General features: G+C 36.6%; 9 protein-coding genes across 23 annotated transcripts in view; 3 read left to right on the top strand and 6 right to left on the bottom strand.

The window, feature by feature from the left end:
* The first annotated feature begins 11,082 nt into the window (after positions 1 to 11,082).
* On the top strand, positions 11,083 to 35,914 carry LOC145234703 (endosome/lysosome-associated apoptosis and autophagy regulator family member 2-like). 2 transcript variants are annotated; one of them, XM_080099430.1, is made up of 21 exons: positions 11,083 to 11,275; positions 11,342 to 11,468; positions 11,944 to 12,139; positions 14,546 to 14,693; positions 15,283 to 15,369; positions 21,194 to 21,302; positions 21,361 to 21,602; positions 21,677 to 21,854; positions 22,759 to 22,886; positions 24,745 to 24,924; positions 25,514 to 25,645; positions 25,710 to 25,806; positions 26,296 to 26,480; positions 26,711 to 26,833; positions 30,379 to 30,496; positions 31,119 to 31,263; positions 31,509 to 31,616; positions 33,242 to 33,368; positions 33,477 to 33,658; positions 33,780 to 33,945; positions 34,669 to 35,914. In XM_080099430.1, exons 1-21 carry the CDS (start codon positions 11,186 to 11,188, stop codon positions 34,720 to 34,722), a joined length of 2,922 nt encoding a protein of 973 aa, XP_079955556.1. In that variant the 5' UTR covers positions 11,083 to 11,185; the 3' UTR covers positions 34,723 to 35,914. The 2 variants fall into 2 exon arrangements, with proteins under 2 accessions (XP_079955556.1, XP_079955557.1); XM_080099431.1 differs by lacking the exon at positions 31,509 to 31,616.
* LOC145234274 (protein Wnt-2b-A-like) lies at positions 35,553 to 40,621 on the bottom strand. The gene is made up of 7 exons (XM_080099021.1): positions 39,738 to 40,621; positions 39,323 to 39,391; positions 39,122 to 39,255; positions 38,593 to 38,724; positions 38,366 to 38,514; positions 36,250 to 36,517; positions 35,553 to 35,890 (listed from the first exon to the last, which is right to left on the bottom strand). Exons 1-7 carry the CDS (start codon positions 39,872 to 39,874, stop codon positions 35,553 to 35,555), a joined length of 1,227 nt encoding a protein of 408 aa, XP_079955147.1. The 5' UTR covers positions 39,875 to 40,621.
* A 192-nt stretch (positions 40,622 to 40,813) lies between these two features.
* Positions 40,814 to 51,298, bottom strand: LOC145234702 (uncharacterized). The gene is made up of 15 exons (XM_080099429.1): positions 50,351 to 51,298; positions 49,389 to 49,496; positions 48,965 to 49,176; positions 48,629 to 48,841; positions 46,611 to 46,813; positions 44,442 to 44,563; positions 44,204 to 44,378; positions 44,021 to 44,084; positions 43,713 to 43,764; positions 43,410 to 43,639; positions 43,203 to 43,338; positions 42,790 to 43,137; positions 42,443 to 42,601; positions 41,750 to 41,999; positions 40,814 to 41,588 (listed from the first exon to the last, which is right to left on the bottom strand). Exons 1-15 carry the CDS (start codon positions 50,788 to 50,790, stop codon positions 41,331 to 41,333), a joined length of 2,970 nt encoding a protein of 989 aa, XP_079955555.1. The 5' UTR covers positions 50,791 to 51,298; the 3' UTR covers positions 40,814 to 41,330.
* A 2,181-nt stretch (positions 51,299 to 53,479) lies between these two features.
* LOC145234774 (filamin-C-like) lies at positions 53,480 to 72,225 on the bottom strand. Of its 10 annotated transcripts, none has more exons than XM_080099498.1 (52): positions 71,690 to 72,225; positions 70,714 to 70,965; positions 70,351 to 70,448; positions 69,286 to 69,433; positions 69,027 to 69,223; positions 68,720 to 68,879; positions 68,449 to 68,649; positions 67,996 to 68,133; positions 67,801 to 67,937; positions 67,104 to 67,212; positions 66,892 to 66,969; positions 66,330 to 66,530; positions 65,621 to 65,758; positions 65,416 to 65,552; positions 64,805 to 64,931; positions 64,550 to 64,743; positions 64,230 to 64,490; positions 63,919 to 64,168; positions 63,734 to 63,859; positions 63,523 to 63,659; positions 63,301 to 63,457; positions 63,067 to 63,231; positions 62,830 to 63,000; positions 62,593 to 62,760; positions 62,151 to 62,349; positions 61,927 to 62,078; positions 61,693 to 61,866; positions 61,403 to 61,632; positions 61,196 to 61,336; positions 61,003 to 61,123; positions 60,731 to 60,897; positions 60,487 to 60,600; positions 59,956 to 60,102; positions 59,311 to 59,500; positions 59,173 to 59,187; positions 58,856 to 59,103; positions 58,500 to 58,595; positions 58,293 to 58,377; positions 57,749 to 57,889; positions 57,547 to 57,675; positions 57,215 to 57,388; positions 56,983 to 57,144; positions 56,421 to 56,624; positions 56,102 to 56,275; positions 55,936 to 56,040; positions 55,580 to 55,831; positions 55,374 to 55,486; positions 55,150 to 55,303; positions 54,936 to 55,073; positions 54,704 to 54,801; positions 54,532 to 54,637; positions 53,480 to 54,161 (listed from the first exon to the last, which is right to left on the bottom strand). In XM_080099498.1, the coding sequence occupies exons 1-52, from the start codon at positions 72,030 to 72,032 to the stop codon at positions 53,974 to 53,976; spliced, it is 8,310 nt and encodes a 2,769-aa protein (XP_079955624.1). In that variant the 5' UTR covers positions 72,033 to 72,225; the 3' UTR covers positions 53,480 to 53,973. The 10 variants fall into 10 exon arrangements, with proteins under 10 accessions (XP_079955624.1, XP_079955623.1, XP_079955631.1 ...); XM_080099497.1 differs by lacking the exon at positions 70,351 to 70,448 and adding an exon at positions 70,047 to 70,144; XM_080099505.1 differs by lacking the exons at positions 55,580 to 55,831; positions 70,351 to 70,448 and adding an exon at positions 70,047 to 70,144.
* Positions 72,226 to 76,055: 3,830 nt separating this feature from the next.
* Positions 76,056 to 78,856, top strand: LOC145232177 (protein CFAP276-like). Its single transcript, XM_080096713.1, has 4 exons — positions 76,056 to 76,349; positions 76,412 to 76,644; positions 76,708 to 76,826; positions 78,396 to 78,856. Exons 1-4 carry the CDS (start codon positions 76,272 to 76,274, stop codon positions 78,464 to 78,466), a joined length of 501 nt encoding a protein of 166 aa, XP_079952839.1. The 5' UTR covers positions 76,056 to 76,271; the 3' UTR covers positions 78,467 to 78,856.
* On the bottom strand, positions 78,631 to 107,767 carry LOC145232175 (uncharacterized). Of its 3 annotated transcripts, none has more exons than XM_080096709.1 (47): positions 107,551 to 107,767; positions 107,300 to 107,483; positions 107,015 to 107,238; positions 105,718 to 105,883; positions 105,315 to 105,435; positions 105,023 to 105,256; positions 104,274 to 104,439; positions 103,984 to 104,091; positions 103,804 to 103,914; positions 102,507 to 102,615; positions 101,758 to 101,846; positions 101,478 to 101,587; positions 101,185 to 101,285; positions 100,831 to 101,119; positions 100,443 to 100,609; positions 100,221 to 100,289; positions 100,036 to 100,152; positions 99,853 to 99,974; positions 99,684 to 99,789; positions 97,366 to 97,491; positions 97,104 to 97,306; positions 96,892 to 97,044; positions 95,407 to 95,500; positions 95,193 to 95,339; positions 94,979 to 95,136; positions 94,393 to 94,554; positions 94,051 to 94,195; positions 93,839 to 93,988; positions 92,957 to 93,113; positions 92,735 to 92,894; positions 92,472 to 92,651; positions 92,008 to 92,201; positions 91,860 to 91,942; positions 91,662 to 91,762; positions 91,485 to 91,592; positions 90,963 to 91,122; positions 90,647 to 90,855; positions 90,469 to 90,567; positions 89,677 to 89,818; positions 89,486 to 89,617; positions 88,735 to 88,929; positions 82,877 to 83,022; positions 82,515 to 82,709; positions 82,292 to 82,435; positions 82,086 to 82,234; positions 81,860 to 82,011; positions 78,631 to 78,988 (listed from the first exon to the last, which is right to left on the bottom strand). In XM_080096709.1, exons 1-47 carry the CDS (start codon positions 107,682 to 107,684, stop codon positions 78,881 to 78,883), a joined length of 6,879 nt encoding a protein of 2,292 aa, XP_079952835.1. In that variant the 5' UTR covers positions 107,685 to 107,767; the 3' UTR covers positions 78,631 to 78,880. The 3 variants fall into 3 exon arrangements, with proteins under 3 accessions (XP_079952835.1, XP_079952836.1, XP_079952837.1); XM_080096710.1 differs by having other exon boundaries at positions 91,662 to 91,759; XM_080096711.1 differs by lacking the exon at positions 81,860 to 82,011 and having other exon boundaries at positions 78,798 to 78,988.
* LOC145232176 (uncharacterized) lies at positions 83,216 to 88,581 on the top strand. The gene is made up of 11 exons (XM_080096712.1): positions 83,216 to 83,334; positions 83,614 to 83,988; positions 84,053 to 84,330; positions 84,385 to 84,552; positions 85,025 to 85,222; positions 85,298 to 85,477; positions 85,544 to 86,082; positions 86,152 to 86,383; positions 87,106 to 87,366; positions 87,504 to 87,643; positions 88,195 to 88,581. Exons 1-11 carry the CDS (start codon positions 83,304 to 83,306, stop codon positions 88,388 to 88,390), a joined length of 2,598 nt encoding a protein of 865 aa, XP_079952838.1. The 5' UTR covers positions 83,216 to 83,303; the 3' UTR covers positions 88,391 to 88,581.
* Positions 107,768 to 115,522: 7,755 nt separating the features above from the next.
* LOC145233150 (aquaporin-8-like) lies at positions 115,523 to 121,218 on the bottom strand. Of its 3 annotated transcripts, none has more exons than XM_080097820.1 (6): positions 121,025 to 121,218; positions 116,677 to 116,937; positions 116,481 to 116,607; positions 116,232 to 116,419; positions 116,035 to 116,169; positions 115,523 to 115,830 (listed from the first exon to the last, which is right to left on the bottom strand). In XM_080097820.1, exons 2-6 carry the CDS (start codon positions 116,877 to 116,879, stop codon positions 115,728 to 115,730), a joined length of 756 nt encoding a protein of 251 aa, XP_079953946.1. In that variant the 5' UTR covers positions 116,880 to 116,937; positions 121,025 to 121,218; the 3' UTR covers positions 115,523 to 115,727. The 3 variants fall into 3 exon arrangements, with proteins under 3 accessions (XP_079953946.1, XP_079953945.1, XP_079953948.1); XM_080097819.1 differs by lacking the exon at positions 121,025 to 121,218 and adding an exon at positions 118,592 to 118,792; XM_080097822.1 differs by lacking the exon at positions 121,025 to 121,218 and adding an exon at positions 117,843 to 117,906.
* A 482-nt stretch (positions 121,219 to 121,700) lies between these two features.
* LOC145234600 (complement receptor type 1-like) overlaps positions 121,701 to 131,501 on the bottom strand; it is a 19,550-nt gene continuing 9,749 nt past the window's right edge. Inside the window, exons 14-25 of the mRNA XM_080099310.1 lie at positions 131,360 to 131,501; positions 131,212 to 131,282; positions 129,415 to 129,618; positions 127,406 to 127,602; positions 127,237 to 127,340; positions 127,017 to 127,169; positions 126,697 to 126,828; positions 123,802 to 124,021; positions 122,675 to 122,867; positions 122,435 to 122,609; positions 122,089 to 122,243; positions 121,701 to 121,967 (exon numbers count right to left, since the gene is read on the bottom strand). The exon at positions 131,360 to 131,501 is cut by the window's right edge and continues 59 nt beyond it. Coding sequence (XP_079955436.1) covers positions 121,785 to 121,967; positions 122,089 to 122,243; positions 122,435 to 122,609; positions 122,675 to 122,867; positions 123,802 to 124,021; positions 126,697 to 126,828; positions 127,017 to 127,169; positions 127,237 to 127,340; positions 127,406 to 127,602; positions 129,415 to 129,618; positions 131,212 to 131,282; positions 131,360 to 131,501 — 1,929 coding nt within the window. The 3' untranslated portion in view covers positions 121,701 to 121,784. The remainder of the gene's footprint in view (positions 121,968 to 122,088; positions 122,244 to 122,434; positions 122,610 to 122,674; positions 122,868 to 123,801; positions 124,022 to 126,696; positions 126,829 to 127,016; positions 127,170 to 127,236; positions 127,341 to 127,405; positions 127,603 to 129,414; positions 129,619 to 131,211; positions 131,283 to 131,359) is intronic.

Here is a 131,501-nt window from a genome sequence, read left to right as displayed (position 1 = left end):
CACCCAATGCAAATAGCTCTAACCCCTAGCACTTTCAAAAGTCCGCAAATTATAATTTTCACAAAGCATATTTAAGTCTTTTCCAACTTCCTAACTTGTGATAACATGCGGTCACATATAGTAACATGTGGTACCATGCGGTAACATGTGATATTTAGTATCCCTGCAATTTGTGGGCTGTTTTTCATTAGAGTTGGGTGGTAGCAAGTCAAGAAAGGCAGTAGGTGGGTCTGGTACCTTGTTGTGTAAACCAGAAGAGGGGTCATAATATAGTAACAATGCCTGTTTCTCTTGTGTAGCCAAAATGGCAAATTTACTTGCTCAGAATAAATAAATAATTTTACTTTTGGCACAGATTGTGACGTCACACATGCTAGAGTTTCTTCTTAAATCTTGAAAAATCACATTACTTTCTTCCATTGCTCCCAAACCAGCAATTTTTAATGTGCGGTACTATTCAGAACCGACCGTCGCTTTATTTGCATTAATTTACACATGAATCTATCTATGTTTTTCATCAACAGTTTGTGTAAGATAATTAATAAAACCTGGATCAAAATTTTCACTAAACTCGGTAATCCCTATGGACCAGCCAGAATTTAATTACTTATAAAAATGATTGAGTGGTTGCAGTTGCACTCTCTAACTACTGCAACGTCGTCGATGACAGTGGTATGCGGTGCGTCAATTGTTGACCATAGTATATATACCATACGGTATATATATATATACCATACGGTCTTGTTGGCGAAGGTTCTTTGGGTCTAAATTTGGGCAGTTAAACTTCAAATATAACTTTTTAATATCCGTCTTTCGTCTGGTGTAACTCTTAGTCTTCGACCATGTCATAAGTTGCCCTGTATCTTTTAAGTTAATACAACGAACCCAAGCCAAGATCCTCATATATGAGAATATAAAATATATTTTTAACTTTATTTTCTGCACCCTTCAACCAAAAAACAAAACAAACAACAAACACTTCGAAGGGTCTGGTGTACTTTCTTGACCAAACGCAATAACTTCCGAACCCTATGACGTAACCTAATGATATTGATATGTAATGTACTACGTCATCACCCGGATACGTCACACACATAATGACGTCACTATGACGTCATCACAGAATTTTATGGGCATTCCAAAAAACGCCATTTTGTGAAATATTCATCGTAGTCAGCCCAAACTTCATACATGACGTCATCATAACTTCTGATGACGTCATACAAAAAATGACGTCAATCGCTCATCATTAACACAACTTTTTTACATCTTAAACTAAGTTAACCCTGTGACGCGACCAACGACCAGTGTCATTCTGGCAGAATAATTTCCCCTAAACACAAAAATTTTACCACAAAATTTCAGGTACCATATCAAATGAAACATTAATGAAAACACAATTAAAAACAAAAAAACAAATGGAAAAATGACATGATAAAGAGCATTTCAATGTGATCACGCGTCAAAGAATATAAATACTCAAAATAAAATAGAACCATGCAAAATCTTGTGCGTCCATTGTGACATTTTTTCGAATTTTATTGTCATAATAGAAATCATAGCTCTCAGTGTCAAAACACACAAAAATTAGCCGTAAACAACCTTAATTTTGAAACTGTTCCGGAGGGGGGCTTTTAACCAGCTGGATACCATGTTGTAGCCCAGAGCTCACTCTTCTCTATCCCGTTGCCGTTACGAGACACCCTTTGCGCATTTTTACAGCAGAACGCTTTACGCGAGAGACCTTTTTCAAATTTTCAAACATCTGTTTAATTTTTCCAATGCGAATAAATTAGCCGTAAACAACCTCAATTTTGAAACTGTTCCGGAGGGGGGCTTTCAACCAGCTGGATACCATGTTGTAGCCCGGAGCTTACTCTTTTCTATCCCGTTGCCGTTACGACACACCCTTTGCGCATTTTTACAGCAGAACGCTTTACGCGAGAGACCTTTTTTAAATTTTCAAACATCTGTTTAATTTTTCCAATGCGAATAAATTAGCCGTAAACAACCTCAATTTTGAAACTGTTCCGGAGGGGGGCTTTTAACCAGCTGGATACCATGTTGTAGCCCAGAGCTTACTCTTTTCTATCCCGTTGCCGTTACGAGACACCCTTGCGCATTTTTACAGCAGAACGCTTTACGCGAGAGACCTTTTTCAAATTTTCAAACATCTGTTTAATTTTTCCAATGCGAATAAATTAGCCGTAAACAACCTCAATTTTGAAACTGTTCCGGAGGGGGGCTTTTAACCAGCAAGATACCATGTTGTATTATCAACATGCGAAATTTTAGTTTGTTTGAATATTCAAAAATGAGAAGCGAACATCTTAAATGATCGAAGGGCATGGCCGCCCTCTAACACAACGAGTTCGCACTACAGAAACGGGAAAGACCTACCGGCGCTAAATAACGAACGGTTAGCACATATTCAACCAGTTTTTGCAGGCCAACTCGAAATTGCATCCATTACCAGCGTGCAAAGTTATAGTTCATTCCAATTAGCCAATCAAAAATGAGAAGCGGACATCTTAAATGATCGAAGGGCATGACCGCCCGACAACATGACGCATTCGAACCATGGAAACGGGAAAGACCTACCAGCGATAAAAAACGAACGGTTAGCACATATATAACCAGTTTTTGCAGACCAACTCGAAATTGCATCCATTACCAACGTGCAATGTTATAGTTCATTCCAATTAGCCAATCAGAAATGAGAAGCGAACATCTTAAATGATCGAAGGGCATGACCGCCCGTCAACATGACGAATTCGCACATTAGAAACGGGAAAGCCGTATCGACTCTAAAAACGGTTAAAACATGTAATTAATCAGCTTGTACAGAATAACATGAAATTGCAATCAGTACAAGGTTACGAAATTTCAGAAATCTATCATATACATAAGCGTGTGGATATATGTCTTGTGCTTATAACAGACTATACTTCAGTGCCGTGCTATGTTCGCAACTCCGCTATGCTTTTCTATCACGAGTCGATTTAGTATGCATTTGTTTTGACTTAGGTTTTATTTGGCCATAAAAATTGGAAACCTCACTTCAGGACAAAGGACAAACCTAAACGTGTCAAGAAATTACTTTTTACGGAATAATGCCCATTGTTACTGATTATATGCAAGAACTTTTGCACGCGTGGCACACACACTGCAAACAGGAGATAATTGCCGCATGTAGTGCAGTTATGCTTTCATGCACATTGACTTAATTTGTAGTGAAATACGCAGTGATGATTACAAAAAAAGCTTTGAGGGAAAATAAACACATTATTTGTTTGTTTAATATATTTCCGCATTAGAAAAAATCTACATGTCTTTGAAAAATTGAAAAAGGTCTCTCGCGTAAAGCGTTCTGCTGTAAAAATGCGCAAAGGGTGTCTCGTAACGGCAACGGGATAGAAAAGAGTAAGCTCCGGGCTACAACATGGTATCCAGCTGGTTGAAAGACCCCCTCCGGAACAGTTTCAAAATTGAGGTTGTTTACGGCTAATTTATTCGCATTGGAAAAATGGAACAGATGTTTGAAAAATTGAAAAAGGTCTCTCGCGTAAAGCGTTCTGCTGTAAAAATGCGCAAAGGGTGTCTCGTAACGGCAACGGGATAGAAAAGAGTAAGCTCCGGGCTACAACATGGTATCCAGCTGGTTAAAAGCCCCCCTCCGGAACAGTTTCAAAATTGAGGTTGTTTACGGCTAATTTATTCGCATTGGAAAAATTAAACAGATGTTTGAAAAATTGAAAAAGGTCTCTCGCGTAAAGCGTTCTGCTGTAAAAATGCGCAAAGGGTGTCTCGTAACGGCAACGGGATAGAAAAGAGTAAGCTCCGGGCTACAACATGGTATCCAGCTGGTTAAAAGCCCCCCTCCGGAACAGTTTCAAAATTGAGGTTGTTTACGGCTAATTTTTGTGTGTTTTGACACTGAGAGCTATGATTTCTATTATGACAATAAAATTCGAAAAAATGTCACAATGGACGCACAAGATTTTGCATGGTTCTATTTTATTTGAGTATTGATATTCTTTGACGCGTGATCACATTAAAATGCTCTTTATCATGTCATTTTTCCATTGATTTTTTCGTTTTTTAATTGTGTTTTACATTAATGTTTCATTTGATATGGTACCTGAAATTTTGTGGTAAAATTTTTGTGTTTAGGGGAAATTATTCTGCCAGAATGACACTGGTGACCAACGCAGGCACAGCACAGCAGTCGCGTCTCTGCCGTAAAACGGGAGTTAGGTACAGTCCCACAAAAATATTTAAAATGGCGATGATAAATAATTGCATCCAAAGAAAGAAACTGTGCATGAAAATGCTTGTTCATATACTTACACCCGCGTGTTATCATGCTGACCCAATTACAAGTCACCAACAGCCGTAAATCAAATGAAAAATAATATGTCAAGATGTGAATTGTAATGCCCCAAAAGAATACTGTAACATATTGGATCAGGTTCGATGGAAAAGGCATTTCTTTACAAAGCGACAATCTGGATATCGATGAAAAGGTCCATCCCACCTCTTGATCCTGCACCCCTCACTTTGCCCTCCCAAGTACGTGCGCCACCCAGCGATTGTCTAAACAATCGAAAATAAAGAAGGTTTTCGTCGCATTGTGACGTCACAACGGATTATGGTAAAATTATACTTAGCACAAAATTTCGAGTTGATACCTCGAAGGATCTGTCGTTGAGAGCTGCCCCAAGGGAGGCACCTCGAAGTGACGTAATCGCAGACTTTAACAACGTAAAAGGCCTATGCTTGCACCAAGTGTACTTTCTTGACCAGAATTCGCGACCCTGCAAAGAGTAGAACGCCTGGAGTGACAAACCGGGTATCGTTGAAAAGATCTATCCGCATTCTCGGTCTTGTACTTCCACAACATTGTTATTGTTTTTATGTCTTCTTGTTTTGTTTTGAATACAAAATTATTGCCGTAGCTAGTTTTTCCCACAAATCTCTTTAAGCAAGTCAATTAGCTAATTGAACTAGGTAATTATTTATCGTAATTATTTACCTAGGTAATTATTTATCGACCAGATGCGCCGACGCGTATTGAACTTGTCTATTAACACGTTTTAGATACATGGTAACAAGAGTTGAAATCTTATTTACGTTTTATTGATGAAACTTGACCAGTTACGCTAATTGTCATTATTTTTGTTTTTTGATCTACCGCGGTAGATCACGCGTGGTGCCGTAAGCAGAGGCTCAGTAATTAACATTTTTGTCCAAAAATCAAGTTAATACGCTTGCAGTCCCCGTTGTGTAATTACGCTGCACACTGTGCTTTTGCTGATGTTCGTGATTAGGCTAGTTAAAGATGTAGTTCTTTGTGTTAGGAAAGTTTACAATTTACAATTACCGGAAAGTTTATTGTAAAAATTAAAAGCGATCACTGCTTTGAGATGTTGTGTTTATCCACACGTTCAACAGGTGAAAAAAATGAAATATGGACGCTCAACAGGTGACAAAGATGAAATATGTTGACACTTATGTGAAGATAAAAAACAGGTATATGTTATTTTTCAACGGAATAAAAAGCGTAAAAATAAGTATCAATCAGAACACATTGCACATATAGGTTTTTAGTAGGGCTCTCATTAAAACGTAGCGTGCGTCACGAAACTGCACTAAGGCGGAGGTCTAAACTAGTTACATTTAAATTTGTTACGAATTTTGAAGCTTGTAGCAAACGCGAGTCGGTCGTTAACGTTGTGCCTGTGGGCGTTCTGTCGAATTAAGAAACAGTTTCGGATAACAAAATCATCGGACCAAAGTAAGCTTATGTCGTTGGTTTGTTGTTATATTGGCAGGTAAAAAATTGGTTCCGGAATTGCCTCAAAAACTACATCTTTTGCAAAGGAAAATAATAACGTTTTTTACACATCGGCTGCAAACAGTTCCGGCAACAATTAATGAGACAAACAAAATTTCGAAACATCTTTCTCGCAGGGGAGACCTGTAAAACGCACGGCTTAGTCATACCTTTTAAAAAATACAAGAATTAACACCGTTCGATATATTCTATCTGTACAAATTATGGCGGGTAGAGCTAAGGGGAAAGGGGGGTAAGGTAAAGTCTTGCAGCTTTAACTGAATTTTTCGGCCGTTAGTGCAAAAAGAAACGTCTGATATTACATGAAAACGCTGTTAATATAGGCTCAAACAAAAATGAAAGCTTCTTATTCTAAAAATTCAGAACGCGCATTAATAATTTTAACTGCAGACAGGCTATATAAACAATTTAAACCAGAAGATCTTGATTGTTGCCAAAATAACACACACAAAATGCAAAAACAGACAAGCAGAAACAAATACTGCTTGCTACCGTGTATCACGTGTAAGCAGGGTTGCCATACTATCCTCATTTATCAGATTTGATCTTATTTTGAGGGGAAATGTCTAGGAAAAAAATATTGTCCTTATTTCTAAGAAATGTCCTTGTTCTTAACTTGTGACCTTATTTTGTCCCTTCTACAAGTAAAAGCAAACTAAGATCTGAGCTGTTTTGAGATGCAAAAAATATTTTCTACGAACAAGGATTTGCTGGAACAGATTGTTATGGCAATAATATGGCGTGTAATATGTCATGGCTCGTATAAATGCAAAGATTTGTTTAAAAACCTTTATTTCTGCCATATTTTTTTTATTATTATTTAGCCATATTACGGTTATATTTTATTTTAGGGTCCATGTCAATGGCAACCTTGCGTATAAGTCAATGAATTTAAACCGAAAGGAATGAAAACACAAAAATTTTTTTTTAAAGAAGATCCATTGGCGGAGGTGCCCCCCTTGGGGCAGCTCTCAACGACAGACCCTTCGAGGTATCAATTCGAAATTTTGTACGAACTATCAAGAAGTACTACTCTTTCCATCGAACGCGGTCCCATAATTTTACCATAATCGGTTGTGACGTCACAATGCGACGAAAATCTTCTTTGTTTAGACAATCGCCAGGTGGCGCACGTATTTGGGAGGGCAAAGTGAGGGGGTGCAAGGTCGAGAGGAGGGATGGACCTTTCCAACGGTACCCCGATTGTCGCTCTGAGCTCTTTAGTTTTTGCGTAGTGGGTTCGCGAATTCTGGTCAAGAACGTACACTTGGTGCAGGGTCTGGTGTACTTTCTTGACCAAACGCAATAACTTCCGAACCCTATGACGTAACCTAATGATATTGATATGTAATGTACTACGTCATCACCCGGATACGTCACACACATAATGACGTCACTATGACGTCATCATAGAATTTTACAGGCCTCCTAAAAAACGTCATTTTGTGAAATATTCATCGTAGCGAGCCCAAACTTCATACATGACGTCATCATACCTTCTAATGACGTCATGCAAAAAATGACGTCATTCTCTCATCATTAACACAACTTTTTTAACTCTCAAACAACACTAACCCTGTGACGCGGGGTCTGGTGTACTTTCGAGACGGGGTTGTGACTTGTGACAATTTAGTGACAGGCTGTCACATATCGCCTGTCAATGACAGGGTGTCAGGTAGTCACAACCCCTGTTGGTACTTTCTTGACCAAACGGAACAACTTCCGAACCCTATGACGTAACCTAACAATATTGATATATAATGAACTACGTCATAACCCGGATACGTCACACACAATGACGTCACTATGACGTCATCATAGCATTTTACAGGCCTCCTAAAAAACGCCATTTTGTGAAATATTCATCGTAGCGAGCCCAAACTTCCATGTCCAGACTAGATTCCAGGATTTTATAAAACAACAAACACAGAACCATATTTTAAAGGTACGGTAACAAATCAGTTGGTTTGTACGAATTGTGAGGACAAACTGTTTATTTTGCGTATTGTGTATTTAATTAAAACTTTTATGCACTGGTCGAAGTTGTATTTTGCTAGACATTTATACAACTTATACGATTTGACAAAAATACAGTAATGCAAATATGTTAAAACGCGTGTTTTCGTTTGTCTTCATTTAACGCCGTTGTGGTGGGTGGTGCAAGAAAACGTACCAATAAACTTGATAATCTTGACAGGTTTCGCTTATTTGGCAAAAAACGATTAAAATACCTTACCGGTACTACAATTTCGTGAAAAAGAATCGTGAGTCGAGAGAAATCATTCCTGCAAAAGACTTTGTAGAACAGCTTACATTTTTTTGCTTTATTAAATTATTGATTTTTAGCAGTAAAAATTGTGATATGTTGAAATATGTATTCCAACATATTTACCGTATTTTATTTTTGCTATGTTCATGCACACGAAAATTATTTTTGGTTTTGTTTTGAGTACATTGCACCGATTCATACTCAAGTATAGTTAATATGTTGACTTCAGCTTTCACATAGTTTTTCTCAAACCTGAGAGCACTGATCTAGAAAAAAGCTTTTTTTTGCCTGAAGAGTCAAATGTCAAATGTCAAATGTTTTCTATGGCTGTTGTGATGCATGATTGGTCACGGCTAGGGTTGAATTATCCGGATAACGGATAACCGGTTAACAGATTAACCGAAGGGTTTTTTGCTATCCGATATCCGGATATTTTTGTGTCGGTTAACCGGATAACAAAAGAATAGCGCCGCGTAAGCGTTTTATGCATTTTAAATTTTTTTTAGAAAACACGAGTTAACGTGCAGTGATAGGTGCAACAGACGACTTTTGTTTATCCTAATTAATACGAATATTCACTTTGTTGTACATATTCCCTACAAAAAATTACGAAATAATTGAAGTCACACTAATATAATAGAAAATCTATCCATTGTAAAGTGATTCAACCGGAACGACAAATTGTGAGATTCGAAAAAGAAATATAGCCTATATGTTTAATCACAATGTTTGGGGCATACTTTCACTCAGAAAAATTGACTGTGGGGCAAAATGTAAAACAACTGATGTATAGTTCTTTTTCAGAACTACACTGCTTAAGCAGTAAGGCGCAAACTTGACAAATGTTGGACAATTATAAACACTAAAACAACATTTGTGCCACAATTGGATGATGTTGTAATAGACTTGTTATTATCCGGTTAACCGGATAGTTAAATTCAAAATATCCGTTATCCGGATAGTGGAAATTATTGATATCCGAACCAACCCTAGTCACGGCTTATAAATTTTTGCATTATTTTTCTGGATCAATAATAATCCATATTCACGTTGCCATATTGGCTTTTTTGACGCCAGATTCTTCGAAACTGGCTTTTTTATTGCTGTTTGGCTTACAAAATTTTTTTGGCTTTTTTGGGGGGGCTGGGGAATATCAGACTATTATTGAAGAGCAGTACCAAAAATTGCCCTTTATTGATTGGAAAGAACAAAAACAATTTAAAGAAAATGGGATACCCCAAGACACAGAGCAGTTTTGGAAGGGAGTAATGCAGCATCCACAATTTAAAGAACTTGCTGCATTTGCTCTTACTTGCCTTATAACACCTATAAGCAATGCCGTAGTGGAGAGGGTGTTCTCTCTATTAACTTGCATAAAAACTAAAGCAAGAAATAGACTTCAGCTGTCTCTATTGGAAGCAACAATTAGAATTAGAGCAGAACTCTTGACTTCTAATAAGTGCTGTAAGGAATTTGTTCCTTCAACCAAAATGTTGAGTAGATTCAAAGCTGACATTTTATATTCTAAGAAATTCTCTACTGAGTCTGTCAACAATGAAGAGGAGAACCTTTTTGAAGAAGAAATTTTTATGTAATTTATGTGTAACTTGTAATTAAATTGTATGTTTGTGGTTAGTAAAATAATTTGGCTTTTTTGGCTTTTATTTTTTCTCATCTTTGCTTTATTTGATCACTGGGATCTGGCAACCCTGATTCACTGTTCAGTGTTCAACTGCTCACATGCTGCAGTTATTTATGTGGTTTTGAAAAAATAATTAGATAATAGCATGCAACCATATATGAGTTGGTAACCAATGATCCGATTTACAAGATATTTTATTCTTACTTTCGATTTGAATCCTTATCAAAATTAAGCCACAAATACGGGATGATGATATTTTATGGATTAAAATAATGTTTGTAGAAGATAAAGAAATTGTAAAAATGTTTTCGAGAATAAATACCGACTTGGAGGGGCAGATTCAGATAGGGCAATTTGAATAAGCACATTTGGCATTACAGATTTATGGCTATGTATGTTGTACTTCTTTGTTTCAAAATTTTAAATTAAAACCAAACACCGTTTGAAATTTCAGTAAATTCGGCTAGTATTATCTCAGAAATAATTTAAAAAGACAAATATGGGCAATAATTTACATGAAAAATCTTTAAATAAATAATTAATTCTAGAACAGCTTTATGACTATACACATACAGATTGAAAGGATTTGCACTAGAAGCAGGAAAAAACAATAAAAGCAGGAAATTAACCCTTAAACAAGAAATGTGGGAATCAGGAAAAATAAGTTGGCTCGCTGGACCAATTTCTGCAGGCACAAAGCCAGTTAAAGAAGTCAAGACAGGCCAATTAAATGGGGTGCATCGAAAATATACAGGATCACTTGGATTGCTTGGTACACCTTTATATCGCTGGGTGCGCATAAAAATCACTTGATGCATCTTTATATCGCTCGATGCATGTTTACCTGGCGATATAAAGGTACACCAAGTGATAAAAATGTGCATCAAGCGATGTTAAGGTGCACCAAGTGATATAAAGATGCACCAAGCGATAAAAATGTCACCAAGCGATGTTAAGGTGCACCAAGCAATATAAAGATGCTGCAATTTATATAAATTTGCACCAAGTGATATTAAGATGCTCCAAGTGGTAATAATAATGCACCAAGCGATCCTGTATATTTTAGATGCACCCAATTAAATGCCTTTGGTGCAACATTTCTATGTGCAACCTGAAAAAATTGGTGTGCAAAAAAATGTATTAAAAAAAAATCATGCGTGCAGCTACCAAACTCTACAGATTGGGATTCGGGTATTTAATTTGGAAATTGGTCAACTTTACCTAAATCAAATGTTTGCTGTGTTCCTAAGTATATGCCCAGAAGAAACAAATATATTTATTATTTTATATAATAACTAACAAACCAGTTGTGACTTTAAGGAAAAAACTAGGTTAGGTATCATTTGTTTTGAAGCATATGCAAAGAATAAGATAACAGTGATAGATTCTAGCTTTGCTTGTCTCCAAACCAACAAGCATGTTGATAAGTTGTAGGAATTTAGCCGGACTGTGGCTGTTGATAAACGTCATTGGAAGTGGTTATTCCCAACTACCTGCTTGTGCACCAGTAAGGTTTCACATCTTAATTTTTCGCAAGCCAAAAACAGTTACAAACACACACCTTTGATTACAGGAGGATTTGAAATATACGTTTACCGAATGTGATGATAATGGCAATAGATGGTGGGTTCAAGTTCCTATTAAACCACAGTCTTGTGAACTTGCATCTCCCGAAGCGCCCCAACATGGAATGAAGTGTGGTATGCATGAAACGTTGTCCTTTTTGGTTGCAGCAACATTTTGTGTTTGAACATTTACTAACAAAGCTGGTGCAAGAAAATTTTAAACCTATCGGTTAACCCACAGGCCCCGCGGCTAACCCTATATTTTATTAAGTGCCGGGCCGGGTCACAAAGTTATGTCTGGTATAAACTGGCTCACAGGGGCAAAAATTTGCAGCCCCATGTATTTCATCAAATATGCATCCTTGAAACTTGCTTTCAGGTTAACACCAATGCATTTGTCAAACAAACTTCGTCTATAATGCCACAATTCGTTTGTCATGGGGTAATCAGGCATTTTTGTTAAACATTAATAATCATTTTTAAGCTTTCATTGGGAAAAATGCAATGTATGAGTTGAAAATAAAGTGTTAAAAAAATTATATTTATATGTATATATTCTTGTAGCAGTACCACAATGATGTTGTAATGTTTTTCATCTTACTGATATCAGGATTTTCTTGCAAATCTGGTCATTTTTTGAATTTGCAATCTCAACAATGTGAAGCTTGCCCCCCTGGTACATATTCACTAGGAAGTGGTGTTAGATTTGATGTTTGGAATACCATGCCAGAAGGATTTGAAAGATATGCTGAGTCAGTTACATTTTCACAATATGGATACATGACAAAAGTGAACAACTGCACCAGGTTGGTTGCAGATTTGCATGGTAATGTTGTTTAAACTCAAGCATTTTTTTGTTTTAACTACACTGGATTAAAAAAATTTTACCCATACCCGTTTGCTGGTTGCTTGCTGCATAGTCCATCACATACATCGCTGTGTGTTGCATATGCTGCATTTGGTAGCTTAATGTAAGGCAGGAGTGTCCAAATATTTTTAAATGGGCACCAATTTTTATCAGGGGAAGACACCCCTCAGGCCCACTGTTTTTGGTGAGGTTTGTTTTTCTTAGAATTAGAACACAAGTATGCTGGATTGTAGGAAATTCTGGGATTCGGTTGCTTCTGCATCATGTATACTTCGTTTCTAACGTGTAAATAAAGTTCCATTGACAGCTTTTTTGTGAAATCGCCACAACCCAAAAACTTAATCCAAATTATAGCGGGCAATGTGCACCACAATTTGAAAGACTCAGGCTCTGTGAAATGCTGCCAGTCACTAGCTTGGCCATTGCTGGTTAACTATTAAATGCATGTTTTGACTTATTCATTAAAAGTGACCAAAAACTACAAGTTTCAATTACTTTTGCTTCTGTTTTTTTCATATCCAACGTAGGTTTATGCATTGTAAAGTGAAAATTAAAGCGTTTGTAACTTTTAGTTTAATTCTCCTATTTTCACCCTTTTATCGCCAATATGTTTTTTTTAAAGGCTGAATTTTTATTTTATTTTTTTAGTACTAAAATTTCTAACAATTGTAGATAGGACACTTATTGTTTGATTTTTAAAATTGGATCCAATCAGCCCCATGACTAAATGTTTGCACCGTAAACTTTTTGACACTTGCAATGGAATGAGTTTGATCGATAGGTTTTACACACATTAACAAGATATAAAGTTGCAAATATTTAGAAAATTCATCATTATCGGTCCCCTTCCCTGAAGGCTGATTTTACTCGAATTTGTTTGTTTGTTTTTCTTTGTTTTTTTTCTTCCCAAAGTTTGTCCGACCCGTTTTTCCATCTAATGTTTGATGGATTTGGATGAAATTTTCACAGACGGTAGATATAGGTATGTAGATGTGCATCCCACTTTGTTTTTGTTGATTACCCCAATATTTACCCCGCTAGCCCTGCCTAAAGTTTGTCCGACTCGTTTTTTCATCAAATGTTTAATGGATTTGGATGAAATTTTCACAGATGGTAGATATAGGTATGTAGATGTGCATCCCACTTTGTTTTTGTTGATTTCCCCAATATTTACCCCGCTAGACCTGCCTAAAGTTTGTCCGACTCGTTTTTCCATCAAATGTTTAATGGATTTGGATGAAATTTTCACAGATGGTAGATATAGGTATGTAGATGTGCATCCCACTTTGTTTTTGTTGATTTCCCCAATATTTACCCCGCTAGCCCTGCCTAAAGTTTGTCCGACTCGTTTTTCCATCAAATGTTTAATGGATTTGGATGAAATTTTCACAGATGGTAGATATAGGTATGTAGATGTGCATCCCACTTTGTTTTTGTTGATTACCCCAATATTTACCCCGCTAGCCCCCTAAAATGGGTATTTTTCCCCAAAGTTTGTCCGACTTGTTTTGCCATCAAATGTTTGATTAATTTGGCAGAAACTTACACAGATGGTAGATGTAGGTATGTAGATATGCTTCCCACTTTGTTTGTCCTGATAACCCCAGTATTTATCCCGCTAGCCAAAATGGGTGAATTTGTAAACGATGTCGGAATTGGCTGAAATTTGGATAGCTTGTAGAGTATGGCATTTATAGGTGTCGATTGTTGTGTTCAATCCTGTAGCCCCAACATTTACCCCACAAGCCCCCAAAGTGTAAAACATATTTGTATGTTAATGTGCACCACAAACTAAATAATTCTGTGGCGCAATAGTGTTACAAGGCCAACTAGTTGTATGTTACTTGTTGGTGGGTTGCTTGGTGGACATTTTTGCATCATGGCAGTTAGGGGGTGACATCAGAAGCATTAACAGTTGTTTCTCAAAGCACCTCTAGTGGTCGAATTTTTTTTTTTTCATTGGCCGATTGGGCTGAAATTTTGCAGTACTTTTGATTGAGTCATTGAGGTTTCATATTTTTTTTAGTTTAGTGTCACATCCCATTAGTTACCCTTCTAGCCCCCTAAAATGGGTAAGTTTATTAAACAGGGTCGGAATTGGCTAAAATTTGGGTAGCATGTGGACTATGGTTATCTCTTGAAATGCACTATTTTTAACTTTACATGTGTGGGGACCCATGAGTTTCTGCCTCCAGAAACAACTAAGGTTATAAAACATTATGGCTAATATGGGACCCAATAGAAAAAGGCATAGGAAATATATTTATGTTTTAAAATAGGTTATAGTGTAAATGCAACGACAAAATGTGCTAAGCCACCCTTCTAGTTTAAGCTCTTTTCATAGATCTGTGTGGAAAACCACAGGACAGTACCTTGTTTCAAATGATGATGACTGCACCAGCTCATTAAGTTATGCAGTAAATTTAAAACAAGATGGATTTGTTAATTTCAAATATCAGCATTCTGACAGTGACATGATGTTTCATTTTTATGTGAGTATGCTTTGTACAGATTTTATAACATGCTGTGTGATTACTCTCGCCCACTGTAATAGATATGATTATGATCGATTCCATAGTTTAAAACAAAATTATTACCCTTTTTTACAACACTACAGACAAATCCGGTTGATCACAACTGTGATTTTCCAGTAACTGAAAAAAGTGCAAACATCATGCTTATTTATCACAAAGATGTTTTTGTTGTAACTTGGTAACTGCTTGTGGCGTATTGCAAAATGTTTTGTCACATCTCCAAACTCGTTGATCTTATCTTCGAAAAAATATAAGCACTACTTTAAAGCATGGCATACATGCCGCACATTTATCACCTTGTCAATTCTTGATTTGCAACCAGAATTGTCTTAGAGCAGGTAGTAACTAGTAAGGTTTGTTGTTCGCTATGCAATTTTGAGGCGAGTTTGTGAAATGCTGAAAATAGTATAAAGTCTGTTGGTAACACAGAGGAGATCTGACTCAATACATGCAACATGTGTTCACCTAACTTAATGTGGATATTAAGGAAAAAACTTACAAACCACTGACTTGAAATAAACAGCAATAATGCAAATGTGTTTTGCAGATTCAGAATGGCCAATGTCAAACATCACATGACAAGAAGAAAAACACTTTTTTAAATATTACTGGTACTGAATGGAAATCGTGGAAGGTCTGTTATTAACAAATTGTAGTTAATATCCACATGCTGTATGAGTTAACAAATGCTGGGTTCAACTGCAAAAATGATTTATGGTGTCAATTGGTTTAATAGATCTTTTGATAAAAAATTGTGGGCCCTTCCATCAAAGTAACATATATTGTTTTCCTACATACAAAATGTGGACCTATCTGTACACATTCCAAACAGTTCTTCTGTGGCACTTTACTGTTGTTGCTTTTTTGTCAGTTAGTGTAACAAGTGGACATAAACTAAGCTTTGCAATGATATAAAGCTTTTATTAGTTGGTCACAAAAATGAGTCTTGTTGAGTACATTGCCTCTAAAAGGGTGACTGGTGTTGCGCATGTTAACACACAAGGTGAAGTACAACATTTGTTTGCATTTTGTTGTGCACAATGTGTTTGTGTGCATGTACAACAGAACATAGAAGCACTGGTGTTAAGCAAAACATGATAAACATGTTAAAAAATAGTTATGGGTCCTCTTCCCTGAAGGGGACACATTCTTGATTTCTCTCAATTTTTTTTCTCTCAAAAATTTGTTTTGTTTTTTTACGGTGAAGTTTGTCCATGCACTTTTGGTATGAAATCTTTGGTGGATTTGGATAAAACTTTCATGGATAGCAGATATAGTTATGTAGATGTGCCATCTGCTTAGATGTGCCAACAGTTTGTTCATTGTCCCACTTTAAGATGTCATTATGGGTCCCCTTCCCTGAAGGGGACACATTGTTTTGTCCGTATTTTTTTTTCTTTCGTTCTTTTTTTCCCCGTCTAACGCGGATTTGTTCCCACGTTTTGGTCAAGAAAGAATGGTTCAAACTTTTTCAAATTTACACACATTACAGATATTGGTCTAAAGATGGTCCATGTGAATTTTGACCCCATTTGATCTCTCGGTTCACCCACAGGCCCCCGAAACGTAAAATTTTTAACGCTGGTTTGTAATGCTCGTGTGGTAAAGAAAAAGTGCTTCAAATTTATTCAAATTTGGACATATGTTAGTTATTAATCCAAACTTGATCCTCCAGAAGTTTAACCCCGAATCACCCAGCGATTCACCCACAGGCCCCCGAAACGTAAAATTTTTAATGCTGGTTTTTATCGCTCGTGTGGTAAAGAAGGAGTGCTTCAAATTTATTCAAATTTGGACATATGTTAGTTATCAATCTGAACTTGATCCTCTAGAAGTTTGACCCCGAATTACCCAGCGGTTCACCCACAGGCCCCCGAAACGTAAATGTGTCTAACGCTCGTTTGGTCAAGAAAGACACTGTAGGCAGAAGTACCAAGAGAGTAACTCACTGGTTTACGATAGCGGGAGGGCTCAGCTTGACGTCGGACAGACGTTTTACGAGACGTCGTTTCAGTGATTAGAAATCAGCTGTTTTGCACAACATTGCTATGTCGTTTTATTAAGTTATCACTCACATTTTTGGTTTTGGCGAAGGTTTTACACCTATGACGTGATTTAAACCTAATAACCGTGCTTCGGTTTTGTATATGTCAAGCAAAACTTTGTCAATCAAAGTAAACATGAAAAAATGAACTTGACTTTTTTGCAAAATAAATGTTTTTTTAAATGCTCGTTGTCAGGTTGGTCGCCGCATGATCAAGGGTTACTTAAGGTCAACTAGTAGGTATTACAAACACTGTTCAGAACTTTCTTTCGTCATAAGGTAGCGTTTTTTTTTGACAATCAATTTAGGAGTCAATGCTCAAGACATGTAAAAATTAGGCTTAACGGTATTGTTGAACACTCAGGACGGCGTGCTATTGAAAACGGTGTCAAAAGGTCAAACAGTCGTTTGGCGTGTGCACCCTGAGAGGTTACTACAGGTCAATGGTACTCGTTTTGCGAAACAAAGTTAAATGAAAAACAATTTGTTATGTATACACTTGTAGCAAATTGCTTTTTAATTTAAAGTGTCTGTAACACAACTGTTACAGCTTTCTAAAAAAATTGTGTTCAAAACCCGACCTTGGACGACAATATCTGGGTCAAAGCAAGAGATTAAATTAAAGTATTTGTTATGTTTTTTTAATGTTGTTGTAATTATATGACAATAATAGTGCAAAAAGAATACGAACAATTTTTTTTATTGTTGGGTTAATATTTTCTAAAAATTTGTCCTTAAGAATCTAAAAATCACCACAACATTTGTTTACTGTAAATCCGCACAAACACGCGTGTGGGGACCCATTTGTTTTTGTGTACAAAAACAATCATATGTGTAGATCAAATGATGTGTATAGTAAATTGGTAAATATCATATAGAATATATAAAATGGAAGTATATCAGAAAGCCACTCTTCTAGTTAGTTGTGTTTTCATCCTGCAGTTTGTGCTTTACATAGCATGAATATTTAAGGCACACTACTGATCACTGTGTTAGACTTGGTTATTTGTTTACAACGCCGCGGTTTTTGGGGACCCATGAGTTTCTGCCTACAGAAACAAATAAAGGTTATTAAAACCGTTGGTTAATATGGGGCCCAATGTAAAAAAGCATAGAGAATATACCGTAATTTTCCGTGCATAATGCGCAAAAATTAATTAATTTATTGTCCTAAAATCTGGGGTGCGCATTATGCATGGGTACAACAATTTTTGAAGAAAATCTCCCTCGAAATAAAACTTGAAATTACACCTTTCTTCTTGTTTGTTGTCAATCGCGCATCACATTCAGCCATCCTGCCCAACACACTTAGTTAGTAAAATTCATATTTGACGACACATCGTTTGATGCGATGGTGCAAATTGCACCGTGCAATCCTTGATGGTGTGTTATTGTCAAATATTGTTTGTTTTTTAATCTCCGTCGCAGACCGGATATCATATGGAGGCCGCCATAGCAGTACTAGTTTAAAAATCGACACTTCGATGGCGCTAGATATTGGAACTCGGCGGCGGAAATTCGAATCCGATGCGCAAGACACGTCAGCTATATAAAGAGCGAGAGTTCAGTTCTCTACCCATTAGTTTCAACAGAGACTACTAAGCAGAGATTGCACACTGCCCATTTAGCGACGACATAAATGGGGTGATATCTTTGCCTGTACGCAATGGATCAAACTAAAATTTTGTATATAAGTTTGAATTAATTATTCTGATTTTTAGGTATTTTAATCTGATACATATTAAACCACACGAGTTTTCGCGACCAGTAAGATTTCAGCATTTATAACGGAAAATGATCGGAAAAAGTGGTGTTGTTGTCTGTAGGTAATATTTTATTTAACAACACTCTTACAATGCTCTCGTATCAGACGCTTGCTCGATCACCTGCTCGTTTGCTGTCATAATGTACCCTACACAAATCCGAAACATTTCTTCGCCATCGAGTTTGCTAGCGCATGCGCAGTGATACTGACCGGCAGAATAACATCCGGTTGTTCCCAATGATGATTTTTTTTCTGAAATAATTTTACGTTTACGGACTTAAGTAAGAGTTAAAATTTGGGTGCGTACTATACATGGGTACAGGCGTTTTTCCAGCATCAACATGCCATTTGTAGGGTGCGTATCATGCACGGGGGCGCATTATGCATGGAAAATTACGGTATTACCATTGCAAAATAGGTTGTATTGTATATGCTATAGCAAAATGTGCTAAGCCACCCTTTTAGTTGTTTATGTGTATTTAAATTGTTTAAAAACGTTTTAACAAATGGTTAAGTTGATTTTGAACACTCACAGATAACACCTCCTCAGCAATAATGGTCTAACAATTATGATAGCATTGTTTTTCTTAGCTAAAAAGTTTTCCACTCAACATTAAATAAACATGTAGGAAACTACAAAATTGAAATCAATAAGTTTGAAAGTTGCCTAATGTGCAAGAAGTACAATGTTGTATGGGTAAAATATGTTGGGTTCAGTTTATTTGGATTATTTTGATATTCACAAACTACAGCTTCATGCAAACACATTTCAACACATTTTTCTCGTCTGGAGTATGCAATCTATTCTAAAATACACAATTTACACAATTGATGTTATTTTGTCCGCAATTTATTAGAATTGATCCCATCAGATTTACTGAAAACTGACAGGAAATATTTGCTGGCTTTCCATGAAATTTCCTGTTTTTTCTTGCCCTGGATGTAATACACATTTCATGCAGAAATAACAAACCAACATAACATTAACTTGTGCTATAGTTTTGTTTTTGTCCATTTTTCTTTTTTCTGTCTAACGCTGGTTTGTTATACGTGTTTGGTCAAGAAAGAGTGCTTCAAATTTAGACAGATGTTAGTTATTAGTCAAAATTTTATCCTTCTTAAGTTTGACTGAGAATGACCCAGTGGTATACCCACAGGCCCCCAAAACCTACAATTTTTAAAACGGCTGTAATGACTAAAGTACATTGTCTAGTTTCATGCTTTGTTGATAGGTGCAATGTAAATCAGCTGTTGTTTCGCAGCAATGCCATGACGTTTTATTAAGTTATCATGCACATTTTCAGTTTTGACCAAGGTTTCACACCTAAGACATAATTTAAACTTGACAAACTTGCTTCGGCCAAGTAAAACATTGTTGATCAACATGAAGTTAAAAAAATCAACTTACAATTTTCGAAAGCTGCAATAAATGGTCTTTTAATTCTCGTTGTCAGCTTGCCTGCCGCATGACCATGGGTCACTAAAGGTCAACTTGTAGGTATTACAAAAGTATGTAAGAACGTTTTTTTCTCATAATGTGGCTTCTTTATTTTTGACAAATCAATTCAAGAATCAGTACTTGAGTCATGCATGAATTAGGCAAAATGGCATTGTTGAACATGCATGCTATTAAAAACTGTGTCGAAAGGTAGTGATGGTCCAGTTGCTGATCTTGAAATAAAAAAAATAAAAAACAACAAAAATCTCAAAAACGTCTAGCAATATGTCGGAAACAAATAATGAACGATCTTATCCATGTTAAGGTCAAGAGGTTACTGTCTGCATTACCATCGCACTACAAGATGTTTTTGCAGGACTATGTACACATATTGTGACTGTGCAATTTTTTTGCTTTATTACAATCAGGATTTTGTGACTGAATTAACAACCTTTTTTTCTTTTTTTAAAGAATTCAGAAATTTTCACATCATGTTGTTACTGTGTTTTATTGCATATACAGGTCTGTGGGAACTTATTTATTTTTGCAAGGCAAAAACAATCATTTTAGTAGGTCAGATGGTGTATGAAGTAAATTGTTTAGTACAGTGGTTCTCAACCAGTGGGCCATGGAAGCATTTTAATTGGGCCACAGACCAATCAAATAGAAAGCTTTAAAAAAAATTACTTTCATTTGTGTCAGTACACTTGATTTTATAAGAATAATGGCTTGGGGAGGAATTAAGAAGGAATGTAAATTTATTTGAATTGATCTATTTTCGGTATAAAGTTACTTTGCGTTTCTGCAACCCCGTATGTTTATGATGTAATAAACTACTTTGTGATTACAACAAAGCCAGATAATAGCAGCATATCAATTGTCCAATTACTCTGGTCATAACCAATAGACTTTGATCATAAATGAAAGTGCTTGATTAAAAGAAGGGAAAGTGCTGTTTTATGTTTTTTTGCATTAACTTATTTTAAACTTATAATCTGTTTAAAATATGATCTGCATTTTTTTGTTCTGAACCTATTATATAGTTGTTGTTTTTCTTTCATATAAATTTACTGGGCCACAGAATTTTTGTTTAATGAAAATGGGCCACGAAAGAAAAAAGGTTGAGAACCACTGGTTTAGTAGGAAACAGAATATATAAATTGGCATTATATAGGAAAGCCACCTTTCTAGTTTTTACTTGATTTGTTTAGGTAATGCTATCTGCTGGGCAAAATGTTTTATACTGGAAGACAACTGGCATTTTAGTTGGGGAAAAAAGATCAATAAATCCTGTAAAAATCAAGGATATTGAAATATCTGGTAAATATTGGACTAAATGTCAATTTTAACATTTTTAATTTTTTTTTTCTTTTTTAAGGAGTTTCTTATACAACCAAATGTCATGAATGTCGACCTGGCTTCTTTGCACCCTCCAATGCTTCCCACTGGTGTGATCTTTGTCCATCAAACACAATGAGTTTGGGTGGAGCAACTTCATGTACTCCATGTGATGTATCTACTGAATATGCAGCCCAAGGAGCTTCAGAATGTTTGAACAGGCCACCATGTATGGAAAAAGATTACTTTGCAACACATTCAAAATGTAGTAAAAACAAAACAGTGAGTAAATTAATCTTACTATTTTTTTCAATTTAGTACACAATTATATTCAATAATTGCTTTCTAATTTCCAGACGAAAATTTTGTACAAATGGGTTGAACCTAAGGTTTGCCTTGACTCATTGGAAACTTCAGTAAAGCTACCTGATTCGAACCACGAGAAGCCTTGTGCTCCATGCAATCCAGGATTTTCGTACACAGCAAAAGGATGTGTTGCATGCCAAAAAAATTCTTACTCTAACGGTTCCTCTGGTGTGTATTATAGTGTTATGCTTTTAGTTGTTTTGTAACACCGTGACTACCAAGTGGGTAGCTTGTAGTATTAGACCAGTAGTTCTCAACCGGGGCGCCAGCACCCCCCTGGGGGCGTTTGTTATCATTAAGGGGGGCGATGGAGAATATTTGGGCGAATAGGGGGCGCTGAGAGAAGATAGAACAGTTAAAATGAAACAAAAAGAAACAGTTATTTTTGTCATATCTCTTTCACAATGCATTTAGTGTAAATTACAATGCAATATTTGTCGGGCTTGTCTGCACTGTAATAGCAAAATTTGCAGGTAGTAATTAAGTTGTGCTTGGTCAAACCGAGTACTTGAGATTTTGTATGCTCGGTGCTCGGCCGCAGACCATTAGACAATCACTGCAAAACCATACTATAAAGTGATCACTTGTTAATTACACAATAATGTACCAGGTAAGTCACAAACGGGTTTGTTGACATCACAATTGAACATGTGATTTGTTCACTGCTGACGTACGGAAGTAGGATCCCAAGGAATTAAAGTGACCGTTTTTAAAAACGTCAAATAGTGGGCACACACGCACTAAAAAGTCTTTTTAATTAGTTATTGTTTGTTACTTAAAAAACGTTGGTGTTTCACCCTGCATTGGCTTGCCTCGTATGTTATGCAGAAAGGATCTCCACAGCTTAAATACGACCCTGAAGGATAAAAATTTAGTTTGTTAAAGATTAGGCTTTTAATTATCACATTAATATTGTACGTGAAATAAAATTGTTTTGATTTTGTCAGTTCTAAGGGTGGCATTCATAAATTGTAGACCTAAAAGACGCGGTACAGTAAAAAAGGTTGAGAAACACTGTATTAGACTCATAAAATGACTGCAAAATACAGTCACTGCAAACATTTTATTTTAGAATGCAAGTCCTGTCCAGCTAACACAGCACCACATTATGGATTTTGGTATAGCTGGTGGGATAGCTTACCTTCCAACATGAAAACTTCTTGCATTAGTTTTGACAACCGACAGTGCAATGTAAAAAAGGTACACTTTATATATGCTGCAAACATGTATTAAGTTTACCAAAATTTGTTAACATTTAAATGCTTTTGTCATTATCATGTACTGGCCTTCTTGTATTTTAATGTACTAAAACTGCTACAGACGAATCCGGTTAATCGCATCATCGATTTGCCAGGGGCATTTGATGCGTTTAACCTATGGTTGCTATGTAAACAGTACACGCCGTTAACATAAGTGCTCATTTTCACTTCCCCAGCTAAAACAAAGTTGCAGTGACGCTCAACTATGCCAACGGAGCAGTATTTTCTCTCTTTTGTTGCCGAGAATTAAAAAAAGTACTCTTAAAGTCAAAACTAGATTTATTACTCTCAGCGCAATACATGACGTCATGCTTCCTAACTGTGGCGGATATGGTGCAAGCGCCCAAGTGTGTTGAAGAAACAGTAGAAATGCACACACACTCTCCAATTGGCGCACACGCCACACTTCGCTTGATTTGTGCTTTCTCTTGCAGTCGGGTTTATTTGAAAAGATATGTTGCATCGCATCATAGCCAAAGGGGCCCAACATTTAAATTTGGGAACTTCGCTATGACGATGGTTTATGACGTTTTAGTCTTGTTTGGGTAGTTTCCCTTATAAATGTGCCAGGCCTCTCGCTTGATATACACATAAAATGTCCCATTGTTTCTGACCTATTTCGTTTTCTAGTTCAAATCAACGCATTAAGCGGCAAAGTGCTAGGTGCATACTTGCAAGCAAGCCCAAACTCGAAAGTACACGACCAAAACCTGGTCAAACTTACAACTTCGGCACATTCTACAGCGTAAGGGCACCAAGGCGAGCTGCATCAGTTTCTATTATAACCCGTTGTCCAATTGACAAAAAGAATTATTGATTTTTGCAAAACCTTTAAAGACTCAGATTGCGGCACTACTTTCTAGCTTACTCAGCAAAACTACAACTGCAAGATTGGCGTGACTGTCAGGTGATCAACGTGTGATCGTTGCTTCAAAAAATTAAACCAGCAACAAATACTAAAGAAATAAATGCCTTTCGTAATCAGTGATCTATCTGAAAAGTCGCGAAAGGTCACGAATAGAAGACATAAAATATGGCAATGATTTGCATGTTACCAATTACGTGAATATAAACAACATAGTGTGATTACTTGCAATCTAACATTTTTTACAACCATTATGTGTTTTGTGGGTCATGAACAGTATAACAGAAAACATTTTTAATCATTTGTTTTACATTCAAAATTGTTCAAATTTCAATACAGTTTAATGCTTCGAATTTGGTGCAGTTGCACTTGGCAAGAAAATACAATGGAACAACAGTTTGTAATTTTGACACATTAGACTCTTTATTTGGACGCTTGTTGAATCACTATTGGCGATTAGATAAGCCAACAAAAAAAGAATCAATGTGCACAGCTGTGAGATAACGACTCCTTGTTATCGCACAGCGGTAAACTGAACGTCGATTTAATCTCCCAATAACTTTTCAAAAATATTTTATGGTTGAGACTTGTCATTTTCAACATTGAAATTAGATGTGTTTTTTATTCGAAAAACTTGGTCTGTTTGACTTTCACATAGAGATCAGCAATCCGGTTAATCGCATATTTCGTTGAAAATCGATGCGAATATCCGGTTTACCGGTATGCGATTAACCGGAGGATTTTCTTAACAAACGATGGGCGATGGTTCGGGATTTTTAATTGTGATGCAATTAAATGAATTATGCAATTAACCGGATTTGTCTGTATTGGACAGTTTGTACAGAATTTCTATTTTAGGCATTTATTGTTGTTATAAAAAAATGCTTCAAAGAAATTTTCCTATTTACATTAATATGAAATAAAATCTTTTCAGGGTTGGATTCCAGTTGGAGATCAAGTTAGGACTGTCAGCTCTAAATCTGATGATGCATATCTTATACTGGTTTTGCACCTTAATGGGTTTTTTGAATCATATTCAGAAAATATAGTTGGAAAAGTGACTTTCATATTTTCTTTGGATTGCTTGGGAGAGTGTCAGTTTTATTTTATGAAGGTGCATATGTCATGAATCATGTAAACCATAGATACTCTACCATGATATTTTCAGTTTGGCAAAGGTTTCATTCTTTAGACGTGATTTAAGCACAATTAATGGTATTTCGGTTTATTATATGTTGGACAACCTTTGTTGCTTAACATAAAGGTCAAAAAATTAACCAAGTTTTTCCAAAAGCTGCAATAAATGGTCATTAAACGGTCATTGTCATCTTGACCTCCGCATGACAAGGGGCCACTGAAGGTCAACTGGCTGGTATGACAAAACACAGTTTACAACTATTTTATGTCACAATGTAGTTGCTTTATTTTAGACCAATAAACTTGAGAATCAATACTTAAGTTATGCATAAATTAGCTAAAGCATTATTGTTGAACACTGAGGACCACTTGCTATTAAAAAATGTGTAACAAGATCATTGAACAACCATTCACCTTTCATGACGAGAGGTTACTCAAGGTCAATGGTATGCATTTCCTGTTGGGGTGTTAAAAAATGTGGTTAAATATTTAGGAAATATATCTATGACCTATTTAAATAGCTTGTAGTATATGTGCAAAGCTAACCTTCTAGTATTACGATGCAGGATAATACTATTGATGGAACCACTGTTGTGGAGAGTTGGAGGGGAAAACAAGAGCGAAAGACATATACGTATGTCAACAAATATCACAAAGGTCCAATGTCTTTTACTTGGGCATTTCAAAGAAGCAAATTGGTATGTTTACTTTTCATGAAAAAAAGTATTTGAGATTTTCTTAAACAACATTTAAAACTCCTAGGGAACTGATGACATGGCAAGTCTGTTTGTGGTGAACGTCACCAACGCGCTTGGTGGGTCTGCTGATACCTGTCAATCATGCGTTGGCCAGGCAAGAAGTATGTGCTATGTGTAATGTTTCACGTTTGTAATTATGGACCCATTGGTTTTTGCTAGCAAAAACAACTATGTTATAACAGGCCACAAAAGTATTGGTACCACACTGAATGTATCCATCAAATATATATCCCTTACAATTATAATGAATGGTGCATAAATATGGCACAGTTTCTGTAAAATGGAATATATAGGAAAACCACTATTCCATTTTAACAATGATTGTGCCCTATTTTTACTGTTACCAAATCGCATTTACACATGTGTGGGGACCCATTAGATTATGCTTGCAGAAACAATTATGGTATAAAGTGCCAGGAAAAAGATAGGGACCCAATGAAATGTAGGTGCCAAATATATATCCATTATAAATATAGTAAATGGTATATATGATACACCGTTAAATATGATGTAGTATATATAAACTGGCAATATACAGGAAAACCACTATTCTAGTTCTTTTATTGTGTATGTTTTTTTGCTTTCTTTAGATGAAAAATGCATCCCTTGTCCCATGGGCTCTTATGCTGACATTACGACAAGACAATGTCTCGAATGTCCTACAAACACTAGGCTGAATATTGACAGGACTGGTTGTGTGACTTGTGGAAAAAATACTCAGAGCAGAGAGGACAAAGAAAAATGTCTTAACAATTGCACATACATTTCCACCCATGTATGTACAATTCTACCATAATATTTTAAGTCACTGTGGGTTATCTTTTTTCCATTATTGGGCACATACTGTTTTCATGTGTGTGTGTTTCCCTGTTATAACTATCTCTTTTTAATTGTAAACAAGAGTATTTCAATCTCATTGTATTTGATAAATATTATTTTGCTGGAATCTGTTAATTTTAAGTTAATCTTTCAAAACTTTACTTGGGGAGTCATTGCCATTTTTAGAACAACCGCAAGTATGACTTTATGAACCTGTCCTCAACATTCCTTGTTGAAACTAAACCTAGCTTTACAAACACTGGAAGAAAATACAATCATGTTTATCAACTAAATATTTGTATGAATGAGGTAAGGTTGTACTTTTTACAACATACTATAACATGTTGCCAATATATTTCTGTTGTAAAGCTTATGTCTGTGACTTTTAAAACTCGGTACAGTTGTATGCTCATGTGACACTAATAATTGTCATTATGGGTCCCCTTCCCTGAAGGGGACACATATTGTTTTTGTCCATATTTTTTTTTTCTTTTTTCTGTCTAACGCTGGTTTGTAACGCTCGTTTGGTCAAGAAAGAGTGCTTTAAATTTATTGAAATTTGGACATATGTTAGATATTAATCCAAACTTGGTCCACCTGAAGTTTGACCCCAAATTACCCAGCGGTTCACCCACAGGCCCCCGAAACGTAAAATTTTTAACGCTGGTTTGTAACGCTCGTTTGGTAAAGAAAGAGTGCTTTAAATTTATTGAAATTCGGACATATGTTAGATATTAATCCAAACTTGGTCCACCTGAAGTTTGACCCTAAATTACCCAGCGGTTCACCCACAGGCCCCCGAAACGTAAATTTTTTAACGCTGGTTTGTAACGCTCGTTTAGTGAAGAAGGAGTGCTTTAAATTTATTGAAATTTGGACATATGTTAGATATTAATCCAAACTTGGTCCACCTGAAGTTTGACCCCAAATTACCAAGCGGTTCACCAACAGGCCCCCGAAACGTAAATTTTTTAACGCTGGTTTGTAACGCTCGTTTAGTGAAGAAAGAGTGCTTCAAATTTATTCAAATTTGGACAGATGTTAGTTATTAATCCGAGTTTGGTCCCCGTGAAATTTGACCCCGAATGACCCAGCGGTTCACCCACAGACCCCCAAAACGTAAAATTTTTAAACGCTTGTTTGTAACGCTCGTTTGGTCAAGAAAGCGTGCTTCAAATTTGGACAGATGTTAGTTATTAATCTGAGTTTGGTCCCCATGAAATTTGACCCCGAATGACCCAGCGGTTCACCCACAGACCCCCAAAACGTAAAATTTTTAAACGCTTGTTTTTAACGCTCGTTTGGTCAAGAAAGAGTGCTTCAAATTTATTCAAATTTGGACATATGTTAGTTATTAATCTGAACTTGATCCTCCTGAAGTTTGACCCCGAATGACCCAGTGTAACACCCACAGGCCCCCGAAATGTAAATGTGTCTAACGCTCGTTTGGTCAAAAAAGACACTGTAGGCAGAAGTCCCAAGAGATTACGGTTACAAATAATAGGGCAGAGCGGGAGGGCTCAGCTTGACGTCGGACAGACGTTTTACGAGACGCCGTTTCGGTGATTAGAAATCAGCTGTTTTGCACAGCAATGCTATGTCGTTTTATTAAGTTATCACTCACATTTTCAGTTTTGGCAAAGGTTTCACACATATGACGTGATTTGAACCTAATAAGCGTGCTTCAGTTTCGTATATGTCAATCAAAACTTTGTTAATCAAACTAAATATGAAAAAATAAACTTGACTTTTTTGCAAGATAAATGTTTTTTTAAATGCTCGTTGTCAGGTTGGCCTCTGCATGACCACGGGTTACTTAAGGTCAATGAGTAGGTATTACTAACACAGTTCAGAACTTTCTTTCGTCATAACGTAGCGTTTTTTTTAATCAAATTCTCAAGGCATGTATAAATTAGGTCAAACGGTGTTGTTGAACACTAAGGACGGCGTGCTATTGAAAACGGTGTCAAAAGGTCAAACAGTCGTTTGGTGTGTGCACCCTAAAAGGTTACTACAGGTCAATGGTACTCGTTTTGCGAAACAAAGTTAAGTAAAAAACAATTTGTTATGTATACACTTGCAGCAAATCGCTTTTTAATTTAAAGTGTCTGTAACACAACTGTTACAGCTTTCTAGAAAAAAATGTGTTTAAAACCCGACCTTGGACGACAATATCTGGGTCAAAGCAAGAGATTAAATTAAAGTATTTGTTTCGTTCTTTTTTAATGTTTTTGTAATTATACGACAAGAATAGTGCAAAAAAAATACAAACAATTTTTTGATTGTTGGGTTAATGCTTTCTAATAATTTGTTCTTAAGAATTTAAAAATCACCGCAACATTTGTTTACCGTAAATCCGCACAAACACGCGTGTGGGGACCCATTAGTTTTTGTTTACAAAAACAATCATATGTGTAGATCAAATGATGTGTATAGTAAATTGGTAAATATCGTATAGAATATATAAAATGGAAGTATATCAGAAAGCCACCATTCTAGTTACAATTTAAACTGTTGAACTCCTTTAACTGCTAAAGATGTTTTCTTCAAAAACACGCATTATGGACATGCTTATGCTTGTTATGGGTCCCCTCCCCTTCCCTGAAGGGGACGCATTGTTTTTGTCAGTTTTTTATTCTTCTTTTTTCTGTCTAACACTTGTTTATAACGCTCGTTTGGTCAAGAAAGAGTGCTTGAAGTTTTTTTCAAATTGGGACCTATGTTAGTTATTAATCCAAACTTGATCCTCCTGAAGTTTGACCCTGAATTACCCAGCAGTTCACCCACAGCCCCCCGAAATGTAAAATTTTTAACGCAGGTTTGTAACGCTCGTTTTGTAGAGGAGTGCTTCAAATTTGGACATATGTTAGTTATTAATCTGAACTTGATCCTCCAGAAGTTTGACCCCGAAATGTAAATGTGTCTAACACTCGTTTGGTCAAGAAAGACACTGTAGGCAGAAGTCCCAAGAGAGTAACTCACTGGTTTACGATTAAGACGGCAGAGCGGGAGGGCTCAGCTTGACATCGGACAGACGTTTTACAAGATGTCGTTTGGTGATTAGAAATCAGCTGATTTTGCACAGCAATGCTATTTCGTTTTATTAAGTTATCACTCACATTTTCAGTTTTGGCAAAGGTTTCACACAACGTGATTTAAACTTGATAAACTTGCTTCGGTTTTGTATATGTCAATCAAAACTTTGTTAACCAACATAAAGATGAAAAAATAAACTTAACTTTTTCGCAAGATGAATGTTTTTTTAAATGCTTGTTGTCAGCTTGGCCGCCGCATGACCATGGGTTACTAAAGGTGAACTAGTAGGTATTACAAACACAGTTCAGAACTTTTTTCGTCATAACATAGCGTTTTTTTAATTTAGGAATCAATACTTCAATCATGTATAAATTAGGTATTTGTTTTGTTCTTTTTTAATGTTTTTCTAATTGTATGACAATAATAGTGCAAAAAGAATACGAACAAAATTTTATTGTTGGGTTAATGCTTTCTGAAAATTTGTCCTTAAGAATCTAAAAATCACCGCAACATTTGTTTACCGTAAATCCGCACAAACACGCATGTGGGGACCCATTCATTTTTGTTTACAAAAACAATCATATGTGTAGATTAAATTTTGTGCATAGTAACTTGGCAACATATGATATAGAATATATAAAATGGAAGTATATCGGAAAGCCACCTTTCTAGTTTTTTAGCAAAATTGATAAAATATATGCAGAAAATGTTATCTGTTTTATGCAGCTTTCGAAATACAATGAACCACAAGACTTTTGGTTTACTAGCTTGGATGTGAATAAAATCTCTATATATTACTGGTGTTTTTATTGATCCAGGGTGTTGGTTTTGCCAAATGTGTTGATAATGTCACTATGACAACACGGGAAGGTTCCACAAGCACAGTTCAAGGAATGATTTGTCGTTCAACTGCAACTAATATGATTGATCAACAAGGTATGTGGGGCCAAACACTGCTTTTAAGAGAAACAAAATTGTTTTTGTTTGGGGAAAAAATGCCAAGTACCTGGCATAAGACTTTTTTTGGAAGTTGGCATAAATGCCAGGTACATGACATGTATACTCAATATTAGTTTTATATTTGATTCTGATAATTTTGTTGTTAGCTAATGATGAACTGTAGGGCATTGAGGACCTTGCAAGGCGATTGCTGTTTATACTGTCTGTAATTGTGCCATGGTTGTTGCTTTTTATTTATTGACTAATTGTGCGAAGTTTTATTGACTATTTGACATTTTTATTGACTATCTTATAATTATTATTTTACAAGTAATAATTTGTTTCTCTGTATGTTTACATATTCTATTTATGTATTTTCTCTGTAGGAGGCACATTTTCAACCCTTTTTTTCTGTCCAATCCAAGTGTTTTAGACACAAAATAAAGTGCCTAAAACTGTTTTAAATTGACGTATGTGAATGATAAGGATCCAAAGACAACATTTAGAAAAGACATTTTTCTAAGTAAATTTATGCTAAAGAAAGTTATTGGGGATAGGTAGCATGTGTCCACTTTTACAATATTATTTTTAAAATGTGTGTTTCGTGTTATCGGCCCAGGAAAGCATGTGACAGTCCATTCTCAACCAACTATTGTTGCTGATTCCTTAGTGGAGGTTTACCAAGTTGACAATGAAACATCACTTTCTAGTCCTTTTGAAAATGAAGATGATGCTGTCATAAAAGATGTAGTCTATCATATGAGGTACTCTAACTTGGCAAATGGTGTTATGACTATTAAAACAAAAAAAGTTTAAATTGTGTCTTATTTATTTTGAATTAGAACTTTAGTGATGTGTTTATTTAGTGTTTAATAACTACAGTGATTTCGCAATCTGTGCTTGTATTCGTCTTTTCTCTAAGTACATGAATTCTTGTTGTTAAATATCTTAGGTTGTACATGACAATAATGCATCACTTGTTAACGTTTGCAGTATATTTAATTTTTAGACATTATGAAAGTGACAGCAAGGAGTGCACTGATGGGCGACATTCTTATGTTTATTTACGATGTGATCCTTTAAAAAATCTTCCAGCTGGACAAATTGAAATGCCCCAGTTAGTTATTGGCCCTTTCCTTAAAGGGGCACATTGTTATTGCCTGTATTATTATTTTTGTCTAATGCTTGTTTTTTTAACCTGTTTGATCATGAAAGAGTGTTTCAAACTTACTTAAATTTACACACATGTTTGTTAGTTCTTTTTTTCCGTCTAACGCAGATTTGTTCCCACGTTTTGGTCAAGAAAGAATGGTTCAAATTTTTCCAATTTACACACATTATAGATATTGGTCTATAGATGGTCCATGTGAATTTTGACCCCGTTTGATCCCTCGGTTCACCCACAGCCCCCCAAAACGTGAAATTTTTAAAACGGCTATACTTGCTAAAGCTGATTCTGGAGTTTCATACTTTCTTGATTGGTACATTGCAGCGTATTTTAAAGTATTTTGTAACTTGAAGTTGTGTACATCCATTTTCACCCCTTTACCCCCAAATATTTGTTTGTTTGTTCACATGTTAATGAGGTCAGAAATACAAGACTTAACAACAGCTGTGGATAGGGTGCTCCTTGTTGGTTGTTAAAAATTTCAGTGCATTTGGCTTAGTGACTACTTTTACAGCCCCAAATATGTTTTTACATGCTGTCTTTTGACAAATTTGTGCTCGCTCCATGCACATCTGATGCAATGGGAGTGATTGACGATAGTGGCGCATGGAAAAAATGCCTCTCCTTAACGCATTAACGCGTCACAAAGACCATTTTCTCACTGGTTGGAATTAAGATATTACGATGTTAGTTATATTGCGCTGTAAACGTTAATGTAGAGTGTAGAAACTTAACGGCGCCAGGGAACGCTATGTGTGGATTAAAACTCATAATTCAACAAACAAAGGGCTGTGACTGTTACATAACAAAAGTTTATAAATATTTCTTTAATATGACAAATGTCATCTGTGCAATTCAAATTCTAACCTAGCATATGCATGCACCATTCATCCTGTTACGAATTCAAAATATATGTGTGTGTGGGGACCCATTGGTTTTTGCTTGAAAAAACAATTATGTTATAACAGGCCACAAAAATATTGGTACCATACTGAATGTATCCATCAAATGTATATCCCTTACAATTATAATGAATGGTGCGTAAATATGGCACAGTTTCTGTAAAATGGAATATATAGGAAAACCACTATTCCAGTTTAACAATGATTGTGCCCTATTTTTACTGTTACCAAATCGCATATGCATATGTGTGGCGACCCATTAGATTATGCTTGCAGAAACAATTATGTTATAAAGTGCCAGGAAAAAGATAGGGACCCAATGAAATGTAAGTGCCAAATATATATCCATTATAAAGATAGTAAATGGTATATGTGATACATCGTTAAATATGATGTAGTATATATAAACTGGCAATATATAGGAAAACCACTATTCTAGTTATCTGTTAAAATATACCCATTTACGTGCTGGATAATATAAGACCCAATAGGAAATAAGTATACAGACGACAAGAAACATTTGTAATTAGGTCATAATGTAAGTGCAATAGCAATATGCGTTAAGCCAACGGTGTACCTTATATGACCACAGCTGTTATAAAAAGTTTAATCAATTCAAGCAATCAATACAATTAAAGTTTGGTAAGTAAACCGTTGCACCCTTTTTTTAAGAAACTGCCCAGATGGAACATGTGATGGATGTAACTTTCACTTTTTATGGAAAAGTTTTGATGCTTGCCCACTCTGTACAGAAAATGATTATGAAGCGGTTGTTGGCTCATGCATTCAAGGAGAACAAGTGCTGTTTATTGAACTTTTTTATGAAAAATAATGACAAGACTTTGCTGTTGTCGAAAAACGTACTTACAGTTAGGTTCAAAGTTAATTTGCATTGTTGTATTTATAGGTAACTAAATACCACTGGAAATTCTACCCTAAAAATTGCAAAAATGGTGTTTCATTACCAGCGCAAAGCTCGGTGCCCTGCAGAGACTTCACTATTTACATTGAAGTTGGGAGCTTCCTTTGTGTGCTTCTCTTGTTGATATTAATTGCAACAACATGTCAATTTTGGAAAAAGAGCAAAAAGTTTGTTTGTTTTCTTTTGTTAAAGCCTTTTTATTGTTGGCTGCTGACAGTGCAACAGTTTCATTCTATCAGTTTCATGATCCGCTTTCCCTGTCTTAAATTTATGTTTTGTTGTTTGTAGGTTGGAATACAAATACCATCGTTTAGTAATCAATAGTAAAGGTGGAAACAATGATGGTGAACTCCCTGCTGCTGACAGTTGTGCATTAAGTGACAGTGATTCAGACTATGATGGCCAAAGTGACGAAGTAATCTTTCAGAAAAAAAAATCTAGGATCCTTGGAAAAGTATGACAACTACTTATTTATTTATTTTTTCCAAAATACACAAATCAAGAAATGCATGTTTGGTTGGTTGGAACATAGCATAGTATTTGAAATCTATTTGTAACTTGAAGTTGAATTACCCATTTACAACCCTACCGCTTATTCTGCCATATGCAGTAATTTACTTATTCTGCCATAGTTTGTTGCACCTGTGCCCCAACATGTCGTTTTAATTTGTCAATGTTTGTGATGTTATGGGTGACTTTTAGTAGATGTTAAAACTGTTGGCCAATAGTTTTCCAAAGGTACCCAATTTTTGGAATGTGGAGGATTGATGGTGTCAGTAGCTTTACATTTAGGTCTAACTTTTAGAATTGTGTGTATTTTTTCTTCTACTTTTGGAAAGCAAAGCATAGTAAATGTAAAAGGACATGGATAAGAAGTGAGGTTGGGTAAAATTTGGAATCTGAACTTAATTCCATTTTCAAGTAGAAATTGATGTGGTGGATCCATTCTTTTCTGCTTGCAAAAAAACAGTTATTGACAATTAAGATCCACTAACTTAGGATATAAGTGTTCCTGTTTTAAGTGTGGCAAATAGAAAGCCACTTTTCTCATTTTTTTATGGATTTCTGTCAGCCATACATTCCAACATATTAAATGCCAGTTCGTATTGTTAATGCAACCATTGTCAGGTAAGAAACTAAAGAGTTTTGTTTGACACAGTTATAATACCTTTTTTAGAAAAATGCGAACTATGAAAGTGTTCATCTCCAGCCAATGACAAGTGGTGTCTAAAAATAGTCAATCTCAGCGTCCCAGAATTACTTCCTTCATGCCAAATGTCTTCAATATTGTGTCCTTGGTTTCAAAGGCTTCTTTAAAATATATTTTTGTGTTTTCTTCACTAAGTTGAATCATGCAAGTTGTTGTTTACAAGACAATGCAACATTGTAGTTAAGTAAACTTGTGCTATGCCACTATTTAATGCCAATTGTGCAAATTTTTATCTTGAAGCTCTTAGGATCATGGTGCAGCTGGAATTAAACTGTTGTGTGTAGTGTTGTTTTTGTGCATCTTAGTTTTGTCATTGTGTTACTTCTGTGTTTCTACTTGATGTGCTAGTTTTTGTAGATCCGTTGCAATCTTATGATGACAATAACATGCTGTATTCATTTTTAAACCGACCTTTGCACTCCTTAGTTTACTGCCAAAATTCATGCAGTTTTTTATCCTTTTGTATTTGCCGTTTACAGCAGTCAAAACTCACCGTACCCTTTTTAAGCAAAATTACATTCTGATTTTGGCACTGTTTCTATCTTTATACATTTGATTGTATGTGATCCTTTTTGTCTTTGGGCATGGAGCTTGTTCTGTTTTGGGTCACGTTTAAACACTTCATTATGTGCTTGAAGCTTGTTGAAAAAATCGCGAAGGGCAAGATTAGGTAAAAGCGCTAAATCAAAAGAATGGACAGATAAATTGTTTGTTCATTGCAAAGTTGTCTTATTTAGAGTTTGTTTTGTTAAATAGAAGGTAAAGATATGTTGAGACCAATGCGTTTTGTGGATTGTAAATCCTTCTCGTAGCAGTTCTGTCAATTGCCAAAGTTGCTTGCAATTAACGTGTCAGGTGGTGCTGTCAAGCATAACATTACGATCTAGGTAGTTTGTTTGTGCCAAACTACGCCTTTGGTGTTTGGCAGGCTTTTTTCGTCTTCGCGACTTTCGATTTTTTCTTCTTCCCTTTCTGTCTTTCCTTTTTCGTCCCGCTTTACATGTATGGATGTTTACAACTTCTTTACACGTCTCGCACTCGATTCGGCAACACCACGTGAATCTGCAGTTACATCGCGTTGTTTGATTGCGTAGTTCTGTTTTAAATCCTCGACCGCAACACAATTTGCGACAACCGTCTCGCCCACTTGATGTTTTGTTACATACTCTTCCGCTTACGCCCAGATAACCTTGAAATACAGTAGTAGTTGTGATTAGCGTGTACGTGACTATACATCGGCATTAAACGTTAAGTGCGAAAAATATTTGAATAAAAAAGAAAGTTGAATAAATTTTTTTGAACTGATTTAGTTGCGAAAGCACTGGAGCAACATAAAACGACACAAGAATTGTGGGTAACAAACAATTTTTTTATGTCCACAAACTTGTTTATACCCGTTCAACAAATTGATTGTTTATCTTATTAGAATAAAAATACTAGAAGAATAAATACTAAAAACCAAAAACATTTGTCACAATTTTTACAGATGTGTAGGATAGAATTAAGTCCGGCCATTTTTGTCTGCATAAAAACTTAAATGATACGCACCTTCGTTGGGTCGGTAATCGCAATACTTGGGCGATCTTTCAAGAAAAACCAGGCGTTGTTTGCTTAATCGAGTTTTTTTCTTGACTGGCACCAGGGATATGGGTGGACCATCTTGTCGGACTGTGACCCGGATTGCTTGGTTGTATCGAGATTTTAGATCTTCACCGGTGTGTCGAAATTGTTTCAGTTCTCGCCAGCAGGTTTGCGTTATACACGATGTTGTTGGACCGTGACATCGACACCGAACTTTTTGATGTTTTCGTACTACCTGTAATTCCGGCTCGATATTTAACAGTTTACTTTATTGGTGAATAGATGGGATGCAAACAGAGCGAAATGAAATTTATTTACAAGTTTTACAATCATTTCATTTACCGAGCTGCCTTTTCTATTCATTAGCACCGCACTAAAGTAAGTAGACTAAAGAAAGTGGAAATGTTGGACTGCTTGGGTAAAATGAGTCTACTTTTTCAGTTTTCGCATCAAAGGTCAAAAACTAAAGCTGTATGGCGCAAAGCACACGGAACGCAGTCAAACGATAATGTTCTTATTTACTTTCCCATGATGTGATATGTGACAAAACGCGTTTTGTCCAGGTGGTGCCACTGGTTGCATAGCACATTTACCAACGTTTCGGCCTGTCGATCCGCAGGAAGTAAGATTGTATCAGGCATATCATTTACTGGACGATGCTTGTTCAAAATTTTTTCAATTGTTTTACGAAGGTTGTTTAATTCTTTCCACTGCCCTGTAGGTACACGCCGACAGTCATCTTTTGTCGCAATTACCTTCAAAGAATATGCGAATTTGCCGTGTAAATATAACTTGCACATCAAAAGCCTTGTTTAAACAGAAAACGATCTCGTTTTTGCATTGGCCAAACGTTTTGTGTATGTAGTAGCTTTTCAACCAATTTTTGCAGATTAAACCACTGCCTTAGCCTTCCAATTACATTTGTTCGTAGAATTTTGACGTAACTTACGTGTAAAACTTTCCTTTTGAGGCAGACGTTAGTAGCACCAAGTAAGTGCCAGACAGACGTATATAGCGCGAAACTTGATACCCTAATAACAAGAGCAATTGGCCACCAACAAACGGGCGGATCCTTCACAACATTTTTAAATTCCTAACGTCGTTGTGGGTGGAACCTAAATGGGTTTTGTAAACCTGTAAAATGAACCTAATGTGCTACAGGTCAGCAATTATAAATTTTCTTAAAAGCGTTTTAATTTTCGGTAGGAAGTGCCTTAACTAGGATTTTTAAATTACTTACATTTCCACGATTCACGCATAAGCCAAATTCTCGCAAAAAATTCGCAAAATCGAAAATCTGTGCTCTAAATTTTACTGGGAGCCGAACTCGTATAATTGGCATGAGTAAACATTAAACTAAACTTAAGTTGTTTTACATGTGTACCCAAAACATTATCGAAATAGACAGATAACTTGTGTCAACGTTTATCCGAATCTTATCGCTATGAAATGGGTGCCCACGCAAGAGAAGTGTCATGGAGAAAGAGCCAACATGGTTTTCATAACATTTGTTGTGAAAACCTTGTCTAGGTAGCAGAGTCAATTTGGTGAAGTTCAACGTGTAGCGATGGTGTCATGGATAATGCCTTTGCTTCTCGTGTTGGCAATAACTGCGTCTTTTTTCCTTGGTATCAGTTTACAGTCATTCAATTTTAGCACATTTTTGGATAGAATTTCGTAACGGTGTACATAATAATTCTCTGTACAGTTACCCGAAACAAATTACATCTTTTGGTCAAAATGTGATTATGGTTTGATGGGCTTTTATGAATCGTTTGTTTAACGCGATAAATGTATTGAATAATTTTCCTGTCGCTATTTGCTTTTGCTCATACAAATTAGTGTTCTCGAGGAGAAAGTTTACTCGCCAAAGAAAGCTGGATTGATTTACGATGTTATTTCTTCAGTGATCTGCCGCCTAACCTATTTGAGGTTTAAATTGCAACATTATGACCCATTGTACGGCAAACACTGCTCGGTACACGTGCAGATGTGGTTAGAAAAGGTCACAGTTCTTACATCACTTTCACCAAACATGTTTGAATCTGTTTCAAATGTCGATTGTAAATTTGTACACCCTTACTTTAAACCCTGTTTCTCGATTGTGTTGCATCATCGCTGCCCGAGCGTCGTGTCTTTTGCTTTCACTGTTTCCAAAAATACTTCTCGTTCGGGAAATGGCAAACTCCACATCGTCACTGCAACTGGTTCGCTTCGAGCTTCCCTTTCCACCTTTAGTAAAAATAATTAAAATCAAATGTTAAAACCGCTTCTGGTCCAGGCAGTAGGCTTACAGTTCACTTAACCCACCCTTTGTGTCGTTGGTTATTTCGCTTTTATCGCACCCACATTCCTCATTTGCCTGACTTCTGCAGCTTTTGGTGATTTTGTAAGCCACAGCAGCAGTCTCAATGGCAACAGCAAAAGCTGATTCTTTAGTTGCTAGAGTAATTTTTGAAATGCAACAAAAAATGTTATTTCTGCTATCATGGAAATTTAGTTAAAATTGAATATCCCGTCGTTGATTGTGCTGCGGGCTGAGTACCTCTTTTAAACCTCCTTGTCAGCTCTAAGTAGAGGTGACAGCTTATTTGACTTTGACATAATTTTAACACGAACTTACGAACCACTTTAAATCATAAAAAGCGATCAAGGGTTTTTAAAGTCTATTTTTGGACAATATGAAACAAAGCACATTTTACGCAACACTTGCAAAGAAATCTTTCTTCCACTTAACGAAGTAACGCAATAATATTGCGCAATAGTAGGCTGTATTTAATTTCTAAACAAAGTTTTTTTTAGTTACAGCAAGAAATTTCGTAATGTTCCAAATATTTACCATTTTGTTTTATTCTTGACAACTGCCCCCGACCGTTGTCCAAAATCGTACAGTTCCACCTTTCAAAACGAAACTGGTACTGACATTCTTGAACGGCAAGTTTCTTTCCCTCACAGACAGCAGACATCGTTGCTCTAAATTCACGCGAAATTATTTTTTATGATTCAGTTTTAAAGTCTTCTTAATTGATGGAAAACCGACCGTATAACACTGGGGTCGGTTCTTTGGTTTCCACAATCTTCTTGCGATCTCCCGAGATTGGTCCCAGTTCTAAAATATTGCAAAATTTAAGAGTAGGTTTTTAGGTTCTGTTACAAAAACGGCACGTGATTTACTACACTGTCAATTGTTCCAAGTTAACATTACATACCCAACCCTGAGTAAACTGTTCGACTATGCCTAAATAATGGAAATTGAATAAAGTGCAAACAACTCTTGTCTGCTTTAAAGAACATATTAAGCGATCTATACCTTACTGCCCACGCTGTGTTACTTCATAAGATGTTTCATATACGCCTAACTTACGGATACGTTTTATTCTTCTGCGTCTAACAAAACCACGAAAGTATAATCATTTAAATTTACCTGAAACGGTATCGTTTATTTTCAAACTTACCGAGAGAAGTTTCGACCGCTGGCCACAAATCTGAGGTTTACAGCCAATCCAATGACAATAAATGAAGTGTATGACAAAAGTTGCATTATGAGAACATAACAATAAACAAATAAATAACCCTCCAGGCCAATGAACATCGGGCTCAGGAGGATACTCCGGTGAAGATTAAAACTTCTTCCGCAGGTAAATTAAAAAAACTTGTCTTTATTGTTTTGCTGTTTTAAAACCTGTTTAACGCTGAAAGACAAACAGAAAACCTCTTGTTATAGCTACGAAACAGTCTACTATGTTTCATCATCTGTTCGCTATCTATCTGTCTGGAACTGATGTCGTTACTTGTAGAAATGAACGTTCGCCTTTTTCACAAGATGTGCTTGCTGATAACTACAAACGCAGGAATACGGGCTATGTGGATGGTGTTTAGTAATGTAGTAATGTTTAGAAGAATCGTTTGAGTTGTATTTGGGAACAAACTTTACTACTTCATGACGTTCTACTACGTTAAGGCAGAAAATGACCGTAAAACAATTTGTATGTTATAAGCTTGGAATTTAAAGACCTTGTTGGGAGGTTTGTGATATACACGGCCATGCTATAGGCAATGTGGGGATTGTTCTTGTAGCCCGACTTATATATGTTCACGTTAAAAAGAAAAGCTAACCGAATTTATTCGATTATATGACACATTCTGTGCGTCGTAGCAAAAGCATACAAAATATGGGCTTTTCCATTTCTAAAATCCGCAAAGCTTAATCGGTCTGCCACCAATCAATTATTTGTTATGTGTTTCCAAAAGAATATGTTCAATGCGACTGAACAAGTTAGTAGGGTGGCAAATATGCAGATGTAATCATCTTTTGCATAGCCTTCGGTGAAATGACATGCTAAACTACCCTATTATCATGCTGGCATCTTGGAAAAACAAACGGAGTGACCGAGTATCTTAGGTGTTTCCGCACAAGATTTTTTCAGATTTTTGGTAACCATGCGTGATGTGATCAAATAATCCAGTCTGGAAAGTTCACTTTCAATCTAACCTGGACGTATAATAAAATTTAAAACATCGCACGCGGAAGAAAGAACACAAAAATCATTAATAATGAAAAGATCATTCGAATCGAAACTTATCAAGACAGTGAATGCTTTTCTTAACCATAGTACGAGTATCAATCTGAGTATAAAAGTAGCTACAGGAAAAGGTTAACAATCGTCAAGGTCAAGGGCATTTGTCTCCTGCAACCGCGCAAAATTTTAATGTCTGTAAAATAGTTCAAACGCAAATACCCAAACACAGCATCAAAGCCTGAATTACTACCCATTTGCTTTCACATTAAGTTAGTGGAAATCATCATCTCAGAATCAATACAAGCATTTTAGAAAATAAGATAAACAATTTACCGAAAAAATGTTATTTTTTTTTTGCTAAACGTATAATGCATTCAAAATTTTTGTTGTGATTGGTTAAAGATCAGTTTCGTTACTACTATAACGCAAATGAATATGTTGTAAAAATAAAAAAGGAACAAATACAAAAGCAAATTTTCACAGTAGTAAGTGCACAATGTTGGAAAAGATTTCGCAGGGCAGTTCCCGTCAGGGTGTGCAATCTTCGTTGGTTTCAGATTTCGATTGCTCAAATTGCTTGCACATTTCATGTGATCCGTAAAAACCATGCGGCCATGTTATTGGACAATGTTGGTTGGTTACAAGCGAAAGATGCGTTCCTAGGCGTCGGTGTACTCGGGCAATGACTTTCAGTGCATGTCCGAGTTTCAGACCCATTTTATCAACTAGATGGCGCTCAACTAACAGTGGAAGGGCATCGCCATCAATTTTGTTGTCTTTAAACACCTACGTACAAAATGACATAGGTTTTGTATCACACTGCAATTTTAACTTCGCAATTACGAAAAAATAAGCATGCAGGACTAAAAGCATATAGCGAGAAAATCCTTAAGCCTGTGATATCCTCTTTTTATCCAATGTACACATGAGCATAGCATCCGACTTACTTGTTCATATTGTCCGCATCCAATTTCGTCCAAAAACTGACAAACTGTTTCCACAGTCCACGCCCCCATTTCATCCAAGGCCGTACTGAGTTCCTGCCAAGGTGTTGCATCACTATTATTGCATTCTCCCTGAACCAGGTCGCCAAACACAGATTGAGATGGTGTGGGACTCAGTGCACTTGATGAGTGTTTTGCTCCGTTGTGAAAATCAAAATGTTTTGCTTGCTTTGCTGATGAAAAAGTTGTGTTGCTGTCAAAACAGAAACAGTGTTTGAGGAAATATGGAAGATATATCTCAAAATGCGTTCTAAATAATATCACAGGGAAGGAAAATCTTTGAAGACAAAGGGTGGTAAGGAAGTTACATCAGTACATGTTGAATACTTAAATCATAGTACGGGTCTAGCTTTGTGGCGAAGTAAAGGGGTCTTAAAGCGCTGAAAAAAAAAATGGAAAAGCTAGTTGGTGATCATATGCGAGCCCACGGTGTGAGAGCCACTGTAAGGCTCTACCAAGCCGACCACTCTACCAAGCCAGCCGGACAGACTCGGCAAAATGCATACCGGAAGTGAAACCACATAAACATTCACCGCTGCCCGCTGTGCTCAAGAAAGTAAAGAGAAACAACAGTAACGATTTTTGCCTCTGAACTGCTTTTAACACTATTACAATTAACTCATTTGAACCAATTACCCTGCTTCCGCATATACTTGAGAAGGTGGTGCGCTTGAACTTAGTCTCCTTGATACATCTGACGGTTTTAAAAAAGTTGCTTCATGTTTATCATTTGATGTGTGGAAAGCGTTTGATGCAAGGGCCGGTGGGCTCGAGTCGGTACTTCTCTGACAAGATCTAATGCAACAAATTAAGTTCAACGTTATCAGACTGTTTGTAAGCCAGAATATATCAGGTTTATTGACACAACAGAACCAAGAGGACAATATAACTTGTTGTGATCGCGATACTACTTGGGTTAAGTTAAAAGTATTTGGGTTAGCTCAAGATGAAAACTTGGACGGAAATATGAAGTCCGAACCAACCTGGTTACTTTTTCTGAGTCGCTTTTCTTGTTTATTCTTTTGTTTTTAAAAGTTAGTGACATCATGGGAATAGCGTGATTGTGCAGATTCACCATCTTTTGATTGCTTGATTGCCTATTGTTTCCCACTTTCGAACGCGTTTTATGCGACGAAGGACTTCTTCCAATTTTGCCTCGTTTGTCAGACTTCAAGCCGTATCTTTTACTTGCACTGTCACAAAATGACATTTTGTTTTCTGACTGAAAATGTGACGAAGGGATATTAAACCAGTTGTTGTTGTGGTCCGGGGTGGATCGGGCTATTTTTGTGCGAAGATCAACCCGGTTGTGAAAAGGAACATCATTGAACCTGTATTAAAGAAGAATTGTGAGCGTCTTAAAGTAGCACGTCAGTTGTAAGTCAAATCTACGTACATGTTATTTCCGTTTAAAGGCTCCATGTTTTGAGGTATTGGTTTTGGATAATCCCAGTCAGAGTATACGTCTGACATCTTTCTGTCCAGGTTTTTGTTGCGTGGCGAAGTCAATTCCATCATGGGCTGCTTCTTGCCTTAAGTTAGTACAATATATGTGTCAAATTCATGTTTACAAAAGTATTTTTACATGAGTAGTGTCACAAACCTCCTCCGGTGTGGCGCGTGGTCATAGGTGGAGGCGGTGTGCAGTAACCATTTGGTTGAGCCGCAACCGAAGCGACTGCCCTTTTCATTGCATCGTATAAAGCATACTCGCTATATCCAAAACCGGGACGATGAAACGGCCTGAAGCCATTTTCGGTGTTTAACCACTGGTTAAAAGTGTTTTGCGGGTCCGTTGATCTTTCGTTCTCCCAACGTGGATTAGGCTGCGTACTGTACGAGTACAATCAAAAAATTATAGAATACGATAATTGAAATGAATGAAAGCAAATTGTTTTTGACGTACCGTTGTCTTTGGGTGTTTCCACTGTTTTGATCGTAACTCTGATTTCGGTAATCTTACAATAATAAACTGTTATTTAAAGGCAATTTTGCAATAAAGAAAATATACGGTTGTAGTTAAACAAATAACTTATTAAAGATAACACAAACGAATAACAAAATTAGTGTGGTAACTTATTTGCACTAACGTTTCAATTCAAACACTATGGGAAAAGTTGTACAGATATGGTTTAGAGTCGTGTCAAGTCCATAACACTTATAAAACGCAACCAAACCGAGGTCATCAAATATGGGTTTGGGTCTAGTACTTACTTTCATCTGCATCAGAGAGATATTTTTTCGACGAGGAAACGGAATGATCTTCATCAACGTCACTCTAACAGGAAAAAAGGTTTAAATTAAAAAAATTCAAATAGCACGATCTTACAAATACAAACAAGTAAACCAAAAATTAAAAAAACTTACAACTTTAAGTTTGTGAAAAAAATTACTTACAGCATAGTCATTATGAGAGGAATCATTTCGTCTTTTTCTGTTCCCTGAACCGTTGGTGGAAGAACTCACCCTCAAATCCAAGGATTCCATAGCACCTGGGGATACTGCATCAACTCCAATGTTTGCCCTTTTGTTATGCAATTGGGATATGATAGAATTTAGACCACCCTCGCGTCTACACGAATTAAAAAATCAATGTCGAACTGGTGTTGAAAAGGCCTTTTAGGGATATCCCTACCCTTGTTTTAGAGATTGTGTTGCTGAAGCATCATTCCGTACAAGAGACAAAGGTTGATCGTTCATGTCGTCAGCGCACAAGGAAGTGTCGTTTTGCAAACCTACACCCGGTTTGGTATTTTCCTGCGAAACCAAGCCATGAGACAGATTTCTTGCCAAAATGCCAGAAGCAAATTTGGCTTTAAAACGTTAGGGTATATGGTCACCGTATTGCTAGATTTTAACAGTGACTTTATTTTTTGCATGCAAGGACAAATTTGTTAAATAAGCTGATCAATTTAATCAACTTCAATTTAGCAATTGCAATCTGCACCACGACTTTCTTTGCGACACTTTTTATAATTGTTCGTTTGCTAAGTGTCGAACCAATACATAATTATTGTTTGCCAACATCCAGTCAAATGTACCAAAAAGCTAAAACAATTATCCTCATAAAAGTCCTTGCGGCATAACTAGCTATCACCTGAATTACTACGGAAAATAATGTACATAAACCATCTTAACATCCCGATCGCTGCCTACCTGTTTCTCTTGCAATATTACATATTAAAGCCTATAACATGCTAAGCTACATTCAGTCAAACCTAATACAAACAGCACAGAGTGGTGCGCACTGTGCTTCATCGCTTCCTTCCCTTGCTTCGTTGTGTTCAAAACGGCACAGTTCCTTCCTTCCTGCCATGGAACTGACGAGTTGTTTCCAGCTACTTTGCTGTTATGAACGTACCAGTTCTTCGCAGTGTGTAAGGCGCACCGCAGGCAACACCAAAAATCACAGTGACTTATTACAACTTAAATGCTGACCTCAGGACGCAGCACAACCTGTCTACACCAGTATCTGATCTAGTGGTCCACAACTAAGCATCACGAGCTGTCAGGGTCATGAGTGTAATCTCCACTTGCGATATCCAATACACAAAACAGCAGAACACAACTTTAACACTTTCGAGTGGTAGTGAATATTTAGGTAAGCAATTGTACTTTGTGACATGTCGTTTGTTTTTGTGCAACGGACAGTGTTGATATGCTGCGTTTGTCATTGACATAGAATTTGATAATAGTTTGAATTTGGTTACATTACTGGTCTATACAAATCGTGAAGTGTGAAGGTTCAATCTTGAGCTGCTGCCCCCGCGCCCCTCAATTAAGGATTGAGCGGGACAGAAAAAAATGATGGAACTGGTCTACACTGTGAATGACGAAAATATTTTGACAACGAACGGGTGTATAAAAAAACTGCCACTTCAATAATTCACTTCAAACACCGAAAGCAGTTGGATTATAGTGTAGTTCAGGGGTGGGGAACCTTTTGATTCATAAAGGCCACCCAACGTTTTGTCGACACTCGTGTAGGCCGCATTATCTGTTTCTCATGTTTAAAACAGTGGTTTCCAAATAGTTTTATTTACATAATGGTCTTTTGTATTTTTTCCAAATAGCACGGTCAAAGCTGAATGCAATGTTAAACCTAAGTAAATTTCCTACTACAAAATTCAGGATTTATTTTACCTGTAGGTTCGTTTTTTATGCATATCTATGATCTATTCTAAGAGATGTTTGTTACGTCACAGACAAATCTAAAACATTGCATTATGGGCGGGAAACTTGGCCGAATGGCCTGGCGCGCCTAACCCATATACAAAACCTGATCGGGTTTCGTCCCCGGGAGTATCCTGGGTTCGAATCCCGTGAAAGACAAAGGGCAATTTCCAGTTCTCGGACTGCCGCCTGATTATGCGCAAACAATTGGTTAATTGTCACATAAATAAGATAGTTGTGCAATAAGCTCTTAGTAGTCTCATGGAAAAAACAAACATCTGGTCTAGAACCAATTAAATAGTAATCTAAGAATTAGAAAGGAAATAAAGGTGAATCAAAATAGAATTTTCACATTTTTCTTTTTTTCGATGTAGCGTGCAACGTCAAGGTCTTTAAAGAGAATTTTACATCGAAGGCCGCACTTACTACCCCAAAAGGCCCAGGTTCCCCAACCCTGGTATAGTTTATGAATATAATCAACTGTCTTCCATTGATTTATTAATATCCGAAACAGAAAAAAACATTATTTAGACACGTTTTTTTAGATATGCATTCACTACATGTTGTAATTAAATGCAAAACATTTGCACTAATGTTTTTTTTTCAAGTCAACTTAATTTAATCAACTTACGGTTTTACCCGACGCTTGTCCTTTGCAATAATCACATTCGCACACAGGTGGATGAACTTGCAGAACACCCTTTGTCATTAAAGTTTTCAAGCTTTTTCCGCAGTGACGAATACTCCGCTTCCAGTCTTTGGCAGTTTCTCTTCCGCTTATAAATTGAAATTCATTCGGGGTCAACCATTCATCGTTAAAAAGAATTGACTGACCTATCGAAAAAAAGGTACCGTCTATTTACTCGATTGTAAGCCGCGGCTTACATTGTTTTTTTACCTGCCGTTTGTGCGGCTTATAATCGAGGGCGGCTTACAATCGAGGGCGGCTTACATTTTAATTTTATACTGATATTATTTCTACACTCCAACTTTTTAATTTATTTCAGGTTCAAAACTTGTATGCATGTACAGATTATACGTCGATATACGTTCTGTTGGAAACAGTTATCAACGTAACTAACAGATATGGGCAAATAGTTATAACTTACTATGTAACAACAGAAAGATGCAATATGAAACAACAGTAGGCCTATCTAAAATTCCAGCGTGCGGCTTACAATCAAGGGCGGCTTACATTATTTTTTTAACACCTCAACATGCGGCTTACAATCGAGTAAATACGGTATGTATTTTCTTGTTGTTTAGGTATGTTGGCTTGCCAACAGGAGAAAAACGATATAGTAGCCGTTTTTTGACGTAAACTTGTAGTATTGCCGGCACAACAACACTCTACCGGCAAACACATTAGGCGCTAGAGAGTGCAGTGTTTTTTACTCTTTCCAAACGAAAGTTTTCGAAGAAACGAAATTATATTTAACAAGTTTTTATATACACTAGTGTTCTCAAATAGAGCACTTTGTTTTTCTTGACCACCAGTGTGTATCAGTTCCCAAGTTATACCAAAATAACATCATCCCATGTTTACCGAACAAGGGATTTTATTTTACCAACGGCCACAAGTGTCCCATGTTTTTGTTTTATGTATTGATGTTATCAAGATAAGAATTTATTTTATAATATTGCATCTGCCTTAAAGTTCAGATAGATATTACTTTATCCATTGATTTAGCTGAACGATTTGGCAATCTGTCTTAACAGTCTAAGACTGAGTAGTTCTTAACCAGGGGGCGTCAGACATTTCCAAGGAGGGCGTGGGTCCAAAATTAAATAAAAAAATGTAATCAGTGTTTTGTAAGTGGAGTGAAAACAACAAGCGAGTTGTAAAAAGAATATTATGACACAATACCTTATGGACAAATCTTATGCTGTATTGTGTTACATTTGTTTGTTTGCTTGTTAATTTAATTGTTTGCACATAATAACCGTACAACAAGTCTTGCGTACAACTTGGCAAATTGACTGGTATAACAGGTATATATATAACATATGATTCCATTCCAGTAAAATCCATTCAAACCATTGTTTTAAAGCCTCCAAATATCTCGGAAAAGAGTTTAATCAATTCACGGCCGTCGGTACTTAATTGCGTATTAATACAGTGGTTCCCAATCTTTTTTTGTCGCGACCCAAATACTTACCAAAATTTTGTTTTGTGGCTTCTCGCGACCCATGGACATGCATTCTTACTATTTGGGTTGTATTTTTGTTTATAAATCAGGAAAGCTTTTCGAAAATTACTACGCCAGTTTGAAAAATAAAAAACATCAAACAAAAATTATTCGTTTTTCCGCCAACTTTAGAGCTGGTTCAAAGCATGAGCCAGACAACGCTTAGCAGTGATCTCACACAAACAGAATAATTCAATATCACGCCAAATAGTCATGAAATTGTTATTGGGAAACAATTTATAGTCTTGGGAAATAACAAAATAACGCTACGTAACGTAGATGCTCTTATTGTCACAAAAACTGGCGACCCAACAGAATAGCCTATACAGGCGACCCAACTTTGGTTAGGAAACACTGTATTAATACACATGTTCACGGCCGGGTAAATTCATCTTCGGCACAGCATGTGGCTGTACGGCAGGTTATTCACCCCTGATTTAGAATAACACAACTAACTAACCTTTGCTTCCTTGGCAAAGTTTGGTTACGTACAGTAGACCTTTGTTTCCCCCACACTCCACTTCCATTATTGCCTCGTTGGAGCTATCATTTTCCAGGCATATGTCAAGTCCCAACCTCGATGATTCGTCGGGTTTTTCGATGGTGTATCGAGTAACAAAATGATGTAGCGAGGATCCATTGGTTCGGCCTGCACCACTTGTATTTGTAGAGTCTAAAAAATGTACAGAATCGGTTTTTAAAATATATTTACAGAAAAAAAATGTTACAATGCGGCTACATGTTGTAAAAATGCAAACCATCCTCAAAACTTGCTGAAAACAAATAACCTACGCACCTAAACCCTGGTTAGATGTTTTTCCGGGTAGTGATCGACAAACAACCATGCTTGCCGAATCGTTGTGCCGCAACTGCTCGGCAAATGTTTGTGGGGAAAGTTCCGCGTGAGATTGCAAATATTGCAGGTCATGGTCGTGGGAAACGGGACTTTGACTTTCACTTCTGCGTTGGTAAAGGCTTACACTGGTATTACTCCCTGCAGTGCTTGTCCTGCAAACGAAATAAACATAGTCAAAAAATCTTCAAAACAATATATGTTTAACGTTTGAGTCTTTATTTCAATAAAATGTGTCAGTGAAAGACAATTCGATTAGGTTAAATATTTTGTTCACCATATGACAATAAAAGTTTGAAATATGGTGAAACCTAAATATGCTGATGCGTTTGTCAAACATATAAATCATACACGAATGGGCACAAACCTGTTTTCTAAACTAGACATGTAATCTTTTCCACATCTTTCTGCCACCGATACTTCAACCGGTTCCAGTTTTACGTTGATAAAAGCACGAGTAGCCAGCAAATTTAAGCTAAAACAAAAGTATAGTATCACACAGTTCTTCCGCAAATATTTAGCTTAAAAATCTTAGGTGTACCGAATATCAGTGGAAATCCCTTGGTATGTAGTGTGTCATCACGCTCTTTTAAAACATTTTTAATAATATAACTATATTTAACGTGTAATGGTAAGCACCGTAAATGTTATTGTTGAAGGTTCACCTACTTGGCATTTTGTCAGTTTTTTTAACAAAAAGTCATGACATCGTATGTAAATCTTTTGTAGTAAGTTGAGTTACCAATGTTGTCCAAACGAAAGACATATATTTTGACAAATATTGCAGTTGTCAGTGCAATTATTTATCTGCTAAAATGTGACAGCATTAAACTTACAGCCTTTATGCCACGTGTTGATTTTGACAATTGTGCTGCATACCGTTTGCAGACAATCCGTAAAACAAGTGGAGGCTGTACGTTTTCAAATGACTTTCTGCTGGGGGAATGTTTAGTTTAAACAGAATGAAATTACAAATGAGCGATATTATAGAAGTATGTAAGACAGCGCGTGGACAACAGTTATTTTATACATAGATGCAGTTGTTTTTACAAAAATAACTTAGATTTAGACCTAAACGTTTAGGCTATTCATACTGGTTTATCACTCAGGCTAGCCCAAACTGACGAAGTGATGCAAACAATAGCACATCGTTACGTCGACCACACTCAAAGGATCATAGCGAAAACGCGAAGGCGAAAGAATGACATCACATCCGGTGCAACCAGTCGGAGCGATGCACAACAACTCATGCACAAACAATGAATGTATGTCGGAACTTTCGGGGTCTTTGGTGCTAGTATCGTTTGAAACCATAACAAACAAACCAACCTTGAGTAAAAATTTGATGCGACATTTTGGTGCGAATTGGACTTGACCGAACAATCTTCGTTTTCTTTCTGTAGTTCATCCTTGTCATCGCCGTGACTGATAGTTTCGTTGTTCGTTGTAGCCCCGTCAGGTTCATCCACTTGCATGTTGTTTGACACCAACGGCTTTGTAGGATTGCAACCGTTGGCATTTTTTTCGGAAGGTTCTGCGTCGTTTTGATGCTTAGCAACGTTCAATCTCAGATCAGTCGATTTAAATCCTTTGTCTCCAACTTGTTTGCAACTTCGGTTTTGTCCTATGCTCCCGGTTGTTTCTTTCAAGTCATTATCTATGCTCAGGGTTGTATCAATGTGGTACACTGTTGTCTTTTCGACGTTTTGATTTCTTCCTTGCCGCGAATCAGTACTGCTTTTGGATGTTTTTCGTTTGTCACCTCGCATTTTAGCAGTTTTACAGTAGTTTGACTTGCCTAACGGTACACTTACATTATTCAATTTTATGGGAGATAAAAATCGTAAGTTACACAACAGCGATTACATTGACCATGTGTGTTATACGGCCATCTCGGTTTAATGACTATGAACTACGGAATTGTCGCTACTTTTCTCTTGCATCTATTCCTGTTTCCCGCATATCGTAGTATTTCTATTTTCGCTAAGCTTTGTTTAGCATTTAGTCATCTCGAAGCTCGTACTCTAAGGCATGGTCATTTCCTCATAAAGGGCAGTTGCAAGACTGGCTGTACGGTGTTGCTGACAGGCTGACAGTACTGCTTTCGTCGTGAGTATCTCGTCAGATCTGATTACTGACGTCATTTCCGGCTACGTTTTGCGCGGCTGCGCGTCTCGTCTGAGGCTGTGAGCTGACGATGTTTGGTTTTGAAAGCAGCAAAATGCCAACAGTGGCTCGAACAGCTCCGGTCCTGTGGTTCACGAACTGGACGAACGCGTGCATGGCGGCTTTCCTCCTTCGTAAGCGCTTTCGCGACCGGAACGCGGAATCTCGTGTGTGTGCGCACCATACTTTGCCTTGCATAGATTGCCTCTTTGTGTGTGTGCGCGCGGGTGCGTGCCTTGCCGCCGCTTTTCGTCCCACGGATTTTTTTGGTAAAAGCGTAAAGATCCCAATTATTACATCGGCAAATTGCTTCTGAACAATTGTTTTAATTAGGAAGCCTTGGGATACAGTAATTATTTTACCGGATTGGCAAAGTTGTAAAACCCATGCAGACGATGCGTCACCAACTTGCCTAAGGAATTCTCTGCATTCGACCATTTGGCGTCTACTTGCAACACAATGTAGTCTGTTTGTTGCTTGTTTAGAAATCCACTTTTCGTTTTAATGTGGTGATCTCAGTTATTGCAGTATTCGCGTTTCTATAGTTGCTGGATCGTCAAATGACTCTTGACTGGCTGCGATTAACGACGGGAAGCACGTAAAAGATTAGAAATGTTGACGAAAGAAAAAAAATCTTAATGGCAACAAAAAACGGTAAAACAGTTGCCGCAGCACAATTATTCTAGAGCATTGCAAATTTCAGTGACTCTGCTGTAAGAAAAAGATGCGGAAAAGCGCATTTCCAAGCTTAGGGTGGCATATAAACAGTATCGATTATTGTTTTAGAAACAAATGTTTTTCACATGATGTTAAACCATACACCAGTGGTTCTCAACTCGTTTCAGGCCATGGACCACCAGTCCAATTAAAAAAGTATGGTGGACCAGTCCATTGTTAAAAAAGGACAAAGAAAGCATCCACAACAAGTCTGTTGGCTTGAAATAAAATCTTTCAATACATAATTTTAGATAACAGATAACAACAAATGGCCAGCAACTTGGATAAGCTTTTATGTCATAAATATTCAATAAATCATATGAAACTAGCTTATTTCTAATTTAACACAAAATATAATTAACGTCCTGTGGACCACCCAAAAAGTCTTCATGGACCACCAGTTGAAAACCACTGCCATACACGGATTGTGCAATACGTTCGCTACCGATTACTGGCCATAGAACTACAAGATATACATTGGTGCACGATTTAATCGCACGCGACGACCAGGCTATAAACTTACAACGTTTGGCGATGATCGACATTTCACGACAAAACAAATGCTTTGTAACATACATGTTGTTTTATTGGTGTAAATTTTCCTTTAGAAAAGTCTAGCGAAGCCCTACACTAAACTTCAAATAAGTACAGTAACAGTAAAACGGATAATTTTTGTTTCCATTGGAACTGTCATAACGTAAAAACCGAAAGACGTAACTTTGTTTGCCTTAAACGTTAAAAATAAAAACGTAAGAATGTTATCATAGCTTTATCTTTTCCATTCGACAACATTATTTGTAATGTGTAAGTTTATTAACCGTTTCGTATTTTGATCATTATACGTGTGCCAATGCACCGATTGCTTCTCTTCTTGCATCACACACATCAAATTGATCTGTACCCATCAGAAGTAGAAACTTTCCAGGTTTTAAATTCAAAGGATGTTCCAAATTTTTTTCAAATCATTTCCATTCTTTCCATTTCGGGACAGCCTTTTTTCTCTATCGTTTTTCGGTATTTTTTGCGCCCCTTTTCATTGGAAAACATATATTACTGTGTCAAGGTATATCAACTTAGATAATGTTGTGACGTTATACAAGTTGCATTGAAACACCATAATTTGGGACCAATAATGTAGGCTATACATTTTTAAAACTGAAGAGGCTACGCCGAAGTTGTGTCGCAATGTTTAAATTTTTACGAAAGGGCGCAGCATCAACTCGAAAAAAATAACTTGGTGATATATTTAAATACTGACACGGTTTAATATTGAGATTTTTCTTTGGCCGATATCTTCGACAGAAAATGACAGAAACGCGAAAACAGTACCTGAGGTTGTTACTTTATGTTGCAAGTGGAAGATTTTTAGGCTAATTTCTGTTTTCTGGTACATCATTTTTATGTTTTTTTAGTAACTTCAGAAATAAGTAATTTCTGTTTATGTAGTGTGGACGATAGATTAGCTTGGACTGGGAAAGCTAAAGAAATCTGTTTCGTGACCGTAACCAAAGAATAATAAAAAGTTTGGAACCTACTGATCTGAACAGAGGCAATGAAAACTTTGCTTTCACAAAATTCCATCCGATATTTTATTGTTGAGATTATAACGGCACCAATAATGATATACTGCATGAAAGCATGTGGATTTTTTGATTTTTTGCATGTACAATCGGGCAGGCATGCAAAATACAGAAAAATAAAGCTATGCAACTAGTATACAATCTGGTTCAACATGCATTCGCAACTTACACACGAGACTGTTGATGCGCTTGACGATAAAATGTACATTTTGACAACACTTTCGAAGAAGCCATAATTCAAAAACTTGAAACATATGTAAGGGCCGACAATGATTGATCAAATTTAAAACAAGCACAACAACAACTACAACGTCAATACTATTCTAATGTTATAATATAGCACGCAAAAACATAAACACAGGTGCTCATAAACATCCTTAGTTTGTTGCGTCTATCGGCAAAAGAAGCTGTACCACCATTTGTTCATTTCCATTGGTAGTACGAAGCTGATTGAACGTTTTGATGCTCTACCACCAACTTCCATGTGGCTCATGGCACAGTAACTTGAAATGGGCTTCCAGGAATGTGCTCTTCTCCCCATTTGACAATAAGCAGATATTGTCCGGATTCTCTCGCAGTATAAGTGACGGTGTACCTTTTGTGTCCCATGTGCTTCACATGGACTTCTTCGCAGGGCGTGCTCGGGCCGTGGATGCCGACCAGCAACATGTTACTCCCTGTACACAGCATGCAACAAGCGTTCTTGATCAACCCAAGTTTTCAGAACGAAAATAACATTTTATGTAAAAGTCACCAGCTACACTAATGAGACCTCATAGGCCGAAATAATGTGCACTGTCTGCAAAAAACTTATTTATTTTCAAACATAACTGAACGACGCATCAGGCAAAACATTATAAGGTTGTTAGTTTATGTTTTGTCCAATAACGGCGCAAAAGTTTTGTTTTGATTTTGCAGACATGGGATCTATACCGATATGCAGGTGCAACCAAAGAATACGAGTTTTAACAATACTTTAACCAACAGCATAGAGAAAAAATATTTGTAGCCTGTTTATAGAGGTTAAGTCCAAAAACATCAACGCACCTGCATTTCCGCAGTCAACTGTGAAGGAATTGTTTTCACCAATCTTTGCTCGGCGCAACCCACTACCGAACGACTTTACTTTAGAAGAGTCCGACTTAAAGCGGCTCTGTTATGAACAAAAAACAGATTGTGTGATGATTCAACACAACAACAAAGATTTTGTTTTACTCACTGAATCAACTGCCCCGCTACCAACTCCGCTCACATGAACAGGAAATGGGCTGTTTGGAATATGTTCATCATTAAACCTCACAGAAACTTCATACTCTCCTAAAGAAAAGATGCAATACGTTTGTATGATATACAAAAATGTCGGTCAAGTTGAAAATCTAGTTTTTTTTTGTTACACTCATAGATTTGTTCTGTTGTTAAAGCTGACTGCACATTTTTATCTAGAAACTGACCTGGTTCGGTGACAACGTAGGAAACTCCACAAGATCCGTCCTTGCGGTCTTCAAAGTTAATTTCTGCCTTTGAAGGTCCTTCCACGGCAATGGAGAGTCCACCAGCTCCAGCCTCTCGGGTCCAAATGCAAAAATCAGCTGAATAATATTAGCAGTGTTTATTTAGTGAACGAAATTGATTTTGGTCATATTTACACGCTGCAAATTTCCTTACCAGGCACTTTAACAGTGGCTGCTTCCAGTCCGGGTCCGCTTGCTGTAACTTTCTTTGCCCCACCTTCGCCCAATGGTCCAACAGTAAACTGAAATGGACTTCCTGGTACGTGCTGGTTCAAGTATCGAACACTTACGGTGTGGACTCCCATCTCCTAACATTCAAAACACGTAAAATAAAAAACACACACAGGTGATGAACACAATTAATGTATCAATTCATACCTTCGGAACAAATCTAATGCTGTATGCGTTTTGATCGGTTTCTACAATTTCAGCATCTTCTTTGTGACCACTGGGATTTTTTACTTCGGCAGTAAGATCTGCGACTCCAGCACCTATAAGAGTTAAGAGTTAAAATTGTCAGATTATTGGCAGGTTGCCAGCGAAAAAGCTTTTGAAAACATATTGTGTTACAATAAAAGTCTTGCCTTTATTGTATATTGGATGTTCAAAAGTTCCAAACTTCGTCAGATTTTTAGTAAATTTAGGAACAAAAGGAGAAGAAGATGAAGTATTAGAAACAGGACCACCGAATTTTTCCTGGACATATGTCTGTGTTTGTGCGCCACCCAGTGACGAGCTTTTATACGAGGTCTGTTCCATTCTTGAATAAGACTGGCTGTAGGAAGATGAGGCACTAGATGGTCGCGAGGTTGTAGATAAAGAGTGTTTCCAGTTTTCTGTTCATCCCGAGCGGAAAGGAATAGAAGAAAGTAAGACGCCAGAAAATAGATAGAAAGTGAAAAAAAGAAAGTGACATACAAGAAAATGTACAAAAATATACCTGGTATTTTCAAGTTAAGATCACAGGTGCTTCCAACTGTGGCTACTGATGCTGCTTTTTGTTGTCTGGTGATGCTGTGTTTTTGCACCGCACCTTCACCATCGCCTGTCAAAACACAAGAGCTGTTTTAAACGAATGACGTTGTTTAACCGTCACTACTTCTTACATTTGACCGTAAACGGAGAACCGGGGACATGTTTATCGGCAAATTTCACGTTTACGATATAATTTCCAGCTTCTTGTGGTGTGTATGTGACCTTGCACACTCCATCTTCCATATCCTCACAGTTGATGTCAACCTTACTCGGTCCTTCTATTGACAGGCCCAAGCCACCGTAACCTAGAAATATACACACAATGCGCTTTGATACAAACTAAATGTCAAAACTAAAGTGTCCTAAATTTTGTGCTTGGTACAAAGGTAGAAATGAGATTAAAATAGCAACGTAGAATAAGAATGTTTTAACAAAAAACATGAAACTAACCAGCGTTTCTAGTGTCCACCAAAAAGTTCGTTTTTTCCATGACGCAACATTTTTTACATCCATCACCAGTCACTTTCACTTTGCTCGCGTCACCGATTTCTGACTCTCCGACCATTATGTGGAAGGGACTGTTAGTCACGTGCTGTCCACGTTTTGTCACATTCACCAAATGTTCACCGATTTCCTTGGGCGTGAACGAAATACCTGAGCAAATTGAAGTGGGTAATATAGAAATATAATGAAGGGTATAACCAGGGGTCGACAAACCCTGGCACGCGGGATGGTTTTTCCATAATGTTTTGGTACAGTTTGATCGAATTCAAACTACTACATTGCGTGTTTATAGTTTGTTACTTGCTTTCTGATTATCGTACTGTTTAAGATAGGTGGGATAAACTAGGCTACTACTACACCACGAGCACAAATTTTGGCACGGGTAGTCATTACCATTTTGACATAACAAATATATTAAACGTATCAACCAAGTAAGTATTTTTGTCGTTAAAATTAATAACTTGAATCTGTAAAATTAAAACTGAAATCATATAGATTATGAGCTTACCAATATGGCCATTGTGTAATTTTTTAAGACAGCAATCTTCTTTGTGACCTGACGGAGCAACAATACTGGCCGCCAATATTGAGAGATCACACTCGTTAATTTTCAGAGCCACGTCACTTGTAGTTCCATAAGCTAGCTTCGACTTTCTTTGGTCTGGACCACCTATACACACAAAATGACCCATGATTTACACATCACACATCCACTACATCCATGTTTTCCTAGTTCTCACCAGCAATATTTGCAAGGAAGGGAGATCCGGGAATGTCTTGATCATCAAACTTCACCGTAATTGTGTATTCGCCTGGTGCTGTAGGAAGATACGACACCGAGCAAGTCCCATCTTTGTTGTCCTCGCAGAAGATTTCTGCTTTTGATGGTCCTTCTACCGCCAGTGCCAATCCACCTGCAAACAAACAGTTAACAGAAAATGTAAATAAAAGTAATATTGTGCAAATTAAATCTTTTTTTTAACCAAGTGTTTCAAATGCAAAACTTAGACATACAGCTAAGCACCTCAGAGATTTGCTTATTCCAAGACTACTCTTAAACAAGAAAGCGTACCTGCGCCTGCATCTTTTGTCACAATTGTGAAATTAGCCGGTTCGCCTACTTTTCCGGTCACCAAACCTGGTCCGTAAGCGGTGACATGTCCCGGAGCCACTACATCCGCGTAGAACTGAATGGGACTTCCTGTAACGTAACCGCAAGTTGTCTACACACTACATAGGTCACAGTTTAACCTAAAAATGAATCGTAAACAAACCTGAAATATGTTCGTTGTCAAGGTAGATCGACATGTCATGCAGTCCCGTCTCGTGTGGTTGGTACTGCACAGATATAGTCCCATCTTTATTGTCCTTGATGGTTGGTACTTCTTTGCTGTTACTAGGAGTTGTAACTTCACCTGCAAACAGGTCACGTGTTTTCTTATACTTGCACTTATTGAAAAAATATCAGCACATTAAAAACTGGAATAGTTTTGATATATTGCCAATTTATATTTTATGTTTATATTTACATTACAAAAACTACATGATTGGCTATAACAGTGGGGGCACGAGCTGTTTTTTGGGTGGTCACAACCGTAGGCTCACTACACACATTCACGTTGATTGATTTGCATTAACTTATTGTTTTTTCCACAGCCGACTTAATTTCCCGCGTGTGGCTTTTACTGCTTAACCTTCGGTTTGGCCGTTTTGTCACCTACATGTTTATTAATGAACCGCTGGGCAATACTTACAACAGATATGCCGTGTTACCTTATATTAAGTAGACCTATAATATTTATTGTTGAGTAATCCTACTTGTTAGCTTTCCGTGTCTTGTTGGTATATCGAACATAAGCATGACTGGACGGAGGGAATCTGCTCCATCCACCTGGTCGATGGCCTGGTGAAACAATATTCGATGTAAAATAGATAGACACAAAACACAATATTTCATGCATATCGCCGCACAGCACACCGTTTAACAAGCCAACATCAAACCGCATGTCATAAATGTTTGTTTACCCGGTTGTCGCCATTCATGTACGAATATGCGGGAGCAACTTCTGTGGTTTGAACCAGGTCTTCAATGACTTCAACTGGCTTTGAACCATGATCAGCCTACAATAAGGGATGCATGACAACAATAGCATGACGAATCGTTCGCATGCAACGCAATGACAAAACTCACTTGCAATATACACTCAACTGCATTTACTTTTACGGTGTAGACAAACACAAGCCGAAAACAAAAAAATGTGTTTAGCAGTTTACAACAAGCAACCAAGCACATTATCGTTTAGTTTAGGTCCATTGGCAAATAAGTGCAAGTAATAACACCGCTTTCAAAACAAATTTATTCAATACAACACGCAACTTACAGTGACGCGGTAAGGACTGTCCACCACATCAACTCCCCCAAACTGAACATTGATGGTGTACGATCCCGGTTCTGGTGCGGTGTAAAATATATCGAATGTCCCATCTTTGTTTTCGACCACATCTGCCTCAAGTTGCCCACCATCAGGTTTCACCACCGAACATGTGACTTTACCATTTCCAGCCCCATTTGGATTGACAGATATAACAGCCTCTTCACCAATGACAATTGTGGGCCCAAGACCATCACCTGTTTGGAAAATAAGTTTGTAAAAATTGTAAAAACAACAATTTAAAATCACATATTTGAACAACGCACCTCGACCAAAAGAGACTGGAAGCATCAAAGAAGAAGAAACAGAAAAAAGGTTTATTTCCATTTTTTGGAAGAGAAAGAAGAAAAAGTTCATGAAAAAAGTAAGGAAAATAAAGATACAATAAATATAAACTGACTTACCAGTAACAAGACATTTGCTTGCATCGCCACTGGGGTGCGCTCTGATGCGATACGGTGAATAAGGGATTTCGTCTCCACCGTACTTTACCGAAATTGTATATCTGCCAGCAAGATCTGGTACGTATGCAACTGTGTATGTTCCATCCTTGTTATCACGGATAGTTGCTTTCTTCGGGTTCCCGTTGGAATCCTGAAATTTGCGTTCGTTTTAATGTTATCAAAGTTTTGGTTGGTTACGGTAGCAATACATTCGTGCAAACATAAAAGTAATTGCAGTGCTGTAAGACAGCTAGAAATAATTTTCTTAGCAAGCATTTACAGTATTTGTTAGCGATAAATAAAACGGTTTCTTTTGCGGGCATTAGTTCCATGACAACATCAGCACAGCCGATTTTTTGCAATAGATTATTTTATCATTGCAATATGCACCAGTTAGCTGTTTTGTTAATTTTTATTGTTTTTGCACCCGCATGCGTATCGTATGCTTTCGAATTACCATCTTTTCGAATGATTATTTAAACAAAATAGCGATGTACATTTTGTGATTATTCCAGCGGCACAGCAACAACATAATTGATCGAACATAAAGCATTTGTATGAGCAGCACCCAGAATCAGGCAAGAAGCGATATTTTTCGCAACTTACAGTGGCGCTAACCACGTCAGGCTCTCTTTGCAATGCTGCTCCCACTCCTTCATGTGAATCGGGTTTACTCGCTTTATCGGCCTTATATTTTTCTTTTACAGTTTCGCCCACTGGCATTTCCATTGCGTATTTCTGGCGAGTGGGATTCTAAAATTTTTCAACGATGTCGCCAAATGAAAAAGAGTGTTGTGGAATTGAACAGAAAACGATTTCAAATCCGAGCAAAAATCCGAGCCAATATTTGTGTGTAAAACATGACTACGACAAGTGCTATTGTCAGGTCATAAGAAATAAAAGCAACAGAAGCCGTTTGATTGCTTTTACCTTTTACTTGTCGTTTTTTTCCTGTTGTGCGGCATCTAGTTGCATGCCTTCTGTTGCCTTTATTTTTGGTGATAATAGCACTTGTCGAAACGTAGTCATGTTTTACACACAAATACTGGCTCTGGTTTTTTGCTCAGATTATTTAAAACCGTGAATAGTGTACCTGATTGTATATTAATGCAATTTGTAAAAAGTTGTTTGTTTTACCGTGATTTGAACAGCAAGAACACCGTCTCCCGCATCTGTTGCGTCAATGTCAAATTCCACTGGGAGTGAAGCAGGTACGCCACTTGCAGCTACACCTGGCCCTGTGCATTTTACCTTAATATAGCGAAAAAAATGTTGTTAAAACAAGCTGCATTCTATGTTTGTGAAAACAATTTCACGGCAACGACCTAATATATTAAATGCATTACACCCCTTTGTATTTTTGATATGATAGTTTTGATACCTTAGTTGCATCATGAGTAGGTTGTGCTCGGATGCGGAATGGACTCCGTGGAATTTCTTCATCGGCATATAACACTTGAACCTGGTATGACCCTTCTTTGCTTGGCGTGTAACCGACTGAGTATGTGCCGTCATGATTATCTACGATGTCGACGTCTTCTTTGATACCTGTAAAAACAATGTTTTAACAGGTACTGCACAATTTGATTGCTTGGTGCCGAGCCCTAAACGGGTGTGTTGTAGAATTTCAACTCTCGCTTTTTTATAATTTACCTCTTGGACCTTTTACAGCAACTTGAAGTGGTGCCACACCAGCTTTGGTGCAATCAACCTCAAATTTCTGAGGAATATTTGCCCGAACACCAGGTGATAATCCAGGACCCTTGCATTCGACCTAAACATGATTTTTCAAAAACTTAAATTACACATGCAGTTCAACCAGTACAAAATAGTTATTCGTAAGCACCTTTGAAGGATCAACAACGTCTTTAACTGATACAAGAAATGGTGAACCAGGGATGTTTTCCCCTCCGTACGTGATGTTAACTTCATAATCGCCGGGGGCAGTTGGAAAATATTCAACCGCACAAGTTCCATTCTTACTGTCCTGTATGCAAAAGTTTTTGTTACAAATTTATAAATATTGTTGTCAAACTAAGGTAATAACACTTACTGTGCATGTGATCTTGGCATCTGATGGACCTTCAATAGCCAGTCCAAGTCCCCCTGTCCCTGCCCCACGAGTGTCCACTGTAAATTTGGCCGGTTTGTTCGTTGTTCCTTTTTCAAGACCCGGGCCGTGAGCACGAACTTTGCTGGGGTCGCAACCTTCATCAACATCAACAGGAAATGGTGAACCGGGGACAGGCACGTCATCATACGTCACTGCTACTTCGTGTGTTCCTTTAGAATAGAAATTGTTACATTTCTTGATCTCGGAAAAAAAACTCTGTTAACACATACCCTTTTCAATCGGCATGTAATTCACGGTGTACGTTCCCAAATTGTTGTCGATGACCTCAGCAGGATAAGAATGCCCGTCAGGGGCAACTACATTTGCCTTAATGTGGTTGCCACCATGAGGCGCAAGTGAGCAAGCATCGACCGTAAATGTCGTGTCGACATCAGCTAAAACACCTGCAAATAAAAATGCTTGTAAACCGAATTCCTGCGGGAATCAAAGTTTAGGGAAAGTACCTTCACGTTCAACACCAGGTCCATATGTGCGAATACTGCTTGTGTCAATATCCGGTTTCACTTCGACCGTTTTTGGAGACTTTGGAACACCCACGCCTCCATACGTAACATGTATAGCTTCCTGACCTGGCTTGTCGGGGACGAATGTGACACTAAAGCACAATTTTATCTGGTCATATGCAATATCACTAGAGCACGAAAATCATAAGTATATTTTCACGTACCTGTGAGTTCCGTCACCATTATCTCTGACATTGACAGGGACAGACGATCCGTCGTCGTTAAAAACTTCAACATTTAAGGGAGCAACTCCTGCGTTTGTGCAATCGACGTCGAAATGACTGGGTGACCCAACTTTACCCTCTTCCAAACCCGGACCGACCATATTAACTTTGCTTGCATCAAACTGCGGCTCGATCAAAGCTAAAAATAGACCACCGCGTTACATACACAGCACTGCCACCATGCTAATTATTAAAGAACCATTTCGAACGCCCGGTCAAGTATTACCCAGTAAACGACTTTTTACAGAAATAACTTCCTGTTACCATGAACTAATAACCCTCAAAAACTGTTATCAGGCAAATCTTGTGTTAATGTCATAAACAATAAACGAAGGTGTTTTTGTGGAAAGGTAATCGGTTAACATTACGATCAGTTTCGTACCGTTAAAAGGTGATCCAGGAATGTGTTCGTCGGCAAACAGAACGTTAATCTTATAGTCACCAGGCTCAGTTGGAAGATAAGACACAGAACACGAGCCATCACCCTGGTCGATACATTCGATCTTTGCTTCGCACGGTCCCTCAACAGTTAAACCAAGACCACCGTTTCCTAAATTAAACGTCACAGTTTTAATTTTTGAACAGTCTTCTTGTCCGTTTTTTGAATGCATTTTCTTGCCTGCATCCTTTGTTTCAATAGTGAATGGAGCTGATTTTCCAACAACACCCTCAGACAAGCCTGGTCCATACGCTCGAACTTTGCTTGCGTCTGGTGGAACCAGCGCCTCTACTGTAAAAGGACTGCCTTTGACGGGAACTTCATCATATTTCACTTCAATCTCATATGGACCTAAGCAGAAAAAAAAATAATGTCAGCAAAAAAAAATTGAACCAACTTGTTTACGATTTACAGCACCTTCTTCTTCAGGTGTAAAGGAAATCTCTTTTCCGCGCGAAATATCTTTTTCATGACAATGTACGGGAAGTTTGGACGGTGAAATAACGTCAACATCCACTTTGCCTTTTCCACCAGCACCAGCTGTGAGGACATCAAACACCTTTGGTACTCCGACTTCCATCTCTAAATGTTTGATTTGGAACATTGTATAGTCTAAAACCGATGTTTTCTGTTAAGTAAAACTTTACATACTTTCGTCTAGCCCTTTCACGTTGACTTGGCTAACATCGAGTTGTGGTGCAACTGTTACAGGGAAAGGGCTGTTTGGAATTCTGTCACCACCATAAGTTACGTCAACATCCATTGGGCCGTCTGAATGCGGTGTGTATTTTACTGTGTATGTATCATCCTACGAACAAAATGATCACATGCGATTAGAAAATACCAATCAATTATTAAATAGCTTGTTTCCACCTTGTTGTCAATAATCTCAGGCTCCTTGGCTGGGGCTCTGTAAGAACCACGTGCAGGTTTAAACTGAACATCCGGTTTAGCTTTACCAGCTCCTCGCGTAAAGATTTTAAATTCGGTTGGCACTCCGCACTGGGCCTCTGCCAGAAAAGCAAATGATTTGGTCACGAAATACGTTTTGCTTTTAATTTAGCAGGAATAGTATATGTGTTACCGTCCGGTTCGATCCCTGGTCCCTCAGCTCGAACACGATTAGCGTTGTGCGACGAGGCAACGTTAACAACTATAGGTGTATTAGGAACTTTCTTGTCGGCGAACAAAGCCATAATAGTATGTTCTCCTGTTTGGAAAAATATTTTTAGTGCATTGTAGAATGAAAATTTCCATCAACAAATATACCTGCGCCCGGTGGTGTGTATTTGACAGTAAATGTGTCCGATGCTTCGTTCTTAATTATTTCAAACTCAACGTCGCGTTCAGTTGGGGCAATCACGCCCGCTGCACACTTAATGCCAATGCTAACATCGCCAGAGCCAGCCTTGGAGCAATCCACTGTAAAATATGTCGGTTCCTCTGCTTTGAGGCCAGATTCGACTCCAGGACCGTATACCTTCACCTTGTCTGGATAGGAATTTTCTTGAACGGCAACCTGTTTATTATGCCCAAATGTTAAAAACAAAATCGGACCTGCTATTTTTAGTATAGTTTACCCTAAATGGTGAGTCCTTGACCGCCACACCGTCGTAAGACGGAATAATAGTGTGTTTGATAGGTTTTTGAGGTGAATATGAACACTCGTAAGTCCCATCGTGATTCTCTTTGATCTTTACTGGAATATCTTCGCCTTCAGCCGTTTTGGCATAAACATCCACTGGTGCTTTATCACCTGCATGCCGTGCGTCTACAGTGAATGTTGTGGGATGGCCACATACAGGTTCGCCAGAATTCAATCCAGGACCAAACGCTTTGACCTAAAATGCGTAAATGTAAGTAGTACATTCTCTAAATGTAAGACCAAAAAATATTTCACCTTGTCTGGATTTGTTTTGGCATCAGCTGGTTCAATGTGGGCCATAAAGGGTGATCCTTTAATGTCATTATCGTCGCATATGACGTGAACCGCGTATTCACCAGCTTCTGTGGGGTAATATTTTACGTCACATGAACCATCGCCACGATCCTCGCAATCTATTTGGGCTTGAGACGGACCTTCGATCGAAAAACCTAGAGCAACAATATGTTTTTAAGCAACCATAATGTGACAGGGGAGGTATAAATTACTTACCAAGCTGGCCAACATCGCTCCCAGTTGTCTCAACAACAAAGTCAGCTGAATGACCAACTTTTCCTTCGTGCAATCCAGGACCATACGCCCGCACTTTCTGTGGACCTGCCTCGTTCCCAACAGCAACCTAAAAAATATGTGGTGTGATTGTGTGAACATAAACTATATGTCCGTATTTAAACCAGCTTCTTAGGATTGTCCGGAATAAAAAAAATTCAACAAATGTTACTTGTGTTTGATCTCTAATTTTCACTTGTTTTTTTTACATGTCCTAGACCCAGACGAATTTGTACATATAAGCTTACTTATCCAGAAGTTCTTACACAACTGGAACAAACGGTCAAAAGCTTTAATGTCGACAGGTGAGTGTAACCAATATTTTCACGGTAATTTATATCCATCGAAGTTCATGACCTAATTAGTTTTCGGTGCATCAGTTTTTATACAACGTCACACGCCATTATAGCTTTAGGTCCGAGTTTAAAACTTAAAGTAATTCTAAAACATATAATGTTAATGAAGTCATGGGACAAACACGGATGCATTAACCTTCATTACAGTAATATTGGTAATGGCGTAATTGCAAACGATAACGCAAACATTTCACCAACCTGAAATGGACTTCTTGCAATGGGTTTTCCACCGTAAGTTACAGATACGGTATGATCGCCCGCTTTTAATGGGTAGTATTCGCAATCGTACACGTTAGGCTTGCTACTTTTCTTGATGGTCACTGGCTCGTTGCCCCCTGGACATGCAATTGTGTAAAGGTTAACCGTGTTCACTGATTGACTAGTTCTATACAATGGTACGTACGTGGGCCTTTAACTACAGCTTTCAGGTCGGCATCTCCAGCATTTTCCACAGAGACATGAAATTCTGCCTTTTCTCGCATTCGCACCCCGGTGGGTTGGATTCCACGTCCATAGGCCCGACAAGCGTTCGCATTGAATGCTAACAAAAGACGCACAGTTTGACTAAAATTTATGAGTTCGTCAAAGTGACCCGATCACAGTCGTTTTACGGAGGCAATTTATACGACATGCTGTAAACCGCACTGCCTATGGGCATGTGTAAGTTATTGTAGCTATAATACAGGCCAAAAAGTCACGCCGTGAGCAACCAAAAGGCTCTCGACGGCAATAGACCAACCTAAACCGACGGGAACCTCTTTTGTCTGTTGATTTATGAATCAATCGTCTCGAACACTAGTTTAGAAGTATTTCGAGCAAACAATGGGCAAAGGGTGATATTTTCCTTGAAAATATCATTATGGTATGGGTGTGTGATTGTTGACCAAGGCCAAATATATGGAATGAAAGAGAACCTGATGCAGTTGCGAGGTTTAACGGTTTGATGCTAGAAACGGGGGCTAACTTGCTTGATGTTTTGGGTAATATTTGGAAAGCTGCTTTGGATAATTTAGGCTCTGTAATCCTTGCTGAAACAAATAACTTTACTTGTTTTCACCATACATTTGTTTTTAAATAATTGCGGTCGTTTTTGAAAAGTTAGAATAACTCACATGGACTGATGTCGACTAAATAGGGACTCTTCGGCACAGGCTGTCCGGCAAATTCCACGTAAAGTTTGTGTGGGCCAGCTTGCTGAGGTGTGTAGGTGCCACGAATGACATCATTTCCCCGACTTTCCAATTGTACTGGAATGAGATCTTTTTTCCCGTTCGGACCCACTAAAGTCACTTCAACATTTCCTTTCCCAGAATCTGCGTAGCCATAAAAAGCAATCAACAACCGCCGATAAGCAAAACAATTGACAAAACGTACAGCAGTATTGAGATGACGCATGCCGCCGTTATGTGATGATTTGCTTGACTTGTTTTAGTTTAAATTTGAATTAACAACTTTATATCGTCATAACGGGCAAACAAGCAAGAAACAATTGACCACCAATTTACTTGACAAAACGAAGCGCTTTTGCAATATTAGCACGTAATTGCCTGGCGTGAGCAAGCCAAATTGATGCACACCGATGTAGTTTATACATCATGCCGAAAACGATTGTAAGTTATGTAGTATACATGAACAATATGAAACAGACATTATTCATGCAGGAGCTGTAGAAACCTGTGGTCGGTTTATAACCTCCAGAGTATTTTCCAACTTTATTTCCAAGTGGTCTTGAAAATCGACCGGATAACGCAGCTGGTATAGAACAGATCACTTGTTAACATTGAGTATCTGCTTTTTTGTTTCATGACAACTCAGCATCCGACATAGCGGATGTAACATTTGTTGGCAAAACAATCTTTTTTATCGTATTTACAAAACTTAATTACCGGAAGTAAGCACATCAAAATAAGTCGGGTCTCCAACTATATTTCCTGGTTCTACGCCAGGTCCTTGAACTTTGACTTTGCTGGGGTCCGGTGGCGATGAAATATAAACCTGCAAACCAGATGACATGTAAGTTGAAATCTTCGTCGCAAGCGCATTTCCACTGCTTTTTGTGACAGCATATCCAGTTATTCATAGTTGGTATTAGCGAAGCAATTCCACTTCAATGAAAGGAAATAACCAGCGATAGAACCTTTATGAATATCGCAGACAAGTTGTTTGACAGGAAAAATGTGACGACCCCTTCCCCCGCTAATTCAGTGACTGGCATTGACTGGGGGAACGACGACAGCGCCAAAATTGGGCAGCAATAAAACGTCCAAAACCAACACCACAAGTTTGTGTAGCCGCCGGCGACATGCAGCGGTGAAGTGAAGGGATAACAAATACACGCCGAAAAAGTGCTTGCGACGTAACCTGAAAGGCAGGCTACCTTTATAGGACATGGTCTATTACTTGACTTAAAGAGACTGACGTCACGTCTCGACAAATGTCTACTCACTCAAACGTTAAAGTCAAACCCAAACTGAGTTGAAACAACATGATATTACAGGACAGTGAATCACATCGCACCCACCTGAAAAGAAGTCTAGTGGTGCTGGCATGTTTTACAGGCGGACAAAATTATCAGTGCGTTACCTTATACGGGCTCTTCGAGGCTGGCTTTCCACTGTATGTTATACCGATGACATACTGTCCTGGTTTGACTGGAAAATAATCGCAGGAATGGGTCCCATCGCCGTTATCTCGTACATTTACCAATTCCGTTACTCCATCTAATAAAAACGAAGCAGTGAAATGGGAAAAAGTCGAGAATGCCTAGTTTTTACTTACTTGGACCAATGCACTTTACTTCCAGCTTGCCATCTCCCGCGTTTTCAGTGTGAACCACAAATTCGGCACTTTGACGAATCGTCAAACCTTCTGGGTCTACTCCTTTTCCCTCCGCCCAAACTGCTGCAGGATTAAATGCTGTGACGTGCAAAAGTCGTTTTAGTATTCCATGTTATTTATGCTCGAAAAGGTTATGGGGATGTAACAGGATATTAGAATTGCGTTTTTTGGCGTTTAGTGGCCAGTTTGTCATGCTTTAAACGTTTTTTACCCAGGAAAAATATGCGTTACAAACAAGTAAGTTTAATTTACAAATGTAAGCTTTATCAGTTTTAAATTTTTTGCGATGCAATCTTACTTACATTTAACTATTTGATCATATCGCAAAAACGTCGTAACTACAGTATATTATATTGTAATGATTTTTTATTTGCAAAATAGATCAACACTTACGCATGGAGATGTTCACTTCAAAGGGGCTCTTCGGAATTGTTTCTTCGGCAAACATGACATGTACCTGGTGGGGACCATTTTTTTCGGGTGTATAAGTAACGCGGTAGACATTTTCTGATATAGGTTTTATGCTGGGAACCACGGATTTTTGACAACCGGTTGGATTTTCGATTACCACGTCCACATGTCCAACGCCGGCGCCTGTATGAATCGATTAAACCTTAGACTCGTTCAATTACACAGCAACCCACTTCGAATGTTTAAGACCCACCTTCAGTAAATACGTCAAAGTGGGTAGGAGCGTTAATCACATTTCCAGGTTGAAGTCCAGGACCCTTGGCTATAACACGACTTACATCCACTGGAGAATCTTCCACATCTACTACAAATGGACTCTTTTGAATTCCACTTCCAGCAAACAAAACTTCCACCTGTAAACGGAATTTCATAGCCACTGATCAGGCACACCGGTATGTTGACATTCACGTTTGCTTAGACCAGCCGCGTAAACACCAAGTAAAAGTTGTCTTGTATGTACCTTACATCATTCGAAAGAGCATCGGTAGTCGGTACGTTACCTTGTATTTGCCAGCAATCATTGGGTAATATGCGACAGAGAATGTTTTCAACTTGTCGTTATTGGCAACTGGCTTTAATTCCTGTTTGTGGCCTTCTGGGTCCGTCAAATAGACGAATAGCTCACCGCTTCCAGCAGAGATAGTTTCAACAGTAAACGGTGCGGGCTGTCCAACTTTTAATCCAGTTGGCTCAACTCCTGCACAATTAACATGCATCCTTGCAAAACTTAAATAAAAACGCATTTTTAGTTTTAGGTACCTTTTCCGTACGCACGAGCCTTTTTAGAGTTAGTTTTGGGTCTAAGTGGCGCCCCTGGCTTCAGTTTAGATTTTGGAAACTGGGATAGATAGGTCATCACACTCAGTTCGTCCACATTGGGGTTGGTAATTTCCTCGGGTGTTATAACCTATGACACACAATTACAAGTTCATTGCAAGCCGTTAAACTTTGGTGGCGTAAAATCAGCAAAATTGGATTTGATCGTCAGTGAATTACCACTTTTGCTTCAGGCACAGTTACGTTACGCGCGAGCGAACACAATGACGCAACAGACCGGGCGAAGTAAGGTTCGATGCCTTATTTGGTAAACACATCTGCCGCACTTGCCGTCGCACATTTTTGCGGTCTTTGTAAATGATGACTTACTCTATTTACCTAATCGACTTAAACGCAACATCTATCACATTGTTAAAGCATTCTAATGCATAATACCGAAACAAACTTCACCATAAAAAGTAAATTTGATGCTTAGTGGTTTTATGAATGATCTTAAGTGTTAAACGAATCCGTAATTTTCGAGCTTTCAAAAATATGTAAATAATGTATGTGTCGGTACTTCTTTACAACATGTCAAATGCAATTTTGAATTATGTGATTAGACCCTGGTTGTTTGTGAGCAAACCCTCAAAAATGCTTCAAACAAACTCATTCAAAGCAAACGGTGCATAACGCCGCTGTGGATGTGAAACCTGCATGCAACATTACAGAAACTCGATATGTGTTGGTAAAGGCTAGTTTACCTGTGGAACGCCAAGCCACTCATCTGCAAGCTTCATAGCTTCGGCTGCATTGTCCTTGCCATCGTCAGGATTCCAATCTTCCCAATCGGGACACAGCCCTATTGGTACATATGAAGTGAATTCGCACAACGCAAGCAAATGGTACATGCAACACATCACAGGCAACAGCATATCATTATGATCATAATATAACAACAGGTCGATGCAACAAACAGTCGTAATAAAAGTGAAAACAGAAGCATAGACAGAACAAAAGTCAACATTTCATGCCCCATTGTTTTGTGCGCTTGTGTTTTGTTTTCACCTGCGCCACACCCAGATGGTCGTCGGCGAGGTTCATCGCTTCAGTTGTATTTTCAACTTTGTTATGTGGATCCCAATCCTCCCATTGTGGACAGAGACCTCGAGAAGAAAAGAGGAAAGGAAAAAACAGTGATGCGAACAGTACAGCACGAAAGAAATTTAGAGTGAGAAAGGTAACGTGGGTTGTTGTCCACACAGAAACTCGATACGAAGTCAACGGAAAATCTATGACGCGACACTCGAAATAGCGTGAGACGACCGCGGTATGGGAGGTTTATAAACACGAGGATAAAACACTACAAACGTAAAGTAGGCCTACAAATGAAAACTAATTTTTAACAACTTGTCGAATAATATTGCTCACCTGGGGCACAGTTGTCAACCAAAGCACCCAACGCGATGCCATCCTGCCAGTTATTCTTGAAGTTTGTGATAGGCATTAGTGGAATTTTGTTTTGAATCCATCCAAGCAGGCGTTGTTTTGGAGTAGCTTGAGCCTTTTCTTCCTCTTCGTCTTCATCATCCCACATCGGCATAGATATGGAATAGTGGAGAATAAGCGTCCATACCAATCCAAGAATCAATTTCAGATTTCCGTCCACAATAGCTTTGCTGTCTGCAATACAAACAGACGTTGCGTTGGGACTATGTATTAAAAACCAGTTTTTTTAATATGCGGTCTGGAAACACCCGTTAAACAAACGTCTTTATTATTTGTGCATTACAGTAACACGGCAATGTGAGTTGACGCCAAACCGTGACATTCCAAACGAAAACATCAGAGCTGATGTCCCGACTAATTAGCATATGGTATAGTAAACGCCAGTTAGGTTTACTTAGTGTGACACAATAGCTGTTTCCGTATGTATGCGAATATGTGTGAGCTACAGGAAATATTTTTGATATCACTGCAAGCAGACATGTGCCAGTGCCTTGTTATGTTGTGTGGTTACTGAAAGTAACTTCCCGTAAGTTTGTAGCAATGAATCTAATTAAAGTTATGTAAACACTGTCAACGTTTTCTGCAGTCATCAGCAAAAGGATCACAAACGTTCTACTTTAAAGCACATGGCAAGCGATTTCGTGATCAGGGGATCAACTAAGTGCAGTACAACACAACTTTGGACAATCAAAGGCATCTTTCGCCCGCGGCAAATGACCAACAGCTACAGTGCTGCAGTATTGGTGCTGTTGCCTGTCACTGATCTAGCTTCTAGCTGTTTACAAAGTCCATAACTTGGAAGTCCAAATGCATTTAGCTGTTGGATTTAGTGACAAACTATTACTACTCAAATTTTATCAATGTTCAAGGTGTCTAGTTTTTATTGACACATCCTTACCAATGCTGACAAGCTTAATCCTCTCTCTTTCCAAAAACTTCAATGCCACGGAGACATTTTCTAATTTCATTTGCCTGAAGTTTGGACGCTTGTTATAGCGCTCCATTTTTTTCTGCGATAAAACTTCGAGCAGAGCAATCAACCTCAACCCATCTGAAAGATCGGTTTCTAAGTTTGCCAAACGTTTGTTGATACATTTTAGGTGTTCGTTGCACCACCTGGTAAATGTATTTTTTTGAATTTGCTTCCAAGGAGCATCTTCTGCTAATTCTCTTTCAGTGGCAGGCATTTCCTCGTCGTAGTAATCACCACTTGAAACACACGCTTCAGTGTTGTTTTCCATTTTCGCACCGGTTTATATACAGCTCCAAAAACCGACGTGATTGGTCGAGAACACGAAACCGTTCCGCTCGAGTAGCTTGAAGCAGTCAAGTGTTTACACAGTTGCTGTTAATTCGACTATTACAGGCCGTGTGGCTACTTTCCACGCCCGAATTTGACAATTTTGGCGAGGGTTGCTGGATAAAAACATAACAACAGTTTATTATTGAGGGTAATATTTATTTACAATGACCAATCCTTCTTTTATACATGGTTATGTAGAGCACAATGTAAGATTTAACTAAATATAAGTGTTTAAAAGTAGTTTGTGAGAAATCGTGTCATATTATCGTATGGATTACACACAAAATAAAATATCAGCAAACAGCAACTTTGATTATTGAAATTATTTATTTATTACTATAGCACCCTCAAAAACTATACACGGAATGAAAATGTAAGCACCAGACAGTTATAAGGCAGCTAACTGTTTGTATTAATCCCCTGTGGTGTACAGGCAAAACTAATTAACTTCTATGTTCTGCCGATTGAGTTTTTATGTTCAAAAATATGGCGCTTTCAGGAGACAAATTTATCGTTGTGACAAACAATCGGATTGCACGGTTTTGTGTTTAAATGTATGGCGAATTGTTAACTTTATCGCCTTTTACTTAATTTTTACTGTAAGCAAATTTTTAATTTTTATTGTCAATGATGACGTTCAGCTCTGCATCCCAAAAATCGATAAACAGTATTTTTTATTATCTCGTGTTTCATTAAACATGAATTACATTAATTATCATGCTGTAGAAGCTTGTTGCGTAGAAAGAACAAGGTCAAAAGATGGGACAGGGTAAAATTGTTGATCTCTGAGATATTTATGTGGCGCTATAAGCCATTTGGTACATAGGTTTATGACAGTCAAAATATGCATTTTCATAAGTATATTTTTATTTTGATAAGTATACCACATGCGCCAACCTCACTTTCCTGTAAGCCCAAGTTACATACAGCCCTTGTGATGACGATATAGCTGCAGCGCGTATAGCCCTCACTCAACAATCGTGCCCTTCTAATTTTTTATGCGTTACTTACCGTTTCGACGTTGCACAGCAATTTCTGCTTGATGATTGTTTTAGCCAATAGTTTTTCTATGTTTTCGCTAGTAATTTTTTTTGAGAACTTTTATTTCATTTTTTGGTTTTTCCCTTTTTGGGAAAATAAATAACTTAGAAGTAACTTTGATTGGCACTGGGCTATATGTTCTTCCAAATAAGAAAATACTTAACTTAGAGTCGTCTTTGTTTGTGTACTGCATACTTACAATGTTGCAGTATGACTTGTACCGCTAAAAAAATAAATTATAAATCTAACTAGATAACATAAATTTTGGGGGGACAGCCCTAAAGCGTGAATGTAGAATAGCGACTACTCTTTATTATGGAATGCTGAGCACCGCACTCTTGTTTATGACTAAAAAAATATGCGACACCCCACGCCACTAACCAAAAATGTTTAGTGTTTCTAGAGCTAGAGTCATTTTAAAACAAATTTTGCATTTAACGTTTTATAATTAAGTATCGAAAGTTAAGTGTTCATGTAAATAAAAAAAATATTTGCAATCATACTTGAAATTATACACATCAATTATGTAACGTGCATGACTGCATGCCTTATAATGTAGATCGTACCCTAACAACAAGTTTGGGTAAGAGAAATGCTCTCTAGATGGCGGATGCAGAACACGTGCACCCTTCAACACTAGGGGTGAACATTTTAACATCGTGTGTCTCCTCTACAATAGCGAGTTTCAAAATAAATGTAAACTTAATAAGTTTATAAAATCTTGTTCCGGTACCCCGTCTTGAGGCACCCAGGTTAAAAATCACTGGTCTAAGACACTGACTTGATTTGGTATAAAGCTTGTCAAACGGCATGAACCGCCCCTCAGAGCTTAAAATCAGCGATAAATTGCTATAAACATTAATAAAGCCGCCTTATTCAACTTAGGAACATTTGTAACAATTCTGTTTGGCTGTATCACTTATAAATCTAACACTCCGTAACAAGCGCCAAGTTTTCCTTGCTGTCTGTAAAAGTTAATTTCCAATGGAAAAGAACTATTCTGCTGTATTACATAGGTTGCAACATTTGGCAGTATGCTGAAATTCAGCATTCCCTTCTTTGCGTGTAACGACCCCTTTTACTCCAGCTTTTATTTGTCTCCACACTGAGTCTTGAATCGTTGCGCCGCTCGGGCCGAACACCTTTGGGAATGGTAGCAAGACACTGACACACCGCCTGATAATTTCGCTTCATGATTGACAATCCGCAGTCGGGCAGTACCAAATCCAGCGCCTTACTAAGCGGCTGTTCAATGGCAAATGTGTCATTTCTCAAAACAGACGTTTAACAGCTGCATCATCTCTGGCCTCGTGTCGTGTGCGCTGTCTAGTCGGTTGATAACGTGTAGGTTTCTTGCACACATAGCATTTGTATAGATACAGATGTAGGCTGTGTATGCGGTATTTATACCCCTTAAAGATTACTGTGCCAAACTAATTTGAATTGAAGACTATAATTTGTATTAAGCTCTTCAACAGGGTTCACAGCCAACGACTACGTAGGCTACATTGGATATCCTTTTATTATAACAGCGCTGCAAATCCGAATAACTTATATTACAGTAATCCGAAAATAACGATGCCCATTCGTCACATGTAATTGCGGGTTCACCTAAAGAAAAATCTGGATCATGGAAAACAACTGAAACATTGCTTTTTTACTTGTGTAAAACAAGGAGTAGCCTACTCAAAAAACTATTTAAACAAGTGGTGTATAGGCTAAATCCATGGCAAATTTTGTGGGCGACTTTTTGACCTGCATGAGTGGATGACAATTTATAATAAATCGTAGATAGCCTAGATGTCTAGCGGCACAACGCGCAAATAGATTTTAGAACAAACGCCTTTTGAGATAAAGCTTTAAAGAGCCATAGGCCTGTAGTCAGTTGCTTTCAATTAAAAAATCACTACTGATCCTAATCTTACATGCATGCACCCATGGAGCTAAAAACTAGCGATGCCGAAATTTCGGGCTTAAGGCCAAAATTTTGTTTGCCGCGCGAACTTTAAAAAATACTATATCGACCATTCAAATCGCTACCCGCTGACCAGTCAAAAGTTTATGACATGAAATAATTGGTGTAGCCTATCTAGAAGTGCGTTTTTACCCCAATATACAAAACTGACTGATTTCTCAATAATGATTAAGGTCATTAAAATCGTTTGCGGGTTAGCCTACACAAGATGAGCTGAAGAACATTCTTCACACTTGCTTCGTAATATTACTTCTTTGCAATCTATCATTTTCACCATTGGTTTTAATAGTTTTTTATGAAAATGATTCTCAGTAGTTTTCTCGGGAGCTCGGGGTAACATACCAATAATAAACTAAAAATCAGCAACGGATTTTCTACAATCTGTAATCGGTTGTGGAAGGCATCGATGCTTTTGGCGAACCACACATAATCGCGTATAACTTCCTTGTCGTGTCGCACTTACATGTATGTGCAGGATGTTAAAACGGTGAATATGATTCGATTGAAAAGGTATCCTCATAAGTTTTTTGAAATTGAAACAGTAATTACATTTATAAACGTAAAAAAGGTGTTTAAAGGTTATTGATGTAACAATGTAATACATTTTTTATCTCACAGAAAATGCGAATGAAACCTTTTTTTTAAAAAAAAAATTAAACTATTGTTTGCCACACAAAGCGCTGTTTTGTAGTCAATGACAACCAGGTACGCGGGTGAATCTGTGGAATTTGATACAGCAGTGGCATGAGTCTTTGGTTTTGCAGAAACGTTTTGACCGAGTTTGCCATGTTATATTGGTTAAATATTTATACTGCCAGTAACGAATTTATGCTTTACGGCTGCTGAAGTTGGGAAATAGAAATCCGAATATTTTTGTTGTCTGCAAATGTACTTTTTACATTCTGGATTATTTTGCTGCAGATTTACCATTTATTGCGTATGAATTAATTTTGCTTTCATTATATTTCTCATTTACTTGTGTCACGTGTCTTTTTTGCATCCGAAAGTAAGCTTGTCTAGAGACTTCAGGCCATTACTGAAATGTATTTTAAAAATATGTATTTCAATATTTTCCACACTGTACCAAAAACTAACTGGTAAAACATATTTAGATACATTTGCATTAAGCTCTGAAATATTATCTTTTTGCTGTCAGCAAATATGCCATCTGGACGTGACCCATTTCCATTTCCACAGCGACAAAATGATGATGACTTCGTTGGCACACGTAGTACACAGGTAAAATAATTTGTAAAGTAGAATATGTTTCAACATTGTGTTCCACAAATTACTTTTTTTAGAAAAGCCCTTTCCATGAAAGTGTAAGTGAAGCACAACAGATGAATCCTTGGAATCGCCTCAACCGAACACCTACACTTGCAAGTGCTCGCCAAGAAATATATCATTTTGATCCCCAAGCACCTAATGACAGTCTTGACTTTGTTATTAAATCTCAGTATGACCACCACAACAAATTTCTGAGTGGAAATAATGCTACATTGACACAAAAGGAAACTGTCACTGACAATCATGGGTAAAATATTATTTGTCTAAAAAATTAAACGCTAATACCATTTTTATTGTGATGATAACATAGACGACTGCTGAAAAATCGTCAAAAAGAAGTTCCACCACCATTCAATCCACAATACCCCCCTCTGAGATTTACTGAATCATCAAAGAATGAAAGTCCGCATAGTATTGAAGGAGCAATTCGTAAGTCAACATAACTCTCTGCAGTAACATCACATGCATTGGCAAATTGTAGTAGTTTTCAGGTATTTTAGGTCATGGACAAAGTTTAATTCAGTCTGCAAAATATACTGTAACAGAGTGTGAAAATGTGGTTCAAAGCTAGATTCTTTGCTTTATGCCAAACATTAAACAACTTAAAGTGCTAAACGTTTTTGGTCATTACCATAAAAATTGTTCATACTAACTGGTTATGTAAGAGTTTTGTCATATTTTGATTCAAACATATTATTCTTTCAAACAAACAGTTAGTCAAAGTTTGGCTTAAAGCAGTAGTTATTAACTAATTTCAGGTCATTTGCCACCAATAAATTGGGAAATAGCCAATAACTCAGAGGTCTTTGGACCACTAGTTGATAACAACTGGTTTAAAGCAAATATTTCTGCCTTACACCACTTTGTTAAGTATATATATCAGCGGTTCTTAACCTTTTTTTGTCCACGCCCCCCTAAGGTGTTTGTCGGGCACTTCACGCCCCCCTGAAACAGGCAAAAAACGACATTTTTTTGAACACATGCAGCAATGGAACTACCAGAAGTTTGTTGTAAACTAGGGATCACCTAATTACGACCCCGGGGCGTTAAAGATTGTGCAAACATTCATAATACATTTTAGTAATAATTTTACCTGGAACAAGATTACAAGGCATAGAATCATCTAAAAGCAGTTTGTTACGTCACAGACAAAAGCAAAGAATAGTAATTGTGTGCGAACAATTGCCTTTGTAGTTCTTTGTGGTAGAATAAACGTGCATTAGTTGGTATGTGACACTTTTAGTTGGTATGTGACAAATTGGTGACCCCTGTTTTAAACTGACAAACTTTGCCACGTATGTCATTACTCAAAATTTGTGTTAGGCCATAAGGTATTGCATCATCATATTCATTTCTTTTTGAAAACGTTTGTGCTTGCAAACAATACACTACACTTGCAAAATTAAAGTTAATTTAACTTTTGGCTCACGCCTCCCTTGGAAATGTCTGGCGCCCCCCTGGTTAAGAACCACTGATATATATTTTAAAGACTGAGTTAAAAATTGCTCTTGATTTTTTGGTATATGGGACAAAAAAATCTTATTGACTCATTACTACTGGACCAATAGACAAAATAAATGCCTCAATGCAATGGTTACTAATCATACATAACATTTATCTGCAACATATAAGAGTTTAAGTGACATTTTTTTATCAAAACTTAAAGATTTTGTTTCAGTTTTGGCAACTTTTAAATGAGGCATTTCAGTTGTTACTCACGATCTTTTGGTTCCTATTAGACTGAATATTTACTAAAAACAAGTTTAAAGACTAGCAAAACTAGCATTCTCTCAAATATCATCAACTTCAGTAATAATTATTGATACAACTAACAAATTTTATCAATGCCAACTGTACACAAACAAAATGCAGTTTAAATGATTGCATAGGTCCTGTGTAACCATTGTTTTAACAAATAAATTGTTTGTTTTTTATTAGAACATTACACACAACATCCAGCTTGATAACATTTTTTGTCTGTTTTTATTTTTTTTGTAGAAAGTCATCACAGCGCTGCAACAAATCGTGGTTACTCCCGAAGACATGATGGTGGATTCTACTCAATTTAATACTATTTTACTGCTGTTGGACCATTATTGTAAATTGGATATGTTGCAATTTTTATGAACCTTAAATGTTTGCCTAAAGCTTGATTGTTTGTAAATGTTTGTGATAGAAATCTTTGTAAATTTTCCCAAAAAGCTCATTTTGTCTACTACATTAAATCCATCCCTACCATACAAGAGAATTTATTATTCAATGAAACAGTGATTTATACACAGCAGGTAAAAGTATAAAATCAACATGCTAATGCTATGAAACACAAAAGTAACACAGTGTACGGTAGATTCTTCTAAAAATATATGACAAACCACAGCACATAAAACAGAGCTATAATGCTTTCATAAAAAAACTTTTCCCATGGAAGCGTGTCAGAAGAAATAAAGATAGTTAAAATAGTTGTTGTCTTTGGACTTGAATTGTTAGTTGGTGGTTCTATCTAACTGAATTACAGTTTCATGTACATCTGTTGAAGGATAAATTTCAGTGAGAAGGGCAGCAGCAATGGAGTTCTTCAGTCTGCCAGCAGCCTAATGTAATGCAATTTTTAATATAAATGCAATTATCAACTAGAATAGTGGTTTTCCTATATATTGCCTGTTTATATATACTACATCATATTTAACGATGTATCAAATATACCATTTACTATATTTATAATGGATATATATTTGGCGCCTACATTTCATTGGGGCCCTATCTTTTTCCTGGCACTGTATAACATAATTGTTTTTGCAAGCATAATCTAATGGGTCGCCACACATATGCATATGCGATTTGGTAACAGTTAAAATAGGGCACAATCATTGTTAAATTGGAATGATGGTTTTCCTGTATATTCCATTTTACAGAAACTGTGCCATATTTACGCACCATTCATTATAATTGTAAGGGATATTTGATGGATACATTCAGTATGGTACCAATATTTTTGTGGCCTGTTATAACATAATTGTTTCTGCAAGCAAAGACTAATGGGTCCCCACACACACATATATTTTGAATTCGTAACAGGATGAATGGCGCATGCATATGGTAGGTAAGAATTTGAATTGCACAGATGACATTTGTCATATTTTCTACATACCAACAACACGATTGCTTAGCTGGGTTTTTATGTCCAAAACCTGTTCTGAAACAGTTTTATTAACGCTTTCAGTTTGATAAGTCACGTTACACAGGTGTAACAAATTGTGCTGCGTTGTCACTCTGCATTTCGAAACACGAATAAATTGGCCTACATTATCGTTTACAGCGCAATATAACTAACATCGTAACATTTTAATTCCAACCAGTGAGAAAATGGTCAAGTGACGACTGCGTTCATGCGTGAAGCAGAGGCATTTTTTCCATGCGCCACTATCGTCAATCACTCCCATTGCGTCAGCTGTGCACTGAGCGAGCACAAATTTGACAAAAGACAGCATGTAAAAACATATTTCGGGCTGTAAGAGTAATTACTGAGCCGATTGCATGAAAATTTTTAATAGCCAACAAGGAGCACCATATCCACCGCTGTTTAAAATTTCAGCAGGTTAAGTCTTGTATTTCTGACCTCATTAACATGTGAACAAACAAACAAATATTTGGGGTAAAGGGGTGAAAATGGATATATACAACTTCAAGTTAGAAAATACTTTAAAATACACTGCAATGTACCAATCAAAAAAGTATGAAACTCCAGAATCATCTGCTTTAGCAATATAGCCGTTTTAAAAATTTCTTGTTTTGGGGGGCTGTGGGTGAACCGAGGGATCAAACGGGGTCAAAATTCACATGGACCATCTATAGACCAATATCTATAATGTGTGTAAATTGGAAAAATTTGAACCATTCTTTCTTGACCAAAACGTGGGAACAAATCCGCGTTGGACGGAAAAAAAGAAAAAAAAATATATAGACAAAAACAATATGTGTCACCTTCAGGGAAGGGGACCCATAACTACATTTTTATCAATGATAAGTTGTAAAAGAAAAACGTCTGTTGGAATTTTGCGAATAAGCAAATTCTGGGCTAGTGATTTCTATCAACATGACATAATAGATAGCCATGTTAAAAAAACTTTTTACAATTACTTTTATCAATAAACAGCTTGGAGAAATACACATTATTTCGGTTTACAGGTCAATCTATTGGTGGCGTAGCCATATGACCAAACCACATTTTCAGTACAAAATGTGTTTGTTAATTATGGGTCCCCTTCCCTGAAGGGGACACATATTGTTTTTGTCTATATTTTTTTTCCGTCTAACGCACATTTGTTTCCACATTTTGGTCAAGAAAGAATCGTTTAAACTTTTTCAAATTTACACACATTATAGATATTGGTCTAAAGATGGTCCATGTGAATTTTGACCCCATTTGATTCCTCGGTTCACCCACAGCCCCCCAAAACGTGACATTTTTAAAACAGCTATGCTTGCTAAAGCAGATGATTCTGGAGTTTCATACTTTTTTTATTAGTACATTGCAGCGTATTTTAAAGTATTTTGTAACTTGAAGTTGTATATATCCATTTTCACCCCTTTACCCCCTAATATTTGTTTGTTTGTTTGTTCACATGTTAATGAGGTCAAAAATACAAGACTTAACCTGCTGAAATTTTAAACAGCTGTGGATAGGGTGCTCCTTGTTGGCTGTTAAAAATTTCAGTGCAATCGGCTCAGTAATTACTCTTACAGCCCCAAATATGTTTTTACATGCTGTCTTTTGTCAAATCTGTGCTCGCTCAGTGCACAGCTGACGCAATGGGAGTGATTGATGATAGTGGAACATGGAAAAATGCCTCTGCTTCACGCATGAACGCAGTCGTCACTTGACCATTTTCTCACTGGTTGGAATTAAGATGTTAGTTATATTGCGCTGTAAACGTTAATGTACGTCAACTTATTCGTGTTCCGAAACGCAGAGCGACAACACAGCCTGATGTGTTACACCTGTGTAACATGACTTCTCAAACTGAAAGCGTTAATAAAGCTGTTTCAGAACAGGTTTTGGACATAAAAAGCCCAGCTTAGCAATCATATTGTTGGGATGTAGAAACTTAATGGCGCCAGGGAACGCTATGTGCGGAATCCTAATTCTATTCCAGTTTAACAATGATTGTGCAATATTTTTACTGTTACGAAATCGAATATGCTCATGTGTGGGGACCCATTAGATTATGCTTGCAGAAACAATTATGTTATAAAGTGCCAGGAAAAAGATAGGGACCCAATAAAATGTAGGTGCCATATATATGTATCCATTATAAATATAGTAAATGGTATATGTGATACATCGTTAAATATGATGTAGTATATAAACTGGCAATATATAGGAAAACCACTATTCTAGTTACATGTTAGTTTCTGTTTAAATAATTGTTGCATAACAGACCAACTAAACTTGCTAATATTACCGTTTGAGGCCTTTTCCTAGGAAGCACAGCATCTATTTGACCTTTATTATGTCCAGAAACAGAACTCATTGGGCGAACCCTGACACTTGGTGTTTTGACTGAGTTATATGACGAAGAAGGGCGACTTCGATTAAATGCAAGTCTTGAAACAGCTTTAACATAAAATCAATTTATTGGTTTATAACTGTTAAACAATGTTAGGTTTTCAATATAAAAACCAAAATACCTGGACTAACAGCAGATGAAGCGATTAAAGGTGCTGTGACATCCCTTTCCGTTTCCATAACTTGAGCTTGAAGTGAATCAACTCGATCAAATGCATCAAGCTTTAAATTCCGTTCCATTGATAGCTGAGCGTGCATTTGCTTTAGGCTCCTGTGCATGAAGAACAGTGGATCAGATAAGAAACATTATTGTTTGTGCCAAATTTACCTTTGAACTTTGGACTGTTGATTGTGTTCTATCTGTGCACTACGCTCTAAATCAACAGTCATGTGACGAAGGCGTGTATTTTTCTCTTCCAGTTCAATAGCAAGTCGTTTCATATTACGCTGTCTAGCTTGCTCTAGTTGTTGTCTGCAAACCATAACCGTATTATTATTGACCTAAGAAAAAAAATTGCGGGCCAAAATGTCAATAAAATTGGACAAGTAACCTGTTCTTTTGTTCCTGTAGCTCCTCATATTCTTTTTCCTTTTGCATTTTCATCTCTCTTTCTATTCGCTGATGTGCTTTTTTAAGCTTTTTTTCTGAATCATTTAGGGATTGTCGGACAGATGCCAGTTCTTCTTTGAACAAATCAGTCTCTTCTTTCGCAACCATTTGCTTTCCCATGCAATCCAGGCGGGTCCTTAACAAGAGTAAAATAAAAAAATATAGCAATACTGCACAAAAAACATTTGGAAATAGATACACTGTACATAAACTTCCTTGAATAAAAAATAACTGCAAACAAATTTACATCATAAATGCATTTTGCAGCAAACATTTATCATAAAACATCCTGCAATCCCTGACCTGTTGACATCATGTTTTAATTTTTCTAATGCAGCTTTGTATCTGCAATTTGTAGTTGTTTGTTTCCAATGATTTAAAGCAGTCAGTTTGCTCAGCAACATGTTCAGCTCATATTGATCCTGCTGCATTACTGCAATTTTCCTGTCCTAAATGATAGTTTGAGAATAGTTGTATTAAACAAACAAGTCCTTTTTCCAACTTTTTTAAGGCCACAAAAAGGATTGTGATTAAACATATTGAATAGATTCAGAAACAGTATGATAGCCTGGGGGCATATGGGACAGCCACTTTTATATATATCCTTAAAACTTGACTGCAAGTCAGTTCCAAAGTTTGTTCGATGCACATGTGTTGCAAAGTATAAACATAAGATTTTCAACTAGAAACTAGTAAGTTATAGTATTTTTTCAGTTGTGAGACTGACAGAATGTTTCAAAGAATCGGAAAAATGGATACAGGTTTGTATACAATTTGATCAGTTTTTTAAGTAATGGAAGGCAAATTGGGTTTTTTAATTAATTTAATGGTAATAGCAATTCAGGCAATGAAGCAATTAAACATCATAACTTAGTAAACACATCTGAAATGTTTCACCTTTTAATAGCGTCACAAATTAAGCCTCAGGGCCAGACAACACATAGCGGTGAGTAATGACGCATTAATTCCCCAAAATCAGCAAATTGTAACAGTCTAGAAATATCAGAAGTTAACCAGTACAACTGCTTTTAAAATTTAAGGGGAACTGTCATACACAAGAAGTGAAGTTGGTATTCCGTACCACCAGCCTCAGTACATAGGATATGCGAAAAGTGAAATTGGACATCAAAGCAGTTGTGTAGATGTACCAAGAGCATCTACTGTAATTGGTAACTCTTTCGTGTCTTCTGAGGTTTTACTTCAAAGAGCAGTCAAAAACTATATTCAATCATCGGTGAAAATGGACAAACACTACACTTTACCAGTGGCAAATCAGGTAATGGAAAATATGATGCAAGCAGTTTTGTCATGTCAGATCTGCAAGGAGATTTCTACTCGAATAAAGCAACTTCAATGCTTTCATTCCATTTGTCAACGATGTCTGATTTTGCTTAAAACCAAGCACACAGAATCAGGTTGGTTGCATTTTTCTGTTTCCTAACGTTATTACACAAACTGGTATTAAAGCACTTTTTCCAGAGATGTGGGTGCTTAAATGTTCAGTTTGTCAAACTGTTACATCTTGGCACCAAAACACACTACAAGAACTACCTGATGTTGACACAATAAACAAAATAATTCACAGAGGAAACAATTCGAGGAGTACAAATGTTAAAACACCAATGAAACCGGGCTGTATAACAATGTATGGTGATGAAGATATGACCATAAACATTGTTTCCTTCACTAAAGAAAAAGTTGAAATAAAAAGGGTTCTTAACACAGCCCAAGAGAAAATGAAAAAGTGCAAGTTACAGGTAAGCCACAAATTAATAGAGTTAAACAAACAAAATATCACTATTAATTTTCAGACAAAGCAAGTTCAGGAATATGAAAAACATATCAATGATTCAAAAACAGTTTTGGAAAAACAAATAGAACATGCCAGTGACCTATTTGTTTCTGCTATTCGTTCTCAACAAACTCATTTAATGAGGGAGCTGGACATGTTGTTTGAAAAGGATTTTGCAACAGTAGAGGTGATTATAAACATAAAAAGACATTAAACCTAGAATTCAATAAAATATGTGTAAATGCAAATATATCAGTTGTATATCATATACATCAGTTTAAATCAGGTTTTCTTTGATCATGTTACTTTGCAATTATGTGTTTATTTTCTGCATTGTATATATTTTCTTTTTTTCTATTGGTAAATAGTTCAAGTAAAATTCAACTGCAGAAAATGTAGTCCACGCCTATAATTTGGCTAAAGTGCATCAATTTTCACAAATGGGTAAGAATGCAATTTTGTGATTTGCACAAAACAACATAATGGCTGGGCGGATATCAAAAACACATCTTAACAATGTGCCTGGAGGCTAGAAATACTTAGTGAATCCTTTTCCAATTTCGATTTAAAAACACACCCACAAAAATTTCTGTGTTTGCACTGTTACAGCAAACTTATTTTTTTTAAATATTTAATATACTTTTATGTAAATTTAACAGAAAGCCAACACTGCCATAGAAATGCAGATGCAAAGCTTACAACTGGTCAAGCAATGCTGTTCTGTAGCAACTAGAATACTGGAAAATGGAGGTGCACCACTGGATTTAAATAATTTTAAAAAGATGGTGTGGGACACTATGAGTAAGAGTGAAAACAAAAAATTGCCCAAAAAAGTTCAAAAAAGATACCGATGCTTTGTAAGTTTTTACTGTGCCCCACAAACTTAAAACAATATTTGATATGTTTGTAACTATTTGCCAACCATCTGACAGACACATTTTCGGACTGAAGGTTATAAATATGGTGAATTAGCAGAAGAGTTGGGTTCATTGACTTCAAAAACTGTTGCTGTACAAGAAGAAGTGCATGAAAAAGCTAAAGTACATGAAGAAAAACTCTTAAACAGTGAAGATGAACCAATTTATGATATTCCACCAGATGCTGACAACAAAGTAAGTACTGTCTTTTTAAAAACAGCAACAACATTTTTAACATAATACCTTGGATTTCTTCTCTAGTATACCACTCCTAGAAACGCAGTAAACCAGGAAGACTGTATTTATGACGAAATACCTTTTTATGAGGCCTCAAACTTAGAAACTGCAGATGGGTTATCCTGTACTTCTCAGCAAGTGATGCCATGCACACCACTGCAGTTTTCAAACATTGAAACCCAAACCATGAACAGAGCTATGGCAATGGTTGTTAACAGAAGAAAGGCTATTAATGGTAATGCATCAGACACAGATGAATCTCATGATTCTTTTTCAAGTGACAGTTTTTCATCTTCAAGCATTGAAAGGTCTACATTACCAGGAAGCCACAACTATGACAATTTAAAAAACGAAGTTAAAAATCCAGAACAACTGTCAAATTTTTTTAGTGAAACAAATCGGCATGTTGAAATGCCATTACACAGGGCAGAATCAACAAGTGACCAAAATGACACACAGATTGCTATTATGGAAAAAACTCCTGTAAAATCAGTGAGACACAGTTTGAATTTAACTACAATACAAACAAATTTACAAAAAACTCCAGCCAAACTGATGTACTGGTATGTATAATAGTACTGTGTACCAGTTTATTTAAAAAATAATAAAATGCATTTTTGTATGTGTTGCAGCATAGGTAAAAGTAAAAAAACAGGAAGTACTTGTGAAGAAGTTCAGGCTTTTGGATCCCTTCCAGAATTTACAATTGGTAATGATGATACAATATGGATTTGTGACATGCAAAATTATAGAGTACAAATTCATGATGGAAAAACTTCGAAACTGATGGGAACATTCAAAACATGCATTCAAGGTGTCACACTAAAACCAAAATGTATTGCTGTATCTCCAACAGGAAAACAGGTGAGCCAATAAGTAAATGTGTTTTTACTTTGTTACATCCCTGCTGAACCTTCTGGGCCAAAAACTGCTGCATAATTATAATAACAGCAACTAATCCTTTGTTAAGAAACACTCATCAAATTCAGAAAGTTTGCCCTTTTTAAAGGGCAGATGAAGTAAATGGGTGTGGTACATGGTGAAATACACCAATTGACACTAAAAAGTGGTGTATTCCACAAACCATCAAAATTGTAACTAATTCGGATAGGGTTTAATTTGTTTTCCTTATGAGGGGGCTAATGGACTACAGGGGAGCTACAGGGTTAAACACAACAATCAAAACCTAAATTTGGTACCCTGTGAAAGTTTCATCCAAATGCATTAAATATTTCATGTCAAGTGTCTACCAAAGAAAAAAACAAAGTGAAATTAAGATTTGTTTCAGGTTTTAATCTGATAATTAGATGGCTAAGCGGTAAAAACCATCATGTACTGTCAAGGTTATCAGTTTTAATCCCATCTCAAACACTTGTGTTGCCCTTATCAAAAAAATTAAGTGACATTGCTCCAACAAAATTGTCCCCATTTCTCCAAAGTGTAAAAACTAAATATTGCATAAAAATCAAATAAACAAACAAATAATAGGCATAATAAGACATCCCAGTCCTTGGGTAAAGTATTTAAGGACACCAGGTCATGGACCCTAGTTGGTTTTGGATGCAGTATTTTTATGTTTAAACCAGGTTGCAGTTACTTGTGGAAAGTATGCGACAGTTTGGACATCTGGTGGGGAACTCATCCGCCAAGTAGGACCCCATCATGATTTTGGAAGATTGGGTGGGGTAACATTTGACTCAAATGGAAACATCATTATGGCTGATATTGAAAATGCAAATATCATTGTGACCAATCAAAGCAAAAAAATTAGCAATGTTTCAACTGGTGGGGATGCACTGGGAAAATCACCCTGGCAGGGAAGATTTGCAGTAAATCAACATGACCAGGTAAACTAATGACAAAATCTGAAATAAACCAAAATATACGTTTTAATAGCCATTGCTTTCAATCCCCTATTCCAACTGTGTTTTGTGATGTTTACCATTCCAAATTGCATGTAAATCTTTTTCATTAATGTGTGCAGGTAATAGTTCCAGACTATGGAAGACATTGTGTAAAAATCTATGATAAAATGGGAAAGGTGTGCAGTAAATTTGGGACTTTTGGTGTTGGAAGGGGGCAATTCAGATACCCAAGTTGCGTTGCTGTTGATATTTTTAACAGGTACTTGCAAATGCATACATTTTTCAATGAGAAACGTTCAAACTGTTGTGGTTTTCACCGTGTTACCATATTACATACAGTGTGGCCTATTTTGAAAAAGGTCTATATTTACCAAATATTTTAAACATAGCCAAATTTTTTGACATGATTGTATCAATAATTTAAGGCATGGCACCCCACACAAGCTAACTTGTTGCCTATGTGATTGTTTGGCGGGATAAAAAGGTTTGGCTATTGGAGTAACTGCTTGGGCTAGCTATTTACAACAGAAATAGACACACCACAATGAAATACATGTTTTTTTCCTATTTGTGGCTAACAGAGTTACCACTAAGTCTATGGAGTAAAAAAATAGATAACAACATCACAATTATGTTTCTATTGCCAGAAAACCTGTTTAAAATACAAAACAAGAAAAGGTCTGGCTTTGGTTGAATGACAAAAAAGTTTAAATTTCAACAAACAAATACTTAAGATTAAACAGTTTCAGGAAACCAATGCTTGCAGCAGAAACGAGAGTAATAAATCTCTAACAATATACACATTTTTAGAATTTATGTGGTGGACGAATGCAACAACCGAATTTCATTATTTTCTCCATCTGGAGAAACTTTCCTTGGTCAAATTCTTACTAAGGAAGATGGCCTTTCATTCCCACATGCAATAAATGTATTTTCAGATGGAAATATCGCTATTGCTGATGACAGCAATACCATCAAAGTTTACAAAATGTTTCTTAACATTTAGTCTGAGACTCGTCTACATTAAGACATTAATATTTGCAGAATTATTTGCACAGTTGTCTTGACTTTTGGGTTGAGTATGTTGTAAATTGTTTTGTGTGCCTAATTTCCATTTTATGTTCATTTTTATCACTTATATCATATGTACTGAAAAAAATATTTCGTAGTCCTTTAATATATTATGGTCAAGACCAACTTTGTAAATTTCATTTTATATTGCACCCCAAACTAAATTTTTACCCAAATTATGTTTTATTGTACACTACTAAACCCCAATCATAGGTGAGCTAAGTATTCTATGTTCCTGTGACCCAAATTAACTTGGGTAAAACAAAAGTTAAAAACTACCTTTGCATCAATTGTCCTAAGTCGCTCTTCAGCTGTTGATGAAGGAGATTCACTTTTTAACTTTCCAAGCGATTTCATAGCATCTTTTCTTGTTTCGCCGACTAATGATCTTATATCATCATGGATTGTTAAGTGGCATTGTGACAGCCTTGCTTTCATTTGAAAACACACCTCAAACAGATTTTGAACCAAATCCTGCATACAGAATGTAATAGAATTAAACAAATTTACCCCAAAACAATATTTTTTGTGTTTTATTGACAAATATCTATCCATCATATCTAAAAATATTAAAAATGATTTATAAGATCTATAACACACCAATTAAAATTTAATAAAAAGCTGCTTACACAACTATTTCACTCTCAATCTATTTTAAAAAATACATAAAGATTATGACTGTAACTATGTTGTAAATAATTTTATTGGCACAGTTTCTTTCGGGATATTGTTGTTCGGCTAAAACTCTCTTGCCTTGACATAATGGGTTAGATTTTTGGTTCCTAACACTTTCTTACCAGGCCAAGTCAAATAATGGTTGATGGCAGTTTAACTGTAGCACATTTAACCAATATCCACCAATCAGGCCCTCCATTGCCTTACATTCAACGAAGTTAATATGCTGCACAGAGGTGCAATTGTTTTTTTGTACAATTTGTTATCAATTTTCCAACATAAGTGCCAGTATTTACTGCAATAGTTGTATATATTGCCTATCGTACATGGCAACTTTAGTTTCTCAAATACATGCCTGGTAATCTTGTTTCACATCATCTCTGATGTCCTGATCCATCACCAGACTTTCATCCCGCATTTCAGCAATTTTTGCTCGCAGAGCAGTGATTTCCAAAATCAACTCATGACTTCGGTCAGCCAATTGAAACTAATAATGGAAAAATATTGCATAATGTATGACAGTTAATTGCACTGAATTCATTATACCTGTGATGAAAATTCATCAGCATTAGTAGATGAGTTTCCACACAAAGATTTTGTTTCAAGTTCTTTCAAGTACAGCAAATGGTGGTAGTGTCTTAACAAACTTTCATAGTACATAGCATAACTTTCATAGTTTTCTCTTTCTCTTTAAACAAAAAATAAAACAAACATAAGTACTTAAAATCAAGATAGATAACTTTTCAATTATTCCATTTTACAAAATAGCCAAGTCAAAATTAATGTCAAGTATATATGAAAAAAACAAAAAAATGGGCAAGATATTTGCCACATTGTTGCTTCTGCAAGCAGAAATATGTCAGACAGGTAAAATAAGTTTTGGGTACTACAGTAAAGTTACACTATATAATCGTGTATTACAACATTAGCATATTTAAGTAATAAAAAAGAAGCAAATAAATGAAAATTGCATAAGTTTTCATTGGAAGTTTTCTATGCAAGTTTGGGGCTTTTTAGGTACCATGAACTATTCATAATTCAAGTATAGCATTGTATTGGCCTGGATGACCAAAGCCATCTTTGAAACAGTTTAAACATGTTTCATAAAACTAAAATGTATTCGGAAAAGTACAGTATAGTTGTTTTCAAAATTTCATGTTTTGAGGACGCATATCAAATTTGCAATGCACAGCTTGATGCTAATGATTATTAAGTGTAGATTTAAATTAGTTCAAACCATTTTTTTCTCAGACCAGAACATGGGATATGACCTATGTTAGACAGAACAAAAAAAATTGTTCACAAAAATAACCGAAAAAGATGCAAAAAACTAGTAACCTCTGCATAACACTGGATCCAAGATCTGATATACATAACTCCAAGTGCTTTTTGTCAAATGTAACACTTCCATTTTGAGTTTGACATTCAGAGAGAAGTCTGATAAAAATGGAATACAACTGCATAACAAAAGTTCACAAGAACTTAAAAAGCATAATAAGTACATCGCTAAACCTACTTTTGCAAAAAGTCTTCTACAATTGATGGCCGACTGACTGTAAAATTTTCCTTCACTCCATTTTCTCCCATTGAGTGGCGCCAGATATCAGTTGGAAGTGCATTTTCTTCTCTTGATCTTTCTGCCAAAACCAGGGTGTATTCTCGGCTCACCCTTTGACGGACTTCAGTGATCATTTTGCACTCCAGTATTTCCAACAATTTGATAAGCTGTTTTAGAAATATCAGGTCTTTACCCATAATGAAGCTCCAATAGCAGAGACAAGGCATTTTATTTACAACATAACAAGTAAAACCCTGTTTATCAACCGATTTACCAAACGTGCTTTCACTGCAAGTTCAGTTGCATGTGGTGGCAATTTTACAGGTTCATCATCTTTTGAAATATCATCATATTCATCCAAATAACCCATTTGTCTTGCCATAGAAGTGAAAACTGGCAAGACTATTTCGGCACGAAAAATATGTTGTAACTCTCTGCAAGGCACACAAAAAGGTTGTGAGTTAAGTTTTGTTATTGTGATTGTTATATATTAAAAGAAACAAGATAAAAATAAGAAAATAGAAAATATTGTTTACGAAAATTGTTGTTTCAGAGCAGTGCAGTGATGTAAAAAAAGTTTGAGAAACACTGCTTTTAAGGTCTCATTCTAATTATCACAGGTGCTTATTTTTTTGTTTCAAAGTAATACTGTTTATTTATTTCAAAACATTTATTTATTTCAAAACATCAGTTTTATTAAATTAGTCATTTATCTTTAAATATATCTATCTTGGACAGTCTTTTGGAAAAATAACTAAAATATGAAAACCATATTTTTGAAAAAGTGGTTATGTACCTGAACAGAAATGCTGTCTCAATTGATTGTACCTGTAATTTGTTTTTTCCCCAATCATCTTTCAAAATCTCAAGCTGGCCCCATAGCTTAAGAAATGTATTTGACAACCTTCATGTAAAACATGTAAATGATGAAATGGTTTAGTGCTAACCAAGCACAAATATAACAAGATCTTACCTGTAAGCTTCAATTGGCTGTTGAAGTTTACATAGGGGTTGGATATCTTCTAAAACATTAAAATTCTTTTGCTCCTTTGTTGTGTCGTCACTTGCATCCTTCTAGCAAAGATTTAAACAAATATTTACAAAAAAAGTTTTACTGTAGCTCCGTCAACTTTTAAACTGTTTAAAATAAAATAAAAAACACCGACTTTACCTTTTTTCCAGTACTTGATTGTGGTTTTTCTTTTCCCACATGAACCAACATTAAATACCCTTTAGGCATTTCATCAGCAGTACCTAATGTCATTAACATTATCAAAAAATTTTACATTGTTAATTATATCAAAAATGCCAAGTCATACCATGTAAACACTGTAGTGGAGCAATTCCACTTTTCAATATTTCCTGCAGAAGCAAGTTGACTCCAAGTATGTCACCATTTGCAATTTTACGATCAGTGTATGACAAACCAGCCAGACAAAGTTGGAGTAAAGGTTCAATACTTCTCCAGCAAAAGGGGTAAGATGTAGGGTACGGACCATTTGAACTATTGAAGCTAAAAATACACACAATTCTGTTGAATCATATAATCTGTATGCTTGATTGTGAATCCAAAACATTTTTTAGACTGTTTCGATGTATTCTGAATAATAGCATATATAATAGCATTTAAGGTCAAACATAGTGGTCGATAGTCTTCCTACATATAATCATGCTATGCAAAGTACAGACTATCCAAATCTCATTTAACTTAGTCATTGTTTGAAGTTTGACCTATTTTAACAGCCAGATTCAGAGTTGTGCCTACTGTGTGTGATAAACTTACCTTATCCATGGAAATAGTTTGGCACTGTCTTGTCTGTCTGCACGAAGTGGTTGTGGAAGATTAAAATGCATGAATGACACACTTCCCTGAGATTTGTAATTCATGTTTGAAAATGCATGTTGCATGTTGATGGTGACACTTGAAAAAGCTTCAACATTTTCCATTGCCAAAAAAGTTTCCCTTGGTAAAAGTAAAATTTTTTTTACAACTTTAGCTTCACATGGTAAGTATAGTTATATGTGAAGTTAAATAAATTTTCATACCTGACCATGTGCCTGACAGCAGCTTCAAACTGCATGTACATGGCTTCTTTTCTTAAAGTTAAGAACTCAGCAACTTTTAGTGGATCTTTTGTATGTACATGTGGTCCAGATGGTAGTAAGTCTATCTGCTCCTGAATTTCACGAAACTCAGATCCAATTCCTTTAAACCAGACACATTAATTACATGTAAACCAATATTTGAAAAAAAGCATTAACACCCACCTTCAAATCCACCCCAATCTGACGATACTGTATACTTTTCAAGTATTTGTTTGTCCATAGCAGTACTTCCCATATGTGCATGTGCACACAAGTACAACACAATGTCATGTAAGGAAGATGAAATCATGAGCCAATTTGTTAAAATTGTATGCTGATTCTGCAAAATTATAAAGCCAGCTTTGGAAGTGTGTTGCCATATATTTCTTCACCAGACAATATATAAAGTAGTATTTTCTATTCTTAGAAGGGGACCAATAATTACCAAACACAACAGTAAACTAGAATAGTGGTTTTCCTATATATTGCCAGTTTATATATACTACATCATATTTAACGATGTATCACATATACCATTTAGTATGGATATATATTTGGCACCTACATTTCATTGGGTCCTTTTCTTTTTCCTGGTACTTTATAACCTAATTGTTTCTGAAAGCATAGTCTAATGGGTCCCCACACATGTGCATATGCGATTTGGTAACAGTAAAAATAGGGCACAATCATTGTTAGATATTTACCAATTTACTATACACATCATTTGATCTACAAATATGATTGTTTTTGCAAGCAAAAACGAATGGGTCCCCACATGCACGCTTGTGTGGATTTATGGTAAACAAGGGAAACAAATCCGCGTTAGACAGAAAAAAGAAAAAAAAATATAGACAAAAACAATATGTGTCCCCTTCAGGGAAGGGGACCCATAAAAATATCCTAGCATTTTAAACTGCATTTTTAAACACAAAAACTATTAAATCACTAATAACTAAACAACTGACTCTTCTTGAGTCTGAGTATATTTGGACATATGACATAAACATTTTGAAATCTGTAGATCAACATGGTTAGTATTTGCTGAAAATGACATTAATACATTACCTCATAGTCCAAATTTCGATGTGCAGTCAAAATTTCCGAAAAATGTGGTATAAACCAAACATTAAGAAAAGACTTTCCATCAGGTGAAAAAACTCTTCTTGGTCGTTTGTGCAAAGATTTAGGATCAGGTATCATCCCCTGAACATCATCCTATCACAAATGATAGATTTCAATGAATTTTGTTGACATATTGAAAAAACACATTACTGTACTTTCTTGTTCTTTTTTTCGTTTGGAAAACCGACCATGAAGAAATTGTCCCTTACAGGTTGAAAGGATTGTAATGTATGCAAAATGTTTGCATAATAAGCTATAATCTGGGCTCGCATAGCATGAAGACTCATGCGAAAAGAAACTCTGGAAAAAGTAAGGGGCTTAAATTAATATTCCTCTCAAAATTTCACAACAAATTTTACAAATCAAATATAGTCAGCAGGTGAGTGCTATTCTTGCGCACTGGCAGGACAATAAATTTAGAGCTGAAACAATATACTACAAGATTTAGTTTTTGTTGCACAATACCATTTAGAATAAACGCCACAAAAATAACATACTCTTGACAATAATCTGTTATAAGTGATCGCTTCAGCTTTTCAATTTCCCCAGGCTTCTTTAGCAACATTCCAGATGTTTCCTTCTTTTTAACAAATGCATTGACCACCACATCTCGGGGACCACACTTTTCCATTTGAATCGAAATGAAAGATTCTGGTGATCTGCATGCAATTAAAATTGTAGTTGTATAAGAAATCAGCTAAATCTCACAAAGAGTCAATTAACTATTTTATTGCAATAAAATTTGACAAACTTGAGCCTTATGTATTCATTTGGTGTTACAGAACTTACAGTACGGAGTTTTTAGAGAATGTGCGCAAAACATTTTGCATTTTCTCTGTGCTGTGCTATGAAAAATATCTTTTTAAAACAGTAACATGAAAATCACGTAAAAAAATTGCACTTTGTTAAAAACAGACTGATGTTGATAAACATTCACGTTTTGTGTAATTTTGCATGTTTATTTGTACTTCTCAAAATGTATGTTTCCTATCTCCATTTTTGGGCTATAAAGTCACACCAATTTTTTCACATTTATTGACTATAATCCACTACTGTATATTTATTATGTACCACAACTCTTACCTCTTCTGTTTGTCAAAACCAAACTTCAGTTTTCCAGAATAGGCGACCCCTCGACGGATGCCGCTTGGAGATGCAGTACCAGATTTCACAGTTCCCTGTGTCAGTGTAGTCGACACACTATGGGAGCTTTTTGTGTCAGACACATCTTGGTTGGTTTCCTAACAAAAAGATACAATTCAGTTCCATGTTAGTAATGTTCATTTGCAACGCTCACCTTCCTGTTATCAGAAGAAATAATTTTCAGTTCCTTCCAGTATGTACAGTTATTCGACATAGTTACAGCAACTATTAAAGCATTTTTGTGAACAACTTGACATGTCAATGCCACTTGAAGGTTGTTAGTTCCATTATTTTTAAGAATCTAAATAATATTTATTTTTAAATTCAGTTTGTTGGGAAATCAAAGCATGCACAGCTGTTAAAGGTACTTGTAAGATCCCATCTCTACTGTGAAAGGAAAACTTTGGTAAATGATTCTCATCCATTTCCTGTATAGCAAGCTGCAGTTGTGCTGGTATATATCTGCACAATTTTTTAATAGGAATATCTCAGCACAATCAATTCAAACTAAAAAGGTAGCTTACCTATATATTGCCAATTTCTATATCATATGTCATATTTTACAGTACTATATCAGGGGTGGCCAAGCGGTCAAAGCCTAAGAGCCACATTTTTTATTGTGTTACCACAAAGAGCCACATTATACACATGGGCACACATGTTCCTTCGTCACACACAGATATCTGTGCCAGATATATTCCAAATGTTGCACACCAACAGAATAATGACACATTTTGACTTGTACGGGCCACGGGCCAGTTTGAAATACGCTGATGATATCTGGCATATAAGGCAAAATGGCTTGCCATTACGCTTAACAATAAATATAAGTCTCCCAATTTGTTAAAAAAATCCTGCTTTCTTCTTCATATTCTCGTTTAACTGTGCCCTTTTTCTCTGCAATTTTAAAGGCCAACTTGGCAAAAACAGTTTACTCAAACAATCGTGTCCCAGCTGAGAAACTTTGGGTATTTTCATCTAAAGCGCATGTGCCTCAAACTTAGGTGTCGAGTTTTGCAAAAATGCAAGGTGGCGAAACTAAATTCATTGCAACGTCACTAATCCATTCCACATCAACAATCGCTCAATTTACACCAATAGACAAACTGCCCATAAAATATAAAGTTCCTCATAACCCGAAGTACGGATTGAAACATTATTAATCTTGGAACACGTTGTAGTAAATATTGCTGTTGCGTTGTGTCTCATTCGCATTGTATGCAACAATGAGCAATCATTCATTGTTCAACAATTGAATATTTGTCGTCATAATCAAGTTATTTGCCGCATAATGTTGCAGTTTCAAGGTTTGCGGCCATATCGTTGGAAGTTTGTTCAAAAGCATAATTGTTATAGCTTTATTTAAAATTTAACAATTTTTGTACCAGATCGCCACCAACTAATCAAAATGTCCACAGTGGCCCCAAACTTCGACAACAACGTAAGAGCCGCATATAACCAGGCAAAAAGCCGCATGCAGCTTGCAGGCCGCAGGTTGGCCACCCCTGTACTTGTATGCATCATTTGACATACTAACACTTGTTTCCATGTGAATTGTTATGGGTATTAATATGTGTTTTTTTTTCTGAACATATTCCTTCTTGTCACTACTATTTTTACATTATTGTTTTGGTAGAGCCAGACAGTGGCCTCATGACGTGGTTTGGGAGACTGTGTTTTTTGGGACCCCACTAAGTTATCTGGGGTTAAACTATGGAAGAATCAGCTATAGACCAATACAACCATGTGTAAAAAGCTGTCTTGACCAAACAGGTTGACTAAACCAGCATAAGGCAGAAAAAATATAAACGAAACAGTACATGTCCTTTTATGGAAGGAGACCCATAACTAACCTGTCAGCACTCATGTCATCAGGAATAAAACTGCTTTGCATGGATGGGGGGAGATCAATTTTCTCCTTCAAGTTAGCAAACTCAAACTGAACAAGTCGCAAATGCATGTGATGTTCATCAAAGCCCATGTCAGTAGCTACTTGCTTGTACAACCTGCAATCACAAATTAAAAAATTTTTGTTCTAAAAACATGTGATCTAAAACATGCATACCTGCTAAGTATCTCTGTTTCCCATGCTGCATTAAGTAATCTGTGCCGCAAAACCACCATCTCAATGCATTTTTTAAGTATCTGTAGGCTTTCTTTTTGATCAACAGGTTTTAGGTCAGATGATACTTCATTTTCATACTCCGGTATTGATTGAACTGCCTCAATTAAAATATTTGGGTCTTCCACATATTGATCAAAAAATAACTGCCATAACATAAGTCATAAATATAAGTTATAAAGGTCAGCTACGCATTTGCTTTTACATTTCTTTGGGTTTGTATAGAGTATGATGATCCTATTTGTGTCAGGCCTTCCCATTCACGATGAGCATGTTCCAAAACCTGTTTTTCCAACAAAATGCGTTCATACATGTCTGAGGGATGATGTACCTTAAAAAACATGAAGTAAAGTAAGATATTTCCACAGTTAAAATCATCAAAGACTAGAAGAGTGGCTTTCTGATATACTTCCATTTTATGTATTCTATACGATATTTACCAATTTACTATACACATCATTTGATCTACACATATGATTGTTTTTGTAAACAAAAACTAATGGGACCCCACATGCATGTTTGTGCGGATTTACGGTAAACAAATGTTGCGGTGATTTTTAGATTCTTAAGGACAAATTTTTAGAAAGCATTAACCCAACAATAAAAGAAAATGTTTGTGTTCTTTTTGCACTATTATTGTCATATAATTACAAAAACATTAAAAAAAAACGATACAAATACTTCAATTTAATCTCTTGCTTTGACCCAGATATTGTCGTCCAAGGTCGGGTTTGAAACAAATTTTCCTACAAAGCCTTAATAGTTATATTACAGACACTATAAATTAAACAGCCATTTGCTGCACAGGTATACATAACAAATTGTTTTTTACTTAACTTTGTTTCGCAAAACGACTACCATTGAGCTTTAGTAACCTCTCACTGATCTTTAGTAACCTCTTTTGACACCGTTTTCAATAGCAAGCAGACTTAGTGTAAAACAATACCGGTTTGCCTAATTTATATTTGAGTATTGATTTGTCAAAAATAATGAAGCTACGCTGTGACGAAAATTCGATCTTAACTGTGTTTGCAATACCTACAAGTTGACCTTTAGTGACCTGCGGTCATGCAGCGGCTAAGCTGACAACGAGAATTTAAAGACCATTTATCACGGCTATAAAAAGAAATTATGTTTATTTTTTCACCTTTATGTTGATCAACAATGTTTTGCTTGACATTTACAAAACCGAAGCACTTTTATGGAATTTAAATTACGTCTTAGGCGTAAAACGTTCGCTGAAAGTGCGAGTGATAACTTATAAAACGACATGGCATTGCTGCGCAAAAACAGGTGATTTCTAATCACTGAAAAGACTGCCTCTTAAAACGTATTTCCGGACGTCAAGCTGATCCCTCCCGCTCTGCACTAAACCGTTTTAATCGTAAACCAGTGAATGACTCCCTTGGGACTTCTGTCTGACTGACAATGTACACAAACTATGGGCTGTGAAAGTCATTATTTGGCCGATTAAGGCAAATTTTTGAATACTAAACGAGTAAACTACTGCAAACAATTGTTTGTAATTTCAGCACATTAGGGCTTGTATTTCTGGCCTAAAACCAAATAAGATTATTTCGGGATTTAAGGGGTGACGATTATTTCGGGGTTAAAGGGGTAAAAATGGGTAAATCCAATTAAAAAATAGAAAAGTATTTTAGAATACCTTACATTGCACCACCCAACAAAGCATGAAACTCTTATTAGATCATGTACTTTAGTCAGTACAGCGGTTTTCAAAATTTTATGTTTGGGGGGCTTGTGGGTGAACCGCTGGGTCATTTGGGATCAAACTTTAGGAGGATCAGGTTTTAAACAATAGCTAACATCTGTGTAAATTTGAATAAATTTGGAGCGCTCTTTCTTGACCAAACGCGTGTAACAAACCAGCATTAGACAGAAAAAAGAAAAAAAAATACGGACAAAAACAATATGTGTCCTCATAGGCGCCGCCACCTTGGGTTTGTAAAGCACGGTGGCGGCCACCGTGGATATTTTGATTTGTCTGTAGCGGTATAATACGAAACATCGTAAAATCTGAGGAAATTTTGCAATAATTTTGCTTTTGCACAAGCATGCTGACATAAAAGCAACAAAACGCGTCGAAACTGCAAACTGTTTTGGTCAGTGCTTTGTTTATGACGTCAAACACACAATTGTTGGCAGTGAATGTATGGCCATTATTGTCTACAATGCGATTGTACTGTAATAAATGGTTATTTAGGTGATACAAGAGCAACAACTTGACGAAACATTTTCTGAGCGTTGCTAAACCAATCAAAACGTTAAAGCAAAGTGTTTCAAATGAACATTAGTATAATTTTGTTTAAGACTTTGACGAACGTTGCATTCTTCAAAAAGTTTTTTCTGCTTTGAGTTAGAGCTCGTGTGGTTGCACGCTTTAGTGACGTCACAAAAAGTGTTTTAAAAAAAAAAAACCCATAAATATTTAAATAAGAATCATCAAAGTACACAAAGTGTTCAGTGCATGAAGAACTAAAGATGAAATTTACACCTCATCACCTCAAATAATTCCTGAACTGTCAAAAGTATGGCTTCATCAAATCGTGCAGACACAACACCAAGATTTGGATGAAATTCAAACATGTCCAAATATTTTAAAGCAGGCCTAGAAATCATATAATATTCATAAACACCAAAGTATGTTAAACTTTTATTGTTACAAAGTCACCTAAGTGTGTTGGTGGCAATCTCTTGTTTACCGGTTGAATGATATGGCATCCCAGGCAAATGTGGTTGCCTTGTTACCTTAACCAGATATTGCCTAGATTCATCTATTTGGTTGGTCAAGATCTTTAATAACAAGATTCAAAATTAGTTTTAATTTTAAGGCTTTTAACCACATCACTACAACCTGAGATAAAATTGACGTTTTCAGTCGCAAACAAGCACATTCACTTTTGTATGTCTGTACAAAGTAGTCTTGAGTAAAATCATATCTTGGCCTTTGATGCAGCAAATTAGTCATCACCTAAATAACAGTGATTTCCAAAAAAAGTAAACATTGCCCCAAATTTGTCTCAGCACCAAAAAACTTACCTGAGCTAAATGTCTCCTGGTGTTCGAACAGAATGTGTTTTGGTAGGTTTCATAGAAACAATTTAAAAGCTAAAACACAGTTTGGTGGTAAAAATAAACAAATATACAACATTTACAAACAAAAACATAGTTAAAAAATCTGTTTTAATAAGTTCATTAAATCAAAAGTTTAGTGTTACAAAGTAAGGGAAATTGAAGCAAACAGGAGAAAAAAAAATTTACCTTGAGCTTGTTAGCAAGAAAGTTAACCTCACACGTCCACATATCCAGTAACACAGCAAATCTGTCAACATCACGATGTCCATATGCTGCTACATCCACCTCACCAGGGGCTTCTTTTCTTCTCTGGGCAAACTCTGTAGGTGATCTCCGCAATACAGAGCGGTTAGCTGCAAAAACTATACTTATAAATATAGAATTGACTGATTATATAACAGGTCTATTATTGGTACCAATATTACTGATTAAATTAAAGTTATTTATGTTTAGGCATGTTCAAAATTAATAACAAGCTTGTTTTATTCTTGTTTGTCCAGACAGCAACTTGGTGTCTGTCTTGAAAAACTCTGATATAAAAACCTACTGTAGTATAATGACTTCTTGTACAAACCTGTATCCTTTTCAATGTAATGAGAGGCTACTAACAAAAGTTCTTCATCTAGACATTTCATGTCTTGCAGTGCTGCATCATACACAATGTAATAGCCACGTTGGTCTTGGACATGCGGTATAAAGTTCATTCCAGTTGTTCCACTTGAAACAGCAGCTGTAATGTAACTTTGCCATTCATTTCCATCCCCAGCCCCAACATTGCTGTGAGCATTATCATCAAAATCGCAGCAATAAAAATCATCATGATTTTCTATCCCTCCGAATTCCATAAACCTGTTTTCATCAATCTAAAGATTTCCAACATCAAAAAAATGCCTGTACCTGCGGTATGTGGTTTAAAAAATTCACATACTTTATAGTCAGCTGGTGTGTTAAAAATATACTGATGTGAGCCAATTCCCTGTTCTTTCTTGTCATCTGTGCCATTTCGTTTGTCTTTCTTGGGTTTATGATCTTTAAAAATATTTACAAAATGTTTCTTCACACATTTTCCTGTTTTTATGGAATATAATTTCTGTTGTAAAATGATAAACTATAAAACATGCATCAAAAACAAAAATGCCCATTTTATGATAAGTTAGGTATGACTCTCAGATATTTGTGACTTTTCATCACCTACATTCATTCTAAAGTAAAAATAGGAACCTTTTGTAAAATTTGAAGAGCTAGATCTATTTTGCTCTTCATCTTGCTGTTCTTGTTTTTTAGACTGAAGAGACAATCCTCCATCATATATTGTAATGCTGCGCTCCACACTATAAAGTTTGCAAAACAAAGTTTTGCCATGATTATGTAAACTGTTCAGTTTTGGTGAATTTACTTCAATGATTATTTATCAGTTTATAAAAGTTATATTATTTGAAAGTAAATTTATTTTCTTTTGTTGCATTTTTACAAGTACACACTTTTTTACCACCTTACAAACCTTCTAAAATAGTTGAGTATTGCCAAACACTGTCGTTTCATGTCTTTTATTTTTAAATGTCTTAAATGCAGGAATGACAGATAAGCACCCTTAAAACAAACAGCATAAATTAGGAGCAATACACAACATACTGCCAATTTATATTATCTGTCTTAATTAATGGTTATTCACACACACACTGTTTTCACACCTACAATGAATATACATTTGTTACCTAACATCAATGGGTCCATATCGCAATTAAGAACCTAATGGTTTCTGCAAGCAAAATTTGGCAACACAGGGAGAATAATTAAAAATAATTTCTCTGGTGTCAATCTAACTTTGTTTGCTGTAGTCACATTCTTGTTTGTATGAAATACCATCTACTCTGATCAATCTTTACCCGGAATCAACCCAGCAAAACAAGCAACACATGTGCAATGAACACCCTATAAATAACTGTTGAAAATTTTAGCAAATTAGATTTTCTGACCCAAAAGCCTGTGAACACAAAAATGAACATTTAAAGGTAAAATGTTAAAAAATCAGTTGAACCGTATGAAAAATTGTTGGGGGCTTGTTTGGGTAAACTGCTGAGTCAACTAGGGTAAAAAATTGGCTGAATCAATTTTGGGTCAATTAAAAAAATTGTACACTATCTTTACTTTACCAAACATGTTGAACAATCCTATGTAAAAAAACAAAACAAAACAATATAAGTTCCTTTTGAAAAAGGTGAACGATAATTACCAAAAGTCATTACATACCTGAATAATAGTGGGGTCTTGATTTGATGATTCTTCCCCTTCATCCAGTCCTAGCATTTGCATAGTGTTTGCATAATCATAGCATTCACGCTTTTTGTTTGCGGCGTACCTGTAAAAAATATGAGTTGGTAACTTGTATTTGAATGTATTAGAATACAGGTTTTGCTGCTGTCATGCTGTATTTGAACATTTGTTTTTTCTTTGTTCTTTTGTTTGATAATCCATGAATACAATTCAAATAGTTGATGTTAACTTTTGAATCAACAATTCATGAATACAAAGGCAAGTGAATTCACAATTCAGATTGTTGGTGGGTGGTACCGGTGTAAGAATTCACAAAAATTATTACATGCCTGTGTTTATTCGAATTGTCAGTCTTTGCTAATGTATGAATTCGCAAAAATGAAACATGATCGAACACGGGTATGCCAGGCATACCCGGATGAAAACCTTGAGTATGCCGCATACCCGAGAATCGGACCAATGTTAGTCATGCGTTAAATGCTTTGAAATTATTCTAAAAAAATATTCTGATACGAACCAATAAGCACCGTACACAATTGATTTCAATCGCGGTTATTGTTTCACAACCCATGATTTATTTGCATTCATTACAATTATGACAATTGTAACGTCTTCAAGAAGCATTGGAATTTTACATTAAAGGGTGGTAAAAAATAGAACGAAGGTGTTGGCGCTTGCTTACGGGAGAAGGGGGAACGCCACTGCCCTGGGTTATATGTTAACAACCACGTAATAAAAAAGTTTAGCATTTGTGAACTAAATTTTGCGAATACAGTCCAATCTTTGTTCTAACTGCCTTTAATGCAAGAACAACGACTGTCTAGTTTCAACCGAAAAAACAACAAAGCTTATTGTTACGTCACAAAGGTTGGATTTCGGCGCCTATGAACATGATCACATAAATACATTTCATATTTTTGATTACCTTTAAGCGAGAAGTTTTCAAGAATGCATTCCCACATTTTGTTTGCAAATTTGTATGGAATACAGTTAGATTTGTTGGTGTCTGTTAAGGTCTGCGATTATCATAAATTTGAATATATGCCTGGGTTTATTCAAATACTATTTAAATTGCAGGTAGTTAAACTTCGGTCAATTATTCATGACTACAAATACTTCACTCACTTTATTCAAATGAGTTGAACTGCTGTTACTCAAAAAATATGAAAGTTTTCATGAATTGGAATACAGCCATCCAGGTATTCGAAAGCAGGGGGTGCATATTTGACCCCATGTTTACATGTCAAGCAAGTATGTTAATAGTCAACATTACTTTGAGTGGGCAGATGTGTTTCCATTGTTTCCATCTTGCTTGGAAGCAGTTTGTTCACTGGCATTGTCATAAATCCTTTTCCAGACAGATGTGGATTTCAGTTTTCCTTGTCTGTCAAAGGATTGTGTTGGTATAGATTATTAAAAAAAAAAAAAAGTTAAATTGGCTATTTGCACATACTTGTGAGAAGTAACTTGGAGCACTTGAACAGTTGGTGGGTCTCTTACTGCCACAGCATGTTCCTTAAATGACTCTGTTGCCAACACATGATCTTCAACCAGCAAAAATCTAGCAAGTTTAAGTCCATTACACATGTTTGCATGGTAGTCAAAGGTGTATTTTTTATAACTTGTACACATCATTCTAAAACGCAGTTTTTAAGATATATAGACTTTGTATCAATGGTGAACTATTGTTAAGACTCTGATTTAGAGGTTTGCTTTTCAGTGTCATTTTATTTGGAAAATTACCTGTTTTGAGACAAAAGCAATTCATCAACATCTTGTTTTTGTTTTAGAGTGGTCATTTGTCTTAACTGTAAAGATTCGGTTTGTGGTTTTATCTTGATATATTTGCACCAGTTTTCAGGTTTAATCAGACAGTGGGAAGCAGAATCCACTCCCCAATGCTCTTGACCTATAGTATTCAAAAAACACCACCTTACTTATAACATGAAATTTACAATCTTTCCCAATTTAATCTGAAAAAAAAACTTCAATATGACTACAAAAAAGCTTGGCCAACAAAAATTAAAAAAAAAGTAAAATATGAAAATACTTTTTTGATGAAGTAAATTTATTATGTCGTAATGAGTGCTGTTGGTTTGTGAGCACCTTTGCATCGTCAATAACTAGAAAGTGGCTTTCTATATATTTGCAATTCACCAATACTCCATGGTATATAATGAGTAACCACATTTGCTATACATATATCATATTTTGTTGCCTTAATTTAAATGAGTCCCTAAACTTATCTCCCATACAACAATATAAATGGATCCCAAAACACCTGTGCACACGGTTTTTCTTAACCAAAAGGGTAAAACAAACCAGTAGTAAATAAAAATCAAACAACAAAACAGAAAAAAAATGGTTAAAAACAATATTCGTTCCCTTTAGAGAAAATCACCCACCCTTAGGAGAGTTGTTAGCTATTACTGTGACTATGATTTGTTCCTGACTATAGTTTTTTAAACATAACACAAAAATAAATACTTTACCCTCTGGGACATTGTCATATTGATAAAAGGTGCAACATTCCACTTGTCTGTTAAGCAAGGACTTAAACCGGCGGTTAACGGCTCCAAACAGTTCCATTTCATCTGCTGACGTTATAATTTCTGATCTAACAGGAATGCCATATTCATGTGCCAGTGCCTCAAGTTGATCGCGAAACTCATGCAGCTCCAGCATATGCACAGGCACACCTAGTGTTGTTTCATTTGACACAAATCCTATAACAATCACATACAAAATGAGTCTCTCAAAAAACAAGTGCCCTAGTAAAGTTACCAGAAAATGCAAGTTCGGTTGCAATTGCAAATGAGGATTGCCTTCCTGAAGATCGTGGAATGGAACCTGCCAAATGCTTCCAAGCTGTCTTCACATCAAATGATACCTTTCCTGTCTCAATCTGTAATTGGTATCATGTACACTGTGTCAAACATTGATACATTTTTTACAGAAGATATATTTTAGTTGTAACATGTATGTGAAGTTTGAAATGCTCTGGAATGCAACAGCAGGCCCAGCTTCGGTAACATATGATATGAGACATATGGGTATTTTAAATGAAAGCTTTTATCAAGCACACTACATTTTTACAAAACCTGTTGAACGTTTCAATTTTTTAAAAAGCAAGTTGTCAAAGCCTTTTTGTATAACATTCCATCCAGATAGACAAAATATATATTACCTGGACTTCTGTAGTCTTCGTATTTACTGAACGCTGAATACCAATGTTGTTTTTGTGAATAGTAGGTAACCACTGTAACACTTTTAGATACGCACTAAATTTTTTAGTAATGTGTAGATTGGTGACAAGCCATCTCAAGTAAATCAACAGGTCATTTGGTTGAATGCTAAACATAAACAAAATATTTAAGCAAGGTCAAGTTTTGTTAAAACAAGAAGTGTTTTGTTGTTGTTTTTATTTCACAAAAGACTAAAGCTAAATTAGCAAGAACAAAACTAAATACGGTTTATACTTTTCCTCCATCGGGGTTTACCAACAACCAGTAAACATTTTTTTGTTCTCACAAAGTTATGTGCGCATTATATTTGACAGCAACAATTTCAGAATTTACTGTTTTATTCAGTAAAATAGAAATCAATAATTTAAATAGTTGTTTAACCATAATGTGGAATTTAAACACTAGTAAAACGAATTAGAAAAAAGTGCAGTCTAACTTTTATGCAACCTAACCATTGGAATAACCTTTAAAATGATTATTTTAAACTGTTTGCTGGAATTATTATTATTTATTTTTTGTAGTGATGTACCGAAGCTTCAGTTCTTAAACCTCAAACAAATTACACTGAACAAAACTTTTTTTACACAAACAACAATTAAATGTGAAGAACCTAACAATATTATCCACACTGTGTGTATAATGTAAATCTTTAAATCAATGCTTGTCTTTTAAAGCACAAAACATGTCATTTCTGTCAAACATAAACCACACCTTAAAGTACAAAATTTGACAAAATCACACATTTAATGACATATACTGCTTAATTACATAGGCAGGTAAATCACTAAATATTACATTTTTAACAAAGTATAAAATCAACTGGACATTGATTCCTCACATGGGCTAAATTTTGAATGATAAACAATGAACACCCTGTCAACAACCATGTACAAATTTAGAACAACAGAGGTTGTATTTCTTACTTAAAGGACCTGTAAACACAGATATAAATATTAGAGGGAAATGGTAAAACTAATTAAATGCTACAAAATGCTTTACAATACTTTGCAATGCTCCAACCAACGAAGTCTCAAACTCTTAACCTTAGTAAGTATGCCCGTTATAGCAGTTTAGGGGTCTGTGAGTGAAACGCTGCAAAGACCACAGTCAAACTTTAAGGGGATCCACTTTGGATAACGAACGATCATGCATGTAGACTAGGTTCGTAAGGACTCTTTCTTGACCAAATGGGTGAAATCACAGATAATATTGATAGTACTGTATCTGCTTTCAACTTACCACTTTAAAGTTGACTCCTCTCCAAGAACATAAGAATGATAACCCATAGAAAGGCGCATTGCACGATTTTTAGAGTCGCTGTATTCTTTATTTAGGTCATCTAGTCTACACTTGTAAACTGGATATTGTCGTTCAATTGCATCAGTATGTTCACAAAACCGACTCCATCTGAGCATGTGCAAATGCTTACACTGAACCAGGTTTTGAATTTGATCCAAATAATGCTGTAAACATTAATTATATGTTATACCACTGTAAACCTAATTACCAAAATAAGATTACTACCTGATGCAAAAATAAAGTCAGTCCCTTTTCATTAAAATCTGTGTTTATGGCAGCTTCCATTTCTGTAATCATTGCTTGTCCCTGATTTTTTAATGGTAAAACTTTGTCAATGTGTAGCATATTATTGATGGTAATTTCTCTTTCCTTCTGAAAGTACTTATGACTCATTGGAGATGAGATTGTGCTAAAAGAAAACACTGGTTATATCAGTTTAGATTCAAAAACGTATACAAAAGCCACACAAACTTTACCTCATTGGCCTCACAAAATTTCCAAATGACATCTCACATTCTTCAATTTCATTTTTTAATTCAGATATATCTTTGGCAAGCTCTTCTTCCAATAACTTTACTTTTTCACCCCTCGACACTTCATAATGCTCCATTTTTCAGAGAAATTGTATGCTTTAATAAATTTGTCAATAAAAAAGTGAAAAGTCCATTTTCTAGACCTAAAACACAAAAGAAAACTAGAAGGGTGACTTAGCACATTTTACTACAGCATATACACTACAACCTATTTTGCAACTGTAATATATTCCCTATGCTTATTATATACTGGGTCCCATATCAGCCAACATCTTTTATAACCTTGATTTGTTTCTGCAGGCAGAAACTCATGACCGCAAAGTTGTAAACAGATAACCATAAGAAAGGGTGTTGTAAAGTCAAACACAGTGATTGGTAGTGTTCCCTAAATAAACATGTTATGTAAAGTACAAACTGTCCTAATCTCATGCAATTCAGACATATTTATAAGTTTGTTGGCCTAAATAGCGTGAAGCACTGACATCTCAAATGGAATATTATACAAACTGTCAAAATGTCATTTCACTCAAATATTGTTAAAAAATTCACCCATTTTTTGGGGTTAGTAGGGTAAATATTAGGGCAGCAGGGTGAAACACAATAGTCGACAGCTATAAATGCCAAATTCTACAAACTGTCAAAAAACCACCCAATTCGGACATGGTTTAAAAATTTCACCCATTTTAGGGGGCTAATGGAGTAAATATTGGGGCTACAGGGTGAAACACAACAATTAACACCTTAAAAAGGCACAATGAACACACTGTCCAAATTTCATCCAAATCAGAGATTGTTTGAAAAAATCACCCAGTTTAGTGGGGTAAATATTGGGGCTACAGGGTGAAACACAACAATCGACGCCTTAAAATTGCAAACTCTATCAAGCTATCCAAATTTCATCCAAATCAGACATTGTTTAAAATTTTACCCTTTTTCGGGGGCTCGTGGGGTAAATATAGGGACTACAGGGTAAAACACAACAATCAACACCCTAAAATAGAACAATGAACAAACTGTCCAAATTTCATCCAATTCCTACATTGTTTAAAAGTTACCGTATTTTACGGATAATAAAGCGCACTGTCAATAAATTACTTTGATTAGTTTTTTGTTCATGCATAAGGCGCACCGGGCTATAGAACGCAATGTATTTTAAGTAGTATGGGTTATAAAAGTTTACTTGTTACGTAATAAATGTAAGCAGGTCACAATAGTACAATGAGCAAAAGAAAAAATGAGTCTAGTGAATATCACAGTTGCTAGTTGCTTTTACCGTAGTTTTTTGTGTAAGACGGTGGTTTATTTATATAATAATAGTATTGGTGCTGGAGTGTAGGCAATAAAGCACTACTTGATCCATACATTAGGCCCACCGGCTTATAAGGTGCACGATCAATTTATGAGGAAAAAAAGGATTTAAATTGCGCCGTATGGTCCATAAAATACGGTAACCCATTTTAGGGGGTTAGTGGGTTAAATATTGGAGCTACAGGGTGAAACACAACAATCGACGCCCTAAAGTAGAACAATGAACAAACTGTCCAAATTTCATCCAAATCAGACATTGTTTAAAATTTAACCCATTTTAGGGGGCTAGTGGGATAAATATTGGGGCTACAGGGTGAAACACAACAATTGACGCCCTAAAATGGAACAATGAACAAACTGTCCAAATTTCATCCAAATCAGACATTGTTTAAAATTTACCCATTTTAGGGGGCTAGTGGGGTAAATACTGGGGCTATTTAGTCAAACAAAGCAAATGGCACATCTACATAACTATATCTTCCATCCGTGAAAATTTTATCCAAATCCATCAAACATTTCAAGGCAAAGTGAGGTGGACAAACTTTGGGAAGAAAAAAAACAAGAAAAAAAACGAAAAACAAACAAACAAATCGAGTAAAATCAATGTGTCCCCCTTCAAGGGGACCCATAATAAACTAAAAACAAAAAACAATTTTAAAGCTTTACAAATGATGTATATACGCTGAATCTTATGAATGTTTTTCAGGTAAATATTTTTCACTATATGCTCACTTAATGCATATACAGTGGTGGAATTCAAATTTTTTGTCAGTCGGTTCTATCACAGAAGTATATTTTTCAGCCGGTTCTGTTACACAAGTCCATTGCAGTAACCAGTAATGCTAACAAGTCGCTGATCTCATAAAATTTTGTGAGACAGTTCTGTAGAAGCGGCGCGAACAGACTGAATCCCACTACTGTGCACAGACGCTTTATTTTACAAGAAACCAGACCAAATCCATTTAAACCGACCATGCCCTAATTTCATTAGTAAAACATATTATATAACAGGTTGCCAAATATGTTAGCTTAAATTGTATTCGAATTAATAGTTTCTGTTTTTTGGTATTCACAAATTGTTCAGTTGTTGTAACAGGCAAACAATTCGAATACCATTCTAAAGCGCCGATTCGGGTATGTGACGTTTGTAGTTGCAGAAAAAAGGAAATAAAAGTGCCCCGTAACTTAAACGATATTCGAACAAAAAGTAACATTTGGGTTTAGGTAAACCAACTAGCTTTGTTTTGCCACATTCGATTGAATGATTTAAATCTCTATAATGTAAATTTTCCCAAATTTGCATGAGATGTTTGTTTCCAAAACATGCTTCACTTGTCAACCTAATGTTGCTAGCAACACAATTGCTTTTTTGTACTGTTACTGTCAAAGTTCTATGTGTCATTGTTTCGTAACATAAACAAAAACTTGTCAAATCAGGTCACATCCACTGCCTAATCAAATTGTATTCGAATCTATTTTGCTAAAATATGTGTGTGGCAATTACTCTTGACTACTTCTCGTCTAGAGGTAACAGACAATTCAAATTGTATTAGAAAAAATGTAGTCATGTAATGGATTTTACAAATTGTTATGTTGCCAAAGGCCAACAACAATTCAAATTGTTTTCGAAAAAATGTAAACATGCATTTGTTTTTGTTGAATTGTTGATTCAACGGTTGACAATAACTATCCGAATTGTATTCACGCACTGCTGAACGAAAGCCAAAATTATTCGATACAACACGATAGTGGCGAAACCTGTATTGGAAGGTATTCGAATCACATTGTCCCATGTCTGGTACCAACATGATAAACAGTAATGGGCCTGAAATTAACAATGGAAAATTGGTATGACCAGATGCAACTTTGCTGATCTCAGTTATGACCCGCAGTATGCCAAATGCAGGATACACAAATGCAGTGCAGATTTGGGCACTTATTAGGGAGAATGTAACTTTGTGCTATAACCCTTTGTCCTAACAGCAACAGCTTCAAACTGAGTAAACCCAAATAGTCGACGTGGTATAGAACAGTGCTACTTAACTTTTTAATGCAGGGTATGTGTAGTGGTATTTCTGTTATCTACCAGTGATTTACAATTTTTAACCAACAGTTTGCAACAACACTACTAAAAGCAAATGCTCAACTTATGCAAAGAAATAGGCCTCGCTTTGAAAGATGCTTCACAGTCCAAAAATGTTATTTAAACCCGAAAATATTTTCTTGCAAATCTCAGAAAAAAATTCAAATACAGTTTGTTACAGACAAAATTAAACAAAAGTAATATTGTCTGTGTTTATGTAGACTTTGGTTCCGGCAAGGGGACACATGTTGTCCATGTAAATTTACTTCGACACAGACACATTGATAATATCTGATTCTGACATCTAAGAGAACAATAAAAAACTACAGTTTCTATCATTACAGCTGCAAAAAGTATTTGGCCGTGTACATGCAGTCGAGTACTGTCGCATCGGTGCCGGTACGCGTACTACAGCATGAGAATTTGAGTAAATTGAATTGCACTGCATTAAACTAAACCAGTAGCGTTGCTTGTTGCGCCAGGATACACTGTTACCGGAAGCGATTGGTAATTTTTCCCACGCGTCTTATTCGAACAATGGTCTCTATGTGAAGAACAGTTCATTTAAGTGATTCGATTTAATTTTGGATTTTTTCGACGAGTATGCATATTTTTGGGACTTGACTCGATAACCCACGGTTTCGGTGTCCTTGCTGTTTACTCAACTGTCCAACAATGGAACTGTGATGATTTAGTGACAATGCAAATAAAATTTTGACTAGACTTGACTTTAAAGTAAAACCATAGAGCACTTATTACTAGGCTTTATAATAAGACCCGGTTGTATGACTTTATCCCGGCGTTCCTCCTGGGCAACGTAAATGCCTGGTTTTTGGTCAGCTACCAAGTTCCAGTTTATTTAATTACGGCAGATATATATTATTAAACATAACGTCCCAGTTTGTTGTTTAGTTTACCTATGTTTATTGTATGTGACTTAATCATCTTGAAAAATTCCTTTCGTTGAAGGTGCTACCACTTCAATAATTCCTTTCTGCCAATGCCTTCGAAAAGCAATATTTCGCCAATATCACCGTCGTTGCCCAAAAGTTGTTCAAAAAATGTCGGGGTGCTATGACAAGTTTTTTAGGTGCACATGCTTACAAGCTAACATCCGTACCATGTTTTTGATGTGTTGAATAAGGCAAAATAAGACCATGAGAATGAATCTAAGGCAACAATTCACACTTGTTTCTTTCAGGAATGTTACATAAATTTTCCAACACGACATCATATGTCGTTGCGCCGCTCAGTGGTTGCTTAACACGTCTGTCGGCTTAGAACATTCACCTACAATGTTCTCACTTCTATCGAACCATCAACTTCAACAGTTCTAATTGCAGGAAAAACAACAAATAACATAGCTTCAAATCCGTTAATTGCGTGACCTTCATCAAAAACTCATATTCTCCGTTAATTGACATAGCCATGTATTCTCCACATGTAGGCTACCTTTTTCACTTTATTTTACCAGTTTTCTCTTGGACACTTGGTTAATTAAACTTTGGTCTTTAACATGTTATTCACTTGCTTGAATAGCCTTTGATAGAAATGTCAAATAATCAAGGAATCATTTGTTTGATAACAGCCCTAGTTCAAACAGAGCACTGTCGAAAAAATGTAGAATAAGCACCTACGCTACAATTAAGGATATATAATAGAAACCAAGTGGTACATTATTGTCTCTTCGACAATTGCCAAAAAAGAGCTGTCAATGTCGCAGTCCCAAGTCCCAAAACATTTAAATCAGTGATCTTCAACCTTTTTTAAGCGCGACCCCAATTTAAAAGAAAATTAAATCAGCATTAAAGTAATGCCGAAAATTTTTATGCAAATATGCCTGCCTAATTTTCAAGTAGACTTTAAATATTAGCATTCAGCGTGTATTATTATAAGCTTAAATATTAGAACCCAAAAGTTTCATTTGATTTTGCCAATCTAATTCGTGTTAAAGCTCACCAGTTGGCGGAAATCAGTAAATTTATGTATTTTTCTCTGTACCCGCTGTATTATTTTATACACAGTATGTCATTCATAGGGCCCTATCGCGTAACAACGAGTTGGACAACTTGTGTTTTATACAGATTATTGTATCACAATAGTGATTGGATTGTGACACGAGCTACCAAAGCTGTACTGCAAAACATGAGCAAAGGTTGCGAACTAGAACAACAACGTATCATTTTTGGGGTAATAAATTTAAACGCCAATAAATTGAATTTACAGCGACCCCAGAAAAGTTTTAGGCGACCCCACTTGGGGTCGCGACCCACAGGTTGAAGACCAGTGATTTAAATGGATAAAGTTTAAATTGTATTATTTAGGTTATAGTAATTTAAAATAAGTGTTTAATTTCATTGTATTAGGATTGTAATAGGTTAACCTATAGCCAGGGTTGCCATTGTAGCAGACCAAGTAGATAAAAATGCTATATTTCACACCAATTGCACGTTACACTTTAGAACGCTGCATTAAAGCAGCGTTTTCAGCTATAATATAACGAATAAACGCAAATAGTCATAAGAGAACATTTCACACGAATCGCACCCGGTATTTTTGCACGCTGCATTAAAGCAGCGTTTGCAGCCAAATAAAGAACAAAGGTAAAATAATTTATAAAACGGATATTTCACACGGTTTTCAGGTACATGTTTTGCTTGTATGGGTGAAGTCATATTCTATTTTCGGAACATTTTGCCTTGTATTTCGCAGTTATACGTGTCCGGTCTCACTAACGCTTATGTGCCTGTTTTCGAGAATATTCTGGCAACTAAAAAAGACAAATGTGGACTTTGCCCAGTTAAAAGTAACATTAACAAACGTAATTACGTGCAAGAGAAGAAGTTTACTGTTGCATTGTGGTAGTATAAAAAGCGCTGTTTTCCGCCTTGAAAGGAGAGAGGTTTTGGAATTGTGAAACGATAAACATTGTGTACCAACTTAGAATAAAATTGGGAAGAGATAATCTTGCATTATGTTTCAGCTGATTTAAATATAGGATGTATCAAATTAATGCTGCTGCAGTTCGAATCAAAAAGACAGCGTTCAAAAGTTAACGCACGAGGATCCATCAATACAGAACGAGGATCCATCAATAACCGAGACAATCACATTGTTATTTCTTGTAGCGTTTGGAGTAATTATAGACGTCATCGAGGTAAACGCTACACCATCGACTTGAAACCAAAAATAAGGACAACCGAAAAAATTAAATTTTTATACGAAACAAACGTTTTTGAATAAATCATTGCATTTATACGAGCCATGACATATCATATGCAATATTTTGGCCGAAATAATCTGTTCCAGACACTCCTTGTTCGTCGAAAATACTTCACGCATTACACAACAACTCAGGTCTAGGTTTACTTTTACTTGTAGCAGGGATTTGACCAGTAGGCTAATTGTTGAAAATAAGACAAAAGAAGGACTCAAGTCAAAAATAAGGATATTTCTTAGAAATAAGGACAATGAACTTTTCATAGCTTTTCAAGACATAGCCCTTCAAAATAAGGACAAATCCTTGAAATAAGGACGGTATGGCAACCCTGCCTATAGCTATGTTTTGTCTCTTTCTACCCTTTTTTACATGGTATTGGAACAAACAAAACGTTTTGTTAAACAGCACCCCTGCTAAATTGAGTCACGAGCTGCCACTGTTTTGAAGTAAATGTTTGTTAAAAAAAACAGGTGATACGATAATTTTTTCAGAATAAATACGCACCCATAAAAAATACTTTGATCGAGTTTGTTGAACTGATAATGTGAATAACCTTTGACAAACATGGTTTAACCATAGAGCAAAGGTAAGTTCTTCAGTTAAATGTGTATTTTAGCAATAAAAGTTAAAATCCCAGTTCTCCATCAAGCAATCTCTCATGTTTACAAGTCAATAAAAGGGTAAACTTAAACAAAAGACGCGAATGATATCAAAGTTTTTTTCTATCGTTGGGTGGCGCAACCACACTGCCCGTGGACAGACAAACGCAGGAACTTGGTCGAATGGGGGGCAGGAACTTGGCCGAATGGTCCGGCGCGCCTGACCCACATACAGACATAAAAAAACCTGATCGGGATTCGTCCCCGGGAGAATCCTGGGTTCGAACCCCGTGAAAAAAAAAATTGGTCGAATGGGGGCGGGAACTAAAAAAAACCTTGTTTGGGATTCGTCCCCGGGAGTGTCCTGGGTTCGAACCCCGTAAAAAAAATTGGTTAGACATAAAAAACCTTGCTCGGGATTCGTCCCGGGAGCGTCCCTGGGTTTATTCAAACCCGGTTAAAAAAGGGAACGATCGGTACAGAATAGATCGTTCTCGGGAACGTCCTACGTTCGAAGCCCGTAAAAAATGTCTTGTACGAGCCGACAACCTCTTATACTAGACGGAAAAGATTTGGATCAACTACAAACAATTACGACAATAAAGTAATATTAAGGTATTTACTAAACGTGGTGCACTGTCTGTTGATTTGTCTACCCTAGCTAGTCGGTTAATAAACCAAGCAAATATCACAAATCATCGCCTATCAGGCACAAAACAAAAGAAGGTTTATTTTACAAAGCATGTATAACAAAAATACATAAAAACTAGCCGCTACAGAACATTATTGTCCACTAACTACATCAACAAACAGGAAATTGGTAAGTAATGCAAGCCAAAGAAACAATGCGATTGTAATTTTAAATTTAGTGACTGCCAATATCTACAACACAGCAAAGTTCAACAGATTTTCAAGGCCGGTCGCTACTTGATTCAAGTCCTTTTCCCAGGCCGCCAGGTGGATCGTTTACCGTCTGACGAAAGAGCAACCGGGCATTACCTCCCAGAAACAACCTTTGAAGAAAAGAATAATGAAACTTCGAAGAATGCTTAAAGATTCCATAACGACCATCCAAGTAAACTCCAGACAGTAAAACAAACTTTAAGTGCTAAAATTAAGCATTCTGCCACCACAGCTTTCGCTTCTGTTAGCATTGGACCTATACTTGAATGCGCCTTTTTAATCACAAATGTGCCCATTAAAATACACCACATCACCTGAAGATTGTTGCTGAAATAAGTGCTCCTAGAAGTGGTGCCACCCAGTAGATCCAGTAGTTAGTCCACATTCCAGAAACAACAGCGGGACCAAAACTCAACGACGGATTCATACATCCGCCGGTAACACCAAAACTATAACACACAAAGTTGGCAATTAGGTTTCCATACAAACACAGGTGTAGATTTGAAAGTACCTGGCTAATATATCAATCAGAATGGAAAATCCAATAGCAAAAGCGGCGTTTGGTGTACTTAGTTCAACCGCCGCCAACAGCACTGCAATTGTAAGCAAAGCAGTGAGCATGGTTTCCATTAAGACGCCCTGTCCGATGGACACATCCTTTCCTAACGCAAATTCTCCCGAGGCAGCACCGTTTGCCACCTAAATTATGTATGTTTGCATCGTATTCGCTAGCTATTTGTTGCTTTAATCAGGTACTTACGTAGGACAGTGCTGCTCCAGCAAGTGACCCAAGTAGTTGTGCAACAAGGTACACTGGAACCATCACCACTTTCAAACCTCCCCCAATAAACACGGCTGTCGTTACCGCAAAGTTCACATGTGCACCACTGCAAATATAAAAAGAAAGGCAATAATCAAGTTGTTCGCAAGTTTTCTTCTTTTATTATTTTTTTTACCTTATATGCCCAATAAGAATGACCAAAATTGCGACACTAAGCCCGTCGTTAATTGCTGGAAGAAGGGGGTTGCCCATCACACTTGGTACGGTCATAACCGTGTGAGCAGTAGAGCAATGCAGGTAGGTGAATATTAGTTGACCGAAAAACTCCGCGATGGGCGGTCGAATATAAGTCACATAAAAATCAACTTTATTCGACATTTCCGGATACTTGGCTTTAGAATCAGATTGCGACGATGCTGAAACGCTTCCAAAGTTCCTGATAACAAAATAAAAAATGTCCCTGCATGAATATATCAATTCGTGGAACGACACTATCGCTCCCATAAAACGTTCGCAGCTGTTTCCTGAAATACCACCACATAAACCGCGATGCTACGTCACAATGCACATAAATGACAAATTATACCGACAGTTTTGAGTGAAAAGTACAGTGGCGCAGGGCAAAAGTTAAAAGCCACGACATACCACACGTCACATTTCTGGTCTCAAACAGTATTTGCCAACGAAATGACTTTAATCGATACTTGTTTACGTAGGTCGCATATATACAAATGCATACATCGCTAAGTCAATGTTACGAAAGAAATAAAAAGACATTCCGAGCCTAATATTTTTCTATAAATTGGCACAGATGTACGTTAGAGGATGAAGTTTCACCTCGTAGAGTCACATTCCTGGTCTCAAACAGTATTTGCCAACGAAATGACTTTAACCGATACTTGTTTACGTAGGTCGCACATATACAAATGCATACATCGCTAAGCCAATGTTACGAAAGAAATAAAAAGACATACTGGTTGAGACCAGAAATGTGACTCTACGAGGTGAAACTTCTTGCTCTAACGTACATCTGTGCCAATTTATAGAAAAATATTAGGCTCGGAATGTCTTTTTATTTGTTTCGTAACATTGGACTATGTACTGTGTATACATTTGTATATAGGCGACTTATGTAAACGGTTAAAGACATTTCATGGGAAAATACTGTTTGAGACCAGAAATGTGACTTTACAAGCTGAAACGTTTTCTCCCATACCTCAAAATGTCGATTTGTACGTACCTTGACCACTCTCTATGACTTAAAAAAAATAAAAATGAAAATTTTTTTTTGGAAACTGTACGCAGTGGTGCGTAACGCTTATTAACAATTTTCGCACTTACTATTTCGGCGAAATGATGATGGTGGAGTAACAATGCAATATTTGTAAAACAGCAGTAAAAGCAAAAGTTACAGTCAACGCAACATTACAAATCACTATTTAATATTAAAACCTATTGTTTTCAAATGCAGAATGCATGTTTTACATTATACAACCTGCTGTTTTCAAATACAGATTGAATGTTATCTAAATCAAAACCAGTCTAAACTTTGGTGAAAACAGCTATTAAAAATGTCAATAATGGAAACTCGAACCCTGAAATGTGCGAAATACTTTTGCCTATATCGCCAAAGCGTCATACAGGAAATACGGGTGTTATAAATATCATGCATTTTGAAGATGGTTTGCTAAAATCATGTGTTTGCCAATCTGGTATGCTTTTTATACAGTCTGCAGCAGCATGATTAATCACGTTTGCACCAGACAATGATTGCATGTCGGCATGCAAAGACCGACGCAAATACTAATTTTTAATATTCATATTTAATGTTGCGCACGTGCACTTAGAAAACGTATTTGTTCATCAAATCTTGCAGCACAAGTTATTAGGCCTGTGCAACCTCTGTACACCTAAACACATACGTTTGTTACCTGAAATAAACTCTGTATAAAATTTATGTTGTTTGTAGACGATTTGACGAAACAATCATTCATTTAATCTTAAAACTTTCTCCCTAAACCGCAACTCCGGCTGCTTCTTTTGTATTTTTAACAAACGTTTTTCAAAATTTTATTACAAAAAATACTCACGTGTTGATTTGCCCTTTCAGCAGTTTTTGTTTAGGATTAGAACCTTGGTCAGACATATTCGAGCAGAACAGACTACCACAGCCACAACGAAGCTATGACAATATTGTGCGAAGCGATGCGACCTAACCCTGCCAACGCTTCCTGATTTCGTCATTGTCATGTGATACTATAGCTTACTCCTCCCCTTTCACACACCGCAGCGTGTTGTGCATGTTTTCTGAGTTGGGGGTTGTGTAAGTGTACAGACATGCATGAGAATGAGATGTAAGTGTTAACCTTTTTTTTCATATTTTTTTATTACTACTATTTTCGAAGAGTGTTTACAGAAGGATGTACGGAAAACAATATTCGCTCGTTGCCACATACAATGTGTGTTTTGTCGAAATAATTTGTACTCCACAATATCATTATTCTGATTATATATCAATCAACTACCAACTAATGAATTACCCACTTCCCATGTCCTTTATGGTTATAGGCTAGCCTATAATTGTGTTAGTCAGCTGGATATCACGTAGCAAATTTGTCAGAAATTGAGGGGAATTCGTATTTCAAGCCGTAACGTAAAATAAATGTCCATGTCGACGCAGATTGGAGAATATTTGGTAGATATGCCATTTTTCCGCTTTAAAACCGCGACTATTCCAAACAAGCCAATAAAGTAAGCCAGGGTGGTCCAAGACTAAGAGAATGATGGGCTACGTTAGAGTTTAATAAATACAAGCGGGCCGCTAACACAAAACACCTCTGCTGCTACTCGGTTACGACTGTTTTAAAGTTCCTGCAAGTGCCGAATTTGCAACAAAGGGGATGTGCTTATGTCGTCACAAAGAGCGGAAACGCGCTCTTGTTTGCTCAAAATAGATACCTTCTAGGCTACTTGATGATGAGCGTATTATTTACTGCAATCGATTTGATGATTTATATGCAGGGTTCGCGGGCGGCACAAACGCTATGCGTGTCAGGGTTTGGACCACCCTAAAGTAGGCCTTTGCAATATCAATGACTTGTAATTAATCGCAACAAACTTTGTATTCAACACATTAATTTTCAGACTTGCCGCCCAATAGCCTATGCTCTTACAGTTATCATGGCCACGTAACGCAAAACCAAACTAGAATACAATAGGCTATATACATGCTATTAATAGTGGCCTAGGTCAGTTGACCATAAATAATGCCTGACAGTCCCAAACAGTGACTTGCTCATTCAGCACTGGATTGGTTATAACTAGGGCGATTATTTTTGACCTAAAAAAGAAAAACTTTGACCTACAAATTGAAAATTTTGACTTTAAAAAACTTATTTTTGACAAAATTTTGACCTATGAAGAACTCAAGTAGTTAAATTATGCATTATTGTACAAAAAGTTAAAATATAGCTGTATGCTAATAATGTACTAAAATAGGCCTATAACAGAATGGCAAAAACCTGAACACACACCTAGCGCATTCTATAAAGGGAAATTAACTAATTAAAAATCACTGCCAAAAAACTGCAGCTAAGAAACAACATAAATTTTTCAATACATTTGTGTAAACCAGTGGTTCTCAAACTGTGGTACACGTACCACAAGTGGTACGTCAGAGCTTTTCAGGTGGTACGCCAATAGCTTTCTTCTAAACTTAATTCAGGTCATATCAACAATTGCTGCTCAACTAGCCTATGTGATCAGCCAAGTTTTTAACAGAACCAATGTTCAGGACGTTTTTTAGGAATTGGTAACACGCTGGTTTCATAAATAAGCTAGTGTAGTCAAGAAGAACTCTTGGTCTACCCATGTAAACACGATTTAGGTGGTACACAGCGATAGACAAGTCGCCAGGTGGTACGCAATCAGTATAAGTTTGAGAATCACTGGTGAAAACGAAAGTTACATGAAGTCTCTAAAGCAAAACCGAAGCAAGAGCTGCACCTAAACCACCAAAATTGCACACGTTTTGACGTGTGTTGAGCATCACACAATATCAACTTAATTATTTCACTTAATGGTTTATGATTCTCAAAGTAGACAATGGGCCATTAGGCTTTCGTTTACACCAGTGGTTCTCAAACTTATACTGATTGCGAGTAAAATGAAAAGTTCACTGACAGTGCAACCTCTACATCACCACGAAAATGCAGTCTGTAAACAATTTTGACCTAGTAAAAAAATTGACATTGTAAACAATTTTTGACTTATTTTGACAAGTCAAAAAATAATCGCCCTAGTTATAACCTAACTTTCACGAAGCTTTATGAGAAACCGTTACGGTCAAGTAAAAACAAATAGGCTAATCGCAATAATCACAGTAATTTCTTTTTGACCGAAAACATCGCTTTTATTCTAAGATTGACTTATCTTTGGGGTTGATAATCTTTTCCGGAAACGTATGACAAAATCCAGATATAACAAGTGAGTGCAAATAGTGTGTCATACGAGACAATACTTACTATTTTTATTTTGCTAAAATACGTCGCTGTACCCCGCCTTCAGTACGTTGAGACAAATCTTCTGCTGATTCCACACAGTGCCAATGAAAATGGAGTGTGCGCTTTATAAAGACCGTTGTTGCCTACGCTTGTGGCCAATAAGTGGCCCTAAAATGCGTGCAATAATCACAATTCTTCGCAACGACGGCAATCAAAAGGCTTTGAAAAAAGCCGATCTCTATTTGCAAGCAGCTTGAGGTATTTCAACAGTTTTACGTTAAATTAATTATTGCGACTGTGGGCCTATAAGTGTAAATTTGCTCATGACCTAAGGCAAGAAATGGTGTTTCAGTCTTGTGACCTAAAAACTGGCTTGAATTATTCATGCGCGAAGTAGTCTTGCAAATGTAAATAAAAAACTAATGTTTTTTGTCTGGGTTGTAGCAATGTCTATTAGTTTCTTGCTCAGCGAATCACATGCGGTCGAGAGAAGACAAGAAATCATTATCACACGAGCGCAGGTCTAATGCTCCAGCCACTCGGTGACTTGTCTGAATACTTCACGATTCACTTTGAGTACCATGAGCCAACCTTGACACGCCAGTGCTCTAAATAAGTGCGTAGGGATAGTTTTGATGAAAAGGAACCTCTGTAGTTCGTTTCTTACACCCTTAACCCGTTCTCAAAGCAGCAAAACTTGTGAATGAAAGTTTATTAGAACAAGATAACTTCTTTTTGTAATTTCACGTTTTCAAATTCCGATGGAAACAAGCATTTGAAATCAAACGCCGGCACCCATGTGGGCCGTCATTATGGTGCCCCGAATCCATTTCATATTGGAATCGATTCTGGTGAAAAAACGTGGTTTGTTGAGGGATGAGCATGATGCTATTTGTTGCGTCACAACTCCGACTGCATAGTATCGACCATTCCAATCACATGTCAAGACGCTTCCGACATCTCCCTGAACGTAGTTATGCACCATCTCACAAAAAGTTACGAATAAATAATTCATCAAACATTTAGGACTTGGGTAAACCAACTTTTGAAAGTAATTGTGTTTGACTAATTGTGTCGCGTATTACCTGGCAGACTGTTTGCCTAGTAGAATCAAAATGCCCGGCGCAGAGAGTTGACACTGAATCAATTCGTACACCGAAACTTTGGGCAGATACGCGAGTGCAGTGCACATCTGACAAAACTGGAAGTTCAACCATGGAAAGTTTGGATATTATAGCATCTGTTGGAAACACAAAACGCGTTGGCAGTTTGGCAAAGCAGCAGTAACAAACTAATTCTATGAGTCTGTGTTCGTTGGTATCACAGCGAGAAAATCTGAAAAAAATTCTGAAAAGAATGTCATTTTCGGCATTTCAGACCAAAGCACACGCCCACCGTGTGTTGGAAATCACTGAGTAGTTATTGACTTACGACCAACGCTGGCACTTCCCCATCCGGCCAATTTGCAGTAGTGCTTTGGTAAATATATTCGGCTGCTCGTCAACATGCTTTGCAGCGCTGCAACCGTAGGAATTCCGGTTAACGGGGGTAAACAAAGGGGCGACATGTGACTAGATGCTCGTAAATCGTTCTTCGTTTCAGCCACCTTTCAAAATGTCACCAGTCACAAAAACCTTACACAACAAAACATACAAGTACCAAATAGTTCACCAAAAGCAGTGCTATGTCGTTGGAGAAATTCTCATCAAAGTCGGGGTGTATAAATACTTTGGAAACCCGAACAGCAACGGAACCGTTTTCGGCAGCAACTTCAAGGTCTCGTTTTTGTCGAATCCGTTCGACTAACTTCTCCAGTCGCCACAGATCAGATGTCCCGTAACCCACAATCGCCATACCCGAACCGCTGCATGATTGATACAAACGAATCGGTGTTTACATGCAACATTTTTAGTTCGAAATTGACAACGTGAAATTAAGCACAGTAGTTTGTTACCACACTCAAGAGATCAAATCTTTCAGTGTCTTTATTTTCAACGCTGCTTTTGTCATACACTTCCGAAAGTCGGTAATTTAATGTTGTAAAAGTAAAATGAATTTTAAGCTTTAAGTGCATGTATGGTTGGGACTTCCGAAAGCCCGGTATTTGAAACCAAGGGTGTTTTTTCCTTAAATACCAAGAATTGAAACAGTTGTTTGGCACATCTTGGGGGTAGAAGTTAAATAAAAGATAATAAAAAGAACCCTACAATACAAGTCAGCAGGCAAAGTTTTGATGGGCGCGGTAAACTCGATAGATACTAAAATCACAACGCTAGTTTGAAGTTGAGGCGGACCGAACTTTTTGGTTCGGGTCTACATTTTTGAAAACAGGACAAATACGGGTCATTATTTCCCTGTTTTGTGCACGTGTGGGCAAGCATACAAAAGGTGTATATCGATTTGTTGCGTAAACCCTACATCCCGGTAAACTAGGCGTGAATGGTGTAATTGGGATTAAAAGTTCAGGTTCGGGACCACTACTTTTGAGTTCGGGCCCTCCAACAAAACGAGTGTATAACGCAACACACTTTAAAAAAATGTGTACGCAAATGTGTCCTCCTGTAGAAAAAAACCTTTTAGATCTTTATCTTGATATCCGGGGTTTTATAATTTAGTACCGAAATCCCAACCTTATAAGTGCGTGACCTTTCAGTATTGATTTGTTTTTATCTGACCACATCTACCTACTTCAATTTGCCACAAACAATAGAGAAACAAATCAAAATAGTCCACATTTGTGTAAACTTGCATCATTACAAAGGTAAAACGCCAAACTATTGCCTTTTAAAATAATTTACCTTTTTGCTGTGTGTTGAACACATTGTGCTGCACTTATCAGAAATCGGGTGTGAATGAAAGCTGCACCACACATCTGTTGATTGTCGTGAAATCTGTCATCATCACCAAATACAGTAGCGAACCACGGAACGTTGGCAGCTTGCTGCGGGGCGCCACCAAACAGTCGACTGACAGGCGAAGCAACGGGCAAGGATGCATCAAAAATAGCTGAATCGCAATCTATGGCAATATTACATTTTTTCACTGCGGCGTCGGATTTGCACAAGGTTTTAAATGTAAAGAAAACTTAATAGCCTAAAAAAGGAATGGAGTTTCCTGTTTGCTGCCAATTTATTTATTTATTCTATTTCGTACTATGATTTGCTCGACACCAAAATCCATATTTACATCGGCTATGTATTTGATACCAGTTTGGAACCTCGTTTGTCTAGCGTTTAATACCACCATTGTTTTGCAAGTACGGTAAATGGGTTCCCACACACGTGTATTTGTGTATTTATAACGGTATTAAAATAGTGCGATTAGATTTAGATTCCGAACACACAATTTTAGCAAACATCAATCCAAAAGTTTTGGGCTGTTTTTTTAATTAAGTAAATGTTACATAGAAGGAAAATAGTGAAAAAAGAACAGGCAAAATAAATATTGACGAAACTGGCTAATCGGGATTCTAATTCTTCAAGCATTTTGTCCTGATTAACCGATTTTCCAGATTATTCTATTTCTGTTAATGGTACGTGTTGTTCACACAATTTCGAATTTACGCTTTACCCGTCGAAATAAAGCTTCTGTAAAGCTTTACGAGGCTACAAATACACTACCTCTCTTTCTTTCTCTCTCTGATAGTACTAAATTAAATGAACCAAGCTCTTATACGTCACCCACAACGCACTTTTGAGACAATACTCTATGAGAAAGCTATATGAGGAGCGCAAAATAATAAGAACGCAGTTGTTAACACAGAGGAGAATCAGAAAAAAACCTTCTGTATTTTTAGTGCAACTTTGTTTAACCTAATCGCATTCTTTTTTGGTTGAAATACTATCTATTTTAACCGATTGCTACCTTAAATCTTTCAGTGTTAGGTTTTACAAAGTCAAGTTGTATATTAAACGCAAAACATACGTCACATGCGCACTCCATTCAATATACCCCACTCAACCCCTAAAATGGGTGAATTTTTTGAACCATGTCCGATTTGGATGAAATTTGCATCGTTTGTTTATTGTGCCAATTTAAAGTGGCGATTGTTGTGTTTCACCATGTATCCCCAATGTTTACCCCACTAGACCCCTAAAATGGGTGATTTTTTTAAAAATGTTTGAATGGGATGAAATTTGGACAGTTTGTTCATTGTGCCATTGTTAGGTGTCGATTGTTGTGTTTCACCCTGTAGTCCCAATATTTACCCTACTAGACCCCTAAAATGGGTTAATTTTTTAAACAATGTTTGAATTAAATGAAATTCTGACAGTTTGTTAGTTTTGGCATTTGTAGTTGTCCATTTGTGTGTTTTACCCTGTAGTCCCACAATTTACCCCACTAGCCTCTAAAAATGGGTGAATTTTTTAACACTGTCCGAATTGGATGATATTTTGACAGTTTGTAGCATTTATAGCTGTTGATTATTGTGTTTCACCCTTCTAACCCTCTAAATTAGGTGAATTATTCACAATATTTGAGAGAAACGACGTTTTGACGGTTTGTAAAATATGTGTTTTTTAAATGTCAGTGTTTCACATTATGTAAGCCAACAAACTTAAAACAATGTCTGAATTACATAAGGACAGTTTGTACTACATGACATGATTACTTAAGGCACACTACCGATCACTGTGTTAAAATTTGTTATTTGTTTACAACGTCGCAGTTGTGGGACCGCTAAGTTTCAAATAAAGGTTATAAAAAACGTTGTCTAATATGGGACCCAATGTACAAAAGCATAGGGAATATATTACCACTGCAAAATAGGTTGCAGTATATATGCTATAGCAAAATGTGCTGACCCATACTTCTAGTTTTGCCCTGTGTTCATAAGATCAGTGGTTCTCAACCTTCCATGCACTGTGGCCAAAAGTAACTTTCGGGCCTCATGTTCCCCTTTAAGTAAGACAGTGTTTTCCAATTGATGCTACTGTACCACTAGTGGTATAGCTTATTCTGACATAAAACGTTTGTTACTTTAAACATCATGTTGCATATCAGTTTCGATACAAAATTAGGATGCTAGTAACTTTTGTGATAAAAACGTTTTGTCTTAAATTGTTTCATCACAACTATAACAAAACGGTAATACAGTTACCATTAAACTACGCAATTGAGATGTACTGCAAATGCAAAAAGAACATTGGCAAGCAAGCACTTTCATACACATTACTGTGCTGAGACTTCAATTGTACTAAATTTTTAGATTTACAATGAGACAGTTGTCTGATTGAAAATACTTCTTGCTGCACATAGGTGGTTCGCGGTGACAAGGTACGCGATTACAGAAAGGTTGGGTATCACTGCCACAAGACTTGTGGCTCCCCCCCCCCCCAAAAAAAATGTAGATGCCAAACTCAAATAAAGTTTTAAGTCCATGATCTATCAGGATAAGTGTTTTTATTAAAAATAGGGGAAAAGTATAAATTTTAAATGAATATATGTACAACCTACACATTGTTTTGGTTGTGCAAAATTGAAATCTGGACATATCTTTTAAAAAAACCGGCCCTGCAAGTTTCAACACGGACATCACCAACTTAAAAAGATCTTTTATGGCCAGAAAGTCAACTGTCGAAACACAACAATAGGTAATGGTAAATTTTGCCGTGCCCCCCTGGTAAAACCTGACTCTGCACTCCTGGAGAGTACAAAAATACATTTGATAAGGATATATTAAAATGTTTTACCTTTCTCTGGGTATGCTTCCGACATCCAGTAAATCTTAAATCCTCTGTGATTTGCAAATTTGTTTCCTGTTTTGAACTCCAGCAAGACTACTCCATTCAAAGCAGTAATTGGCCCAAATGAAGTAGAATGCCCTTTGCCACAAGCAAAAAATGTATTTATTTAAACAAATATTTACCTATTACCTAAACAAAACAGGTAATATCTGACAAAAAAATTTAGACCCTTCAAACTAGTAGTTACTGGTGGGAATTTAATCTTCTTTTTTAATTTTTTGTTGGAAAACTACAAAAAAGTTAGGTTTATTTTCATTAAAGTTTACCACATAATTTGGCAAGTGTATTGCTATTCTCCTCTTCAAAAGAAGTTCCTTCCAAAATATGTAAGTAGCTTTGATAACAAACATCATCATCGCCAATTATTACAGTTTCTATGTCCATGTCTGTCACCCAAATTCTAATTAGGTGTTGTGGGACTGGTAAAAACATGTAAACACAGTTAAACATACAAGAACATTGTTCATAATAAGACACTGACAATACCATTTATTTTCCACTGGCAGTTTAGATTTCCAGGATAATGGACAGGATATCCAGGACTTACAAGGTTTCCATTTTTTCCTTTTAATGCACCACCACAAATTTGGCTGTATTATTTATGATAAATATTAAATTGTGTAAGCATTAAAATTCACCATGAACCGACTCTTACTTGCAAACAGATTTTCCATTTTGAAGTTGCTTATTGGTAACTGTTGTAAAAGCTTGCCAATCAACTGCATAATATTCAGTGGAGGAAACCAAGTATACTACATTGGTTGCTGAATCAACATCATTTGCCAACCACAAATTTTCCGTTCCGATGTTCAGAAAAAACTGCATCAGCTTAGCATCGCCGCATTTAAAATGCTAAAAATGTCAACAAAATATTTTGTAGGGCAACGATCATTTTTAAGCTGTGTTTGGGATTCATCACAGCATATGGTTACAATATCTGTGTAAGCAAAATTCTTTTAAAACTAGAAGGCTGGCTAAGCACATATTGCCATTGCACATATACTGTGACCCATTTCTTCTGTTTAAACAACTTACCGAGATAAAAAGCGATATGAAAAATCATTATGCATATCATCTTGTCAATTACCTCCAAGCATATGTTCGCGAATTTTCCATTAAACATCGGCGAAAAACCAACACTCGATATCCTAACATCACCCGAATGTAACACAGACACTATCAAACTAGACACAGGGATAAACCATTGAAAAAAAGTTTACCTGGGTTACACGTAAGTTGAAACCTACATCTTTTTCTAATATCTTGAAAGTCAAATATTAATGGTTCATTAAAAGTTTGTGATGCACCCTTGTATACCTTTTTGTATTGGTGCACCCCATGCATATTTTGGTGCACCCTATGGTGCGAAATTCACTAATTTTTGGGAAACACGACAATCAACACCTATAAATACCAAATTCAACAAACTCTCCAAATTTCATCCAATTCACCCATTTTAGGGGTCTAGTTGCAGGGTGAATCACAACAATCGACACCTAATAGTGGTACAATGAACTAACTGTCCAAATTTTATCCAATTCGGACATCCTAATAATGGCAAATTGCACATGATTGTAGGGGGCTAGTGGGGTAAATGATAAAGAGTTGAACACCACAGAGTTTAACACAACAATCGACACCTATAAATGACACATTCTACAAGCTGTCCAAATTTCATTCAATTATTGTTTAAAAAATTAAACCATTTTTGGGGGCTGGTGGGGTAAATTTGGGGGCAACAGGGTGAAACACAACATTCTACACCTATAAATGGCGCACTCTACAAGATATTTAAATTTCATTCAATTCAGACATTGTTAAAAAAAATCACCCTTTTGGGGGGTTGGTGGTGTAACTGATGGGATTTAACACCCAACTGTATAAAATATAAAACCACAATGACCCAATCAACAGTCATGTAAAATTTTATCCTAATCGGACAATGTTTAGAATTCTGACTACTAGAGGTTTTATTGGCAACATTCGTTAACGCTTCTGACATCATAAGGCTGTTAATACCCCTACAACTGGAAAGTGCAAAAACATCCACCAAGTAATGCACAAACACAAGTAATATATGTTCTGTTGCCTTTATTATACTATTACACTACACAAAATCTTTCCTTTGGGGTCCGCAGCAACACACAAAAGCGTTTTACCCTTTGGGGTCTAGCGGGGTGAATACTGGGGTTATGAAGTCAAGCCAAGAAGATGGCACATCTGCATAACCATATTTACCATCTGTGAAAGTTTCATCCAAATCCACCAAAGACTTCATGCTAAAAGTGCATGGACAAACTTCAACGAAGAAAAAAGAAAAAAAACTGAGTGAAATCAAGATGTGTCTGTACCCTTCAGGGAACCCCTTAAAAACAGTTTGGAAAAAAGTGCAGTTTTATTTCCTAATTAAGTGCAAAACAGGAAGTTTCGCGAGATCTGGTCCTTTCAACAAAGTATTGTTAGCGTTCCAAGATGCAAAAATTACCAAAAAAGGCCTAGCAAGTTAACCACCAAGCCAAACCATAAACAGCATTGCCACTCAAGGTAAAACAACAAAACAAACCATTACATTTCAAACCATCTTACGGTGTGTAATGTAGCATCAATACAAAAAGCCACATTCAAAAATACTATCTTTCCTTAGGTTGTCAGTAGTCAACAAACCTGTAAGACAACTTGTGAATCACAAGGGGCAAGTGACAAAATAATTTTGGTCCCATTGTACAATGGAGCCCAACACCTATTAGGGAATTGAACACTCTCCAGCATATCAATGTTTCGCCACATCCACTGAAAGTGAGAGGAACTTGACGTTGAGTTGTTTGGACATTGAATCGACAGATGTACCATTTTCCCCTCAGTATCAGCCTATTAACAAAGAGTCTGTTAGTAGGGGTGGTTGATCTTTCAAGTTTATCACAAAATATGACAGTATACTAGAAGGGTGGCTTAGCACATATTGCCATTGCATATACATTATAACCTACTTTAAAACATTACTATATTTCCTAAACTTAATTTACATTGGGTCCCATATTATGTACTGTCTTTATAACATTGGTTGTTTCTGCAGGCAGAAACTCATGGGTCCCCACACATGCAAAGTTGTAAATAATGCATTTCAAGAGATAACTATGATAAAGTTTGTTGTTGTAAGGTAAAATACAGTGACTGGTACTGAACATAAATAAATATGCTGTATGGACTACAAACTATTCAAATTTCATTCCATTCATCCAAATAGCATATTTATTTACGCTTGGTACCGGTCACTGTGTTTTATCTGACAACAACAAACTTTCTCATAGTTATGAATATTCATTCCATTCATACAAGGTTTTTCTCTGTCTGAGAAAAAAGGCTAAACACAACAATCAGCTCCTTTTAAAATTGCACCTGATTGTAGGGGGTGGTGGGGTCAATGATAGTGCTACAGGGTAAAACAACAATCGACACCCATAAGTGGCACACTCCAGAAGCTGTCTAAATTTTATTCAATTCAGACATTGTTTAAAAAATTGACCCATTTTGGGGGCTAGTGGGGTAAATGTTGGGGTCAAAGGGTTGATCAAAACAATAGACAACTATAAATGGCACACTCTATAAACTGTTGAAATTTTATCCAATTCGGACATTGTTTAAAACATTCACCAATTTTAGGGGGCTACAGGGGTAAGTATTGGGGCTACAGGGTTAAACACAACAATTGACACCTATAAATGACAAGTTCTACAAGCTGTCAAAATTTCATCTAATTCCGACACCATTTAAAAACCTCACCCATTTTAGGGGGTTAGTGGGGCAACTAATGGGGTTCTACACCCAAAAGTAAAAAATATGAAATTACAATGACCCAATCAACAGTCGTGTAAATTTTTATCCAAATCGGCCAATGTTTAAATTTCTGGCCACTAGAGGTGTTTTTAGCAACATTAACACATCTGACGTCATAAGGCTGTTATCACCCCTCTGACTGGCATGTGCAAAAACGCCCTCCAAGTAATGCACAAACACAAGCAGCATAGTCTCTGGTACCTTTACTATACTGTTACTCCACAGAATTTTTTCGTTTGTGGTGCGCAGCAACATGCAAAAACGTTTTACATTTTGGGGGCTAGCGGGGTAAATACTGGGGTTACTAACTCAAACGAAGCAGATGGCACATCTACATAACTATATCTATCATCTGTGTAAGTTTCATCCACATCCACCAAAGATTTCATGCCAAAAGTGCATGGAAACGCTTCGGCAGAAAAAAGAAAAAAAAGAAGAAAAAGGAAAAAAGAAAAAAACAGAGTGAAATCAAGATGTAATTATCAGACAAGATAGTTTTATGTGGCACAATTGTTCATTACAACAATTGGCTTCAAATTGTCATGTTCTTTGAATGTAACAAAAAAAACACAGGTGTTTCTACATTTAAGCTGATCCAACAAAAAGAACAAAACCAACAAAAAATACCTTCAAGCAAAAGTACACTTCAAATATAGGATGGTACTGCTTCACAACAAACGGGATAGTACTAACAGATACTATGCACAAAAGATTGAGGTTAAAGTCTTCACAGCCATATATATATGTATATATACCACATAAATTTAGATTTTACCAGTTGTTGGGCCATCAGAACAAATCGGTAAAGGATTGGACCATTTACCATTTTCATTACATGTTAATGTTGTTGAACCAGTTTGTTTCCAACCAATTTTACAATTAGCCATACAAGTGGTTCCAGCTTTCTGATATTTTAC

This window comes from Phallusia mammillata, chromosome 6 (assembly GCF_965637545.1).
Source record: "Phallusia mammillata chromosome 6, kaPhaMamm4.hap1.1, whole genome shotgun sequence".
NCBI classification, from domain to species: domain Eukaryota; kingdom Metazoa; phylum Chordata; class Ascidiacea; order Phlebobranchia; family Ascidiidae; genus Phallusia; species Phallusia mammillata.
Note: the sequence above shows the minus strand (reverse complement) of the source record. Positions and strands in the feature narration are given on the sequence as shown.

Excerpts from the sequence above, each read along its gene's own strand:
- LOC145232175 (XM_080096709.1), bottom strand. The coding sequence starts at position 107,684 with ATGGAGCATTATGAAGTGTCGAGGGGTGAAAAAGTAAAGTTATTGGAA. Across the intron at positions 101,120-101,184 it reads ACACACCAGCTGACTATAAA|ATTGATGAAAACAGGTTTAT; the intron begins GTATGTGAATTT and ends GGAAATCTTTAG. Across the intron at positions 99,975-100,035 it reads AAACGTCAATTTTATCTCAG|ATCTTGACCAACCAAATAGA; the intron begins GTTGTAGTGATG and ends TTGTTATTAAAG.
- LOC145234774 (XM_080099498.1), bottom strand. The coding sequence starts at position 72,032 with ATGGAAAACAACACTGAAGCGTGTGTTTCAAGTGGTGATTACTACGAC. Across the intron at positions 64,932-65,415 it reads TTGCAAGAAGTCCATTTCAG|GTTGCTGTTGGGAACGAGGC; the intron begins GTTGGTGAAATG and ends CATATTTTTTAG. Across the intron at positions 57,145-57,214 it reads CTTCCTTGCAAATATTGCTG|GTGGTCCAGACCAAAGAAAG; the intron begins GTGAGAACTAGG and ends TTGTGTGTATAG.
- LOC145232177 (XM_080096713.1), top strand. The coding sequence starts at position 76,272 with ATGCCATCTGGACGTGACCCATTTCCATTTCCACAGCGACAAAATGAT. Across the intron at positions 76,350-76,411 it reads TTGGCACACGTAGTACACAG|AAAAGCCCTTTCCATGAAAG; the intron begins GTAAAATAATTT and ends TACTTTTTTTAG. Across the intron at positions 76,645-76,707 it reads ACTGTCACTGACAATCATGG|ACGACTGCTGAAAAATCGTC; the intron begins GTAAAATATTAT and ends ATGATAACATAG.
- LOC145234274 (XM_080099021.1), bottom strand. The coding sequence starts at position 39,874 with ATGTTCATTGGCCTGGAGGGTTATTTATTTGTTTATTGTTATGTTCTC. Across the intron at positions 39,392-39,737 it reads AGCGGTCGAAACTTCTCTCG|AACTGGGACCAATCTCGGGA; the intron begins GTAAGTTTGAAA and ends GCAATATTTTAG. Across the intron at positions 38,725-39,121 it reads GTCAAGAATAAAACAAAATG|CAACTAAAGAATCAGCTTTT; the intron begins GTAAATATTTGG and ends AAATTACTCTAG.
- LOC145232176 (XM_080096712.1), top strand. The coding sequence starts at position 83,304 with ATGTTTCAAAGAATCGGAAAAATGGATACAG. Across the intron at positions 83,335-83,613 it reads AATCGGAAAAATGGATACAG|GGGAACTGTCATACACAAGA; the intron begins GTTTGTATACAA and ends TTAAAATTTAAG. Across the intron at positions 85,478-85,543 it reads CACCAGATGCTGACAACAAA|TATACCACTCCTAGAAACGC; the intron begins GTAAGTACTGTC and ends TTTCTTCTCTAG.
- LOC145234703 (XM_080099430.1), top strand. The coding sequence starts at position 11,186 with ATGTTGATAAGTTGTAGGAATTTAGCCGGACTGTGGCTGTTGATAAAC. Across the intron at positions 15,370-21,193 it reads CTGAATGGAAATCGTGGAAG|GTAATGCTATCTGCTGGGCA; the intron begins GTCTGTTATTAA and ends TGATTTGTTTAG. Across the intron at positions 31,264-31,508 it reads GATGTAGTCTATCATATGAG|ACATTATGAAAGTGACAGCA; the intron begins GTACTCTAACTT and ends TTTAATTTTTAG.
- LOC145233150 (XM_080097819.1), bottom strand. The coding sequence starts at position 118,647 with ATGTCTGACCAAGGTTCTAATCCTAAACAAAAACTGCTGAAAGGGCAA. Across the intron at positions 116,608-116,676 it reads ATTCTTATTGGGCATATAAG|TGGTGCACATGTGAACTTTG; the intron begins GTAAAAAAAATA and ends TTATATTTGCAG. Across the intron at positions 116,420-116,480 it reads CTGGAGCAGCACTGTCCTAC|GTGGCAAACGGTGCTGCCTC; the intron begins GTAAGTACCTGA and ends TACATAATTTAG.
- LOC145234702 (XM_080099429.1), bottom strand. The coding sequence starts at position 50,790 with ATGCGAGGTGACAAACGAAAAACATCCAAAAGCAGTACTGATTCGCGG. Across the intron at positions 43,640-43,712 it reads GGAAACACCCAAAGACAACG|TACGCAGCCTAATCCACGTT; the intron begins GTACGTCAAAAA and ends GTACTCGTACAG. Across the intron at positions 43,138-43,202 it reads CCTTTAAACGGAAATAACAT|GTTCAATGATGTTCCTTTTC; the intron begins GTACGTAGATTT and ends TCTTTAATACAG.